General features: G+C 43.9%; 3 protein-coding genes across 6 annotated transcripts; 2 read left to right on the top strand and 1 right to left on the bottom strand.

Moving 5' to 3' along the window:
- Nucleotides 1–8,321: 8,321 nt before the first annotated feature.
- Nucleotides 8,322–10,961, bottom strand: LOC139667094 (ADP-ribosylation factor 6). Its single transcript, XM_071546501.1, has 2 exons — nt 10,851–10,961; nt 8,322–10,622 (listed from the first exon to the last, which is right to left on the bottom strand). The coding sequence occupies exon 2, from the start codon at nt 9,941–9,943 to the stop codon at nt 9,416–9,418; it is 528 nt and encodes a 175-aa protein (XP_071402602.1). The 5' UTR covers nt 9,944–10,622; nt 10,851–10,961; the 3' UTR covers nt 8,322–9,415.
- A 7,281-nt stretch (nt 10,962–18,242) lies between these two features.
- On the top strand, nt 18,243–38,887 carry aspg (asparaginase homolog (S. cerevisiae)). Of its 3 annotated transcripts, XM_071546622.1 has the most exons (18): nt 18,243–18,725; nt 23,752–23,881; nt 25,349–25,384; nt 27,750–27,861; nt 28,110–28,235; nt 28,334–28,417; nt 29,125–29,251; nt 29,382–29,494; nt 31,811–31,996; nt 32,162–32,275; nt 32,453–32,572; nt 32,878–32,973; nt 33,984–34,147; nt 35,521–35,607; nt 36,128–36,227; nt 36,335–36,400; nt 36,548–36,598; nt 37,429–38,887. In XM_071546622.1, the coding sequence occupies exons 1-18, from the start codon at nt 18,434–18,436 to the stop codon at nt 37,465–37,467; spliced, it is 2,043 nt and encodes a 680-aa protein (XP_071402723.1). In that variant the 5' UTR covers nt 18,243–18,433; the 3' UTR covers nt 37,468–38,887. The 3 variants fall into 3 exon arrangements, with proteins under 3 accessions (XP_071402723.1, XP_071402732.1, XP_071402739.1); XM_071546631.1 differs by lacking the exon at nt 25,349–25,384; XM_071546638.1 differs by lacking the exon at nt 36,548–36,598.
- Nucleotides 38,888–44,770: 5,883 nt separating this feature from the next.
- kif26ab (kinesin family member 26Ab) lies at nt 44,771–116,095 on the top strand. Of its 2 annotated transcripts, XM_071546513.1 has the most exons (16): nt 44,771–44,956; nt 45,234–45,464; nt 72,389–72,865; nt 78,694–78,947; nt 97,510–97,693; nt 101,717–101,929; nt 103,105–103,198; nt 104,113–104,375; nt 105,255–105,438; nt 106,561–106,720; nt 107,124–107,286; nt 108,319–111,616; nt 112,315–112,508; nt 113,492–113,515; nt 113,729–113,879; nt 114,003–116,095. In XM_071546513.1, the coding sequence occupies exons 1-16, from the start codon at nt 44,894–44,896 to the stop codon at nt 114,182–114,184; spliced, it is 6,135 nt and encodes a 2,044-aa protein (XP_071402614.1). In that variant the 5' UTR covers nt 44,771–44,893; the 3' UTR covers nt 114,185–116,095. The 2 variants fall into 2 exon arrangements, with proteins under 2 accessions (XP_071402614.1, XP_071402620.1); XM_071546519.1 differs by lacking the exons at nt 44,771–44,956; nt 45,234–45,464; nt 72,389–72,865; nt 78,694–78,947 and adding an exon at nt 94,342–94,651.
- The last annotated feature ends 18,534 nt before the right edge of the window (nt 116,096–134,629 follow it).

Raw genomic sequence — 134,629 nt, 5'->3', positions numbered from 1 at the left:
TGTCATCTCCTGAGACCTGCCTCCAGAATTAGCCCTCACCGCCTGCCATAAGTCACTGCCAGATTGTATCTTCTCACTTTCTGACTGGCATGGAAATAAATTCAGACATTCCCTTTTTGGAGCACTAGAGGGCAACAGCTGTTCAAAATCCAGAAAAAACAAATGGAACAAATTTGTATTTGACCCCATTGTAAAAGTTATCTGTAGATATATGCAATGCTGCTGTAATAAGACCTTACTAATGTGAAGGCATAGCTAGTTATGTCAGAACTAAGTGCAATATTAACATTAGAGGTAAAGACAGTGTTGTTACTACAGCCATGAAAGATTACTGCATGGGAAGCAGAGGGAAAATAAAGTGTGACCAAAATCCCCAGCCCATATTTATTTTTACTTATAGTTTTTAATGCTGCTGATGTAGCATGCGCCGGGTCTCCTGAACAGTTTCGTCCTCCATGCGAGGGGAATTCCACTCCAAGCCCCAGATTAGCTGGAAGATTATGGCCTTTTTTCAAGCATAAACCATAAAGCACGCCCCATACTCCCACAGGCATGCAGGGGCCCCTCACAGCCTTTCATGCTGCTCTCTGTTTACATAGTGGAGCTGTAGTACATTGGGCAGGGCGGCCTCCAGCGCTCAGACCAAATGAAAACGTTCATGCTGAGGTTCATGGAGAGGGGTGGGGTCAATACCAAAGGTCCCATTAAATACTCAAATCACTATATAGAAGAATACAGTGGGGAATCTAACTTGATTGATTACATAACAATGATGAGAGTGTTTTACTTCGAATACTCAAAGTGTGATAGTTCATAAGGATTCAAGAGAGGGCTAAGATAACCTGCTTGGCTGAAATCTACTTATAAGGCACCAAGACCATCTGTGATGGCATGGTGCCTCAGACTCCAGTACTCCTGAATTTGGGCATATGTTGTGGTTAAGAACATAAGTTTATTATTAGATTAGTTATTTAAAGAGAGAACCCGAATAAGCAATTCTCTATAATCCAATTTTATGCAAACACATATAATGCTTGAGCTTTGTGTATTGAGTATTTGATTAACTACTAAAATGCCTCTACAACATCTGAGCTGATATCAATTGTTGTGTGATATCAACACACACATGTACAAACATCCCTTCCCACCCCAAGAAATAGATTCAGCAGAACCTGAGTATATTTATTTCAACACAGATTGTGTAATGTTTGTGATGTTTGTGTGTGGGAAACAGACATAGATGTGTTTAGGTTGAATCAATCATTTCAACAGTCTCACTCCCAAACCCCTCTGGGCCTTGGTTGATGATATGGCCTATCACAAGCAGAAAAGGCAGGAGGGTGTAACAATTCCACGGTGAGATTAATTGCCGTTTGTTGCAAATACTATAAATAACCGCAGCAGATCATTTGAGATAATTACTCCCAGTGGCCCCCCTCTGCCCTCTCACTTCTGCCTCGTGCAACTGGACTGCTAGAATCAGAGTAGCAGGGCTCCCTATTCAATTCTCCTTTGGCCCTGACCAGGATATGTTCAGCCTAATTAATTTGACTCGGAGCTGGTATTGAGTCCCCGTGCCCCAGTGTGGTGGGGACAGGACCGGAGGGGTGGAGGGGAGCTCCACTGCACTGTATCAACATTTCATCCCCCTCTCCACCCAGAGCTCTCCTATTCAAATAATTTATAATCCTAATTTGTGGTCTCTGGTGTTCTCTCCTCCATAAATGTTAACTAAAAATAATTGAAATAGTGTGGTTATAGTCTTCTTATGGTTGGCTAATTAGGCTAGCACTACAGGGGAATACAGGGAGTGTCACACCAAATGAGGACAGCCCACAGTGAAGCGCTGGTGTCTCTGTAATCTGTGATCATATACACATTTATGTCTTGTTAGATTCCGGTGAGCATAAACATTCATTACTGAACATATGGAGTGCATGCTGCATGCACCAAGACAGAATGGGGGCATTTTCTGCCAACAGATGGTGCTATTAGTAGAAATAACTCTCACCTGTGTGGAAAGCATGCAATAAGAGCAACAACACTGTACAAATCATCATAAATAGCTGAATACACTTATGCTTTTAGAAACACTTAGGTGCACTGCTGGAACACTGTCTGTTTATTGATGATGGTAATGATGATGGTGATTATGATGACTGTTCAGTCTTTTGTGTGTGCTTAGTTTCACTGCCATCTATGAGCTATGCATGTGCAGTTCATCCTCAGGCCACGCTCTGCAGGTTTGCAGATTACTCTACGTACACATGACGCATAGTGAAAAACATTTGCATAAGTTCCGTAACCCACATCCCTTTCCCAGGTTCCTCTGAAATGAGATAACATGAGGAAGCAGTGCAGCACGCCCCAAACCAGATGGGTGGAGGAGAGTCTGACTCTCAGTGGTGTGCTCCACTCTGCAGCATCACAGCCAAGTGACACAGAGGAGCCTTTGTGTCATCATCATCACGCTGCCAGGAGCCAAGAGACACTGTTCCAGAAAGGAAGACTCATTTTCTCTCACTAACTATTAGGGAGTGGCTCAAGAATAGACATCAAACTGGGCTGATTAAAAATAGAAAAGGCAGCATAAAAGTGTGACTCGTCTGATCTTGCAAAGGTGCCCCACCCCCATACCCCCCCCCCCCCCCCGCCCCAGACCACCCCTCTCCCCTTCACATGGCAAAGTGAGACTGATAAACTTCATGCTCACAAGAAAGCAGAAAAAGACAGCACATCAGAGCTCTGTTCTAAAATGGTGCATGTGATTACAGTTTTGTTATTCTGCTCTCTATTCCCATCTTGGATAATGAGGCACAACAATAATACTTATTTGTGGCACTCTGTTCAATGGAGATGAGAGCAGAGGTGGTACAGTGCCAGCGGAGCGAAGCCCGACAGGACAACTGGCTTACAGAATCACAATGCTGACTCCACCCCCTCACCCCCCCACCACCACCACTACCTCCACCTCCCCTGCAGGGAAACAGGAGGAGGGCGGGGGTGCTGTTAAGACAGCTGTGCTGCAGTTGAGAGGGGACACAAAAATCCAGTGCTGTGAGAATATTGTGCACACTTGCCTCCTCCTCCTCCTCCTATTCCCCTTAAATGAACCGCTATCCCATAGTGCTGATAGCAGTGCCTGGGATTGTCTGTATCCATTATCATAATCTTTGTGTTTAATATTGTGGGCATATGTATGGTCAGTGTGTCACTCAGTGAAGGATTGACTCAAACATGGTATCAATTAAAATAGAATGGTTTATTGATCTAATACATAAGGTGCCATAGGGCGTGAACACTTGCCTGTGACTGCTGTCCCTATGGCATTCTGGTGAATGACATTGCATTTGTCATCATTAAGATGTGTGGTGGCCCAACACATAGGGGAGAGTTGGAGAGGGGAGGGAGGGAGCAGCATGTATGTGTATGCAGCGTTTCCCTGAGTCATTACCTCTCTGTAGTCTGTGCCTGGGTTGTGTGTGAGCAGCAGCGACTGACTTGGTATAGATCTGAGATTCCTCCAGGCTCAGACTGCTGTATAATACAGGCCCACTGTCACTATAAACACTGACTCCTCTGTAATTACAGCGATCTTGTCAGATGTAGTCAGATGTGCAGATGGAGTCAGTCATGGAGTGGGACAGTATAGTGGGAAGCTGCTTTACTGAAGGAAGCCTTCAGTGGCCTTGCATGGATGTCCATCATTCTGTCACTCAGTCTGTGGCCAGGAAGCTGTGAGGAAATGTGACTGGTACATCAGTATAATATCAGTAGGTAAATAGCACCTGTCTACAATACTCTACACTTTGACATTAAAATCATCTTTCAGTGCTATTATCAGTGTTGAGTCTGTTAAGTACAATATCTTTGACTGAGCAGGTTATGGCATGTGTAAAGCCAAATGAGTACAGCTGTGACAAAGAATAGGGCAAAGCTCTGTTTACTGTATGAATAAGCCTTGGACAAATATATAGAACAAACACAAGGCTCTCTGACTAGTTCACAGAAATAAAAGGTGAGTGAAAGTGTTGCAATAATCTTCATTGTTTGGAGCCAAGAGACTCTAGTCCACAAGCTGCAGCAGTATCCATAACACCTGCTCCTCCTTTTTCAGTCTATACTGTAGCTTTGCTTACATCTCAAAGCGTGAAGGTTACGACTCAGCAATGATCCTCTACACTCGCTGTCTTGTACAGCTGGACAAACACTGCGTATGAGTCCAGGGACAAATATAAATCAGATTTGCTTCTTGGTTCACACTCTCACACAGCTGTGATAGACATCCTGCAATTCTCAAGGGGAACCATGGGGACAAACTTCAGACTTTCACATTATGGAATATAAATAGAAGCCCCAGGTTTTTGTTGAAAAAATGTAATGGGACTTAGATTGGGTGGCTGTTAAGATGGAAAAACTTGCCTGTGGGCCAATGAACAGTAATTTTACAGCTACCAACAAGACTGTAAGGCTAATGGCTCATATCACGTGGCAATTAATGCTTGTGTGTGCCTGTGTCAGTCCACTAAAAGGCAAAATTGGTTATTTCATGTCGAGTGCCAATCATTTATATACAATGAAACTGTACTTGTCCTCTATATTTCTAATTTCACCACAGAAAGTAACCTTAAGTTGCAGATATGAATGGAATGTAACTTGAACCAATGCCCAGAGTGCATGCTGGACTTTTTAGCCTAAAACCTTCAAACCTATTTAGCTGGTCTATCCATATTAAAATCAGCACACTTTTTTTTATAGTATGGGTTTTACGTGTATGAGTAAAACCTGAATCTCAAAGCTCTGAACTCAAAGCAAACTCAAAGTGATACCAACACAGGAAGGGGTGCATCTGTGTAGGCTTATATATTTTACAAGGCAACCAATAGCTTGCATTTACCACTGCATTCAACAGCCTTAACCTCAGCAGGAAACCTAAAACTAACTTTCAGCCACTTCCGGACCTGTTTTAAACTGAGCTGTGTGTGTGTGTTCATTATTAACGGCTCACCAGCAGAGACTATACTGACTGAGAGAGAGCAGGGATTACCAGTGGAGAGAGAGGTTTCCTAACCAAAGGGAGTAATGGATGTTTTACTGTCCTTGAGGATAAGCAGCCACTGAACTGGGCTTTGTGAAATGTGGTTTAGAGTAGGTGTCCCCACCTACCATTTGGCAGATGTAAAATAATCTGCCTTAATAACAGTGTATATGTGCATGTGTCTGTCTGTGGCTGCATGTATCACAAATCGCACAGTGATTATCCCGATGGGTGTAGCTGTTGAACTGTAGGCCAACATTGGGCCATTAATGACTATATTCACAGCTCACAGTCAAAACTGTTTGTCAAGTGTTACCTGTGCAAGTGTTACTCTGCAGTTGGAGTCAAGAGGAAGTTAAGACAAGTGAGGAGGATCACAAGCCTCAGCTCTAGAAACCACAGACATAATTTAGGCTCGGTTTGCAGGCATGTCAGGAATACAGCTGTTATACAACTCACCATGGGTATCTGTGAGCTGTTCTGAATCTTTGTTAAACATTAGCTAGAGGAGGGCAAGGAGGTCACCGTGGCAGAGGGAAGAAGGTGTTTAATCCGACTCGCTCGCAGATGCGTGGCCTCTTTCGTTTTCTCCCTATTCTTCCTCTTTCCATGCAGAACAAGAGGAACCCCACCGCTGGAAACTGTTGCAACACAGCCCGCCACCTCAGTGATACCAAAACCACCACGCCACACTGGCGGGGATCCCATTAGGCCGTTGCCATAGGAACTGCCCCAACAAACAGGCATTCTGGCCGCCTAAGTCCAATCTGTCATACACATTCTTGAGCAAACCAGTGGAAGGGGTTGCATGAGCTGCGGCTTACACTTGTGGCAATTGCCTTCCTGTTTTGTGAGTAATGATAGCAGAGTCAAGTGTTCAATATCCTCCCGGTTTCATCGGTGAAGTGCATGTGATAGTCAGTGGCTGAGCTCCAAGAACCTGTAGCTGTAGTGATACTAGTAGTGATCCTCAGTGAACACAATGACACTCCACACCAACTTGGTAAAAAGCTGTCAAACGTAAGCACGTCTAACACCGCATACGAGACACCTATCACTTCACTACAAAGCACATGCCCTTCTTTCCATAACGTGAAACCCATTCCTAACCTTCCCTCTCAGGAAGTCTCAGGAATTCCAGCCAACCCCAGAGGGAGTTGACAGAAGGGCTAGAAGGTCTCATCTTTACAGAGGATAGGTCATAAAACCTTGCTTACAGTCTCTGTCCTCACCCCAGGGGCATTTGTGTCTCCAATAAAAGCTGTGAGGATCATATGGTTGTAATGAAGTGGGGGGAACCAAAGTGGCCATTACAGCCCAATTAAACTGCCATCAGTGTCTAATGGAGGCTCTTGACCAAGCCCCTACTGAAAGCATGTGTTTACAAATACCACCCGAAGCTCAGATACTGACTCATCTGGCAGTGTGTGTGTTGATGAGAAGATCAACCGATGCTCATATGACCAAGGCTTAAAATCACTGCTGCATGTGGTGTGTGTGGTTTGCATGAAACATCTTCTCTGGGCCTGGAATCATGTGTGTCTCTGTCACCTGACCTGTCTGACGGAAACCTCTGTGGTGCTAAAGCAAACATCCTGAGGCCTCTGCAGCAGCTTGCTAAGCACCAGCTTTTCCACACAGCGAATGCCACCATGATTGTACGGCCAAATGTCTGTGGATGTGGACACACACTCATAGATACCAGTGTCTGATTGTCCTTGACTACTGCAAATCTCTACTTGTGAGTCTGACTGCAGACACAGAGAGGGCATGCCCCCCATTCATGCCAACGCCAAGTAGCATAATTGTGTTTTTTTGAACAGCTTACATAGTGCCAGTTTTTATGTGCACGTGTGTGTAAAATGCTACAAAAGACACAGTGTCCTTCAGTATGCTGTGAGAGGAAATATCCCCAGAAATCTGTTGAATAACACTAACTAATCTTCTGTTGCCCAAAACACCAGGCTCTGCCCACATTTATCACCATCAATCCTGTCTTTGTCAAGACTGGAAACACTCTCTTTATTGTTCTTAATCAGCTTTAACAGGAACTAAGGCATTCCTCCACGGTGCCTCAGTGGTGTCTGTCTCTAACGTACTTATTACTAGTGAACTGTTGTATTCAGTTTTATTTTTTAAAGGGAGATTTCACTAAAATAACTTTAACTTTGCTTTTGCAACAACATGACGCGGTCATGTAGACTCAAACTAAGAGGGAATTATTTTTCAGCAGCAAGAAGAATTGAATAAGTGCAGTGTTATAACGGTGTAGAAGAGGGAAAAATACAGACCCTGAGAGATGTGGGCCTCATCTTCTTCTGAGGTGCTGCCAGGTATTGACACTATGGGGAGGTGCAAGACCTCTATCCTTCACCATAGATTGGAGAGGGATCACACTGACTCACTTTTGAGAGATGCTCATTATACACACAAGGCTGAGAGGGTACAGCACTAACTCCCACCTGAGCTTGAATTTGGCTCGTTTAGTGTGATAGCTGGTCCCATCAGCCCTCTGTATTCCTTTACAGAAAATTCATATAGCCTACTATATGACGCAAGTAATCACAGAACATTACTTAGATAAGGATTTCTGAATCTTGATCTATATGTATTTTCCTTCATCTTCTCAAACCTAGCATTAGCCAACTTCAACAGACATCAGTCTCAAAGGGATCCTCACTGAACAAAAACTATTGGGGCGAGGGGACTTGCTTTTACTGCCAGTTCCAACCAAAAGCAAAATCAGGAAGTAACAGCTGACAGCTCAATATGGCTCGCGACCAAGAGCACACAACATTCAGAATTTTTTAACAATTCAGCTGTAGCATATATCTCAGCTGAACCCCCCCACACACACACACAGACACACACACACACACACACACACACACACACAAACAGATCATGTGGCTCTGTTGTTATTCCAAAAAGACCAGCAGTTAGACTTCCTGTTTTGTACATTTTCCCATCCACTGGCATGAGTGCTAATGGGACCAGAAACTCAGTTTGAGGGTTGACATGAACCCTTTATGAAGAATCTGCACAACAGAACTGGAAACCATGAGAATGCTAACACGCAGAGACTTACTTCTGCTTTGATCTTAGAGTACTGTTAAATTTTTTTCCAATAATAGCTTTTTTAAATTACTAAATATGTTAAACTATTTCAAAATTAAATACCTACATACTTCTTAAGGCAAATCTGAACTGATTTTAACACACACATAGGCCTGTGCACCCAGACTGTCCTTCGATCCTTGAAAAAACAACACATTACGGATTTAAAATCACTTTTTTAATAAGACATTACAATGACATTGTTCTGTACATGGTTCCCCCAGTCAAAATAGGAGTAAGAGCTGCACCACAAGGTGTCTTCAACATCTCACCAGTAAGTGGCTCCCTCTGACTGCACGACAGATGGACTCTGATGTAGGGTTACTGTACTTCCGTACTCATGCTACAGATATAGGCTATCATATAGTGTCCCAATACTGAGACTAATCAATTGTGGTATCAGATTGAGAGAGCTCAGAGCTGAATGACATTCCTTTGGAAAGATTGAGTCAACTGACTACATTACTATCAATGTTACCCATAACTAAAGATGCATCCTGACAAGCATGTTTAAAGTTACTGGAGGCCTATTTGTTGAATATTCAGCACAATTAGGTATCAAGACATGACACAAAAAGGTCAATCAATTAACTATATAGCCCACATAAGGGGATCCAGGGGGCGGGTAACAAAACATGTCTGAAGTCAGTCTGAGTTTTTTCTCTGATGTCAAGAACGTTGACAATGAAATGTAAGCAATGGTGAAAGCTTTCCTTATTTCTTGCAGCTGTCAATACCATTGAGAAGAAATACTTTGCATCACAGTACTGTATTAAAACAAGTGTGAAAGTCCCTCAAAGTAGGCTACTTGACATTAAAGATCTCACCTTTGGGGGGAAAAGAAATTCAGAAAACAAAAAAACAGATCCATGTTCAATGGCAACCCAGACCTAAGAACCATGAAACAAGCTTTAGTCCCAAATGAAAAGATAAAAACTCCAGCTTCATTAGAAAAGATTATATAAAACAGGAAAAGGAATAGGCAAAGGCGGTGATCTCTGTGGCTTTAACATTAGGACCAATTAATTCAATATTCATCAAGCAAGCCCCAAAATAATGAATGTGATATAGGCCTGCTACAGAGTACAAGCAAACTTTAAGCCAGCAAACCCAGTTAAAGATAAATTAGTCATGGGGTAAACATAGTATTAAAAATAAATGGAAGATAATCAAATTTTTCTTAACCATACTCATTTGAGAAGTTATTTGTTACTTGCAACTTTATTATAGTTTTGACCTAAAACAGTCAGCACTCAATCATTAAGATTTGTAATTTGAGGTTAGCCATGTCAACCCCTCATATAGTCCATCACCTGTGGTCGCACAGGAGGGCTGAACATACCAATTCCTATCTCTGATGCGGGTCAATCCGAGCTTCTCTTGGATTTCATGTGGCTTCATGGCATCGGGAAGGTCTTGCTTATTGGCGAATATCAAGATGATGGCATCCCTCATCTCCCGGTCATTAATGATGCGGTGAAGTTCCTGCCTTGCCTCATCGATGCGATCTCTGTCCGCGCAATCCACAACGAAAATTAACCCTTGGGTGCCTGTATAGTAGTGTCGCCACAAAGGACGAATCTTATCTTGGCCTCCAACATCCCACACGTTGAACTTGACATTTTTGTAGGTGACAGTCTCGACATTGAAGCCAACTGTGGGAATTGTGGTGACCGACTGTCCGAGTTTCAGTTTGTAAAGGATTGTTGTCTTGCCAGCAGCATCAAGTCCAAGCATCAATATTCTCATCTCCTTGTTGCCAAATATTTTTGAGAGCACTTTCCCCATTTTGAACTCTGTGCATAAATATTTTTTCCTAATGAGAAAAAATGTCGGATACCGCACTAATGCCTCTCTTCACTTGGATTATCGTTTCAGTTTGATTATAGGCTTACTTGTGAGAACATGACTCAATGACAAGCATGAGTAGAATGTCAAAAATGTACATTTATGTAAAGTCTAGCACACTGTAGTGAGGGACTTTATCGTTACTTGTGAGTCTGTGCTAAAGGATCCTGTGAGGTGCTGGGGCATTCATGTTCAGAGTACCACAATGTTTGCAGGGCCTGTACAGAACATGGCACGATTACCCTAAGAACTTCGCAGCAGCTGTTGCAGAACGGTCATTGTGTTGCCCAAATCAATTGGAAATTTCATTTAAAAGAGAGGCTGCGACGATTAAAATGTGCAGAGAGCAGAAGCGGCGTGTCTGGCGAAAGACCACATAAGGCCCTGAAAAAGCCTGCGGTACTTGTGAATTCCTCTTGGTGGTCGTGTCTGGCGGTCCTCCTAACCGGGTGCGCCCTTGTTCTTTTCAGCACCACCGGAGGAGAAAAGCAATTTTCTGCAGCTATTCCATCAAGCGTCGCGCCGTGCAACCTCGCCGTCCTGGGGAGACGTCTTCGAAAAAATCCTCAGTGACTCAGCAACACATGTATTCACTCACGAAACTCTACTTCTTGTCCCCCTGAAAAGAGATTTGGGAGGAGTGTCAGAGACAACCCAAATTAGCTAATGCTAACGATAGCTAACGGCGGCTAGCAAGCTAACATTAGCTAAGCTAACCTTGGCTAACTAGCTAACGGTAGCTTCCAAACTATTCGTTGTTAAATCAAACCAATACGTGCGCTAGTAACAAAACACTCGTATCCAGTCTTTCCGAGTTGAACTCCAAATGGAAACATGGGTCATTTACCTCCTATTTCCCCCTCCTCTCTCGAAAATTTCATCCAGCTCTCGTCTTTCTCCTTTGAATCGAGTTGGTCGCAGAGCTGCTTCACCGGAAAGGTGTGGAGCTGCATCAACCGCTACTTCCTCCCGTCTTGCTCATTCAGCTGCTGCTTACTACAGAACAGACTACAGCTCACTGTCTGGAGCACCCGCCAGGCAAACCGACCGAATCAAACACAATCACATGAATTAAAACCAACTTGCTTGTTGTATCTCTTTATTATTTATTATTATTGGTATAACAGAGATCAATTTCTGAATACATGCTTTACTCTAGAAAGTGCAGGGTAGAATCTTCTATCTGCTTCACTTTCGAATTAAATTTTAATTGAAAATATTTAATATGAATACCAATTAACTGAAATCTCTAAAAAAAAAAAAAAAAATCCATTGAATAGTCAAAAATTTTTGGTATCTGTAACATTTTACTCTGAGTCCTTCTCTGAGGATATATGTAAAGGGCAATAGCACCACCTTGTGGTAGTTAAGCTACACAGTTTTCACGTCAATTATTGCCAATCACTTTAGTGCATTGGTAGTGCTTTCTGTCTGTTCTGTTCTGTCTTCTATCTACTTTGTTAAGCTTCTGTGGTAGTGATGAATGTCAATCAGATATCTCAAGCTCATAGCTGACAAAGCTATGGCCTGCGAGTTGTGCTGTTGCCAACATCAGGCACCTCAAGGGAGTGTGTGGATAAAAGCAAGTGTTGCCATTTTCTGAATGGTTCCATTGTCTGAATCATCACAATGTGTCTGTGCTTTATATCTGCAAATGTCAAGGTCGCCCATGAGGGTTGTTGTTTCTTTGAATACATGTTTGTCCCAGCACTAACAGATTGTGTCAAGTCCAGCTTCAGGCTGTCAAGTTCCATGTATGGTAGGTCAAGGACTGTCCTTTGACTGTCCCAGGACATCTGCATTTGGACCCTGCTGCTTCCTGCTCTCTTGTCTGTCAGAGGAGAGGGAGAGTGGAGCTACATGGAATCTTTGTCCTAGAGATCAGGAATGAGCTGCTGCAGCTAGACTTCAGTTTCTTGAAGGCCTTGTGATATAGTCTCTGCTGCTGCACAATTCCCTTCATACAATACTTACATATGTTCCAGCACCAGGCTGTGAAGCTGGTCCTTATACTGCTGGACTTGGTATCAGTGTAATCCATGTGTTGTAGCATCCTTTGTCTTCTGCATTGACCCGTTGACACCTCAGAGAAGGGAAAATTATATTAATAAACCAGACATTACCACTCCATGATAACAATCTAAAGCTTTATTCTAAAAGTCCATAGCAATCTAATCTCTTAGATGATCACATTCAATTTACTTTTAGGGTAATAAGTCTCAAAATTTAAATCAATGTCAAGTTACACACACAAATAATAATAATGAGTATTATTGACAATTATTATATAATATTATTAGACTCACCAGACAATTGATTTAGCATTTGTTTATTATGCTCACCCTCTCTGACTAATGCGTCTGGTCCTCTGACTCACAAAGAATCTCAGTAATAAAAGAGTTGTCCCTTGGTGGGCATCTCTCTTTCAAGATGTTATCCAATATCATGACCTGTGTTAATGCTGTGAGTCATTTAATCTCTTAACAAACTTTATTTACAGTGCTCTGGATTTTTAGTAGCTTTTTGTCAATGTGATGAAATTACAGGGTTGAACAATTGTATCCTCTGTTCCTTGCTGGCAAGTGCTGGTAAAATAATATAAATGAAAATCAGGTTTTGTTACTTCTTCCTTATTGCACTGAGATGCAGTATGACTACAACAACAGTCCATTATTATGTCTTTCAGGGCTTTGCAGGGGACTGGGAGGTACACAATGAGTTAGGCCTAGCTGTTTGGTGTGCAAAGAAGTGACAATGACAGACGTTTGGCTATAAAATATTTACAACTGAGTTCAGATGACTAAAACCACAGTACAGAGGACACTGTGAGTAGCCGATCATTAATGTTTCACACACTAGGTTTAATTCACTTAGCCTCCATAAACTGTATTATTTTAAGACCAGGTTTGTTTGTATATTTTTTCCAGTCTTTGATTCACAAACACAATTTGAAAATGAAAAATTAATGACACAAAGTGAAAAGCAACATTTGATTATAATGTAACTCCTTGTCCATCAGTTCACTAGCCATCTAGTCACCAAGCGTAACACAGATTTCTAAGTGGGCATGTGCTGAATTTAAAGTATTAATCGTAAAGAATTAAGATACTTTAAGACTAACAAAAAAGACCTCAGAAAAAATCCTATGGCCAGTTGTTCTCAACCTATTTCATATCATGGACCCCTAATTTAGTCCACATTAGAGCCACGGACAACCATTTGATGAGATTTTGTCACACCTGAGAATATTTTTATTGTTAGATATGATTTTGTCCAGAATTCCATGGCTATCTGTATTGTGTGTAGAGAGATATCTCAATGGGTAGAGCAAGGTGCTAACACTGCCAAGGTGAGGGGTTTGATTTCCACAGGGGCCACCCTTGCTAAAATGTATGTAGACACTGTAGGGCGCTTTGGATAAATGTGTCCACCAAATGGCATATGAAGGCTGTGTTGGTAGGGGATGAGGAGACCCCTTCAACGCTCAGTATTACTATCATTATTCATGGATATGATCCCTATAGATCAGGTTTTAATCAAAATGTTTTAGCAAACCTATAAAACAAAGCTACTAACAGTCCAAAGAAAAGTCCCATATCTGACATGACAAGTGAAATGGGCCATTTGCCATTCTTAAATTTCATAGAGGAAGGAGAGGAAAGCCCAGGGCCGAGGGTGTTTGGAAAAAAGGCCCAGTACCTCTTCCCACAGCACTGGTTTACATGATAGCCTATAGGGTGTGCATGTTGGAATTTACACTCACAGAAAATATTCACAAACCTGTGTCCTACATTTGAAAAAATTTGCAAATCCTATGGCATCCTACAGTGACTGTATAACCACTCAGAAAAGCCATGTCACCCTTTCCCAGTGAGGTATGTTTTATCACCCCTAATTAAGGATTTATCATAAAATATTAATTTTGAATTTGGTTAGTTAAAAGTTGGCAGGGTACTAGACCGGTATGTTCCGTTCTTTGTCAATTCAAACTCAAGTTTGTGAATACTCAAGTGTGTGAATACTTTCTGTGAGTGCAAATTCCAACATGCTTCAGGCAAAATTCACCCCACTCTCCCTGATGGCTTAGCTTACTGCAGAACATTCTTGTAAATGCCCTTGCAATTAATGCAAATGTTGATGTTATTTATGTGCTGATACTCAGTCAAGGAAAGCTTTGCAAGCAAAATCTGTAGGCCTAGAAGCTGAGCTGTACAACAAAAGTACAGTAGTTACAGTGACAAAGACTTCTAAAGTATACTACCACATTATGTATACTATTTGAATACTACAGTATAACTCAGGCTACTATACTGTACTACTAATACTTCACTGTAATACATCAATATACATATTATATAATACATACTATACTATACAATACAAACATACAAACAAACATACATACATACATACATACATACATACATACATACATACATACATACAATATAATACACACTATATAGGCTACTACATTATCTACACTACACTATACAACATTATAGTAAAATCTAATTAGGCTATGATGGTATAACTATAGATTTTTTCATGCGGGCTATGTAAGATATGGTCTAGAACTTTTCACAGGTTCAAAATTTCCCCTCAAAACTAGGCTATCTTTAGTGGCTTTGAGGTACAGTTGGTTAATTAATATGGTAGACCTATAAGGCAAAGAGCTATAAAGATAGCAGACTATCTCTGTCAAATGATATTTGCTATTTTGGTTATTGTAAGAGGGCGTTGTTTACTAGTTCTTTACTCATTATGGTGCGGCATAGGCTACTACAGACACTACCGCATGTCTACTGTCTGAAAGGTCCTCAACTAGCCTGGCCCCCCGATACATGCGTGTCTCCCGTGTAATAAAGCCTGTCACCACTAGACGGCGCATGTACTCCACAATTGAATTTGTGCCTGTCTTACTTTCCTGGGGTAAACTAGAGTCTGCTCAGTAGTGTCTGCACTGGTCTGCTGCCGGGGGAGACAGCTTGGTACGACGAGCAAACAAAGGTGTATCTTGCAAATGTAATACTTTGACTTCACTGTAGATTCATATGTTGTCTTGTTCACAATAATTTATTTAAGCTTGTATAAATTTACTAAGGCCTCGGAATATTTGACTGCTAACCGTTCTTTACCCAGAGCCAGGCGAACATGCCTACTTTGTAAAATATTGGGCTACTTCTACAGTCAAAATAGTTTTGTCGATTTTTTTTGTCAAGTACGATTTTTAAATAAACAAGTTAATGCTATTCCTTCTCAGATTCATTTTGATATGCACGCAGGCTACGCTTGCTTGTTTTCTTACCTCTCCTGTGTTCAAAGCAAGTCACAAGGCTGCCTGAAACCAAACAGGCACCGAGGTAAAGGTTTTAGACGGTAGTACAGATGTTGAAATGCTATTTTCAGGCAAAACACATGTATTGCTTGTTGATGTACTATCAGCCTATTAACTATGGGAAAAAGTTGTTTCTCTTTTCTGCATATCTGTATCCCCAGACATGCCATCCACAGGTTAGTGCTAGATAAATTGATTTGATATTATATTAATTAACTCAGTAAAATCTTTGAAATTATTGCATGTTAGGGTAAAAATAGTTGTAGTTCCTGTTACATTTTCTCTCCATGCCTCTCACATGCAATACACTGAAGACAAGTTTGTCATGATCATTGTGGTAACTCTCAAAAAGTTATAGGCCATTTCAAATAGGCCGACCCAATGCAGTGTATTGTTGCTGAGGGTGTGCTGTATGCTACTGTGAGATAAAATTTCAAACAACAGTCAGTCAGGTGTTCACCCTTCAACACTGCTGGACCCAAACAAGCATATTTATGAGCAAATGCTCATTAATATGCTTGATTGGGTTCTTGCTGTGTTAGATCTGGTTAGATCTGTATAGTGTATTCTAAGTGGAAAGGACAGTTTGTTCTACAAATGGGTTAAAGGGGTAAACAGAAAAAATCTGGTTTGAGGTTGTAGTTAAGGTTTTTATTTATTTATTTTATTTAACCTTTATTTAACCAGGTGAGTCTCATTGAGATTACAAGATCTCTTTTTCGAGGGAGCCCTGGCCAAGACAGCAGAGATACAGTGTTGCAACAGCATACAAAAACATGAAGAGACATACAATAAAAACAGGCAGTAAAACAAGTAATAAAAAACACACAGAATCCTGCACCTAAAAAGAGTAGATGAGTCTAGCTAGGGAAGCATTTACAAACTCCAGTTGACCCTTCACTGCATTTTTAAAAGTGCTAAACGGGATCAGCTCATTCAGCTGATTTAGTTTGGTTCATTTGTTGATGGCATTTCTCCAGTTCTTTGGTACAAAATGTCTACACGTTTTGATAGACTTAAATATGGGGTAAAAGTATGCATTTTGCAGTAAAAGCAACTTTGATATGAACTGTAGAATCTGTATAAGGTGATTCACCCTCTGTGATTATGCCTTTCTTCCTCGGTTTGTATAGTAATCCAATGCAAAAATGTAATAACTGAACCCAAATTGGTCTTTAGTTTGTAAATTGCAATCCTGGTTGATTTATCATTACTTGTGTATCAAAGCTAAGGCACGGAATCGTTCACGTGGGAAGGCCTATATACAAGCCTCTTGAGTATTTTAGATGTGTGATAGGCCTACCACTCATTCACAAATGTACAAAAGTAGTGACCTCAAACTTTACACATGACAACACTCACTGTAACACATCAAATAATATGGATATGTTGTCTTGCCCCGGATGTTTCATCTCCATGTGTAGTTTAGTGAAAATCAAGGAATCTCAGTTTGCTGAAGGGTTTAACTCCAGTGTAAGTTAATGTACTTTTCCCCTCAATCTTCCTCTCTACTGTTTTGTCTTAATCTCCTGGTTGGAGAGTGAATTGAACCCAAGTCATAAAATGATTGCTCTTATGCCTTATCATTTAGGGTAGACAGACATTTTCATGTCCAGAGGTAGTGGCAGTCCGCCTGTCTTTGGGTCTACCTGCAGGTCTTCCCCTGCTGGTCTGGGCTTCCGTCCCACCAGAACCTTCTCTGATGTTTTCCCCTACTCCGTCCTCTCAGCTTTCCTATTGTGTCAATAATTTAAATAACTAAGGGGAGTGGACCGGCTACTCTAAAAGCAAAATACTGTCATTAACCCAATATAAAGGGAAACCAGCAAGACTAGAGCCAAGGTGGGGCGCCATAAGGCTCAGTCCTTCCTGCAGCGACCCGGGTTCGAATCCGGCCTGTGGTCTTTTGCTGCATGTCTATGGCGCAGGGAAAGGGTCGAAATTATATGTCCTCCCCTCTCTCTCTCCCATACCTTCCTGTCTCTCTCTCACACTATCTCTGTCAGTAAAGCATAAAATAAATCTTTAAAAAAAGACTAGAGCCAAGGTGTGTTTCATGAATCTCCCCATTCCCCATTCATAGAGAGTAATTAAGAAAAACAAAACACAATGATAGAAACACAAATGGGATTTACAACATATGTATGAGAAAGGTCACGGTGGCTCAGTGGTCTAAGGAGCTGGCTCACAGTACAAGCTGCAGCGGTAAAGGTCATGGGTTCAGTACTTGCTCATTATGTGGTTTGTTGCATGTCAGCCCCATTATGTCAGATAGCGTATATATAGGCCCACTTATTTGTCATGAAGTCATAATGCTGTGAGTCATTTAATCTCTTAACAAACTTTATTTACAGTGCTCTGGATTTTTAGTAGCTTTTTGTCAATGTGATGAAATTACAGGGTTGAACAATTGTATCCTCTGTTCCTTGCTGGCAAGTGCTGGTAAAATGTCATAAGTCATGAACTGTTTAGATTGTTTAGATTTTTTTATTAGGATAGGATAGCACTTTATTAATTAGAAATTCAGGACTAATAAACTAAATTACTAATAAACATTAACCCATTTTTACAATCCATCTTATATTTGGAGATCTAGAATTTTGTTTTTGACGTTTGGAAATAGCGTGTACAGAAAACACTTTATGAGGTTATATTTTTTTTGACCACTGAACATGACAAGCGTCCACGGGAAACACATTTGTACAGCGAGCCTGCCTGCAGTAAACAGTGTCTTTGTGCCCAGATGACACCTGGCGGCTTAAATACGATACTACAACAGGGGGTAGCGCTGTACGGGAGACTGTCCGACGCGCGTGTTTACTGGGGAGGCACCAGAGGCACGAATGTACTGCGCGGAATACCGTCACTGTCAACGTCTCCTACATATTGCATCATCATCATACCCATGAAAACGCACTCATTTGTGTTATTGTTACAGGTGCCTGCAAGTTTCAACCAGGTTTCATCATACTGCTCTGGGTCTGGGTGGTCGTAAGTAGCCAAGAGTCAGTGGTCTCAGTGCTCGTAGCCCTTTAAGAGCACTGTGTTGTTTTGAGCACTTACATAGCGGCAGCCCCGGCTGAGTTGTAATCATGGCGGAAGGGAAGAGGTCTATCTCCAGTCCCTCCTCGGTGTCAGACAACATGACATCCCTCGCCCGGGCTCTGTCTCAACCGAAGTTGAACCACTTTGATCAGACGGATGTTTTTCATTCGCAAACTAGTCTCAACCGTGGAAATGTTACGTTTCAAGCCCGAAGGAGACAGTTGTCGAGCTGCAGTAACCTGTCTGAGTCCTTTGAACCCATCATATCCCCTTGTGGCGAGGCACGAGTCCTGGTTATCAACACAGGAGGAACCATTGGAATGACACTTCATGACAACGGTAGATATTAATTATTTTGCTACTTTTACTTTTTCCCATCTGCGCGCAAGGGCGACTGTGGTGTGGCAGCTAGCTAGTTGTTAGCACAGTGAGTGTTGTCATGTCACAGTGAACATGTGGCATCGGGTTAATCCTGTCTCCCACGTACATAACCCTCAAATAGCATTACACGCAGTCGTTAAATTTGTCGGCAATTTGAAGCTAGGCTATGTGAACGGGCTAAATACAGCTACGTTTGCATAGTACTGCAATACAGAACAGCAAACCGACTCTATGTAATAAACTAGCACAAGTCAGCTGCATCCTAACATAAAATAAGTTGACCTAGGGATTAGTTAAACTTCACCCTATATGAATGAGCAAGACATTTGGGAGGACTGTCAGAGACGTCCCAAATGAATGAATAAGAATGACTATTCTGAGGTAACTCTCTCTCCACCTACAGGAGAGACAGTTAATAAAACTAAACTGTGAACATTTTTAAACGACAGCTGGAAACGTATTTATTTAACTTGGCTTTTAATTGAAGTCATTCTATTTTTACTTTTTTATTATTTTTTTTTTTACATATTATATCGTTCTTACCAGTTTCTGTTTTTACTGTCCCTTTTACCATCTACAGATTTATTTATTGCTAATCTTTTCCATTTGCTCTTGTTATAATTTGTATGTTTTCAATTTGTCTATTTCTTTTAATATCAAGCATTTTATTTTTTATTGTAAAGCACTTTGAACTGCATCATTTGTATGAAAGGTGCTCTATAAATAAAGTTAATCATTATTATTATTATTATTAAGCCTATTTTTAAAGCTATTCTCAGATGGGGGTCCCTGGGGCTAAAGCATGTATATTTGGGGATCCTTGCCATGAAAAAGTTTGGGAACCCCTGAGGTAGACTCATAGACTACACTTGCTGTAGAGGAGTGCACAAATATGATGCAGTTTCCACAGAACAGCAACAGTATGACACAGCTGATTCTCTCAATGAATAACTAGTTGAAGTGCAGGTATTAGATAACATCTGGGGCATAACAACAAATGCTGTGGGGTGCAATAACATACAAAGGTCCTTCCAGCTTCAGGTGCTGCGTAAAACGACAAGCATTCTCCAAGGCCGTCCAACAAACTTTCACATCTGCATTGTAAGAGATTATCTTATTTATTGTTCACGTTTGTATTTATTTCTTACATTTTTATTAATCTCGTAAAGTAACACTGTTTTGATGAGTGCTACGTAAATAAAGGTTATTGTTATTGTATTCTCTGGAGCTGTTGACATTGCCTAGAGCTGGCATACTCACACCTGACTGAATATAATGTGTTGGCCCATTATATGCAAACGCATCATGATGTCTGCCAATTCGGATGAAACCCATATTTTGTTGTCTTCACACAAGCCTGCACCCTTAATTTATTTGAATCCAAAGACTGCCTAGCCAGTCATTCTTAATGAAACAGTGCATAAAACCTACAGTCAAACATGGTGCTGGAAATATTCAGTTGTGGGGATGTTTCTCCTGTTCCGGAGTTGATGACTTGCACAAGATCAACTACACATCGACCAAGCAAAATTTCCACTCTATTCTGCAGAGGCATGCCATCCCTTCTGGCTTAAAGTAGACCCTAAACATGCATTGAAATTATGCCAGGCCTATTTGAAGAGCAAAGAAGAGCAAGGAGTGCTGACTTGCGTGGCTTTCCCTCCACAGTCACCAGACCTCAACCCCATGGAACATCTTGGGGAATATTTGAAAAGGGAAAAGGAGAAACATACCGTAACATCACAACACACTCACTGGGATGCTCTAAAAGAGTGCTGGAAAAATATGGATTCTCAAATTCTGCAAAGACTTGTAGAATTGATACCAGACAGAGTGCAAGCTGTGATTAAGGCGGATGGTGGAGATATCAAATACTGAGAAATTTTGACTTAGTAAATACTAACAAACTTTTTTTTTACTTGTAGCCTATAGTGAAAAATTATGTAATATTGTTTAAGAAATATCATTTGACTAAAAATTTGTATTCGTTTTTGATAAACGATGAAACAACAGTTATTGATAGTGGACTCAGACTTCTGGACCCAAGGTAAATGAAATCGAACTGCAGTAAAGTAGGTCACCTTATTTGATTTCTGCATTTATCTATTCATTTCTTTCCTTTTTTTCATTGGGTTTTAAATTTAATTGTTGATTTATTTATTTATTTATTGATATGGCAGACCTGGTCCTCCATAGAAATAAGCCCACCATTGGTTGTTCTGTGTCTGACAGCTCAGATCTTTACACCCAAGCCCACATGAAGTAGACTACTTTTCTAACCAATAACAAGTAAAATAGCAGACTATTAGACCGGGCACAGCGAACTGTCCTCAGATGTTAACAGAGCTGTGAAGACCGTGACCGAGTCACACTTTGTGGACCACTGGAAAATTCTTCATGACTAGTTTAAATGAGAGATGATATGTTGGCAGCTGAGAGGCATATGAGCACTGGCCCTGGAACACAGACATCAAACAACCTAAATTTAGGATCCATGGTGAGAAGATCTTGTTGAGAAAAGTAAAGGGAGAGAAATGCCCTTGTCAACATAACCCTTAGCCATGCAAAGTTAAGGTCTTCCGGCAAATGTTAGGTCATATTTCAATAACTGTGATACAGCTTAGTTTGGCCCGGTAATTTCCAGGATAAATGAATGATCATTTTGTGGCTCAATGATCTACCTCCCTTGCTACTTTTTTGACACGTAAGTATTCTATTTTTTCGGTAAGTGCACTCTCATGTGGCCGTCTCCTCACATAAGCTCTCCCATTACAACTGTAAAGTTCAAACTTTGGTTCATCTGTAAACAAGACTGTCTTCTAGTCTTGAACAGTGAAATTGTGGTATTGTTTGGCCAATGCTAAATGTCAGGACTTGTTTTGTCATTGAAGAGGTGGTTGGCAAACTGCGGCCTTATTGGGAGAGTAGCATCTTCCAAATCGTCTTCTGACCTGTAATCTGGAGTAGGGCTTTCTTTGTTCAGTTGGTTTTGTATCTTGGATGAAGATGCTGTTTTGGCTCGTCAGCATGTTTGCTTGATATACTGGCCTTCAGATGGTGTGGTGTGTCTTGCTTTGGATGAAAATGTGTTGTACTGTGCCCGTAGAAACTTTCAATGTAGCTGCAATTTTGCGCAAGGATAGTTTTTAAGCACTCAGGAGAACAATTTGGCCCCAAACTACTTCACTAAGCTCTTCTGACATTGTTACAAACATCTGGAAAATATTTTTCAACAGAAGCCCTTTTTCAAAGTTAAAGCACTAGCAGTAGCTACAATAAAGCATAAATGACCATATTAATCCATATTATCGTGTGCAAACAAGATATTCAGATATTTCAATTTCATATGAGCATTTCTCTAGCAAGATCTAAACATTTTGATTGGTATCAGTTCTAAATAATGTATTCTTGAATAAGAAGTATCAACAGAGTAAAAGACTCACGATTGGTTGATCAGTGCCTGAGTGCTTAGACTGATTGTCTTTGCCTTGCTCTCTCACTGTTTATATTGTTTCTTTTTTTTTTAAAAGATATTTTTTTAGCATTTTTGCCTTTATTTGACAGTCTATAGTGAAGAGAGACAGGAAAGAGTGGGGAGAGAGAGAGGGGATGACATGCGACAAAGGTCCCTGGCCAGACCTGAGCCCAGGACGTCGCAATCACATGGCGCGCGTCCCAGACCACTGACCCACCAGGACGCTCACTGTCTAGCCTATAATGTTTACATACGAAACTAGCTAGCTAGCTAACTAGTACAGATGATTGATGGCTCGATACAGGCAAATGATAGCTAGACATTTGTCACGTCTGGCAAATGAGGCTGAAAGTAATGCCTCGCCTGATTATATGCTTTCATGCATGGAGTTACCAGCTGAAAATTTGATTGAATCAGCTGGATGTTTTTGGTTTATCACACCATTCTCTGTAAACTCTAGAGAGGTTAGTGTGTGACAATCCCAGGAGGGCAGCTGTTTCTGAGATGCTGGAACCACCACGTCTGGCACCAACAGTTAGACCACGGTCCATGTCGATTAGGCCTAGATCACGCGTCTTGGCCATTCTAATGTTTGGTTGAACAAAATTCTAAACCACTTTACCATGTCTATACTGAGTTGCTGCCACATGATTTACTGTTTGGAGTTGCAGGCTATTTGCATTAACCAGCAGGTGTACCTAATAAAACGGCGGTGTGTGTAAGTTGAAAGGATTTTTTCAGTCTGCCACAATGCCATCTTTAAGTTTACCACTAGGGTTCAGTATGAGACTGACGTGGTGGTGAAATGATGGTACTTCCCCCCTTATTCTCTCAAGTCTTCATTGATTAATGTTGCACAGGAATAATAGACACTCCACACTCTAAATTCTGCTTTAGTGTATTTTATTTTACAAGGAAAAGGCAACCCTTGGCACAGGTAATCTTTGGTTCTTCACAGAAAGTAAAAGTGGACCAAGGTCTAGGTGAATACAAGCTACTGAATTCACTGTCACAAATACACCAAGGAATGAATTAGACCTGTGCTGGCTTTGGGAAAAAAATCACTATACATTTGAACATTAATTTGTTTAAAATAAGTAGTGTCTCAGTGGTGTAGCACATAGCATGAAACGGCAACATCCTGGATTTGAATCCGCCCGGGACCTTTTTTGCACCTATACATTAAAATTTGAACATAGATTAGCAGTAAATCCCTCAAAACTTTAATTACTGAATTAAATTTTAACTTTTTATTTAAAAGCATAACCTTACACACCACCGGTATGGTTAATTCACCTCAGCAGAGACAACTCTGCAGCAGACTTCCCTTTGCCCCACAGCGCAGCACTTAACCCATTGCCTTCAACTAATTCATCACATTAATGGGGGAGTGACCCAACTTGAACCTTGCCACATTAAGAAAATATAATATTCATCCAGTGATTGTAGTGATATAGTAAGCAAGAAAATCTCACAGTGGTCCCTCTTTACTGTTACTGTCTCCCACAGTCCTTGCCCCAAAAGCCAATGCTTTTGTGAAGAGCCTGCGCAAGCTGCCTATCCTCCATGATGAGCAGTATGCCCAGCAGACCTGCCTGTATGATTACTATGACCCACCTGAAAACACCCTGGTCCTGCCGTAAGTTATACTTCAAGTCTTTTTTGTATTTGATGTCTGTCTGTTGAAAACCTTATAATTCCTACAAGTCAGGTTTACACAAATTGAGAAAGTCAACCTTATTTTTCAGAGCCATGGCCATAAGTTTTTAAAATTAAACAATGCGTTTCAAATGGGTTTCCCAGCAGCTAGGATCATGAGCTTTGCTCAACATAGATGAGTGCAAATTTTCAGAATATTTAAGTGATATTTCAAATAATATTGATTTTTGATATTATTTTAAATTTTCAGTTTTGGTACACCTGCCTTTTGCAACTTCATTAGCTGTCAACCTCCAACATGACTTATTAACAATTGCAAATAGGCATTCAGGAGCCAAGGACCACATCATCAACTGAATGTCGTTTTAGGATGTTTTATGACACTGAATATGATTACGATGGCAAAGTTGGAATATCTTGGTGAAGTGTGATGACGTCTGAGTTTACAGTCTACAGTTTGAGGAAGGTGTTGGTGAAGGATCCGCTTTAGCTCCCAGGCACGATGGCCCCCCCATGGGAACTCTGCGAGAGAGAAGAGAGAGAACAACAAGAGAGGGAGGGAGGGAGGGAGGGAGGGGCACAGCAGGACGAGAGCAGGCAGGTATGAAGGGCAGGTCGGCTTATAAAGGTAAATGACAGGAAGAGGTGGAGTTGAAGTGTGGTCCTGCTTCTGAACCTCAGCTATAATGGCTCCAAAATGAACTTCTTGAAACAAAAACTTATACTATTTTGGATAATTTGATTTAGTTGGTTTTGAGGTAGACTTATAGGCTTAGTGTTGGTGGTTGAACACTCAGGAACTTGCATGAGGATCAGTCTTACACCAAATGAAAATATCACTTTAAATACAAAATCCAAATCACTGAAATTGGACTTATAAGGTTGACATGTGATAGATCCATTCTTAATCCTCCATTCTTTCACTGTGCATGTAGCGTTGCAGTGGTGTACGTAATTCAAAGAAATAAAATAATACCCAACACCCAAATAATTAATAATGAGAAACCCTACCACATTCCACTAGATTTACTAGACTACTTGTCTTCCCAGTAACCAAGATTTTACAATTGGTCTAATCTAAAGTTATTATATGGCTGCGTTAGTCAATCGAGGGATACCCCTGTGTTTGAGATGGATTTAATAGTGATATAAATTCCTATGTGCAGTCCATCGTGAAGATAGTGAAATCATAGATGTGCTTTTCAGAACTTTGTGCAAGGCAGGGTGTTGGTTGTATAGACTAAATCATGTTAGAATTGATGAGCAACACACTTTATTGTTATGAATATTAGTTTATACCCAAGACTGCAATTGGTATTATGGTCATGATGCAGCGCAAGCTACACTTCATATTTCAAAAAGCAGAGATTGAATCAAAACCCCTCACTGTTCTCCCAAGAGTGTCAACAGAATTTATGACTCTAAACTGCTTGTGTTGCCTCGACAGGAAGCCGACGCGCCATGCTGACCGGCTATTTCACGGGTCCTGTAGTACTGGTCGCATACTGTGTGCCTGCACTGTGCTTGAGAGTGGTTTGATGTCTGTGCTTTCCTTCCCACCAAATGTAAGGGAGTGCTTGCCTGGCAGGAAACACTTGCTGATGTGGCCTTTGGCAATAGGAGGAATTGCCAGGGAGGGATACAGGAGCACAGAGCTGCAGGTTGCCTGGACCGTTTATGGGTCCAATGTGTGTTACTCTGCTTCTGCTCACCTCACCTCTGTGACCGGGGAGCCAGCTGCTTTTAATGTCTGGCAGATGACTAGCCTTAATAGATGACCTAATGTTTCTAGAACATTTGCATCTGCATCGCTTTTGCGTCAAGGAGGTTTAGTTTGCGAGGAGTTGCTGTTGCCCTCCTGGCGAAAGAAAGGCGAATCTACCCTCTAGCGTGTTTGATCCATGCTAGTCTAGTCTCCTGGTGCATGTGTTATGGAGCAGTGAGAGGACCTCCTTGTGACCAGGATCCTGGTCAGGTCAGCATCCCTCAAGATGGAGGCTGAGTCCAGGGCAAAGACTCCCTTGGTCAAACCTCTCTCAACAGTCTCCTGCCTGGAACTTAATCTTCATGCAGACCCACAGCGCCCAGCCCCCCTACCCCTCCACCCTGACTACCACTGTGAAAACCTCAGGTCCAGGGGGGGGAGGGTGTGCTGGGGTGTAGGGTAAAGATAAAGATAAGATAACCTTTCTAGATTTACCGATTTAGTGTTCATCTCCCTTTTTGTTAATTATCTACTTGCTAAATGTCTTGATTTTTAGGAACCCTAACCCTAACCAGTTTATTTATACTAATATTGAACCTTCACAAACTTAATATTAATAATTATATAAATCATAATTAATTAATTTTACAAGTGTGCGTGTTCTTTTTATTTACTTGCTTGTTTTTGATTTCTGCTGTGTTCAGCATGATTTACCTATTTAATATTTGCTCAGCATTGAGTTTATACAATGTTAACATCAACTGAAATAGTCTCATATGCAAGTCTAATGGGTCTGCTGTTGATAGTATGCAATTGCCAAGCCTATGTTGAATACTTACTTCTGAGGAGGGAATTAGTTTATTGATTTATTGAAAAGCTTTATTCATGTGATGTTGAGAGGCAAGCCGCAAGGCCGTTTGCCCCCACCTTCCAACCTTCTTATCCCAGTTCTTAAGTCCCCCCCTCCCCCCTCCCAACACACACACACACACACACACACACACATAAACACCACTCCTCCTTTCATTATTAGCAGGCTATGAGGCATCTTAGCGCTGGTATGCTAATGTACAGCCTCGCTATACTTGAGGCTACACCGCCAGATAGATGAATAATTGGTGATTTGAATATTGTTTCTTGTGGCACTTTGGCTTTAAGATTATCAACAACATATGTTCTAGGGTTGAGTGTGGACTTAGGGCTAATTGGAAGAGTGTCTGTAGGCCCCTGGTTAGATGGACTGGGGCTCGCCTGTTCTTCCCCCTGCTGTTCCATTCAGCCCATCTCCGTGTTAAGAGGCTGCCCTATGGTAATGTGGGGGGCTGCTGTGTCCCACCCCGTTTCTTTAAAAGGGAGATTAAAAGGAAAATCTTTTCACAGCTGCTTAGCCGGGCACGCTTCCTTATTCGGAGTGTCGCAGGTGGGATCACAGGACGCCTGACATAAACTCCACTTAGAAGAGGCATAAATATGTATACATGTGAAGCAAGCCTGAGCTGTCCTCTTATAATTGGGATGGAAAAAGAAACATGGGTTTTTGCCTTAACCTGAAATGACCTGTCTTTTATTAGGACACAAAGGTCTACTGTAGGCCAAACAACCCTCAAGCAATCCTCAAGAACAAATCGGCCACCTTCTGTCCCTCAGCTTTGCCTGTATTTACAATACACAATGGTAAAGCCTAAGAGAACAGTAGGGCCTTACCCCGAGGAAAGGGAAAATGCTCAACTTTAAAGTGCTGCTCTCTCTCCCTAACATGTGCCAGCCATGCCCCTCCTTCATCGCACCTCCATAATTCTCTCTCTGTGCTTTGAAACAGGTTTTGGCACCCTGCTGCTGAGACAGAAGGCCCAGCTAAATAGACTTTGTCTCGCTTCATAAAGTCGGCTTGGTTTTTAGCATTCCCCTACCCTTCTTTGTACTCACTTCTCTAATTTAAACATAACTTGGTCCAACTCTGTTAAGTAAACACAACCAAGACAAAGAACGCAATAATAACCTGAAACTAATTTCCTGTTTAACCATGTGTTGTCAGTGTGTCTTGGAGTGAACATCTGCACCTGCTATGACTAAAGCCATTTAATTACTTGTGGGTTTTTGTATATGATGATTGAAACTCATAGATAACTTGTTTCTTATCCAGGCTGAATAAAGACAATAAGAGGATAGTCTACTCAGTTTTAGAGTATTGCCCCTTGCTGGACTCTTGCAATATGACTACAGAAGACTGGGGTAGAATTGGAAAGGACATTGAGGTAATTGCTGCCATATTCATTTCATTTTTAGGTTTTAGATTCACTCCATAACCATAAAATTGATATGCAGCACATAAGTTATGTTTTTTTTTTAAGCTAGTCATCAATCAATTAATCAAACAAGTATTCACATTTTCTCAGTATGCATATAATACTACAGTATACAGAAAATCATTTGAGTGAGAATAAACAGATCACTATCTGAAATGATCCACAATGTGCAATCTTCATTTGTTGTCTGGCTGCAGAAAAACTATGAGAACTATGATGGTTTTGTGATCCTCCATGGCACAGACACCATGGCTTACACAGCCTCGGCCCTGTCCTTCATGTGTGAACACCTGGGCAAACCAGTCATTCTCACCGGCTCACAGGTAAGAGCTGCTATCTTCATAGCTCTAACCAATAAAACACCTCTATGGCACTTTAAGTGTTTACTGTCCTCTAAAGATAAGATACGGCCTGTGTTCAGGTGCCAATCTATGAGATGAGGAACGATGGCCGAGACAACCTGCTGGGGGCGCTGCTGATTGCTGGACAATTTGTCATTCCTGAGGTGAGTGAATGGGCATGGCAACTGAAAAGCTGCTCGTCTACATGTCATTGGATTGGGTCGTACTTCACTGATCTTAAAGACGGGGGAATTATGAGCTGTTTAATTTATGAATGAAAGAGGAAAAGGATGAATGTGAAACTAGATGATTCCCAGCAGTGAATTTCTTTTGTTAGTTTTGCCTTATCACTAGTTTTTTTGGGAATGATAAAGATGAAGTGTTATCCTATGTATTGTTCATGTTTTGAGACAGCAGAGAATATGCCATGCTCTAGATAGACAGGTGTGAGAATGAGCATTGTTTGCATGCAAAAACGCAACAAAAGCCGCCCTAAACTACTTGTCTGACGAGAACACTTACTAAACGACAGCGAGATGTGTTTCGCAATACCGAACAACAATTACCAGAAACAGGAAGAAAAGTTGTGTCTGTGTCTGTAAGATGTATGCGTAGTAAAACTATGTTTGTATTGCATCTATTATACTGCCTCACGTTGATGAAGGCTGCCTCAGTTGATAAGGACACACTGATATGGTTTTATTGACTGCTGTACTGTAATGGGCCTGGTTAAAACCATGTCATATTTAGATCAGGGTACTTAAGTTTCCATATATCTTTAGTCCTGCAGTGTTGAAGGGATTTTCTCTTTGCAGTACAGCAAAGGTTTGTGCATTGAATAAAACACTGTCCTGTATCTCTCTGCATTCAGGTGTGCCTGTATTTCCACAACAAACTCTACAGGGGCAATCGTGTGACCAAGGTGGATTCTGGAAGTTTCAACGCCTTCTGCTCTCCTAACTTGGCTCCTCTGGCCAACGCTGAAGTGGATATTAAAAGTAATCAAGGGCTGTAATGGGTCTGTCATGTTGTTATGTGGCAAATAAATCTCTGTTGTAGCCAGTTTCATCAGATGTCCAGAAGAGGGGGGTGGTCTTTATTGATCTGTTCTCTCCATCTTCCCCTCAGTCAATTGGGACACAGTGTGGAGGGCCAACACCACAGCAAGGTTCCATGTCAACACTGAGCTGAACCGGAATGTGGGCCTGCTCAGGCTGTTCCCAGGCATCACTGCTGCTACTGTAAGTCGCTCCCTTGAGAGAGGGTGATGCAATATGGCATGTGAATTGACTCTCCGCTTGCATGCCATGACTGCATTCTCCCTACCAGAGAATAGTTGATGATATGCTGGAGTTACAGCTCTTAAACTGGACTAGCAATGTTTATTCTCCCTCCGTCATACTCACCAAGAGTCCAGAAGTTGTACTTCTTGTTCTCCTGGGTCCTTAGTTGAAAAAACTACAAAATATATTTTTTTAATTTGAGGTAATATTCAACAGCTCATAGTTTGATGCCTATCACACACGTCTTGACTAATGAGCCAAGATTGTTGGTGGTCCGCATAAGCAGGGACCTGGTCCTGTGCGGGATCAGAAACATTACAAATTTATCCCAGGGCGTCCTGGTGGCTCAGTTGTCTAAGGCGCATACCATGTAACTACAACGTTCTGGGTTCAAATCAGGCCCAGGACCTATGTCATGTAGTCATCCTCCTCTCTCTCCCAGTCTTGTCTCTCTCCACTTGAAGCTATCTAATAAAAATGGCAAAATTGGCTCTTTCAGTCCTCTACTCTCCACTGTGATAGCTGATGTGTGGTGAGCGTTCTGGTGCAAACTGGCAGCCATGCAGCACCCAGGTGGGTGCTACACATCGGTGGTGGATGAGTTGAGACCCCCCCCTACGATATGTGAAGCGCTTTGAGTACCTAGAAAAGCGCTAAATAAATGTAATCAATTATTATTATTATTATAAAATAAACCTGTTCCATTACAGATCACTGATTACCTGTCCATTATAATTATTTGCATAAATGCCAAAGTTTCACTCAATCCCAAAATTGCAATCTGATTGCATTCCATTATTTCTGGATAATTATGACTAGATTGATGATTAGTATATTTGTTGATTAATTTATTCATTCTTGGCTTATTATGAAGGAAAGCAAGAATCAAACATGTCTTGACGAAAACAGCAGAATAAAAATAAAACCTTAGATTGTGTGGTTTGCTTTTGAAAAAAACATAAATTACCAGTTGATGGCATTTTATTATCATAGGCTAATCTCGTAATGCAATTATGCATGTCTGTCCCTGATATTTACAAGTCTTCTTGTTTTGTCGCTGTCATTGAACAACATGGGGAAAGGAGGGGGAGGGAGAAACCACATGTGTGGAAGAGGGATAAGGGAGAGAGGTCTACAAGATGATCTTAAATAGACATTACTATTTATTTTCCAGTAATAATATGGCACTGGTGTCATGAACAGAGCAGTGTCTCACACACACACACACACACACACACACACACACACACACACACACACGCGCACACACATATATATATACATGCATACATACATACATGGAGGAGAGGAATAGTAATGCTGGTGCAAAAATGTATCTCAACTATGATGTTATGAGCTAGCTTTTTTTTTTTTTATCAGAATCTAATTCAAGGCATTGTAGTTTAGAAAAACAGTTATTTTTCTCTAACTGGAATAGATTATAGTCAGCCTTGTTGTTATCTAACAGCACTGTTACCTGTATTCCATTTCTTTCCAGTTCATGTTCTAAGTTGCCAACAAAGCTTAGCCCAGAGAAAAATGAGATGGGGTTATGGGCCATGACCAATCACCCTGTAAAGACCGGGGATTGGCATAGATACTCTAACATTTAGCTGCACCTCCCCCTCAAGAGGCTGTAGGGAGGGTGGCTTTACTGTCTCAATCTGCTCTCACTGCCCAGGTTGGCTATCAAGACCTTCTAGCTGCGTTTATGAGGCACAGTTTTGATTAGGCACCAGGCTCTCATGTGCCCACTGTCTCTGCCATATGACGGCTTCTTTGGTAATTTGTGTCAAAAATTTCTTGACAGTGAGAGGCTTGATCCAAATTTGATCTGCTTATCACATCAAAAAATATTGGTTGAACCTGGCAGTTTTAATGTCACCTCTTCTCTTGCATTTTATGTTAAGAGCCCTATTCTTGCCTAGTGACATTATGCCTGCTAACATCTTAAAATTAATGGTTCTCGCCTTCCTGCCATTTCAGCCATTTCAGCCATCTCCTCTCCAGATGCCAGGGTTACTGATGTGGTATAGGGTCTCCCAGTGCCAGTCAACCAGTGACTGAGAGACTGGTTGCATAGACGGCACCAGATGGGCTTTTAGGGGAGCGGTTGGGATCACGCGTGGGTATAGGAGGGTGGTGGTGGTTAGAAGGGCAGATAACAGAATACTAATTCCTCGCTCTTGATCCCAGCCAGTTGAGCAGCCAGTTCAGATGAACAAAAATATGTCACTGTTTGAGGTCTGAAACTGTGTTTGTATCTGTGTGCAGGTGAGGGCTTTCCTGCAGCCGCCCATGGAGGGCGTGGTCCTGGAGACGTACGGCAGCGGAAACGCCCCTGATAACCGCGCTGACCTGCTGGAGGAGTTGAAGAAGGCCACTGACCGCGGCGTCATCATCATGAACTGCACCCAGTGTCTGAGGGGGTCCGTGTCCACGTCTTACGCCACTGGCAAGGTAGGCCATGCCACTTGGTCAGTAGTCAGTCTTGCGTTTCCTCCTTAACTTTTGATATTTACGAAGTATTGGAGGGATTAGTCAGTTGAGAAGAACCTCAAACTTGTGATCAGGGTAGACAGAAGGAATCAATTAAACCATCACTCTGTCCTATGACTTCCTCAGGTTTTGATAGATGCAGGGCTGATAGCTGGCTGTGACATGACCCCAGAGGCTGCCCTGTCCAAGCTGTCCTACATCTTGGCCAGGACAGAGCTCGATCTAGAGGCCAGGAAAAAGGTGGGTCTCTACATTCAGCTGTGGCATCATTTTAACACTTTCTTTCTTGTAGAACTGAAGAAAAACACACCTTTTTTTTTAGAGTAACACTATAACCACAGAGTTGGCGTAAACGAAATGTCACACAGGAAAACTGAAGAAAAGGTGAAATGTGTGTGTGTGTGTGACCCTGTGCAGATGATGGGCCAGAATCTGCGAGGTGAGATGGTTGCTGACGTAGAGGGAGCCACGCTCTCCCTGAGCGACAGCCGTTTCATCCAGGTCATCGCCAAGTCTCTCAGCATCAGCTGCAAGGAGGTGAGCTCACCAGCAGCTAAGACCTAAGACATGCACACACTTCGATACTGCGACTGCGTGACACTATGCCACCCTGACACAGCTAGCAGGATTTCTGACAAACAGGTTTTCATCAGACACTACCTTATCTGACAAAGCTTCTAGGTCCCATAGAAGTACAGACATTGTTGAAAAGGTTGTCATGACCAGACTGTTGCATGAAATGTCATAAAAATCCAACTTGTTTAAAACTAAGCTCATTCAGTTCATATCCAAATGCTTTTTACACTAAGCACTTTCATGATTAAAATCTATGGTGTCTACAGGAGCTGGAAGCCGTCCGTGACGCTCTGACACCCGCACTGGCATGTGCTGCTGCTAAGATCGGAGACTTAGAGGCCTTAGAAGCCATAAGGGAAATGGTGAGCAACAATCAAATCTGTCACTATAAATAGATAATCATTACCTGTTTTTGATTGTTTTGTTCAAACATGTAATACTGCTTTCACGACCCAGGATCATTATGGTTTGCTGATCTGGACCATCCCATGTAGGAGGCAATTTACATTATCATCATCAAAAGCAGATGTGTTTTCTTTCTGTGTTCAACTGAACTTTCACACCAGGCGGACCAGCGTTTGACCTGGTTTATCGTGATCAGGGTTGTTTTGCAGGTTCAACCTACCCAAGTGGACCCTGTCACACTGACCGTCAGCCAGGGTCACTATATAAGAAACACGGAATGCACACAGAGTGCAGTCCTGTTTATATCACATAGGACAGTACAAAGTTCACAGACAACATTTTTGACAACAAAAACATGAGACCAGACTGGTAAGGCAGGCCTAGCATCGCCCCAGAATAGTCACATGTACATGTATGTCACATGCTTGTATGTGGCTTGTCTGGCGTACAATCACTGGGTGAATGAACATACAGTTGCTAGTATCTATTTGATTTTCATTCTGACTTCATATAATTTCTGCTTCATGAGACAAAGTTCGTCTAACCTTGAAAAAGAAGAAAAGTTCAAGTTGTATACTTGCATCTATAAAAGCTAAATGGTTAAAAGCAGACATGAAGCTCAGTGATTGTATCTGTCTCCTAACCCTAGCATTGTTTGTTGAACCGGTAAATGCAGTGTGTGCCATTGATTCCTGCAAGATACTGGAGATGGCTTGCAGGTGAAACTCGCCATGTTCACACTTGCTATACCAGATAAATAGATTTTCCCTCCTTTGTGGTGAACTTTGACCATAAGGATAATCTTTAGGTTTTTCAGTCAGTTTGATTTTCGTTAATCCACCTACTCTTCATTTCTTTCAGGGCACAGTGTTGCTGAAAAGCCATAGAAAATATAGAAAATATATGGTTTATTAAGCACCAGGTAAGTACAGTATAACTGATGCAGTCATGTTTTCCTCTTGCACAGGGCAGTAACCTGTGTCTTGGCGACTATGATGGACGCACACCCCTACACATTGCTGCCTGTGAGGGCCACTTTAAAGTGGTGCAGTACCTATTGAGTCACGGGGCTACAGTCTATGCTAAAGATCGCTATGGGGACACACCCCTATGCAACGCTGTGCGCTTTAGGTAAGGCTCACCTCAATATAAACCATAAGGGTTGATGTGTTTGTGTGCATCTGTGTCAGAGTAATGGTACCATTCAGGAAGCTGCAAGTGGGGCATTTAAAATCCCCCTTTGGCCATTAGCAACCATTTTTATACCTTATCTTCAGCCCAGTCTTTAATGAAAATATGTTGTTAATAGCTGCTATAGAGGGGGGTTCATTAAATGAGCTGCTGCATGGTAGGAAATCTGGCTCTGGTTAAATGACAAGAGGGGAGTAGCGGCTGTCAGAGGGGGGTTGAAACCAGGAGAGCAACTCGTAATGGAGTTTAGAGGCCAAACAATAATTATAAGCTAATTAGGCTAATTGTCATCTGACAATTTAGGCAGTGTTTATTTTTATCAGTTGTTTTTGTTTTATTTTGTCATTCATTGACATTGCTCTAAATGTCTATCGGGGAAAACTCACGCTGAATGTTTCTGTTTTAGTGCTATGTCGAGCCTCAGGGTGAAAACGTTGTATGTGTCAGAGCCGTGGCAAGTGGCTCAGTTGTCCTTTTTAACGGTTGGCACAACAAGTATGGGCTTGTTGTCTTTGTGATGGGAGAGGGATGCACTGAGGCACTAACGCCTGCCGCTACACTGCCTACCTTACACACCTTGGCTTGCTATGTCCTTCTTAAATCTATTTTTATCGAACAACTTTTAGAACTGGAATTTTGAATTGCTTTCAAGATGTCCGCATTTTTGACTCGCTTTCAGTGTCATCCACATTTCTCGGCATTACAACCCCGGTGCCCATATAAGGAATGGCAGAGAGCACAGAGAAAGTAGTCTTAGCGAACAAAAGAGGGGAGCGTCCTCTGAACCAGTCCTACCAGCCAGCTCCCAGTTTCACAGATGAGAGATACTGGCAGGGTGACACTACAGGAAGTGTATTTTAAGGACTTGTAATTGTTTCTGTGGTTCACAGCCTACAGACTTATCAGCCTATGTTACCTTACTTACCAAGCTCAGTACTTTTTTTTTTTTTTACTTTTAAACCCTAAATCACAACTGCTCAGTGCTGAATAGTGCTGAATTTGTCCTGTTTGCAAAAAGAAAATGCAAATGCCACTATATATGACTCCTGTGTGGGTGGTTCATTGTGGGGGCGTAAGGAACTTGTCCCTACTTGCCTAGCAACAATCACACCGCCACAACCTCTGTCAACCCAACTCAGAATTCAAAAGTTTGGAACTGAAGACTATCATATTCTCTAAGTCATGCCTCTCAACAGTAACTTAATAAAAGATGGTCAGTTGATGATTGAGAATGTGCTTTGCGTTATCTGTTTTAATGATAATAATATGACTACATGATACATTTTCTCCATCTCTTTTTCTATCTAACCCAGACACAAGGATGTAGTGAAGCTGCTGAGAAAGACTGGAGCCCACTTCTCCAGGGATGAGTTGGAGGAAGCAGGCACAGAACTGTGCAGGTGAGACGCACACACACATATATACAGTATATATCTATAAACAAATGCACACATATACAAGCACACATTCTCAGTTGCTCAGCCACGCATAGTGACCCATCCTACATACTTGTCACAGGTGCGACCAGTTGTCCCAGTTTTGCACAAACTGTAGGAATGCTCCCTGGCAGCATAGCTTTGGATCTCTTCAGTATCTCCAGTGTCAACAGCCATAGGAGACATTGCCTGGCTCCCTTCTACTTTGTTGAGACACCTTATCATGTTTTGATGTAGATGGATCAAGACAGTTCATATGTACAGTTTCAGAAACAAACCTTTTGCAATGTACGATAAGCATGGCTTGTGTCTCTGTTGAGATAAAACTGAACACGCCAACTTGTTACAGCAAACAAAACGTTTCTGAAAAGCATCTTAGCACAAACATCTAACCATCAAACTTTGTCCATTTGCTTGAAGTACAACTAAGGTGATCGTGTTATTATTGCTGTAATTAACACTCCTGTTTGTGTCTGTGTTTTAGCCTGGCAGCCAGTGGTGACCTGGAAGGCCTGGAGATATGGAGCCTAGCTGGAGCGGATCTTAATAAACCAGGCTATGACGGACAGACAGCAATAGGAGTGGTGAGTTCTGGGGAGACTCATTCCGCTTTAATAATAATAACTAATAATAACCCTTACTGTAAAACTCCTTCTCATTCTGTCTCTTTCTCATCCCTCACCTGTCCCAGGCCCAGGCTGTTGGTAAGAAGGAAGTGGTGACATTTTTGTGCCAGCTCATGAGCCCTAAAGCCCAGGTAACAGCTGTTTTCCATTCTAGCTCCAATATACAGTACGTACCTGTATTTGATTCTCTCAAAACACCCACTGCTTAAACCTGAGCAAGATGCATGCTAGTCCAACACTGAGATTGGTGTAATTCTGTGACTTATGTTCAATTCCAGACAATATTTGGTGATTTTAATGAGTATGATGAATATGGTGATGATGAGGAGGTAAATGAGATTCATTGTATATGTGTGTTTTCCATATTGAGCATGAGATCCCCCTGGCATGACTGCTTTGACTCCCCTCTGTGTCCGTTTACATCACCCTGTGGTGTAGCTCAGGCATATTTCCCCTTCTCTTCTGTGTGGTGATGTGTGGTGCTTTCACAGAATTGCTGCATCAATGAGTTTGATGCCTTTTTGCAACTTCTTATGTTCCTTCTCATAGAGTGTTTGTCCTTTGAGAAAATGAAACGAAACCAAAAATGTGATCATGATTTTTGAATAATGAATAATTTAATAATTTTTAATAATTATAATTTCTCTAGTATTTACTAGTATAATAATAATAAACTTTATTTATATAGCACTTCTCTAAAAGCAGCATTTACAGCTTCACAACAAGGCATTAAATAAGAATAGTAAAACAAAAAAGGAGATAAAAAAAAGGAAACACGAAGGAGGAAATAGTTTAAACAAATCTGTAAAATGAAGTGAAAAACATAAAAAAATGACATAAATGCATGTCTATAACAGTGTGTTTTAAGAAGTGACAAGTACATAGCCATGCCTCAAACTTTTTGGTTTTTAGTTGAAAATGTATCAGATAGAATTTGATCAGCTTGCGATGGCTTTACATAAAATGCCTGCAAATCCTAAACCTGTGCAACCTGCTGAGTCTGAAGGCCTAACCCTGTGTGTGTGTGTGTGTGTGTGTGTGTGTGTGTGTGTGTGTGTGTGTGTGTGTATGTATGCATGCTGGTAGTAAAGACTGCTGAAAGCAAACACCCCTCAGTCACCAACACTCCAGTTGAATCCTGTCTTTCTCTTTGTCTCAGAACGGAGGAGTGATTGAGTTCACTGCCCCCCGAACCTGATGCTGAACTGACGCCGCCTGAGCCAACAGGACACGTCCTCCACCTCCTCCTTTACCTCCCAAGCCGTCCTCTTCAAGCCGTCCTCTTCAAGCCGTCCTCATCAAGCCGTCCGCTGTTTCACTTGCACTTCACAGTCCCTTTGGACTTCTGCATAAGCCTGTAGAATTGCATACTCCTTTAAGCCATATAGTTTGTGTATGTTTTGCCTCATATAGTTATAGAACTGTACTCTGCCTATCCTTCCAAACCCCCGAACAGCACAACCTTGAGTAATCAGTGATGTCAATGCACAGTGCCTAGAAGGGGCAGCACTAGATGTATGTTTATGTTTCATTGTACCACACTAGTCTGATATGTATATGGAAACATTTTACCATACTGAATGTTTTAATCAAATGTTTTTAATACTGAATATTAACAACACTCGATAATGTGACATCAAATCAGGGAATTGAAGGCAACCTGAGGTGGATGATAAAACCTCCATTAGTCCTTTAACAGTGTGGGATGGTCTTTGTTTTATGCCAAAAGAGTTGAGGATCTCTTTTTTTTCATAGATGCTTCTTAAAGCTATGTTACATTGTTATCTGTATCTATAGCAATATGTTCATGATCAGTGGAAGTACAGGGTTGATTCCCAGGTCTTATTTATTCACTATTTTTAAAGTGAGATGTCGGATGTATTTGAGATTATATCTAACACTAGCACTTGTCCACTTGAGTTGAAATATACATCTGCCCCTGAGGCAGTGAATTACAAAAAAAACCCCCCAGCAATTTCCGTTCATACTCAACCAGCCTGTTTCTATGCTGCTTTCCTAGCTGGAGAAGTGGCAATGTGAGATTCAGACTATCATGCGAGTCAGAGAAGCACTTGAAACTCTGCTATAGTTTCTGTCTTCTGGAGTGTGTGTGGAGCTTCTTCTGAAATCTCCTGCCTCCAAAACGACGAAGCGATCGCATATAGCCTAATGCTGGTCTTGTCGGTGTTGTGCAACTGGTAATCGGTGTTAAACTCTGCTGCTCTGTATAAACACTGAATGTTACATTTGACATAATTTAATGACAGTTCATTCCAATCCAGATCATTTTCTCTCACTCTTGTATATTATCACCTATAAAGGAGTAGCCTATTGTTTTATTCTCTGATTACATATGTAAAGTGCAGATATATTTTGATAATATACAAAGATATAAATGACTTGAATTTTTTCCTGCTGGTTCCAATGCTGTTGATTCTAGTAGTTCCTCAGTGCTGTATTGCAAAAGCGTATGTATATGTGTGTTAGAGCGTGTATGTTAAAGTTATTCGGCGGTCTGTTTCTTCTGTCGCCATAGCATCAGTGTTGCATTAGAGATTGTAATGTTGATGTAAGCAGTGCTAAATGTGTTGAAAAAGCACACAAATAAATCACTAGTTTCAAGGAAATGTCTCCTGTAATCGATACGGATGGTAAACATGCCTGAAACGCGCATGAAACTGTACATGCACTGCTCCCGGCGAAAGTTCTCCCCGGGTGATTTGCATGTGATGCGGTTATCCATATGAATTAGTGCGCTTCTCCCCAATTGTTAGAGGTCATTTTGATTAGCGTGCCAAGATCCCCCGTCGTATTCTCTAAAGAAATGTGTTCTGAATAATAATGGGATTCATATTGCCTGCAGTAGGCCTTTAGTAGGAGAAATGCCCCATCCGTCCCAAATGCAGGCCTATAAGATGACATCATTCTGCGTGTGTGCTCTTACTGTTTAACTGTGATAAATCAGAGTGTAACCACCAGCACAAATTCTACTATTACAGAAGAAAACCCTACGAAGACAACATTAAAAAGCATATGTCCATGTGACTCGTCAGCCTACACAGACTGGTATTTGCTATCTCTGTCTCGAGGGCGGCTGCCCGGTCGCGCTCCTGGCTGGTGGAACCCAGCTCATCCGGTTGGACCAGCATGGGCCTCATTCCTGCCTGAATGAGAGGCTTGTATGAACCTACCCCTAAAACACTATATAAAGAGCTGGAGCGCTCTTCAGTCACTCAGTCTAGGCACGGATGACACGAGGAGGCACCATCACAAGGACAGGACCTCTTTAGGTAAGCAGCACGCTCTGAAAAAAGCATATAAAGGTCATGACCTCTGTTTGGGTGAGATGTACATGTTCTGTAGATCTATTCTGTAATAGGCCTTGGGTCTGAAATCTGTATTCAATGATGTTTTAACTCGTGCTTTCACCAACAGACCAGTTTAGAATCTAAAAATCGCTGCTGTTTTTCTTTCACTAGTGGAAGCAGCGGCTTAGAGGACAGACTCCTAATCGCCCTGAAGAAGTGTGGGTCTCTCTGATTAAGTGGTTCTTAACAGTTCAACAGTTCTTTGCCAAAATTGTGAAATGTTTAGGACCACTTGACCAGTCAGACAAATGCTGCCAACTTGGGATATAATGTATATGCCTAGGATTAAGGAAGACGGACCTTGTGACAGGCCTAAATCCCCACAGGCCTAAAACATGTGGAGCCGTTGTGTGTGTATCTCTCTCTCTCTCTCTCTCTCTCTCTCTCTCTCTCTCTCTCTCTCTCGCTCTCTCTCGTTATGCCCCCTTGTGTTAAAATGTCAACTGCAGTCCAGGAGATGCGGGGGCTGTAAAATAATCATGGTTCCAGCAGTAATTTCATTCTGCTGGCAGACGCACAGATTGTTTTTAACTGCTTTACTGCTACAGTAACACCGTCTTATCACTGCTTTACTGTTGCCGCTATTCATCACCACTAATTAAAACAAGTCAATAAAGAATCATTTGTCTCCGTTGAGTCCATATGGGACGGACTGTGTGCCTGCAGGGAGGGTCGCTGTCCAATGTACTGAAACTTGCTGCTAATGTGAAGTTTTGACTGAATCTTGTACGGCAATGTTCTTACATCTAATATCATTTTCCACCAAAACGTACACAAACCTGCTTATATCGACTTAATTTATGCTAAATACTGATAAATAATTAAACGTGGGTCACCAGGCTAACTCGCACAGCTATGGAGGGAACACTGATCCTGAATGCTGATGTGTTTTTTTCCCATTTAGATATGGATTCTGTGTTCTACATTAAAAACTCAGTAGTTCAAATTTGGAAGAGGTATTGTAAGTGCTCACAGCTTGAGAGATTATTTCAATCAGTAGTTTATATCTCAAACACACAAGCTTGTGAGTACACAGCCAAAAGACTGGCTTTCAGGGGTGACTTGATGGAAAACTCTTGAGTGAAGCACTCACGATCTAACACCACTTGAGTTTTAAAATCCAAATGCATTTTCCAGGGAATATACTATTACTCGTGTTGCATAAATCATTCATGAAAGCACTGTGCGCCGATTATTCTCTCCTCTTTTTAGACAGCCCCCTTTTCCTTGCCTTTGATCCCAAGAACTATCAATATTTGCTAAACGTTTCTCACAAAGCCCGTTCATGCACCGGAGAGGCTGCAAAGGTTTCACAGGCTATAGGATAAGATATTGGAGTGGCATTAATGAGATGCCCAGAGCGATTTCCCTATACGTGCGTAAGAGCAGCAGATGTAGCAGCACTGTCCCGTGGGATCTCATCCTTGGAATTTCATCAGCGGTCGGGCGACCCGCACCTCCTCGAGAGGGGAGAACTGGGTGGCGGACGTGGTAAATCATCTTTACTATGGATTGTAATTATCGGTCCACTGACAATCCCTATCCCACCCCCCAAAAAAAGTGTGTCTGCGCGCGCGCGCGCGCCTGCTGTGTCTTACTGTGTTCCTGTGTGTGTGTGTGTGTGTGTGTGTGTGAGTGAGTGAGTGAGTGAGTGAGTGACGGGAAGGGGGAGTTTGTGGTTTGCGGAGTGTTTGTGGGATCAAAAGTAATTTATTCATCACTGGAATATGCATTATTCACCACGTCCACTCAGCAGCCACAGCATCTTTGTCTTTATTGTTCATCATCCCTGACCTGTCGAGCAATTCCTAAAGAAAGTAAACAGCCCCAACTTTTTCCATATCAGACAGATACAGACCCTCATCTGGTAAAGGTTTTGTATTAAGATCTGTCTATAGGCTAGAGAGAGAAACCTCTGATCAGAATAATCATTATACATTCTCTCTTAGTGCTAACTTCTTGCAAATGAAAAAGTGAAATTAAACTATTCCTCAATTTGTTGGGGACTGGGCCCTGGTCCTCAGCTGCAGAACCTGCAGGGCAAAACCAATAAGTCCAGTACTGTATTGAAGGGTTAAAGACAGTAGCCGACAGTAACCACATTTTCTCTGTGCATTAATAAACTATACTGTCCAATCAACCTAATTACATCGAAATAATGGATCGTGAGGTCGCTCACCGATCCCCTGAACCACAGCTACCTCACTGACCTAACCCATTCAATCTATTGTATAACAAGGTTTAGCCCGCAGTGGAACTGGCGTATTCATGAAATACCGAGAAGCAATGAGGAATGATGAGGAATCTCAGCTACTTACATTACCAACTGAAAGGGACTTTTTTTCGTGACAATGGCTGCAAACATCTTATTTAAAACAAGTGTCTTCGTGTTCACACAAGAGTTTCATTCAAATATTGGTTTACGCTCTTCAAAGCAGAGCGCACAGCAATAACAGCACTGGTTTCAGTTATATTGAGACTATTCCAGGTAGACTGCGCTAGATGAAATGTTCAAACTTCAATATCAAATGTGCTTCAATTTCTTATTAGAAAAAAAATAAATCAAAGCAAAGCAACTAATCCTATGATAAATATTAGGAGGATATGCCTCGCCTATCATATACATAGCCTATCACAGCAAACATGTAATATCCTGCTGGAGTATTATAGGAATATTCTAGTGGTACCATAGGAGATAAAGAAAATGCCATAAAGTACGATAATGTCACTATAAACTCACTATTGAGTACCACAGACACACTATAAGTCCCCATAGAAAAATTGTAGGAATATTATGGTGAATGTGTCGTTATTGGTTATGGCCAGGATTTGAAGTAATTGTGTTTTACATCTCTGGAGCTTCTTGTGGGGGCTGGCTGTTATAAAATGCAGCAGCAAATCGGATGGGAGAGCAGCGCATCACTGACTGACAGGGGAATTGAGAGGTAGGACGACTGAATGAGTGACTCAATGAGAGAGAGAGAGAGAGAGAGAGAGAGAGAGAGAGGGGAGAGAGAGAGAGAGGCTGGAGAACAGAGAGCAGCTGCAAAAGGTGGTCCTCCGCTCCCAGACCTGCAATGCTGAAAGATCAGGAGGCATGAGCAGCCCCAGGATGGCTAAAAAAGTATTTCAGTGGATGTAAATCTTTTTGCGTTCCGGATGGATTGTATCGCTCTATTGTTTTCTCGGACCACTGGAAATTGGAAAAGATTATTTTACGCGCACGTGTGAGCGCTCTCTCTGACTCACTGGATGTCCGGATTATACCTTTTGGATGTTTTTGGAGGGTATGAAAGATTAAGAATTAGATGGCTCTACAAATCAAATAGGCTCCCAAGGTGTGGAATATTATATAGGCTGCTACACACACATCCCACATGGCTTTACCAAACTCATCGGGGTCTTCTGGAGATGGGAAGCCCAACCCCAGCCTCATAGACCTGGGGACATTCTTCGTTGACTCCGATATTATATTTGGATTTACAAGTCACTTACTAAAGAGAAAGACAAAGGTAAGAGTGTCCATGTGTGTTGTTTTTAAACACACAATTTCAAAAATCTTATCTCATGTGTTGGTGTTATCACTGCATAGGAAATGATCAGGAAACAGTGACAAGAAAGACAACTGATTTGTCTTTGACAACGGATCCTGCCTTTGACTGTCCGGTATTCAGGAGCTTGAACGGCGCATCAGTGAATCCCCTCCTGGTGTCAAACTTCACCCCGGATATCTCTTATGATCAATTTGTCTTATTCAACACTTTTCGCTAATTTTGCAGCAGACAAATCACAGGTATCTTTGACAGTGATTATTTCTATTTATAAAAACTGCAGCTCCGCGGAGAGGTGATGGCCAATAGCAGAAATCAGGACAAGCTCCTGAACACGCGTCAGGGCAATGACAGCATCATTTTACTACAGCACCAAATAGACAACTATCTGATAACCCATTAAAGAAATAATTTAAAGCATTTAGACTAAAGATTTGCCGTAATTAGGCTGCCAAAAGTTTGATAGAGGTTGCACAAATAATTTAGATGTCACTCTCAATTAATATGATTGATGCCTCACTGTAGGAGCGCTTGTGGGATATGCGAAGATTTATATAGACTAATCATTATCTTAATCGTAGTTCCCAACTCTGGTGGCACTGGAGAAGAGATTTGACCTCATTCTCCCCAAGTTAACCCCGTCAGATCGCCTATAATTTGCTACCAGTTGCGCCGCCTAAAGACAAAAGACTGTAGGTTTTCCTAAACGGGTCGAGTGAGGCCAGGGAGAGGGGAAACCGTTTCAGATGTCGAGGGAGGCAACGCATGTGGCCACCGCCGCTTACATCATCCACATGAAATATTCAAAGTTTACAAATTAAATATTTAACCTCGTCCCCCCGCCCTTCCAAATCTGCGAGAAAGGCTGCTCCCTACACGCGCCAGAGGATGGCGCCAGAGCAACACCAACCACACAGCGACAGTCCTGCAGCTGCAGGGAGAGGCAACAGTTGCTAATGTGCTCTGAAACTGAGCAATCACACCTTCTGCATTGAACAAAAAGCTCAAACGCAAAATTAAGACAGATAGAATGACAGAAATTCAAATTCATATTTAAATTCAAAATTCAGATTATATTCTATTCTAACATAGGGGTAGGCTATAGTCCTGATAGACCAAAAATGACAAAAATCTGCGGGATATAAAATTAAGACTACACATCATAATAAGTAGGCTTATATCAGTGATATAAGTCAAATAAATATAGCCTATGGTCTATTGGGGGTGGGGTGGGGGTGTGTGTAAATAAATTATCTAATTGGGTTTTTTTATATTGGTGGTTATTTGCCTTGTCCTTATCACCGACTGGAAGTCATAGTTTGTTTTGTCCACCTTTTAGTTTACCTTTAAATCACAGTTCACTACACTAACCAGCCGGCTCCATGGCATAATAACAGCCCTGAACCCCCGTGTAGTTCCCCCATCCTGCGCCAGAAAGTTTTCGAAGCCCTCCCATTCCAGCAGTACTACCGCCCCCTGCGCGCTGCCGTGCACCCCGTTGAACCAAAACTGCTTCGCGGCTTGTAAAGTTATGGGACTCACACCATGTTCCTCACGATCAGCAACTACTGGTCCCGTACAATCTGACAGATGACTGGTAACCTTCAGCCTCGCCTATGGCTTTACCTCGCATTTTCCACCAGCAAAACCTTTGAGTTTGGTATTTTGCGAAGTTCTCCTGAAGGTTTAACCTTGATCTGGGAGAATGAACTCATTTGGGGGCAATTCAACTCATGATGGAAGGGACCTTGACAACCGCAGGTTCACTGTAAGTGTTTTATAGCACATGCGTAATAAGTTATAGAAAAGTGATTTGCTTGTACTCATGCAGGTTATAACCTTTCCACTTGTCATACTATATGCCGCATAGCCTGCATTTCTGTTGGGCAGGTAGTCTGTGCTCTTGTAGAAACGGGTTGTCAAGGTACAGACAAACAACTCCACCATCAAACTTGCATACACTGGAGCTGTTTCCCTGTACTGTTCCTTTTTTTTTTTTTTTTTTACCCCGAAACAATTAACTAAGCCGTTTCCTTATGCTGAAGGTGGAGGGATGTCCAAGTGGAGAGTCGCCGGCTTCTGTCGATATAACCCCCAGGAAAAGGCTTCACTCTGCGGAGGACGCGCGATGCAGCAGCCGGCCTCCCCCCGAGGGCGCAGGGTCGGTTCCCATCTCGGAGTCGGAGGAGAAGGGAAGCCTTTGCCAACAATGTCAGATGAAAGTTTCAGAGCTGAAGAAGCAAGCACTAGCTTTGGCAGATGCAAGTTCATTGAAGGTTTGTGAAAGATCGTTTTTCCCCCCCACTCATTTCATCTCTATTTCAAACAGTAGCCTATTGCTTTTCTGGCTATGAGACCCCCACAGGTTCTGATTACCTATAAAAACTGCATTGCTCCATTCTGCAATGCAATTCCTATTTAGTAAATGCATACTAATAAATGCCAATTTCTAAATTTAGGCCAAAACAATCATACTCTTACACATAGACCCAGTGTTTAATCATTGACAAGTGCATGATGATTGATATGTGTCTGTGGACTCACCATGGCAAAGGGACACGCATCTCTGTAAGGATAAGACAGCAGTGTGTGGCCTTAGCTTTGTGAGCAGCCGCTCAGTCTGAGCTGCTGTAACACCACATGTCACAAGACATTATTATAGAGCTGCATTTGTCTTTTGGCTGTACTTGACCTGATTCACACTGCCCCTAACATTGATTTCTGTGGACACTGGAATTACATCCAGTTGAGGGTTTTTAAATTCAGCAATAAACCTCCCTCTTCATCCTCTTGTAAAGTTGTTGATTTCTATGCCTGACTTCAGATACTGGCCTTGGATGTGAAAACTGAAGGTTTTGAGACTTTGGAAGTGGCCCATTGTTTAGCTAAACAATGCTTATCTCTTTATTTTGCTGTTGGGGAGAGGGTGTGGGGGTGGGCGAGGGGGTCGAAACAAGCGAGCTGCTCGCGTCGGAGACTGAGGAGGAAGTTAAGTCCCAGTTGACCTTCGCTGTGCATTGAAAGTGTTCCTGTATGGCTGGTCCCACAATTCCCACCGCTGTTAAATATAGGCCCTCAGACTGCTGTTGTTGTGGCGGGCTGAGTTCGCCCTAGGGTCTGCTCTCCTTTGTTGTCCTGTTTTAGAGAAGGTCTCGAGCTCGGGTTGGATTACAGCTCCTCAGGCTTTGCCCCAAATCCCATAGCAACTGATTTTCATACGGGAACAGGTATACGAGGGACAAGGGCACATTTCTGTAGCACCTGGGTTCGCTCTTTGAGACTTCTGTATGTGTGGTCTAATCTGTGTGGGAGATTGTAAGCATATCAGATCTATATTCAGGTATCAGGTGAGTCCACCCCCTAAACACATTTACTCTACCCCCATCTGCCATTATCTGGCCATGGGAACTGACCTCCCCTTTTTAGTGCGGGACCCTCCAGCCATACTTGTGGCCTTCACCAGGTGCTGTGTGGTCCCCCCAGGGGTGGAAGCATGGAGGGAGGGATGAGAGCTGCCCCCTTTTTCCTATTTTGCACTTGTTGATGGCTAGATTGGGCCTTAATTCCGGGGTGGTAAACAGTGATGGCAGGGTGCTGTTATTGTACCAGGGTCGTGGTATGGGCTTGTCTGACTGAAGGATAATAAAGCCATTGTCTTGTCGGGGTTGTGCTGCTCACCTGTTGGGCCTCGTTGGGTGGATGTGGTTCTGGCTGACCGCTTCCACAGAGCTTCCTCTGCGGAGAGAATAGGGTCAGTAGGGCGACTCACGTGGCCTGGTGGAGTGTCTGGCTTTGGGAGTGAGGAGCTCCACGCTACCTGTTGCAGTGGACGGGGCTTGGCCAGTGTTGTGTCTGCGACTGTCATGGGAAAGCGAGAGCGGAGACTGTTTATGCGAGGTCTCGCTTCCCCTCCCTCCCCATCCGCCTGCCGTCCCGTTTTTGTGAAGAGGAAGTCAGCTTGGTCCCCAGACATCCCTCACCCCCTCACCCTGCCAGCAGACTTATTGTTTGAATACAGTAGTAGCTAGCGCATAAAATTCAAGGAAGAGCATTTGAGTCGAGTGCGTGTGCTTTTCTACACGAAGACTATGAGAGGGAAAGTTCACTGGGAAATACACAGAGAAGCCTTCCAGACAAGCTTGTGTATTTTCCTGTTTGGGCTTAAAAGAACCTGCTTAAGGTCCCCCAAGATATTTAGTAAAGTAAGGAGATTAACTGGGCTGCAGGTCTGGGAGGCCGTGGTTAGTACAGAAGCTGCATAAGTGGACAGTGGCTGCATCACAGTGCAGTTTGCTGCAGGAGCCGCTGGGTCAGCATTAGAACAATGAAGATGACAAGTGATTTCTTTATGGTCTGCTGCTGCCTCCACATCTATTGGCAGCAATTAGCCTTTTTTCACGCTCGCTGCCCTTAAGTGCCTGCCTCGTTTTCAGAGGAACAGTTCCAGTGTCTCCTTGCCTTTAGTTTGTGTATTTATTGCCAACTTTGTGCAATCTTTGACATTGCTGATACTACTACAGTATATTGCTTTTAATACACCGCATTTACATTTAGAGCGCTTTTCTAATTATAAATATTTTAAGACAATGTATCGAGGGGCTCAACCCCAAATTAACTTGCTAAATTATGTCCTTGAGCTACTACCCTTAAGTTTCCACTGGCTTGACACATTTTATGGTATTCAGACAGCAGACAATTAAAAAAAAAAGCCTGGGAAGATGCCCTTTGCACAAAGGACAGACAGAAACAGTGGAGACACTGGCAATCTCCAGACTTTATTCTCACCGCTAATCAAAGGCATTCACCCACTTAATGCACTTGATTCGCATAATTAAAACCTACAGTAACAAGTGACTTCAATGGTGAATAGCAGACTGTCTGGATTCAACAATTATACACTGTGCTTAATGTGGCTGGACATGGCGGCTAGGTGAGATATGTTATGAGGAAAGATGATCTCTTAAAGGCTAACCTCAACTTCAAAGTAACCAATTACCTCTGCTGTAATCAAAGGTTCTGTCAACAGTCAGCCGCCATACACAGATACAGATACACAGGACTATACAGCTGGCTTAGATCCAGCCTCAGCTCATAAATAGTAACTCCCCGTACCTATGCCTCTGACCTGAAAGGGTTACTTAGTATTTTGGTCCTGCGTGCTGATGAGATGAAATGAGAGGAAAGCGGTTTTTGTGTGCGCGCCATCAGCCATCTCATGAAAAAGTTAAAGAGACTGTCAGTCATAACAATAGGCCATTAGGTTTGTATAGGCCCTGTAGCCTGGAGTTATTGTGACCTGTAAGGACTGTAATTCCTCACCCATGGCCAGGCTGGAGCGGCTCAAGCCCTCGGTCACAGCTTAGACAGAAGCGCTGTCACTTGATATCTTTTTTGAAAAGGCGAACCCTCTTTGTATCCCCCGAACCATGAGAGAGGCAGCGCTCAGGGAGAGAGGGAGTTAAAAAGACCCGAGTTTGTTGATGAAATATGCAAGGGGCTGCATCTTTGCTCACGTTGAAAGAATCCCTGAAGAACAATTTGAAAGCGCAGAAAACTACATCACTGACTGCCACTGAGAATACTTTGTGTTTGTTTTCCTCAAAGGCCTTATATATTCTCACTGATTATTGGCTGGGACCTGGAATATTTTCAAATGTTTTCCATTTTTTAAATATACGTTTGTGTTATGGTATAGCCAGCCAGGGAGTGCTAAGGAATATAAAGTGGATGGCAAGGGCAGATACACCAGGGTTTGGAAATGTGGCACAGAATGCAAGGCAGTGATATGGCCAGCATAGCTAACACCCGCTCATAAATACTAACACATGAATATAAAATCAGTGTGGGACCTTGCGAGCTGCAGTGGTGCACTGACTGATTAACAGAGAATGTCCTGCAGGGCTCTGAGGGCTTGGAGATTTGGATTAAGTTGAGCTGTTGGAGGTTGAGGTCAGTTGCAGCCAGGCCTCACCTTTCTAGTGACCTTTGACCTCTGGCCACAGGGAAACCAGGTCACTATGGAGATCTAGGTGGAACAAGGTTTTATTGGGGTTTTATAGGGAGTGAGCAAACCACCAGCTGATAATGAATACCATGCACTATCGATATACGTATGCTTGATGGGTCTGAACCTATTATAGATAGTTATGTGTGAGTGTGGCTATGAATGTGGTTGCAGGGATTTATTTGTACCATTTGGCCCCATGTTACAGGACGTTGTTCATGTTGAATGTGTAACAATGGGACAAAACTATTATCACAAAAAACACATTTTGCTTCATGTCTGTTTTGTTGCTACTTTGTTCCCTATTTGACCCTTGATCCAGAGTCCAGAGTTGTTAGTACTACAGTGAATCCATCTAAGTGTTACAAATTTCTTTTGTTTCCTGAAGTATGGAGAAAAGGAAATTACTTAACCCAACGTCATTCAACAAACGTTTCCGGGCCAAAAAGTGTGTGGCATTGTATGATATGCATTTGTTTATCTTTGTTTTTGTGTCTGTGTTTATTTCTGTTGCAGTAATACTGTGTGTGTGTGTGAGTGTAAATGAGTTAGTCTTTGCTTTCTTGAACCTCATGTATTGGACTTTATGTTGCTTGCTTTCCGTCTGTTTTCCTGACCCAGTCCTGCCCACCTACAGATCTGTATAATTTTCACAGAAGCAGTGGGACAGAGGCTTTGGCTGCCACGGCCAAGGAGCCAGCAGGACCTCTGCTTTGTAGCTGGTGGCACTGTGTGTAGAAGACGGTGTGTTTGCAAGTGAGTGTGAGAGAGAGGGCAAGGGAGGGGGCAAGTCAGGGAGAGACAGAGAGAGGGGGGGTGGGTGTTGGTGTTGGCGGATGGGTGGAGGGGCTGCGGATCTACCTGGCTGGCTACTATTTCTCAGGCGGGTTGGGGGGGGGGGGGGTGTTACCTCTCCTTTGTTGACTGACCCCCGACCTTTCTGTCAGTTCTCCCAGTCTTTATGGTGGGTTAGGGTTTCAGGGGGCCGACCTGGGCTGGAACAGGTGTACACTGCCAGGCTCACTGTAGGAGAGCTGAGGACAGGACAGGGTGACTGGCAGACGGATGGCCAGAGAGAGGAAGGAAGAAGGGAGAGAGGGAGGGAGGGATAGAAAGAGGCTGTGTGAAAATCTCCCTCCGGTCGTGAAACTGGAGCTGGGTAGAGTTAAAACAGAACATGACCATATCATTCTATTCACCTCTAAGCACCTGAGCCCCCGAGGCTCTCTATAGTGTGTGTGTGTGTGTGTGTGTGTGTGTGTTGCGTGCCTGTGTGCCTGTTCAGCGGTGCATGTGTGCATGCCTGCTAGAGAGCATGGGAGGAAATGAGAGAAGAGACGGGAGGATAGAGGAGACCCTGGGCTGAGAGGTGCCTCCATTTCATCCCTGCATGCAGTGTGACTTCTGCTTTATGGCATGTGTGCTGTATTAAACCGCAGAGCAATAATCTGGTGTCAAGCGGTGCAGAGACCACAGGCATCAGTCATGGCTCTTCCCTCCTGTACTGTGTCTGCGTGCGCCTCAGCAGTATGCAGCCGTTCAGATCCCACCCTGCCTCACGCCTCCACAGAGTCATTCATTCATTCTCTCAGCAGCTTTCAGCTACTTATTCATGTGACCAATTTGATTGGTGTTTGCATGCATTATGTTCAGTTCTCTTGGACTAACAGTGCAGCACAGTGGACACATAAGAGAAACAAATTGTCATTCATGTTTTGATTTAGTCACTCCAGGAAGTATATTTTCTTCAAGAACAAAAAAAAGGTTAATATTTTACCACAAAAGATGTTCTTTCATTCAATATACTGTATATATTTATATATATGTAGACAAGGCTATTTTTCAGGAAAAATATCAGGAATATTGACTGTGCATGTGAGCTCTTTTTCACCAACACCCTGCTTTACACACAATTGCAAGCATTCCCACCTGGGAGCTGTGCAGTACAACCACAGCCCTCTAATGTTGACACTGGAACAACCTCAGTGGTAGTTAAAGGAGAGGAAAGCGTTTCTCATTCACTTTCCCGCTTCCAGGTTTTCCCAGCTGGTCCTGCTTTTCGAACGAGCCGACCTTCTCCTGTTATAAGCCTGCTTTTCTAACCTCGAGGCGACCACGGTCCTGGAATGACGGCCCAGTCATTATTATGTATATTGCAGTTTCAATTCACGTTTTTAACTGAGTGAACTGAAAGTGGATTGACCCCAGTGTTGCCACCGAACTCCATCACTTATCCCCATCACAAGAGGAAATTGCATTCTGCTATGAAGCAGGGTGCAGGAAACGGGCTTGGGGTGCGCAGATGCAGGGGCTGATGGGTCTGCATGGGACTGAGCAGCACTCAGGCTGATGCTCATCACCTTTCATCAGGGGGAAAGCAGAGGAATCTGTTGGAGGAGGTTGAGGAATCCTCCGCCTGGAATAACTGCCATTCACTCCGGGCTGTTCGGGAGAGCAGAGCCACAGTGGGCAAGATGAAACAGGAGCTGACTGAGGCTCCCCAGCAGATGCCCACTCAGTCTCACACACACAAACACACACACACACACACACACACACACATACACACACACAAACACACACTCGCAAACACATGCACACATGTGCATTCATCTGCTCTCTGCTCTCAAACACATCTGCACATACATATACACAGACACACACACATATGTACAGGTTTTACATGAATGTGTCCTCCTCTGGCCATCTGGCCCTATCTGGTGCGGCCCTATCTGGTGGTAATGTAGACAGAGAGGCGTCCAGATGTTCCCTCAGCTACCTGTCAAGTTGAGCAGAGCTGTTTAGAGCTGCTTAGAACAGGGAATTAGGTCTGACGCCTTCAGTTATTGTGAAATTTGCTGTGCCTCTCTCATTGACGCTAGTCAAAAGCCAAGGTCCACCTGTTTTCCTAAATAACAGCTATTCCATCAACATGGTCACTTTCTAAAAATTTTGTGGCTGAGTCTCAAGTCAGGAGAATGGCATGGAGAGCCACGGTACAAAAAGTTAAACTAACCAGTGAGGAGAAGAGCTGCTCCATTACCTTATAACGAGCTGATGAGAAAATTAAGCAGTAAGCCACAAGAGTCTGTGAAGCGTCATGCCTGACAGAACCTCATCACTCTTCTGAAATCATGGCCTGAAGTGGCTTATTGCTTTTATAATGTGGTGTATTGCTTTTATGAAGCGGTGGTAACACACCATTGTAATAAAAAAATGCAAATATTCAAGATCATATTTTTTTATCAATAATTAAATGTTATTTTCCTGTCAAGCTTAACAAAAAGGTAATCTTTGCACAACCGTATGCGCCAGGTGCGTTGGAGGAGGACAAAGTAGACATCTGTAGACTCCCGCACGTTGTGTCATTCATTAAAATTCTTGTAAGTGAAGACAGTGTGCGGGAGTCTACAGATTTCTATATTTTCCTGTCAAGCAACATAGCAGTAGCTAAACAACATGGTTGCTAAGCAACACATAAGTATGGTATGGGTGGTAATTTTCGGTTAGTGTCACTGCCTTAACAATTAAAGTAACTCTTAATAATCGGCCACAGGTGTGCCTTTTATTGAGTATTGTAATTCAAACGTGACTCAGCCAATCAGAACTGAGGACCGGATCTATTTTTGTTTTATAAAGGATCAGTATGACAGAATTCTTTGAATAGAAGCACCAGGTAATACCAAGAATCTGACAACACCTGTAGTCTTTTGTTGTTTCTCAGTGTTGGTATATTTGAAGAGTCAACGCCATGTATAATAGTGCTTGTCTGAATGAGTTTGCCCCTGTTTGGTGAAGGATCATGTGTTACAATGAGCCAGACTGCAATGAAACAATGGATGTGCAGTCCAGGCTGACAGGGCAATGTGTTATAGGAGAGCAGAGGTCTACAGAGCATGAGAACAGAGCAACAAAGGCAGAAATGTCAATGAGCAAAGAACACAAATGCAACAAGAAGTGTAACCAGTGGGAATTAATCAGTTTGACTTGTTAATTTAGGGGGAACCGCCTGCGTGTGTGTGCATGTGCATGTGTGTGAGTCTGTGTGAGTCTGTGTGTGTGTGTGTGTTTGCTTTATGCTGTCAGGCGGCTCCTACTGCTTGTCTCCATATGTCATGGTAAACTGAGATGTACACGATCCAGGCAGACTGCAGCCCATTATTGAGGCTGATTCAGACTATTGGAAAAACATAGCTGTTGAGATAAATTTCCAAGGCGGTGCACAGAGACTGAGGAGCACTGAGTTGGAGGTAATCTCCCGCTGGCTCCATAAAACGCAGTCAATTGACAGCAGGCCTTGTGGTAGCAGACAAATCGCCTGGCTTATAGCAATGTGCTGAAAGAGAATGCCAGTGCTGTGTATCCTTGCCAAGATGGATCTGCAGACAGCAAACTCCAGGCTGTCTGGGCGTGGCTCCCTTCCTCACAGCAAACAGTGGATCACTGGAGTATGGTGGCTGAGTCGGACTTGACATTGCCTTGTTTGTTTTCCCAGTCTGCTTAACCAGGCAGATGTTTATGGAGCCTCTCTTTCTCACCTGCCATTTCAGACAGTTGCCAGTGTTTGGCCTGTCACAAATCCCAGAGGCTGCAATTAATTGCTTAAGAGAGAGTTGCATCCAAACTGGATTTCTAAACAAGGTGTTTTAGAGCTCCAGGTAATCTTTGGTTCATGAATCAAGTACAATATTGGTGAAAACCTTTCATCATACCGAACTCAGTAAATTCTACACACTGACATCTGTTTTTTTTATGTTTAAGAAAGAAAAACTTGTGATTATATGAATCACAGTTTATATCGCAATTGCAATATTCTGTTAAATTATCGCAATTCGATTTTTTTGTCAATATCTTTCAGCCTTTCTGAGAAGTTAGAAAAGTAAGCTTATCAAATCTCTGTAAAATGTTTGTTGGGAAAATGAATGACTTCAACAAACTGCTGTTGAAGTACAGCAGAAGACTGGTTGTACTGGGCAGCTCCAAGGGTTGAATGTGTGAAACTGTGTGAATGTGAAGCAAGGTGTTGCTTGAATAGAGCATGCATGCTCTGTTGACTTCAAAGGTTAAGAAAAGTATGTGTGTGTGTGTTTGTGTATGTGTGTGTGCACCAGTGTACTTTAATGTTATGTTTCGGTATATGTTTCTATGTGACAGTATGTGTGCCTCTCTGTGTGTGTTTGTATGTGTTTGTGTGACAGTAGATGGGTTGTGTTAACTCGTCTTACAGCCTTTCCTCGGTATGCGTCGGGTTATTCTTTATTGTCGGGAGCCCTTTCAGATATATAGAGCCACATAAATCCCGGCGCTGTGTGAAAATGCCAGTCAAAGTTCACGCTGCTCATGTTCATTTCATGGTTGAGTCTCCCGCTCCATGAGCAAGGATGAGTGTGTATAGTGATGATGTGTGAATGTGCGTGTAAGTACTGGAGGGAAAAAGAGAGAGATGAAGCACATTCAAAGTCTCTCTATCCATTCCACTTTTCTGCAAAAGACATCCATCTTTCTGAACTTAACTGCTACCAATTTATGATTGTATCATTACAGTCAGTGTTTTATCCTCGTTTCAACACACAGCCTTCCTACATGGTCTGGTTAATGGAGAAGGTGATGGAGAAGGTGACTGGCCAATGCCATTACTCCAGCACTCGCTGGACTCGGCTGTGTGGTGGATGTGACGAGAATACAACATCTCTTTACCTTGGTGTCTTTCTGCTACTTTAGCCCTGCTGTCCTTGGGTTTGGTACTGGTTAGGTGCTCATCTGAGGGTCTAACATACCACTCACACCATCAAACCTACAGTGCAACCAGTTATTAGCTTAATTACTGTCCTATATCATATGTCAAATAAAGCTCCTACTGGTACCAAAGCCTGTAAAACCTGCATCCCCTCTGTAGATAGCAGGAACAGAGAAGTTGTGAAGTGTGTGTGTGTGTGTGCGTGTGTGTGTGGAGGGAGGGTGTGGGGGGGTGGTGGTGTTTCATCTTCAACATGTGACTTGGCTTTGCAATTTGCCTGCTGACATTTTAAAGGAAATAGCATAGCATTGCATTCTACAAAATGGCAGCAAAGTTGCTTTTTTTTTTTCCTCCATGGAAAAATCTGTATCTGAATTTCTCAGTAGAAAGAACACTGAAAAGGTCAACCTCGACTGTACTGTTAAATGGATTTTCACCAGACACAGTCAGTCAGGATAGCAGTGGAGTTTGTAATGTACTTCTTCGATTGGCAGATCAAGCCTCTGTCTCTCTCTCAGACTTGTACTCTTTGCCCTGGGAAGTGTTTGAACAGCTTCCAAAATAGCGAAGGCTCTCTTATCATCGTCAAACTAACCGAGACATATTGTGGATTTTTTGTTGTTCACATACTCAATGGATCAACTATGTCATAAAAAACTGATAAATCCCCTCAATAGCAACAGTGGCGTGAGGCGAACTTTGAAGTACTGATACTTGTCAGTCGTCCTTTGTATTTTCTGTCTCATCCCATGATTCCTCCAGATAAGGAGCACCGGGGTGATAAAGATGAGAGAGAAGCAGACAACATAACTGCTTCTCCCAACACTTCACACTTGTAAATACCCTCAAAGTTGATAAAGGTGTTACAGTGTGTCTTGAACTTTGATAAATAGAGGAAAAGCTAAGTAAAGTCAGTTGTTCCTCCTACAGGTTTTTATCAGATGGCTGCCTTTGTTGCAGCAGGGTTGGCAGTGCCAGCTACTCTGTTGTTTGTGCAGTGATTTATCTTTCAGTCAGAAACACTTATTGCAACAAATGGTTATACAGTTGCATTTGGTGGAAAAGGCTCTGCTCTTGAGGATGCTCCCCTATGAATCTAAGCAGCATGTAAGAGATTCTGTGGTGAGTGCAATAAAACCCCCAAGGCATAGTAGAATATATCATTCAATATGAAATATAGGAAAACCATAACATACAACCAGACATAATTCAGAGATAGCTTGCACAAACACCCTGTGTACAGATAACAGCAGCAGGAGGTTGCAGGTGGTGGAGGGAGTTTTTGCATTAACCTGGGTCAACAGCAGCATTGGCATGAATGATCAGCAGTGTGAGCTGTGAGATTATAAAGACCGCCTCATTGACTTGTTTGAATGTGATTGGCGATCAGCTGATGTGCTGTTTGGATGGGACAGCTGATGCTGATCAGCTGATGGAGTGCATGACTTCAGTGTTCTGCCTGAACTAATGTGATGCTTCATTAGTGCCTGACTGCAGAGGTCAGTGCAGGATTCAGGATCTAGGATTCAGGATTCTTTAATGCCATTTGCAACCAGGGTACTGGAAATCTGACATGTTTCCTCTCACAGTATCAAACAAAAATATACAATATTACACTATGGGGTTGTATATACTGACTGTATATATACACTCAGTTCCAAGTATAAACAATCGACAACATTTGACACAATATACAATATTTCACTATACACAGTCAGTTACAGTATACACAATATAATATATATATATAAGAATAATTTAATAATAATAATATATAATAATAGAATAATAGAATAATGGTAAACTGCGAGGTAAGAAGGTGCTATCATCCCCTAGCAGAGTGCGAGAAACAAAGATTAGAGAATATAGATGGGGTAAATATTAGTGGCATATTTGCCCACATTTGGAATCCAACAGTAAATAATCCACATATACTATAGATCACTGGTGGTCAGTGGTAGAAGGGGGATAATCAGATTGGTAAGGCTGTATTGTCCTGACATGAGGAGTGAAGCCATCATGAGCTTGTCATTATTCCCAGTGGAAGCTTCCAGACTAAACCTTCCCCTGCCACTCTCCCATGAACTGACTCCCATTAATAGGTGCGTCCTTTATGTATCCCCTCTTGTTACTGCGGCTCCGTTTTATGATGTCACTCTCCTGCTGAAGAGCCCTGGGCTGTTTTATCCCCTTCGTGTGTGTGTGCGGGGCACTTAAACTTAAACCTCTCTGTTTACGAGTCCCAATCTGCCTCTCCATCCTCAGTGTTTGCTGCTCAGTATCAGTTCAGCGTCGACTATAAAAGCCCAGCCATCCTCAGTTCTCTGGGAACTCGCTCTCAGGCTTCATTGTGCCGACCCCCAGCTAAGTGCCGCCTGCCTCCCATGCTGGGTGTGAGAGTAAGTGTGTGAGTGTGCATGAATGTGTTTGTGTGTGTGTGTGTGTCTGCATGTTATTCAATACATTTTCTCTTAGCTGCAATCTCAGATTAACTTTTTCAGTTTTAAGTGTTGTTGTCTGTTTGTGTGTGTGTGTGTGTGTGTGTGTGTGTGTGCGTGTGTGTCTGTGTGCGTGTGTGCGTGTGTGCTGATTGGCTTCATCAGCAGCAGCCTCCCACTCTGATTGCTGCACTCTGGCCCAATTGGATGTCCTTAATTGGCTCATAGATTGTCATCTGCCTTTTTTTTTGGAGCTGCTCTCAGTGGGCGTTTTGTTACTACATGTTACTGTTTTTTCTAGAATTACCCATCATTAATGTGGCGTGTTTTAGGTACACGAATGCTACTGAAGTTTCTTTGCCACGGGCTGTTTGGCAGCGTTCATCCCCTAATGCTCCCGCACAGAAGCATATAAATCATCTCAGCAGATAGTAGCTGTTGTTTACCGCTCTAAATTTATGCATCAAACAAAACATTGCTGGAATGCCTTTGAACGTGTCTGTGCAACGCGGAAATCCTTCCCTTCCTCAGATGCCCAGTGGAAAGGAGGGAAGCTCTTAGGGTGCACACCTGTGCCTGTGGCCTTGGTGAATTCCTGCATAATTTTACTGTTTGCAGTAGGAATGGATGGTACTGGTGGTGTAAGCACTCGGTGGTTTGAGTCCTGCTCAGCCACAGACTCTGACCCCTGGCTATGTCCAGCTCACCTTCCCCCTCTCTGTCCTCCACAGCAGCAACTCAACAGCTAATAAGAGCTAAACCTTACAAAACCAGGGTCATTCCCTCATGTCCACTGCAAGTCCAGACAGCCAGCGGGCCGTAAAACTATTATGTGGTCAAACTGAAATGTGTGGTTTTATTTACACACAGCGTTTTACTGGTTGTGTGAGCTTTAGTTTGACATTCAAGCGCTGCACTGGTTTCCAAGGGAGGCCTTAGTCATACCTAGCAATACTGAACTTTGGCTTGAATTCAGGAGCTGTGCACAAATAAATCATATGATCAAGGTCATTTTTTGATGTTTAACTATCCATTGCCTAGCATACATTGGTTTGAATTGAAGTTGAAAATGCATAAACTGTGGTTCTCTTTTGTGACTCTTCCTTTTTTCTTTTCCATGTGCTGTTCCCGACCTCTCCACTGGGCCTGTCCCTGAACACAGGTAAATGCATTTATTCACGCATGTATTCACTTTTTATAGAGTATGCCTTTACTGACATGTATTCAGCACTGCCACGCAGATATTACAACATCTTATTTGAGATGTTGCACAAGCCCCACCACACACCCCCCTCCCTCCATTCTGGCCGTCCACTGACCCCTCCTCTTCCCCTCATCCCACGCTGGGCCCTTAGGTCTTCATGTTTGTGAGCGAGAAGCTGTTTTGGCCCCAGCGTCCAATGGTGGGGTCAAACCGGGGCACACTTGAACTCCCACGAAAGGAGTCACTGGAGACCAAGTCTGAACTGGATTTGACCTGTCAGACTATACTGTACCTGATCTGTCTCCAGGTGTTTCTTTCTCTTTCACACACTTCTCTCTCTCTCTCTCTCTCTCTCTCTCTCTCTCTCTCTCTCTCTTCTCTCTCTCTCACACACACACAAACACATACATTGAGGATTCTGCTTTATGTTGACTTTCTGTGTTAGATAAATGTCTAATTGCTGCAGTAGTCAAAGGGGAGCTATAGTCAGCTGTTGTCAGATGATGGTTCCCATACAAGAAAGCCGTTCAGAAAGCTTTTCCTAGGGAGCTGTTAGGCAATAGCAGGTGCTGTAAAAGGCCCTACAGTAGCCATTGAAAGTCATGGTGGCGCTATGGGGATGGAGGGCTTGGAGGCTCCTGGAGCAGCTGAACAATGCTTAATTAGCTCATAAACAAAGGCGGAGGAGGGATCAGAAAGGGCAGTCAAGTGTCCCGCTCCTTTGAGTCCCTCTCTCGCCGTCAACAAAGCCCCTCTAATGGCCCCGTCACTCCACTTGTTGTGTCTCACTGCGAGGTGCTTCCTGACAACATAAAAGGCCCGCATTCCAAAAAAAGGCCCGGACAAGAGACGGTACCCGTCCACACCTCCCTTGGCCTTCAAAGCACACACTCCCCCCCTCCCCCCTCCGCCACCAGCACCACTCCCCACCCCACCCTTCCTCTCCCCCACTAGATATTGACATTGCTCCTCCGCTCGCCCCTTCAGTGTATGTTTGGGTCCCCGTGGCGACCAGCGCGGCTTTCATCTCTCCTCTTTCAGTCCGGCGTCCGTGACTTTGGAGGTCTGTTTTATTGCGCTCCTTTGTTTGCGTGACGTTGATCTGGCACGCCGCTGGGAGCCTGTCAGGAAGGGCTCGACACACAGAAGACTGTTTGTGCCGGTCTCTGGAAACATGTGAGGTGATTCAAGCTTGGCATGAAGACAGGTGGAAGGTGTGTGTGTGTGTGTGTGTATGTGTGTGTGTGTGGGCGTATGTCAGGTGTGTCTATATTTCTTTGTACATGTGCCAGAGTGGCTCTGTGTGTCAGAATGGATTGGTGTTCGTGTTTACACTTGAGAATGAGCTAGGTTTGTGTTTCTGTGTGTAATAATGTGTGTGTGTGTGTTTGGACACAAGGTCCTCCAAAGAAAACACAGGTCTGCTGCCACCTGAGGACAAGCCTGGCAGCGGGTCGGAGGCAATCTCTGCTTGTTTGTAAGACTATGTTATCATCTCCTGTTTCCTGTCAAAACAGGAAATGACAGGGGCGAAAATGGAGGCTAGGAAAGTGCTGCCTTGATGTGTGTTGGCTGGAGGTCCAGCCCTCCCTGACAGTGACCCTCCTGGCCAGGAAAAACAGACCCGTTAAGGGCGTAACCCACAGCAGGATACTTCACGGCGTTATTTTTATCACTTCACAAAGCACAGCAAGGGATGCTTTTCCCAGCTGTTGACACCGGTCTGGGTCATTCTTTCTCCAAAACAGAGGAGCAACCAGGGCCAGAGGAGAGTGGGAGAAGTCCCATCTGGCTGCGTCCCCTTGGCAGGCAGCCTCACATGATTGTAGTCTCTGTTTAGGAAAGGAAATCCTTTTTGACATTTCGTTAATCATTAAAGCAGGGCACTCCTTTTTTTTGGATGATCCCTAGACCTCCAATCACAATACCTTTTCCGTCATGCAGGAATTGTCATGTGATTTTATCCATCCATCACACAGGTTTGTTAATTCTTTTTGCAACAGGATGGCATCTCCCCTTTTCACACACAGTAGATGGTGGATGTTCTTTTATGAGGCTGTCACATAAAGGAGTACGTGTGCATTCCAGACAGTGGAGTCAGCTATCAGTGTGGTACAGGCAGCGGATTACGGCTGATGGCATGGCAGGTAAAAGCCCCGGCGTCTGCTCTGATATGGCTAAATGAAAAGGCACGGACAGCCACGCTGCACAAACAGCTGATTAGGGAGTCTGCTAATTATTGACTGGTGAAAAATGATAACCATCTCCTGCTCTGATCTGCTTTAGGAGGCACTCTGTAAAACTGAGAGTTGCTCCTGTGGAATGCCAGGAGTTAGGAGGCAGAGCTAAGTTTGGCTCTTTATGGGGTCTTTTAAAAAAGGGCTGCTTGCACAAGAATGCCATTGTTAGATTGACCAGATTGCACCAAGCAGGCTTTTCTGCTTTCCCAGCAGTTTGTGTGCACAGTGTGCGCCAATTTAAACCAGTTGACCACAAGGTTTATTCATGTTACACGAGGAGCAATAGACCACTACCTCTGCTCAACTGGAAAAGACGCTTGGATCTTATGATTGACCCCATGTAAAATGAGAGGTGATTTTTACTTCTGATATTTGATGAGTAACTGAGCATTAGACCAGACAGGTAAACAACAGCGATAGTTCCATCAGCACATACCGTCTGGGCCGGTAGCAGCGGCCTGCTGCTTTCTCTGTGACCCAGATTAAGATATGGCGTGTGTTTGCTGACTGGGGTCGATGTCATCAGCAGGGAGGTCGGAGTTCATTTGTCTTCCTGACAGACCTTCAGGTGGTGTTCCAGCGATCTGGCAGAAGGCCACACCGATGCTGACCTCCATGAGTCGCACAATTAGTTACCCTTTGACCCCCACAGTCCCACAATCAAACCCCGAGCACGGACCGGGCATGCTTCTGCATCCCCAGACCCAATTTACATAGAAGTGTGTGTGTGTGTGTGTGTGTGGGGATGTGTGGTCATTACCAAACTCATTTTTATGTTTGCAGCTCCAGGATGTAATATGTGATTCAGCTGACATCATGTAATAGCTCTGAAGTCCTGCTTCCGACTTCAGCACACTGCATGAAATTAGCAGAACAAAGCGATCGGCCCTGGAATGCATAAGCAGTTACACCCCTTACATTATGCTATATCTGGCTACCCACCACTCTCCTTGACTCATAAATATATAAAAGATCTATTACCCCGCATCAGTGTGAATAGAGGCTGCTGTAGACTGTAGAGCTTTTCCCTCCCCGAGTGCCGATTGTTATTTCACTGCTCCGTTACTCATGCTCTTAAGTGCAGTAAAGCAGCACTCAGAGGTTATGCAGACAGACGGACTCAGACGAATGCCATCGTACCCTTGAGCAAAGCGCATAAATCTTATTGTGGACCCACGCTTTCTATTTTCACTTTGTCTGGCATGTTCCATTTTCCCACTGTGCACACATGTGATTCAGCTGTGAACCTGCAGCCTTAGTCTATTTCTCTCAGGACGGCGTGTTTCGCCGTCAAGCTGTATTCCCCGGCTCTCACTGAGCGCTGCTGTATTGTGACATTTCATATGAGCAGGCAGAAAGTCCTTGAAGGAAGAGAACAGTCAATTCTTTTTTTTTTTTAACATTGTTTTTATTGAGCATTTCACGTTATGAGAACAGCCAATTTTGAGCACGAACTCAAAACTCGCCAAAACTGCCAACAATTCCAAGGCTATCTATTCGTATTGTGATGAGAAATGACAGTTGCCATGTCCTTGTCCGCCCATGTTTGCGTCTCTGACTTGGGAATAGAGCCAGTTTTGTAACTTGGTGCTTCTTTTGTGATTGGTTGTGCAGAGAAAAGTGAGACCGGCAGTCTTGCACATTTTCCCTGTCTCTCCTGAGACGGTGATTTGTCCGAACTCTCGGTACAAGTCGGGGCTCGTTCAAACAGGTGGATGACTTACAAAGCCTTAATAAATTGATCTGCTTTCTCCTGTCTGCCTGAATGTTTCTGAGCATTAGTTGTGTAAGTCAATTATGTCCAAAGCTTGTTTGTTTAGCAGAGCTGTGTTTCACCTAAATTCAGTGTAACTTCAAATATTTTTTATTTTTCACATGAATTATTGAAAAAATATTTAGCGGAAAAAAACATCTATCTTTCTTTTCTCCCAAACCAGCCCAACCAATCATTACCTACCAACTAATTTGAATGTTAAGTCAAATGGTTGAAGTAGCTTTATATTGTGGGCCACAAGGCCACTTGCAGTATACCATTGTTCCTAGAGGACAAAGTGGCAAAATGTGCATATGAACCATTCTTGATAAGCAAAGTGTTTTCTAGGACACTGAATGAAAATTCTTCAGAATCAGTAAGTGGATTAGCGCGCGCTATTCTCTCCCTAGATAGCTCAGCCTGCCTCCTTATCTTGCTGAGATTCAATTGAATGTGTCTAGACATCTCAATTAGCAAGAAAAAAAACAACAACCAAAAACTGGTTAGTGCTTATCTCAGTGTATTTTCCTATCAATACTCTCACCAGCCTTCAATGCCTAGTTCTCATAAACTGACAACAATTTTCCATTAATATTTCCCTACTGGCTGAAAGACCTCGGCTGATGTTTAAATTTCTATTATTAGTGATAATTGTGTTCTCTGAGAAGTCACTGGCATGGTAATGACATCTTTCATGATGAATTAGTATTCCCCCTCTCTCTCTGCAATACCTTGGCTGTTGCACCAGGCTGATGCTGCCACTTGCAACTCTGCTGTTCCATTGTTCTGCTGACACACAGCAGCTTTGTGAGACACAAAGCATGTCACTCTCAGAGATAATGCACTGCAGTCTGGGAGTGGATGGGACAGGAAGGCTCAGCACAGCTCACCTTGGCTCATGGTGATTTGTGCCTTGCTTTATGAGCAGAGCTAAGGTGCCAAAATGGGAGACTCTAACCTTTAGTATGTGGTACCATTTTCTGCAATTTATGCCATAATCTCTGCAGTGTTATGACCCTAATAAGTTAGCCTGTTGCTCAAATATCCATGCTGGCACCTGGGCAGTTAAATGAAAATTGAAATATCTGTCAAATAAAAAAAAAAAAAGCCATGCTTAACAGTAACAGCTTACGGTGCCTCATTATGTGCCTCCTCTCCACAGACCGAATCTATAGAGTCACTCCATGGAGAGAGAGGGAAAAGGAGACTAAGACTCCAGCAACAACAGAAAAGTTGAATATGTATCCGCGTGGCAGTGTGCCAGCATAATTACTGTACCGTCCATTCCAAGGAGAAAGTGGAGAGAATAATTGTAGCAGGATACTCAACATTTCACCTTGTCATCACTTCCATACAGCTTCATTCTGACGGCTGGGAGTATGTAGAAATAAGCATTTTTCACACAAGCACTATGGGTTTGATGCATACATTAATGTTATTGCAGTAACCAAATAAAAGAAGCAAACGAGTCTAGAATTTGTAGATCCATACTTCTCAGCTTATGTTCACTGCAGCTGCATCTGGAAACATGATTAAATGTTGATCTAAAAATTATTAATTCCATTCATGTAGTTGATGTGTAGACTGAGATTTTCCCATTATGGGATGGATCTGCAGAATGCTGTGAAGATACCCTATGCAATTACTTCTGTTTGAGCATGAGTAACTCCTTTTGCATTTTTATTCAGTAATTAACCAATCACGTGTACACTTGTGTATGTAGTAGTTCACTCCATCCTCCTGGCTGAAAGAGCCAGAGAGTGGGATGGAGATTACTTGCCATAAGCTTTAGCAGTTTGTTTTCTCTCTAAATAAACCGCAGGGAACCGGGAGTGTACTGTTTCCTAATCAAAAAGCAAATCCTCCTATAGAAGTGCAGTGAATGCAGCTCTAAGAGTGGGACAATTTAGACAGGAGAGAGGCAGGTGGTTGTCATCACTCCATATAGGCTGAATAGGGAGATGAAGTACTAGTGAAGTACTGATTTGGGCTGTTGGAAGGAATGTAACTATTGTATCAGCGTTCTCCTCCCTGCAGTGAGTGTTTTAGAGTGGGCTCTCTTGGACAAAAATAGATCTCTCAACAAGCGGCAGTGGATGGCTTAGAATACTGAATACCGTTTGAATTAGTGCGCACACTGCAGAGTAAAGAGGACTTTGTAAATGTGTGGAACACAGTTGGAAACAGTCGGATTTGGATCCTGAAATCAGCTGCATTCTCAATCCTACAGTCTCAGCTCTCCGAAGCAAGTTGTCATATTTCGGTAAAATGTGCCAAACTGTGAGCCGCCTGTGAACTCCCCGTGCAAAACGGCGCAGATTCAGGGGAGGAGAGGAGGAAGACAGACTCCTATTCCTCTCTACTTTTCATTAGCTGTGTGCTCCCAGACTGTACCGGATGATTTTTACCCTCTTCCCCTCTCCCTGCCTTTCTTCCTCCCTTCTTTCCTCTCTCACCTGCGGAGCTTACGACGGCACCTGGCTCCTGCCTCTCCACAGCTTGCCTGTTGAATTTTTCATTATTTACTCATTTTGGTTTGTTTCAGCAGCCAAGTCTGGTAGGGAAAAAGATAACTACCTCGAGAGCTTCTAGGAGCCAAAAAATCAGCCATACTAATTAGAAGTACACAATTGTTGGTGCAAGTATACATAAACACAATCCATTATGTCCCTGGTGAGGACAACATGGTGAGCGGCCCTGCTGCTGCCTCACTTTCTCCAGAGCTGCTATGGGCAGGCGAGTGGAAGATTTCTGGGGAGACAAAAACATTCTGTTTCATCCCGCTACTTTATCTAGTGATGCAGCCGAGCATTATTGACACATGGATTTTTCTCACTAATGAGAAAACTTGGGAGAGACGGTTCATGTTGTTCTCTCTGCAACACCCTCTACATAACCATTATGTCAGTCTCTGTAGAGCAGCATTGTCTCATCTTTATCAAGTGTGTTTCTTGCTGACGTGAAGTGGTGATCAGTCACCGCTAGTTGTCTGATGAAGACATCTCTCTGGCAGTTGGTCCATCACTCACCCACCGCAGAGTCCAGTCTGCGCCCTCCGTTCTCCGGCCCTAGCCAGCCCAGCCCAGCCCAGCCGATGACAGCTTGACGGATCCGAGGCTAAAGCAGTGAAGTCTGCCTTGGGTCTAGGGGGGAGAGAGAGACATTGGAAAGGGGGGGAGAGGGAGAATGAAGTCTGTCCAAACAGTCTGAAAGGAGCTTGCTTTCTTTATGCGCGTGAGTGAACAGGAAAAGGTAATTAACTGGCCAAGTGGCGAAAGGCTGGAGTGATGGATGGGTGTGGTGTAAAGAGACAGACAGACACACAAGGGGCACACACGCGCACACACTCACACACACACACACACACACACGTGCACGCTTCTTACCCATTTCTCCCTCTTATGTAAGCCATGGTTTACTGTACCTTTTAACTGCATTATTTTATAAAAATGTTTTTGTGAATGTTTCTCTCTTTCATTCTCCCCTGACTAAGAGGAATTACAAGCACTCCTGTCCTGACAAATGGCTCAGCCATATGCAGCGGTGACACATCATTACATGAGGTCATTAATGGTTGTTTGACAGAGATTCATGAGTGATTACATTTGAGTCCATCTATGTTTAACCTGGGGTCAGAATCTATGGTGGATTTTTTTTCCCTTTTTGATAGACAGTGACATCTGTTTTTATGGATGACAGGAGAAGCTGCAGGCTGCTCTTCAATGTAGAATGACCCTTATTAAAACTAACCACAGTATTTACTCTGCAAGCAAGCCAAAAACAAACACCACCCCCTATCAAGATATTAGAAAACAGCCACAACAGTATTTTGTTTTAAAACCTGACTGGTAGACTGGCAGATTCACTAGAGCCTTTAATTGTTCAGCAGAGGATGCAGTAACATTTTGAACAGGTGGTGCTATCCTGTTCTGAAAGTGTCACTCTGGGGCAAAACCTATTTGCATTTTCTCTCAGCAGTTCACTGTCAGTCAAAGGGAGGAAGAGACAGGACTAAGTTACACAGAGCATGGTAGACTAACATTTGTCCCAGTAAACTCCTCATGCACAGATGCTTGATGCAGGAAGACTTGGCTGGTCACTCAGTGGAATACTGATAACAAACTTTGATGTGCTTCTCTAGACCAAGGTAATTATTTATTTGATCTAAGGAGGAATTTGCTCATTGTAATGTGTTATTAACATTTGCAAGCAATTTGTCTTCAAAAAAGTGCAAAATTGGTTAGGACTAGCTCATCTCTCTCAGAAAAAAGTCATATTAGAAATATTTTATATTTATATATTTTTTATAGTCAAAGTTGGAAAACAAGTTTGAATTTTGAATACATATCTTGATTAGTATTTGTTGTCTGTAGCCTAGGCAAAAAACAAATGGAGCCTAGACTAGACAAACTTTTTTCCCCTAGGGGATCAATAAAGTGAAGTGTAATCATAAACAGCATATTTCACATTAGAGATGTTAGGCAAGCAGATACATTTCATTATTATTATTATTATTATTATTATTAAGTATGCTCCAATAAAAAAACACAAGGGATGACAGAAAAGTGAAGCAGCCAGAGTTTTTAGCACAGCAATGCAATGAGTGAATTCATTACTTTAGTGGAGTATTCTTTTTATCTGAGACAGAATTATCAACTGCGCCTCTGTTGCTGCAGATACCGGTGCTTTATTTCAGGAAAGTCTTATTGCAGGTTTGTTTAATCTTGTCAAGTCAGCAGATAGGGGCAAACATCTGTTTGATGTGATTTGGTGAGCCGTCCCATTTTGTGTTTTACCAAAGGCGTTCCCACAGAGTTAAATAGCATGCTAGTGTGACATCCTGAGTCATTGTCTTCTCTGCCTCCAAGCAGGCAGTGGTTAAACTTAATGGTCTGTGTCCCAGATCTACTGCTGGTGTCGCAGCACTAAAAGCCCTACCTGATATCTAATCAGATCTATGAGTCAGTGTCCAGCCCTCCGCTCCTCCAGGGGCTCAGACTTGACTTGGCTGGCTTGGAGGGGGTGGGGGGGTCAGAGAGGTGGAGGTGGTGGGGATAGTTGAGAAGGAGCAGGGGGCAGAGAGGGATTATACCACTGGATGTGTTCCTTTTATCCTGGGAATGTAATCTGCCTTAATGCCCTGTGCTCACCCGGGGCAAGGCCAGCAGCTGTGCTCGTTTTTCTCGGACCCGCCTGTCAGAGTGAGCCAGGCTACCTGTGGGAAAGCAGGCCTGCTGGAAGCTCTCGTCCTCACCCCGGGATCTGGACTGGGCTCCTGGGGTTTATTGCGGGCCAATCCCTTTGAGACTCATGGAGACGCTGTGTGGGTTGGGCCAACAGTGTCACAGGCCAAGTAAACAGAGATGGCTCAGTCTCCTCCTGACTGGGAAACAGGGAAAGGGAAAGCTGAGAGCTGCGAGCTGAAAGGGAACCAGATTTGGCAGCTGTTGTGTGGTCTTGATTTTACAAGAAATGCAGTCATAGGAAGTACTTAGGTATTGTAATGTGTTAACAGCGTTTATGTTGTTGAGAACAAAGTTTAGTGAGGACAGACATAAAGCAGCACGGTGTTCTACTGACTCATAGTGGGGAATGTTTCCCTGCTGCTACAATAATACTAGAGAAACCTGAAAAGGGAAGTAAAGGAAGGAAGACTGACTGAGCAATTTCATCTTTCAGCCAACTTTCAGGAGTTTAACTGCCTCTTGTTTCCAGTTACTGAACGCTTACAAGGAGGGGATCGAGGTGCAGTGAAGGTCACTGCTCTCTATCTCATTGGCATTCACTGTCTCACAGCCATAATGCCAATTCTAGGCGAATTCTAGGCTTGAGCTGTTGAAATTCTACTTTAACTGATGTTATAAATGAGAAAATAAATCACATTCAACAGGATGACATTGAGCACTGACAACTCTGAAAAACAGTTTAGAGATGTGCTGACAAGCTGCAGGCTGTGTCAGAACTTTTCACTCTATTTTCCATCATGGAAACACATTGATATAATTTTACTTCATTCCTCTTTCTGCCATTGGTACAGTAGGCCATGGGGAGCCTTTATGCCTGGGAAATGTCTGCTCGGCTCAACTGGAATAGAAAATATGGTTTCCCAGAGTATTTTACTTTCAATGGAGCGTGCCTAAGAGTCTCTCGGCTAGCGAGGGGCCTCATGCATTTCAAATCACTATGACCTCCTCTTGATTTAAGTCAGCTTGCTATATCTGGCCCAGTGCTCCGTAGCGGAGTTACATCAAACACTGAATGCAGAAACAGTCAGATGGCAGTTTCCCTTTATCTGATTGGAGGGAAGGTGTGCAGACGAGACGGGGTAAATGAGGTGTGATTTGAGAAAAATCTTATGTGTGACTTTTCCTGGTCCTGTTTGCACCCCGAGGAAGCATGAGAGAGAAATCATGCACATCTTTCTCCCTGTCCCCTCATCCATAAGTGGTTACAGCTGAGCTTGTTTCCATCAGCCCCTGGGCATGGGCTGTCTGTGATGACACTCTCCATCAACCCACATAGACAGTCAGACGGTTAGTCTGGTTGCTCTCTCTCCTGCTGCTGCTCTGGTTTTCATCACGGTTAGTGTGAGGGACAGAGACAAACTTGTGTCTCTAAGGGCTGCGATGGGCCCATTCCAAAGGCAGCTCTTTCTCTCCCTGGCGTGCCGGGCACACCTCCTTTCCATAATAAGGCCATAGCATCTGACTACATTTGTCCCCAGAGTTTAATAAAGATCAGCGCTGACAGGCAGTAAACCAACACAACCACCCACAAGCCTCCTGGCTAGGGGCACAACCCCAACCTGCCTCCCCCCACCTCTCTCTCTCTCTCTCTCTCTCTCCCTCTTCCTCTCTCTCTCTCTCTCTCTCTCTCTCTCTCTCTCTCTCTCTCTCTCCCTCTCCCTCTCTCTCCCTCCCTCTCTCTCTCTCTCTCCCTCTGTCTCTCTCTCTCTCTCTCTCCCTCTCCCTCTCTCTCTCTCCCTCTTTCTCTCTCTCTCCCTACTACTGTTGAAAACCGAAGCCACCTTCCACTTATGCAGAACAATGGCTGAAGAGCAAGAGCCCTGAAGTTGCTCCACAGCTCTGCAGACAGGAATGCTTTGAACATTTGGATTGTGTTGATGCCGCGCATTACATGCATCTCTAAAGCAGGGCTACTCTTCACACCCACTTGCACCTGTCAGTAATAGATCATATGGATAATAAAAGAAACAACATGGCTTTGGGGGGGGGGGGGGGGGGGGGCACTCATGCATCATATGTTTCATGTTTTCCACTTTATGCTTTGCCTCTCAAGCAATATAACTTGCATGGTGAGATAGTACAGAAATATGAGAATAAAATGAGAATATGAGTATATTAAATTCATATGTGTAAAATAACACAATCTACCCAGGACAGTTGAAATGCCTTTTCTCTACACCTTATATGGAAAGATGGATTGTCTGGCCTTCAATCTCATCATACGCACATCCATATCCCCAACATCATCATCATCCTCATCATCAGCACCATCATCCTCATAAGCCTTGTGGCCCTGACCCTCTGTTCACTCCACCGGGCATAAAGCTTACAGACAGCTTTACAGGAGAAGCCCGCGCTCTAACCTCCAAAATCCTAACTGAATAGCAGATGGGCTCAGCTTTGTGTGTCTTTTTATTAGCTCCCCTAAATCAACACCTAACAATGCATGGAGAAAGAGAGGGGAATTGATTTCTTCCATCTAGCAAATGCCCCGAGGTGGGTTAGGGTTGGTCGGAGGGTAAAGGGTGAGGGGTGATGGAAGGGCGGAGTTGACTGGATATGACTCCGCTTCAATTTCCTGTCTTAGAACCAGGTCCACGAAGCCAGACTAGACCGTGAAAGCGGCAGCCAGTCGTATTTTCTTTAGCTCTTTCTCATATTTCTCTTCCGATTTGTCATAGACTTATTCAACATAGGAACTGCCCTCCATTGTGCATAATGTCCAAATATCCTGCCTATGCATAACAGTAGAGATCACTCACGTGTGTTAGTATCATGAAGCATTTGATATAATTCTCTAAAGCTCTATTTCTATTTTAAGCCTCTTACATTTGAGTTCATGCATGTATGCATGTACATACACACACACACACACACACACACACAGACACGCACATACCAAGAAGATAATTGATGCATCGACCATTAGCCAGTCCTCAGCTCACCAGTGTTAAACACTCCAGTAGGAGTTATGGGATTTTCTACATCCTGAGTATACTTTGTAGTTTTGCTTGCATCCGGTCCATGCCTGCCCAAGTGTAAAGTAAGTAGCCTAGATGGTAAATCATTAACCAGAACCACTTGCAAGTATAAGGAGATTGGTTTAATGTCCGGTCATAAGTGAGAGTCCAGTCACAGTCGTTTGCCTGATCGGAGCCTCTTGTAAAGAAAGTGATGATATAGAGATTAGACATGGCTCATCGTCAGTGTAGATTGAGTATAATTCAGTGGATACGTTTTTTCTGTCAGGGAAATATGCAGAGGATTTTTCAATTGAGAAAAAGTATTCATAATTCTCTGTGAGGTTGTGCGAAAAGTTGCATGATCATAACCATTAATACTGTTTATGTTGGCAGAGAAAGGTCAACTGAAAGTCTCTGTATTGAGCTGCTTTCATAGCTAGGAGATTTAGAGTCCCTCTGCCTGCCTGCCTCTGTGGGCCCTAAGTCTGCTGGGCTGGCTGTATTAAGTGGCACTGCATTAAGGCAGTGGATTGTTGTTTCCCCACCGCCTCACTCCTCCTGATCACCTCCGAGGATCCACGGAGCAAAGGCCTCATAAACATTTATGTATGGGCTGTGGGCTCCTGTCTTAGGCCATGACTCCACTGGGCAGGAGGCAGGAGCCCACTGCCTCTTTATGCCTCTTAAGAGACAGTGGTGTCTGTGTGTGTGTGTAAATGTGTGTGTGGGTGTGTGTGTGTGTGTGAGTGTGTGTATTTTTCTAAGACAGAGAGAAAAGTTATGTGCCTTCCTCGCTTAGAGGATAAGAAATAAAAGGATTTGAATAGTACAGTGATAGCTCTGTGTGCCTCTAGCTTCCAGGAGGAGATGGTTATTTTCACATTTGGTGGCTTATCATATGTTTTCATGCTGGGACTCTTATCAAATGTAAATAGCATGGCTTTGGGCTCTAGAGTCCCCTCAGCTGTTGTTTTCTTTTGTTGTTCCTCCCAAGCTGAGACAGACACCCTAGGGAGCCTTCTGAGAAACGAAGAGAAAGGACAGAACTCCACTGGTCACCCTCTCCAAACGCAGTAATAAGCTCAAATCTGCTTGGCCTCCTTCATTCCAAAGGCATAAACAGTCTTACAAAATAAATAAAACATATTTTACATTTCGCTTGTTGTTTGTGGGGAATGCTTAAACCATTACTCTGTGGGATCTTCCGCTAATCCTTTCCAGCCCCGTTTCCGAGTTGTCTCCTCACATTTGGCCGCGTTTGGCTTGTTTGGTCCCAGCGCCCCAACAGACGCTGTGAAATGAACACATGCCTGGTGAACCTGATCAGCAGTCTCGGGTTGCAGGCAGGCGGAGCTGCTCAGTCTAAACAAACAGCCGTCCCGAGGAGGAGGAAGTGGTTATGGCAGGGAGTGAGGGTCCCAGAGGGCAGTGGGGGACCACACTGCTAGCAGACCGTTGACACGCCTGGAAAATGTGAACAACATTCAGGAAATCCTTTCATAAGAGCAGATAGGGAGATATGCCCCAGTCCAACATGGTACGTGCATAGAGTCTGTGGATGAGCATGCTGTGCATGGAGTTAAAGCACCCCTCTGTGTGTGTGTTTACTCTGCAGGACCCTGGATACGCAGCGTTCCTCTTTGAGCAGCTTCAAGCACCTGGAAGCCATGAAGCGGGTGTCAGCTGCTGCCAGGTGTGCTCCACGCCTCTCCGCCAGCTGAGGCAGGAGGCGCTGCAGACGCTCCACGCCCCTGTCCTCTCCTTCAGCTCCGACATGCCCGCCCTGCCCGCCACGTCCTTCTTACCGCAGCCTTCTAGATTCACCATCTCGTCCTCCAGCGCCCATGCGAGACAGCCCTCCAAAAGCCAGCCTCTTGCCCACACTGTCCTGCCCATAGGGGAGCGGCGCAGGGGGCTGGGCTGGTCGCAGAGCTCCTCGGTCTCTTCGGGGCCCAAGACCAGCGTCCAGGTGACTGTGGGAGGAGGGCAGCTCCCCGGAGGGCTGGGCTCCGTTACCATCCAGGCGCAGCAGTACCTGGAGGGCATGTGGAGCATCTCCAGAGTCAACAACTTCCTCCCTCAGCCCAGCCCGGTATGTCTTATTATGTCCATTTTCACCACTATACATTTATATTTGACATTTCATGCATTTAGCTGACACATATCCAGAGCAACGTGAAGTGAATGCAACCCTTACAATATTCTTGTGGCCATAGGACCATCATGTAAGCAAAGTTCTAGAAAAATAAATAAAAATAGAGAGATAGAAGAGAGCAACTTTACAGTTTTTTGAGAGCAATTAGAGTGAGTATTGTCACCTTGTATTGTCACATTCAGTGAGGAGAGGCTGATGATAAATACTCCAAATAATCAACCTTATGAGCATTTTAATTATGAAATAATTGGGTCGGAGTTTCTTTTTTTTCTTTCCTAAATACCATGTCTTGTGCTTGTCAGGTCATGTCACGTCACTAGAAATGCTACATTTCAGACCTTTAAAGAGACGAGGCCCTCCAGAGAATTTGTGTGTCAGAACTCTGCAGGAGTGCTGACCTCTCATTCCTCAGTAGTCAAGGAGCCTGGGTGATCTAGGGTCAGATATCGGCCCCGCACTAATCTGCTGACCTCCTCCTCAAGGGCATTTGAAATGACCACCCCACCGCGTCTCCATAACTCTTCTCTCATGTGGGATAAGGGTTAGTCTCTGCCTTGTTTGATGTCCGGAAGACTTGGGAAGGTCCTGAGTTGCCCTTCTGGTGTCATGGGAGCTGATGACTAGTCATGCTGTACCTCTAAATCACTTATTTGCACATTCATGCAGTTTTCATTGTAGCATAATGTTTTTAAATATTCTAGAGGGGTCTAAGTGCTGAGAGTGATTCCCGTCATCTGGCTGGTGATGTGAAGGTGTCCTTTTTACTGATGAGTCTCCTCCTGCTGTGACGGGGCCATCTGGTCTCAGACCTGACTGACATCACTCTGTGACATTCTACACCAGCCAGACTTGGTGTACACACCAAACACACCAATCATTCTCCAGGTGTTAACCTCATCTATTCCTTGCACTTTAATATTCACCATCAGGTATCTTTAAGTGAGGCCTGAATTCCTTTCTATTTTTGCCATCTCTGTGTTAGCCACATTTAAAATTGCAGTCTGTTATGGGGTCTTGGTAGTGTTATTCCTTCCTTTCTGCTTGAAAATTGAAAACAGATTTTCATTCCTCCCTTTAATGTCAACAAGTGCCTTTAGAGACGGTTTATGGGAGGCCACCAAAAGCTTTTAACCGCATGTGTGCAATCTAGGGCAAATCAAATGGCCTGGCATACAAGGGAGAGGCTGACTTGTGTTCTCCATCTATGTGTCTAAAAGCAATTAGTGGCCCTTGGAGCTGGGATGAGTTGCTCAATGCCACATAGCTGAGGCTGGGCCTCCTTGGACAGAGAGAAATGTCCCTTCAGGATATGGAGTTACAAACGCAGCAGAAATGGGTCTGGTGTTATTTTCTAAAGCTTGTTTCTTTCATTAAAAGCAGATCCTTCAGAATGACAAAACCCACACCAGCTCTGGTGGATTGGGAGTTCTGCTGTGCCGAAAGGCAAGAGCTTTAATTCATGATTCCCACTTGATTTCTTTGTGGGGAAAGCATGCGGTGTTGTTCAGACAAAGAAGTAGAGATGGCCTATGTTAGACAGCAATCCTACAGAGTGTTTCAACCAGAGAGCCTGGGGCTCTATCACACACAGCCCATTATAGGGCACCTTGAATCTCTCATTTGAGAAAAGGCCCTGGTTGACATTTGGAAAGATATTTGTGGTCCTTTAAACGCCACTGGAATAGAAACTCTCTCTCCCTCTTTACAAATGGTATTGGCTGAGACACTGTTTCATAGGAGTGTGATTGCTTTGAACGGAGGAAATGGCAGGAAATGGAGTTCTCTTTCTGTGTTGTCTAGGTCTAGGGAGCAGCTCCAGCATCCCAAAGCCTGACGCAAAACCCTAGAAATTAATGAGCTCCAACGTCAGTGTTGCTTATTTAATTCCTACTGCTGCTGGCCACAGTTGTTTGAATGAAGGGCTTAAATCCCTCAAGGTAATACAAACAACCATATTGTGAATAGTGAGTTATTGTCTCAAAATGACAAATCTGTGATTCTCCCTCTGCTCCATAAAATCCACAACCACATGTGCGCTAATCTGCAAAGACCAAGTGCTCTTGACCCATGAGGGTTTCAGAAGCCCCCTTTCCACTGAGGGCCAAACCTGGTGCTTGAACTTAGTTCCAGAGTTCCTGACCCCTTTCCACTGGGTTGGCCTAGGCCAAAACAGGGCTATTCCAGGAACTCAAGCTCCACTACTTGGCCCTTCCAAATCATCAGGGCCAAAGCTGTTAGCTGAATCTTATACATCATCACATTCTATATTTTTTCAAATAGGGGGTGTTGCTTAGTAACGTCTGTAACTGAGTGCAGCCATTCCTATATTAATGAGCATCTACCTGTTAGAAACTAGGTATGCTAATTCTTAAATCTGCATTACTTTCAGCTGCTATCTTAGGAAAAAAAATAGAAAAATAATACACGAGTTGGAAACAGCTTTTTAGCCTGATACCGTATATTAAAGTCAACATTGGCCTTATTTAGCTGTCTAGAAAATACCCCAATTACTATCACTCGCTTTCCAAGTTTAACACACACAGTAGTAAAGGACTAATGTTAAAGGAACAAACGTTAAAGTAAAAAAAACTGCCTTTGCCTATGCAGGCAAGGCAGTATGTTTTACTTTAACGCCTTCAGTAGGTGTTTAAGTCACTGCCCAGTGATTACACTTTATGTGAATGATGTTAGCCTTATCCTGCAACCTTCTTTTTTAAAACTTCCTACAAAGTAATTAAAACTAATGTTACCGATTATAAGGTACATTTGACAGCAGCGTTGTCTGCCATGTTTGATGACAAGCAGTTGTGTAAGTTAGTTGTCATGGTTACGCAGGGACCAGGTTGCTCAGTGGAAACACTTACCTAACAAGTTTAGCCCAGTGCTTAAGTTCCAGGCTAGAGTTCCTGGGCCAAGGTTCTTGGGCTTTTGGCCTCTAGTGGAAAGGGGGCTAGTCTGTGTTATTGGCCCGCTGGTGGCCTGCTGCCCTGGCCCGCTCAACTGCTACCAATTTGAAACCCAGCAGATGATCTTGGCTGCTGCTGCCTTGGTGCAGCTGGGCCCACATGGCAGTGTGCCACAGAGAGGCATGACGAGAGAGGGAAGGATACAGGAAGGAGAGACGAGGATATTTCCTATTTGTGCCAAATTATGAAACCATTCAATATGCTGCTCAATAACCTTTTGGTATTCGTATCAAGAGAGAGTGCTGATATACACTATATGAGCAGAGAGATAAATGTCGGGGTCATCTAAAATTTTATCGACTTTTCAGTCCTTTCCTCATATGGTCACACCCAGCGGTTATCGTCTTTGTGAGAAGTCGATACTCCCCTCACTTGATTTCTATTGGTTACTGAAGCCAGCCAAGCATGACAGCCCAGATTAGCAGGGCCTATTTCACCTCAGCGGTAATAGTCTGTTGACCACTGGGATCAAAGGTCACAGGGGAGCCGGCTACGCTCAGCCCCAGAGGAGGAGATGGTCTGCTGATAGGAGGCTTGCCTGCCCTGCTCACTTGAGACTTCATGGGAAGCTCTCTCTCTTTCTTCCTCTCTCTTTTGTCTCTTTTCTTCACTCTCTCCTCCACACACACACACACACACACACACACACACTTTCTCTTTCCCTTTCTCTCTGTCTTTCCTTCTTTCTGCCCCCCCTCCTTTTCCCTCTTTTTTTCAGTGGCAAACCAAGGCAAAGGGATCAGGGGGTTAAAGGGTGGAAGGCCAGCTCATTACTGACTCTCAGCACGAATGGCCGAGGACACATGGCTCCACTGACACAGCCTAATTACCTGACCAGGGGATAGATTGTATTTTTCAGCCAGAATCAGGGCCAGTCCAGGTCCAAGGCTACAGAGAGCAGCTTGGCTGAGGGGCTTAAGTCCTGAGTCTCAATCCCAAAGGAAATACTCTTTGACAGGCATCCTGATGTGCTGGGGAGTGTGCGTGTGTGCCTCTACGTGTGTGTTTGGGCAAGCTGTTTATCCATTTTGAGCCCACACCCCACCCCGCCTCGCTTCCAGCTGTCCCTGCGTGCTCCTGAAATTTGCTGCCACTCGATTTTAAAACCGACTCTACGTTGGCTCAATCAGTGACAGATTTGATGAGCTATCCACATAGGCTTCCTGTGCGGGTGTGTGAAGTGCTCTAGTCTTTCGTGCCAGAGAGTAATGGGTTCACTCCTCCGGTATGTGCCGGGTTTCTAACCTGTCACCGACACCAGCATGGGGTTAGGCTTTCCGCTCTGGTGGCTGCGTGAGGATCTGTACGTGGCTCATTTCAATTTGCACCCAGTTTCTCCATCATGTACTTTGCAAGTCATAACTTCTCACACCACAGCTTGATATCTGACTTCACCTCCATGATGAAGTCTGCAGGAGAGCAGAACCAGGCTCCCAAAACAAGGCTGTGGATTTCCCAAATCCGATAACGAGCTCAAAACGAAGAAATGTGAAATTGGGAATTCATCAAGAGCGTACGCTACCTATCCGCTGTTTGACGAATTGTCAGTGAAGGTTTTCTGGGCGATGATAATCCAACTGACCAAGCTTTAATATAGCAGCGCATTGTACTGCATGTAGAGCTCCCAGTGTCACTACTCTCCGGAGCAATAGCCACGGCAACTCTCATGTGAATGTCAGAATGTACGTATGTCCTTACATCTTGAAGTATAGCATTCACATGTCAGTCGTGGCATATAAATAGTTCAGCTGTCAGCCTCCGTTGACAAATTGCATATACAGGAGGGCCCACACACTTTATAAAAAGATTGTAAATGATGTTATTTTAGTTGCCAAACATGAATCTAGGGCAAACATTGAGGTAGTAAATATGCAGAGGGCCTCAACTGTGTTGACAGTACATATCCTGTCAAATGGCACTGCATGTGAAGCCCGGTGTCAGTGCAGTGCTCCGTTGTGCTCAAGGTTGTTCCTGGTTGCACAATGTTCATGTGTCACTGTTATAAATGTTACGGAAAACTTTGGCCATTATTTATTTTATTCCCTGCGCTGAAAGAACCCACAAAACCAGTTCTCGTCAGCCGCTATTGATCATTGTCCTGCCGGATAGACGAGTGGCTCCGACGAGGATTAACCCCTTGTCGTTATGGTGACTCCAGTTGAAGTGTAGTTTCAGACAGTTGGCCTGTATAATTAGCCCTCTCTGTACTCCCTCTGCTGGACTATTAGAAACCAGTGAACCCCTCCACCGCAGAGCTCCAGTGCAGGGTGTTCTCAGCCACAGTTGAGATACTTCACAAACACTTTGTCAGAGAGCTGAGGAACAAGTCTCACCCATCACATTGTTGTTATATAGTTGTAGATTCCCCTTGCAGCCTGCTCCTAGCAGCTCCATGATTTGAGCTGCAGGCGAAGATGTTCCTCATTCCTGATAAGTAAAATGCCAAATTAGCCATAGATGTACAGATATAATCACTAGCCGAGTGAAGTAAATCACTAGTGATTTAATTACTAATTAGATGTGGGTTATCACTTAATTACAGTACAGCCAGAGCAACCTCAAGAGTGCTGCCAGAATCAATGAGCGGTGTGCCGTCCTTGCTGTTCTGTAGGGAGCTCGCTGCTGAGGTGGATTCTGCTGACTCCCTCTGAGCAGCGCTGGCCGCAGCAGCTGCCTGTCCATCTGGGGCAGAGGAGAGGAGAGGAGAGAGGGAGGAAATGGAGTGGAAGGGAGGTGGGCAGGATCAGTAAGGGTGTAAGTGGCGGTTGTGGTCTTATCTCTGTATCTCTGTGTCGACAGGCCCACGGTCTGATGAGGGATGCAGACAGGGATGTCACAGCCTTGGAGGCCCCGCTCACCACCATGACTACCACCGCCGCCGCCGCCGCCACCGCCGCCACCGCCGCCACCGTGACACCCTGCCGACAGAGGAGCTCCAGCCAGTCGGGACAGTGTGCGGTCGGACCCCCAGCTCCCATCACCAGTATATCCACCTCCTCCTCGCCCTCCTCGTCAATACAGAGTCCTTCTGCAGCGGCCTCCTTCTTCATTAGGTAAGCCCTTCCCCCATCCTGTCAGTCAAACCACACCATGGTTGAGCCTGTGCAATAATAGAAAGATGATTAGGTTGAGCTGTTAGATTGTTAAAATGTCACATTGTGTTTTTAATGTCGAGTAGTGTGTGTGTGTGTGTGTGTGTGTGTGTGCACGCCTGCATGCATTCAGGCTGAGGAGCAGATATGTATAGACTCGTCTCCACATGACTGCTGAAGGTCATGGTTCATGGTCTTAACCGCCATGAGGGCACCTATTCCGTGGAGATGTTGTTCTTGCCATGGTTGAATTATAGCATGCCTTGGGATATGCACCATCATGGGACTAAATGAACCTTTAGTCGTAGGCACCAGTGACCGTGAATGGATAATGGAATTGCATAATCCAATATGAAGAGGGAGTGTCTCACGAAGGGGCTCAGGTTGAAGCCAAGTATTGTTCTGAGGTATTTAATGTTTAGTTATTTTTCTTTTCTTTCTGGTTCTTCAGCTTCAGCCTGCTGTGTATTGAATGCAGTAATGCTACCACAGCTTGGGTTCTGGGCTGTTTTGTATTTCTGTGAAACCATTTGTTCCCTGTGTATCTTGGGCTGAGGCAGCAGGCTTTTCCAGCTCTGCTTGGCTCTGGCATTCCTGTTGCCCCGGAGAATACTTCACCCTCTCCTGGCGGGTGGATGGCTGGTGTAATGTGCTAGATTGTCATTGATAGATTCCCTGGCAGGTTGGTCAGTGCATACATTCCCTGCCTAAAGCCTCTACTCCCTGAGGAGTGCTATACCATAATGAATGTTAGCCAAAGGGAAGCTGGCTAAGGATGATGCATAGGGCCATTGAAGCTTTGCACCCTGGGAGGTAGAGGAAACCGGTGAAGGGACTTGTGGAGTGTGACAGGAAGCCCACAGGGGATCACTGTGGAGCTCAGCTTTCTCCAAATACCCCAAATGGAGTTTGTCTTGCCAACTTTAACAGGGTCAGAGTATATCAGTGGGGCCATGGGGCCTCTCCCTTGGCTAGAACGACGTTCCAGATCCTCCACTAAATATGCAACTTCCTGTGCGTCTCGCTTCCCGTGACAAGAGCGGCAGGCCAGGCCTGAACAACAGTGAGGTGCAACCCAATACCAGACAGGGTTAATTCCCGACACTGATTTATTAGTTCTCATGTTTTCTTTGGACCTGAGCTCAAAAAGGGTAGGATGGATAGCCGTGCCTGGTCTGCCAGTGTGGGTTAAGCACAGGGAAAGGGAGGGAGGTGGACTTGTTTTTTCCCCTGAATCGAGTCCTGGTGGGACAGAAGGGGCGGAGGTGGAAGTTGAGAAGGGTTCCACCTTTCATTTCATCCCAAAGATAATTTGCTGCCAAGAATGTGGTATTTTACTTGGCCTGGAGAAGCACAATGATGACGGGCCAGCTTTAAACAGCATCACATTCCACAGATACAGAACAGGGTGGTGGAGATGCACTGTGCTTGATTTGAAGCACACCCACTTCCTGACCCACTGCAGCTGTTGCCTGTAATAGAAATATCATCATCATCATCATCATCATCATCATCATCATCATCATCATCGTCATCATCTTCATCAACACTTTCATTGTCCTTTTTGTCTCATCTTTGTATCACTGCTGATTGTAGTGTCAGTCCCCAAAAGTCAGAAAGAATTGTGTCAAACTAGTACATCAACAATTTTGCTTTTCTCTGTCCTGCTTGCATTTCAATTAACAAAGGAAGAGAGTGTAGATCAAATTAGTGTCCTTCATGTTTTAGAACTGATTGAAAACCCATTTCTGATTAGTATTCCATTTTGTTGTAAAGATACAATTAGCAGGATGCATGTTTAAATCTTGAGAGCCCAGGATGTAGGACCAGAATAACCAAACAGCAGTTTCTACCCCAATGGAGTGGAGAAGGCTCCTTAGACACTTGTCTGACATTCACTAACACCGTTCCACTCAGAAATTAAAATTTAATTAGAATGCAATTAGCTAGAGTCTAGCTGCTAGTCACTGAGAGGAAAGAAAAGAGAGCAATGCGCAAAAGTGATTCATTGTATTATTTTTCATTGGAAAAATAAGTCAACCATTCAGCTGGTTAAAAAAGCATTTCATTTGTGTTTCATTTAAGATGTCTACTCAGTTGAAAAATCATTTCACTATAAATGTGGATTTGATAACCAAGAAACTCCAGGCGCCATTAGTCTCGGTGTTGTAGGCTATGGGAGAATTTTCCCACAGATAATCAACAACCATGAGTATTATCTTGTGATGCTTCTCTATTCTCAGCCTGGAGGAAATTATTTAGATTAGGCTTTTCCTCATCATGTCTCTGGTCACTATAGGGCCCAGAAACTTTCCCCAGAATGAAAATTAAATGACTGAGGCACAATTATGGATAGATTCGTTTGGCACAGCTTACAGGTATGATCATCACCCTTTTGCACGCATCGCTTTCTCCCCAGTGATCATAATTCAAACCACATACAGTCCCTTCTCCAAGCCTCAGTGAGTCGATGTGCATACTAGAGAATAGAAAATGTCTTTGATTCACTAGTTTTTTATTGAAATTCCAGTTTCAAAAGCCTCTTTTCATCTTGCTCCCTTTGTCCTTGGTTTTACCCATTGTGCAAAGTAGGCTGAAACAAAGATCACCAAGGGTCAATAATGACCAATTGGCAATTAGACTGACTATACAGTCGCATCGAGACAGGGGGTGTCAAGGGTCAGACTCCGAGCGGATGGTGTGTGCGTGTGTGTGTGTATATATCTGTGAGTGTCTGTGTGTATGTCAGAGTGGTAGGAGGGGGGATAATGAATTGAGGGGCGTGTGTTCAGCTGACTAGCACGTTGAACACTGATTGCCTTGTGACAGAGCATATGATTAGTGTATTGACATAGCGTTGTGTAATGAAAGCAGGCAGCGCTCACAGCAGGGGCCAGACTGTGTGGCTAAATGCCGCCTCGCTGTTCCCTCTACCCATCTCTCTGTTCCATTAACACCTGCTGATTGTGACGGTGTGTTTATACCCCACCAGGCCCATGGGACTGCTCAGTGCAGCAGCTCAGCACACACTGCAGAGAGCAGTAGGCTTCCTGAATGCTCAGTTTGCTGATCTCTGCACAGCGGCCACGGTCGCTTGATGGTCCCTTGTTTATGTTTGTTTGGAGCAGGGCTATTATCTCTGTCACTCTGTTACCTCACACCAATCACACTCTGGAGAGGGACGATTTGCATTGAATGCAAAGGCACAGGGAGGTAATATTTGAATAGAAAAGGATGACACCTTGGAGAGACAAAAAAAAAAAATCAGTCGGACAATGTGAGAGTGCGTAATCCGAGGGAAAATCAAACACAAAAGAAGAGCGGGAGAGGAGAGAATGGAGTTCACAATGTAAACTGCAGAGATGGCACGGAGGCGGGCTGGCGGGCGGGCTGGTAGCTTGCAGGGGCTGACAGCTGTTTGTTGGAATGCGGCCCTGGAGGAGTGTCAGGAGGAAGTGGTTTTATGGTCGTCCATCGCAGCCCCGCAGCTGCTGCCCAGGTGAGTGTTTCTGCAGTAATGACTGTGATTGTGGGGAAGGAATTCTCCTGTAATTGTGTGGCAGGGCCATTCAGCCTCTGTTCTCCTGCAGACCCTGCTTTTGTGTCTGTAATGCTCACTCCACTCTCCATCACCTAGGCTGCTCAAAGTAACCATAGAAACAAGTCATTAGCTTGCGAAATAAAATGTTTGACTGATTTTCTCTTGAAAGTGGAGATTGGAAACCTGGAAATTGAAATAGGCCGCTCTACTTGACTGGACTATAATTTAGGCAAAGGGAGTGACGTGTTCAATGATGAGACCAATTTATTTTTTAAAGTGAAAGCAGTCATTCATTGCAATGTCACAATTGCTTGTTCTTGTTGCTTCTTCTCATCAGAAGTAACACATGGTGGACGACTTACTGAAATCCATTGTCCTATCAGCATATAATGTGATTGTTTATGAAGTTTCTCTGAGGAACTCGGCCATTGAGTCCATCCTGTTTGTTTGTAGAGGCGGGGGTGATGCTGGGGGAGGTGAGTGAGAGAGGAGGGGACAACACCGCTGACTGCCTGCGTTCACACTAACTTCTTACATGGAGAGGGAGGCTCTAGGCAGAGAGAGCAGGACAATGCTGTGTTTGGTTGGCTGTGCTGTGAGTGACAGCAGGGATCTCTGTCAGTGACAAATTGGCAGGACAGATTATGCTGAGTGGAGGGATCTGCAGAGTGCAGCGGGTCTGGAGCGCCTGGCAGGGGGATAAAGATACAGAGCGGGACGATAGCTGCCTGGGACTAATACACACATTCACTCGGGAGGCATGCTTGGGCTGATGCTCCAGTCTGTCAGCTGCAGGAGCAGGAGGTCTGTACCTGTGGAGAACAATATTGAATTCACTACCATGGGAGTCAAGTAAGTTACTTTGTACAGGGATGCAGAAAACATTCAACTCGCTTGGATGTGTTTGTGTGAGTGTGTGTGTGTGTGTGTGTGTGTGCATGCACACCCAAATGCATGTTTGTGCCTATCTTTTTGATGCTGCTCGCTGAGCTGCAGTATTTGTTGTGTGTCTGTTGCTCTGTCTTCTATCTCTTTCTGTTTCCCCTCTCTCTCTCTCTCTCCCGTCTCTCTCTACTCTCTCTCTCGCTCTGTGGCATGTGCAGTTTTGTGCTGGAGTTGGACTGTCTGCTCCCTGGAGGTGAGAGGGTAATGGTTTTGTTGTCGAGCCACAGTGAGATGGATGCCTCCACCAAAAAGAGAGTGTGAGCAGAATGTATAGCATAACTCTGCTGAAACGCAGGCTAAGCCCTACAGTAGCTCCAGTTTGAGGGAATAGCCACTGTGGAACTGATATGTTAATGTTAACTTCTACCTCCACCACAGCCTGATGAATGAGAATTGATTCATGCCTCTAGTATATCTTTTCTCCCAGAATCTGTTGAATCTGAGCAACACATGCCAAGGGCAGCGAGCGGATCAACCGAAGTGTTGAGTGGGTGGTAGTAGGGATGGCTGGGCTGCACCGTGGTATTTGTCTCTGTTTACTGTTGGATAAAACACCAGCTGGTATTTTCCTACCATAATCAGGCTATCAGCCTGATGGGACTAATGGCTGACTGGGATGAGCAGCGGCCATGAAGGGGCTGCAGCCTGTAGATAAGCCCAGGTGTGAATCTATCTGGGGCCTGCTAAGCACCATCAGCGGGGAGGTGTTGATTGAGATCCGGCCTGGCCCCTCAGCCTGAGGGATCTACAGCAGGGCCCTCATCTAAAGGGTCACACTTTTCACCAACACCTCAGTAGCTATATCCTGCTATCCTCATGCACCAACTCCCTTGCCTCGATTCCCCACATCTACCCACCCACAAACAGCAAGATCTCACTCCTCCCTCCTCTTAACCCTCTGTGTTTCTCAGGTAACAGACATCACTGTTTGCTGATATAGAGATAAAAGCATAAATTAAATATTGCCATGGAATAGGCAATATTACAACTGTCAGAGTGAATGTTATATATTGAATGCTGCATAGGAGTATATATTGAATATTGTAAGGGATATTCTGATTTAGATTCTGTATGTCCCTCTTCTCTAAGGTAACTACACATAATCAGCTCATTTTTCAGCATTTCTTTGTGCAGAAGAATTTGCAGCACTGCTGAGGTAGTGCGCTCGCTGTGGTGGATCCCCATGCCCTCCGGTTCCTGGGAGAAGATAACATGGTGTGATAGTGTTGTGCCCCCTTCAGCATCAGGGTGAGAGGCACTGTTGTGACGGGCAGCGTAGAGGCACTTATGCCTGTCACCATGAATGGTAAACAGCCCCAGCGATAGAGTGCTAGTGGCTACAGGGAGAGCAGAGGGTTCATTGCAGTCTGGGTGAGGGGGTAACTGCTCTGTCCTTTCCCCCGTTCCCCCAAAACCCTGAGTCAGGAAGTCTGTCGGGCCCACTCACATAGCCTGGGGGGGGGCCGTTTGCCAGAGCTGACAAACAAAAGGCTGAAACGCTGACTCAAGCCTGTGCGCTCACCCCGGGTCCGTCTACTAAGCCCTGCGGGGAAAGGGGGAAGCACTGCCATCCACCCTGACAGATCCCTTTCACACATGGGGAAATGAGAGGATGTGGAGGATAGAGGCTCTGTCCTGTGGGCTTGTCACCTCACATAAGGCCGTCTTTGTCTGTCAGTGTGTTGGCAAGCGATGATCAGAAAGGCCAGGTTGTGTGCATCCAGTAGCGTGTGGGCAGGAGAGGTCGTGCCCTCAGCATCAATCCATTGCATTTCCAGCCTTGTTTGTCTGCCCACGACAAGCCTTCCCCATTCACTGGGATAACGACTCGGATAGCGGCCCACAGGAGTCCTGCAGGGCTTCATGATTAGTACATTAGTGCTCAGCTATCTTGCTTCAGTAGGCAAAATTCTCTAACCCCCAGCTTGTTGAATGGATATTATGCATCACACTTGTGGGGGTTGAGGGACGCCATCTAAAGCTCTTTAGGGTCCCTCAGTGAAAGGTGTCATGCAAATGGAGTCTATTATCATTGTCATTACAACCGCAGCCACTTCTGCATTGTGGCTGAGAGACACAGTGAGGCTGGAATAAGAAGGAGAGTGAATTGCGATAGCTGGTGGCAGGGAATATGCATTGAGGATTTTTATGACCTATTGTCTTCAGAAGCAGTATAGAGCCGGCGGCCCCTGCTCCCATGAGCTCACCCTGCTTTTACTTCCTACAGTCCCAGAAACAAAGATGGCTCCTGGTGGGCCTCTGTGTCAGCCTGCTGCGGCCTCCTATTCCATATGAATAAGTAATAGCTGCCTAATCAGTGTTAGTGGGCTGATTTCCCCAAACGCTACTTCTTTATTTCACAGTCAGTCCTATTACAGAAACACACACAGCAGCCCCTATTCTTTCTGTTTGTCAATGGGACGGTACCAGCTTTTACTGATGGGACTCAAAATACCGCAGAGGATAAGGCCATTGTCAGGGCAGGTAGTTAAGCTTTTACCTCATCACCCGCACACTGAATAGCTCGACCACTTTGCCATCATCCTACTGTCTTCGTTCTTTCATCTCCATCTATAGTTAGCTTGGGGGTTTGAAACTGTTCAATCAGCTGAAAGGCAACTGGGGGAAGTTTCACCCTGGGAATCGTGGGATTGATGAGACTGATGAAACATACTGTATGGCAGACTTTGTTGACAGTATTGCTCTAAGGTCCAGTAAGAAAGCTCCCTCTCCGTAGACTTAAACTGACTCTCCCACAGTGATGATGAATAACTCCTCTGTGTAGAATAGAACAGAATACAAATTTTATTGTCCACATATGTAGAAAATTTGCCCTTGGCTTCACTGTAGGAGAGTTAAGAATAGACAGGACAGATACAATAAACACATAATCAAACACCACCAGACACAGTGGCAACATAACAAAGCTTCCACATATTGCAGTCATATTTACAAAAGTGCAAATAGTCTGATGAATCGGTAAAGAGTAAGAATTCAATAAGGTAATGGCATGTGGAATGTTGTCTGGCAGTCTTCCTCTAGTCTAGTTATGTATTGAGTTTTGAAACTAGCTGCTCGGACACATGCAAAAAGGCAGAGTGAAACTAAAAGTAGCAACGAGGGTTTATCTCCTATTTGTTTTTGTTGCTGCTTACTGTATGCAGATCGTCTTGAATGGAAAGGATTATAGCCTGTAATCGGTTCGCGACCCAGCACGTGAGAGCCAGCTGCAGAGTGCTAAAAATCCCATTATCCCCATACGCTCTATATGGCCGAGTGACTGCTGGTATGTGTGTTTTGTGGCTGACTTTATGAGTGTGTGATGCAGGGTAAACTGCTTAATGTGGCTGGAGTCACTGACGTCTTAGCATGTGTAGTAGCATCCCACCACGCAGTTAGTACTCAGTATTCCTCTTAATGCATGTACGATGTGTTCATTGATCTGCCTCCATGTCACTGATGCACAACGATTATTTCTTTCTTCCCTCCTAGAACCAGAAATTGTACAATATTCTCAACTCCCAAATCATTGACAGTTCAACCCATTTCCCCATTTCACCTGACTGGGATCCCTCTCGTTTTCGCGGGGTTGCCTATTGAGTTGAATATAGATGGCAGATTAAGAAACACATGTTAGAACTCCCCTCCCCCTGCGTCCTGTCTCTCCGGACGGCCCACTGATTAATCACTCCCAAATGTTCTCAGCAGCCCGCGGGCCTGTTTGTTGTGATAGCCTCTGCGTGGAGAAGTGCAAATAAATAATCGCTAGGTGTCTTACCCTGTCAGCAAGTGATTAATGAAGGAGAGAAGTGGAGCAGAAGTATGCTTGCCTTCTTCCCCTCTGTGTTTCTCGCCCACAATCATCATGCTCTCAACTTATTCTCCATTTGCAGGCTGATATCTTGTTATGTATTAGAGAGGACATTGTATATGATTGCATAGGCATCCCATGTTAATAACAGTCCTCATCTGTCGTTTGTATATCAAATATCCTGCTTCTATTGTGTGCTGAGCTGATTGCTGAGACAGGAAATGTCATTCAGTCGGTGATGACTTGATGTGACTGCCGATAGTTCTTCCTAAGCAGAACCGTCTTCCTGAGGTTTTTCAAGGGAAGACGTGGGTGGGATGGTGGGTGAATTGGAGTTCAACATGTGTGCCGAGAGCGCGATGTTATTCCAGATCCTCTGCGGCCTCGCAGGAGAACGTAGCGTAATACCTGCAGCAGTGTCTGAGGAGTGCAGTGAAAATGCTCTGGAGGAGATGAAAGTAGCTGTTAATCTTTGTCAGCAGTGCCAGGGGTGGGGAGACTGCAGTCTGCAGAGCGGGGAAGAACATGTCTTTATTATCATCTGTCACCTATCAACTGAAAAGTGAATTTTCTTCCAAGACTTTTATTTTTGCTGCCTGAACCAGTTTTGACTTAATAACACAGCATTTTTTTTCTCCCTTGCATGCAAGGCGGCAATGCTCTGGATTTCTAAGCCTCTTGTAAACAAGTTAAGGTCAATTTCTAGAGATTTTCCTATGAGGACCCTTTGAGTCCATTGCAAGGATTTCTAGTTCTTTCCTCTAGGGGCCCTAAATTGGCCCCTTTATCTCATTGACTGACAAATGGGTCCTGTGGAGCTAATGCCCTGTGCTTTGTTCACCTCTCCAGGGCTTAAAGGTTGCAGCTGGTATAGGCCATATTAGCAAGATGTGTTTGTGAATGCTATTGAGGAGGAAAAACAATAAAATGAACTGTAAATGGAATTACAGCCCTGACTTTTAGCCCCAAATTCCTTCCTTTGGCTGTCTTAAGCCTTCCTTAAGCCCTTATCTTGGCTGGAGGGGTTCATGGCCTTTCAGCCAGGGGGGATCAGGAGGGTGGTGGGGGTAAGGAAGGTGCTGTTGGGACCGCTGGGTGTGGGGCTTGTGGAGACACAATGCTTTATGGGCAGAGCAGGAAACACAAAAGCAAAGGAAGTCACCGTTACAGGAGGGAGGGATTTGTCACACATCCCTGTGGAACATTACTGCACCAAAAATATTCCCTCCTCCATCGTTAAGGAGTTAACCTTGGCATAGACACAGAGCACATTCTATGCAAAGTCCTTTGGGGGTTGAGGGACTGTTGGCACGTGCCTCTTGCTCTTGATCTGATGTCCAAAGGCACTGAAAATTGGAACATAAAATTAATGTAATAATGTTCCTTTGATGTTTGATGACAAAATCAAAGGAAGGTGAAGAGAGAAGGGGCATTTACTGTACCTCTATATTGATACAAGCAAATGCTTAAATCTAGTAGCTTACCCTGATGTAACACCAAACCAGGATTTCTTGCATATTAATTAGTTTTTTCTTTCCATTTTGGCTCCAACTGTTCCATTTATTCTTGGCCGACTGGGGATTCCCGTCTTGGCACTCTGTGGGAATAAAGCAATTCCAAGCTGACTGTGGCGTAGCCCCAACGATCATTTTTCCCTGTTTCTTTCTCAGGCAGAAAATGATTTACCTCCTCATAGACAGGCCCTCACTGGCACAGAGCCAGCCCAGGGATCGCACAGAGGACTGGGCTGCACACCCCACTGCTCTCTCTCTCTCTGTCTGTCTCTCTCTGTCTCTCCTCGTTCTGTCCGTCTCTGGGGATTGTTTCTTTCTCCTATTCCATCTCACCCATCTCTAATTTATATATTTTTTTCATCCTCATCGCTACTTCTGCTCGGCTTTCTTCCCTGTTCCCCACTTGTGCTCCCTTTCTTTCTTCCCCCTGTTTCAAATGATCCCCTGTTATTCAAGCTATTCTCTAGAGGATGCCCTAATCCCTCGTTTTCCACCTCAGTCCACAGACCGTTTCAAAAGAGTAGACCATGGAGTAGGCCGAGGAGACCATGACAGAACACGTTTACAAACCACTGGTACAGTTTAGGATTTATTTACACAAAGCTGCACGGTTCTTTCCTGTTCTGGCACGAGAGCTTTTTGAATCTGCATCATGACTTGAATGTGGCAGATGAGCGTTCGTATGTGTGAAGTAAGCAGCAGTTTTTGTGGGGAATGTTTTATTTTCTCAGAGCATATTATATTCACAGATGTTTCATGAATGCATTTGGCCTTACCTAATTGGCCAGGGATTGGTGCAGTGAAGATGTGTGAGCGGCCTTGGGCTGTCAGCAGTCAGCACACAAATGATGCCCCATTTGGCATTCTGTGTCCAAGGCCAGACACTGTGCAGGAACAAAAGGCTTGTTGAACACCTTGTTGGAACAAAGAGCTTTTCTAAAAGGCCCCGGTCCAGTGTGTTTGGAACGTGCTAAGCGGGGTATTGCTCAGGTAACTGGACATCACATTCATTGCTGTCTGGTTTAGCTGGGATCCATTTATCCATCCATCTATTTCTGAGGATTTATAGAAAGTCTATAAATCCTAGCCTAGAGGTGTTTGGCCACTTCCTGCAGAACGCTGCTGTGTAAACCAGCATGGGAGAGAGGAGCTCTCCCTTCAGACTTACCATTAAAACAACCAAGCGGGAAGAAACGGGCAGGCAGGCAGTTGAGAGGTTCAGAGCTTCGGATTGATAAGATTCAACTGACAGCCAGATAAGCCTGTTAGTTCTCTCTTCCATTTTAATGCATCTTGGGCTGCCGAAGGAGAGGGAAAGCACATTTCTCAAAATGACTGGAAAGATCTGGCTTTTGGTTGATGCAAATCTGAATCTGAATGATAAGATGAGGATAAAGACACTGCAATGAGGGGAGTTTCTGTTTCTGTGTCCTCAGGCTGGGGTGTTTAACGGTATTTTTTCATTTCACTCAAGTTAAACTGCACATTTGTGACTACAATTAACTTTTGTTAGATTTATTATGCCATTTAAGGTTTTGCAGCTTCAGGCATAAGTTGTTTTGAGTGATTTAGGATAAGAGAGAGGAAGTGAGAAAAAGTAAATGAATGTTTACGCCAGTGGTCTCTGATTGCAGGGAGACGTCATTAGAAAGGAGACAGGCTCATTGCCAGACTAAACCTTAGCGCCACACAGGAGGCACAGATCAGCTTTGTCCTTCTCTCCCTGCAGTTTGAGAATTGCATTCACCACCCAGTTCCCTCCCTTACTGTCTCTCTGTGCCTAATGCTGGGCACTAGGTAACCCTAGCCCATGCCACAATGTACACATTTCCCCATATCCCTCTGGTTATTTCCAGAGCCCGCTCTATTTGACCCCCTCAGCTCCCTCCACATGTTTTTAGTGTTGGGGTAATGCATATATTTATACATTAATGGCCATACATCAGGGGCATGCTGTCATTCACAGAAAGCTTGTATTCATTAGACATTAGCAGGGTTGTCTGACCCACTGAGATACAGCTAACAGGATTGACTATGAGAAAAAAGCTTTTTTTATGGTATGGGAGTGTTTTTCTTATACTTAATGATCAGCATCCTGACCTCGCTAGTAAATCTTGTCTGGATGGGCCCTCTTGCTGCCAGGGCTGGTTGGCAGAGTATGACATCATCTCCCCTTGTCTGTGCACCATATGAATGTGTGCTCACTGGCTGATGTCATGGCCGCTTAATCACCGCTGAAGCTTAGCGGCGGCTGGGTCAGGCTGTAAGTGACCTGGCACCGTGGCCATTGAGGCCAGCGCAGAGATGCAGATGCGTTTTAATCCAACCCAAATTTGGCAAAGTGTTATCCCGCGGCACTGTGTCTGTCTGCACTGCGGAGGCAGCCCACTGGCCTGGTTCTCCTGTCTAAACTGAACTAATCCTTTATTTCTCTTACAGTTCCGATAGCTCAGATGGCAGATTTGTGTTTGTTTTTTTCCCCACACCTTTGGTGCAGAGGGCCGTGTGGCTATGTCAATGGCAGCCCATCAATAAGACAATGTGTACTGATTTTAGCTCTGGGGAGGTTTCCTATATCGATTATCTTTTGACTCAAAAACATACCTTTCCTGACAAGATCACACATCCAACACAATCAATCATGAACATCTGCTGATATGGCATTTCTGTCTTGGCAATGATTCCAGCACACAGCAACATGGTTTTAGCCACTGTTTATCCATTATTTCAGTCACTCTAAAACAGTTTCACATCCACCTGTACTCACCTACTGAGACCAGGATAAATTAAGAATGTTTCCAGCAGCATGCGATCCTGACTCATTGTGCTGTAGCCATTATCAGTGTATAGTATTGAGGCTGGCTGGAGCCCAGTATTCCCATCTCCATTCATAGAGGGGCTATGCTGGCCTGCTAATCAGCAGCAGTGGGAGGCAGACTCACTGTGGGGGGGATAAAGCAGTCAGATATCAGACCCAGTGATCTGATCCCTGCATGAATGGCCAGAGCAGCCTTATCTTGTCTGGAGAGAAAAAAGGGGAATCGGAGAAAGGAAATGTCAAGGATAGTAAATGTGGCCAACATGGTAATTAGCCCCAGAAAGGGCTACCTAAAGAGCCGTAGAGCTGGCTGGAGGAACAGAGACAAATTTGCACAAACAAGCTAATGGGTGTGCCGGCTAATGATTCTCTGGGGCAGAGGAATTTCTCTTGTTAATTTGACAAAGCCTGAAAAGGGGGCTAGAGCGATTATTGACAGCAGGCCAAAGTGAAGCTTTGAAAGCAGCGGGCAAACACAGCCTCTCCACTCTCTCTCTTCTCCCAGCATTGACCTCCTCTCCTCCTACCTCCCCGTCACACCCCCCATAGGCGAGGACCAAATCTAGATGTCCTTTCTTGAACAAAAGCAGCACACCCTCCATCTCTAATGACATCCTTGATTTTGCATCAGTCTTGCTTTGGCTCATTTATATATATTACAATCATTATCTGTCCTTAAGGTCTGTTCAGAGGGAGACATTGATGGAGCTCAAAGGCTATCTGGACAGTTCCAACCATGGCCGTTTCCTATTATTACTCCATTTTGATATATAACACTTGAGACCACACTAGGGACAGCAGCAATGGGCACGAGACTAATGACTCTGGTTGCACTGTCAGGGTGACCAATGTCCACATTAGTATTGTCTTCCACTCATTGATTGCTGCCAGTCCTGGTTCAAAGGGATTCGCTGGTAGGGCAGCAAGTGGCAAAACAAGCGTCCCTGCACTTTAAAATGAGACCACCCTGGGTGAGTAGAATTGGACACACTGCAGAATAATCTGAGACAAATGTGCTGTGGCAAAGGAAGAAGGTAAAGGTTATGTGATATATCAAACTGGTTCATTAGTGTATTGTGCTCTCTAAATAGGTAGGCACTGGAGCTTGTTGTATTTTTTGCCTCAGAATTCAGCAGAGTTCATATAAGGGGCACTGTGTCAGAACGAGAGAGAGGGAGAGAGAGCTCGGTGTGTGTTTGTGCTGAATGTACTTTCATCTGGCAAGTCTCACACCCACTCTGTCTGCCTTTATGTTGTAGTAGGCTCTCTGCAGCCAAGGTGGCTGCCTTTCAAACAAGGCTGTTTGGTTGGGGGCTGAGAGGGCTTACTGGTAAATTGGCAGTCCAGGGAATACAGGCTACTCTCACCCCACCGCTCGCCCACTCACATGCTTTCATTCCCCTTTTTACCCTTGACCATTGACTGACTGACTGCACTCTTTCTCTCTGGCCAGCATAAATCTGCCTCTCTCAGATGTCATCTGTTCATTGTCTGCCCTCTCGTTCTCTTTCTCTCTCTCTTTCTCTCCCTCTCTCTCTCTCACTCTCTCACTCTCAGCTTTCCTATTGAGTCAGAACATCGCTCATTGAGGCAGTCCATCTTTGTGCACTTAAGTATATCCTTCCTTATCTGCGTGTCACTCCTTATGATTAATAACACTCTCATTCATCTAGCTAATTACATCCTTCAACAAAGGCAAAAGAAATACACATGCGCACGTGTGTACATACACTACTGTACACACACACGAACACACACACACACATGGATACCACAAACACAGACACACATGCACACGCAGACACAAACACACTCATGCATGCATGTACTGTAGGCATACTAACCAAATCTGTTTGAAGTGTGGGACCCTAAAAGAAGAGAGGGCTCCTGTATGCATTAAGTATTCATGTGACGTGTGGTGGGGTGCATACGTGTGTGTGTGTGTGTGTGTGTGTATCAGACAGAGCATGCATGTGTGTGTAGAAAGAGAAAGAGAGCACTTGCAAATTGCGCCGCGAGCAGCCAGCAATCGAACGCTGACACCTCGTCTGGCTGTCGGAGGGAAAAGGGGCTGGGCTGAGGAAAGAGAGAGAGGGAGGGCGGGAGGGAGTGTGTGTGTGTGAGAGAGAGAGAGAGAGAGGCAGGGAGAGAGAGAGGCACGGCAGGACAGCTGCCAGCATTTCTCCGATAGCAGGAGAAGGACCGAGAGGCGGAACAGGAGTAGGAATTCTCCCCATTCTCAGCCACCTCAGAGAGCTTCCAGCCCAGCCAGGCGTGCAGCTTCTGTCCCCCTCCTCCTGCCTGTAGCCGGCAGAGAAGCTGGGAAGGAGCTGGGCATCAGGACCTGCAGCCACACACACAACTGATACACCACAATGGATTAACTGGATGAGAGCAAGAGAAAAGCCACGCAGCCTTTGGGATGAATGCAGAATTGGATGAGATTGAGAGGAGAGAAAAAAAATGAGAGTTTTGTTCTACAGCACTGAAGAGCATGCTGCTTTTGGTTTTTTTTTGCATCCCTGAACTGAGGCTGAACTTTTGAGGCATGGAACGAGTTAGAGGTGCTACAGTGGAATATGAGCAGAGGAGGCACTCCTTCTCATCCTGACCTCTTCCATCTATACTGAGAAGCTTGTCTGGACCCCCTCACTGAGACTCCTACTGCTGCTCCTGCGGGGTAGTTGTCCTCTCCGCCTCCCTCCACTCCACCCCACCCCATCCCACCTGGTGCTTGTTCCAATTGGTTACTATGGCGCCTCCTCCTCCTCCTCCTCCCCCCGCCCCCCTGGCTTCTTACAAACCACTGTGAAATCAAGTGGAACCTCGATGATTGCGATCGGAGTAAAGAGGACCCCCGCGCCCCCCACTAGTGAGCAGCCCCGCCTCGCTCTGTTCTCGGCGACTCTGCCGGCGTATCGAATGTGCAAGTAATGGAGAACACCGGCAACACAGACATGGACCCTAAAGTTGAACTCAATCTGTTGTGTGTTTTTTGACTATGACCGTAAACTAGATGATGGATTGGAAAGAGCTGTAAGTACTCTCTCCCTCACTCTGACACTGCTGCAGCATTTTCTTTCTGGTGCATGTTGTAACAGAGCTTTGGTTCAGTTTTGTCAGCACAGCACATACATGTACAGTGTGACTCTCAGTGTGAATATTTTGTGGAGACTGGTACTGACTGATATCACGCCCACTGAATACTTTTGCTTCGCACGGTTTCTCTTTTGAGCATTTAGACCAAGTTTATTTAGTGAAACAGCTTCATTAGCATGGAGATTGGGACTGAACAGGTGGACAAGCTGTTGTGGGCGAGGGAATCTGAGCGTCTCCTCAGATTTTCCATTGAGTGATCAGATAGTTGGGTGAGAGAGAGAGAGAGAGAGGGAGATAGAGAGGGAGAGAGAGAGAGAGAGAGAGGGAGAGAGAGAGAGTGACAGGCAATTAATTTCCCCATTAGTGTGGTTGTGGTAGAAAAACAGCATCATCATCCCCTTCTCTTTGCTCTCCTTTCTCACCTTCCATTCAAGAACACATGTGCCCCTTTCCTCATTGTGCGACATGCATTAAACCTCAAGGTTACAAGCTCACCTTTGGGTTGTGTGCAGTCCTCACTGGACAAGGCAATTAAAAATCGGTACAGTGCCCTTGCTAGCGTTACATTTTCACTGTAGTGTTTTTTTTCTGTGGTGCTTTCCTGATTTAACAGATATCTCTCTTCTGAATAAGGAAAGAGCGAAAATAAGGTGCGAGAAAGAGAGAAAGTGAGAGATAGAGAGAGAGACGGGGGTACATTTATCTTGAATGAATGTGCTGCGGATACCTCTCATAAATGCGCATACACACTCACAAGCCTACACACACACACACACACACACCACACACTCTCACACAGCCACGTGTACTCTCCTGCTACACTTTTTCTTTCTTTCTCTCCATCTAACATTCATCTATTCCATCTCATTTTTTTTTTCTCGCTCACACGATCTGTCTCGCATGCTATCACACATAGGCAGCTCCCAGGGGAGAGCCTTCTCCTGTAGCCCCCTTGGATGCAATAATTATTCCATCAGCCGGCAGTGTGTTCCCTGATTGTGCTCTTGGGCTGTCGCTGCAGGGGGCGTACAGTGGAGAGGGGAGTGTTGTGGACGGGGGGGTGGGGGGGGGGGGGGGCAGCTGTCACTCCAGGAGGCAGGGAGAGGGGAAGGTGGGAAGGGGGGTTGTGTTTTGGCAGCAGCCCACCCGGTCCTGTCCGGAGGAGCCCAGAGCAGGACTAATGAGCTCAGGCTGGCCTTGCAGGAAACTGCCGCTCACCAAGACACACATGGATCTGCTCTCTTTTGCTCTTGCTCTCTCTCTCTCTTACTCCTTTTCACTCCCCCGTCTTTTTTTCCCTCTCCTCAAATCCCTTGCTCTGCAGATTTCTCATCTTTTAATCTCTCACTCCATTTTTCTTTCATTCCCTCTGCCACTCTTCCCCTCTTGTTGACAACTGCCTCTTTGTCTCTCTCTCCCCTGCGTTTCTCTGGGTTCTGACTGCTTGAGTGAAAACCATTTGAGTGCATTTGAATTTCCTGGCGGTATTACTTTTCCTCCCTGACCTTGACTTTCCAGATGAGGTGCGGTGTTAGCTGATCCAGTGTGCTGCCATACCTGGAACCGCTCAAAGTGTGGCCAGATTCCCTGCGGGCTCAGACTGAGAGTCGCGGGCTGGGCAGAGATATCGGTGCTGTCCGCTGAGCAGCAGGAGTTTAGACAGAAAGGAATGTACGTGCCTCGCTCAGTTGGCCCTGTGACCAATCTGTGTCTCCCCAGCGTTGACTGTGGGAGACAAGAGAACAGGATGACAGTGGATTTTAATTAGACGAGCATCAAAAAGCCGGATTCAGCTACCGCAGAGAGTGCTGTTAGGTGCCAGCACAGCGGAACTGCTCAGACAGCCATTTGTCTATCTAGATACCATTAAAGTAGAGGATAGAGACAAGGTTTACCTACCTGTCTCTCACCTATTGCGTGTGTGTGTGTGTGTGTGTGTGTGTGTGTATGTGTCTGTGACAGAGATGGTTGGGTAGCATTGGGTGCTGGGCCCACCTTGTATCTCCTTGCCCACTGTAAATGATCAAAACTCTAACAGCATATGTACTTGAGCCACTTTGACTTAAATCGTGGGTGAACATATTCTCTCATAATTGCTCTTAGCTTCAGTAATGGAGCTGGACATGACTATCGCCTGGAAGGCATTTTTTTAGCAGTCCTCACATCCCTGACAGTTGTTTTGTGTTTGATCAAGATGAATGCATTCTTTTATCGTGCCTTCCTGCCATGACAACCTCTATCTGCCGCCCTGACAAGAGACGAGTCTTGGCTGGTAGTCGTATATCTTAGACTCCTGTAAGGTTATTTTTCATCATGTCTTTTGTTTCATATGGATGGGCGATTTCTGTGGCAAGAACCAAAGCATATGAGAACTCTGCTGGCACTCGTTGAAGTGGAGGGCTGAAGCATTATTGTTCTTGGTAGGGGAGTATGAGTCGGGAGTTGAAATAAAAGCAGGTTCAGAGTGGGGAATGGTCGGTAGTGGTGGCATGGTGCTGCTCTCCTGCTGACTTTGTTTACTTTGGCAAAGTAAAAGGAGCTTGTTGACCTTTATGTTATAGTTTCACTGCGTGATTTCTAAAGGCTTTGCAGCACACCCACTAAAATGTCAAACTAGACATTTAAAATCAATAAGTTCTTGATGGGTACCTCACTGGGAGAAAAAGTCACTTGAGCAAAAAAGGACTCAGGCTTACTGTGTGTGTGAGCTTTCTGACTTTTTTACCAAGGTATTTGTTTGCCAAGGTATTTTTTTAGCTTCAACCCCCATTTCTTGTTGTTTGTCACCTTTCCAGGGCAGCTCAGAAGCTGAACCTGTCCTCCAAGCGGAAGAAGCACCAGCCTTCACTGCTCCACCCCCAGGAGCCCTCCATCTACCCCACCAACTTCAGCGGCATCCTGCAGCTCTCGCCGCCCCCCGCCCCGCCATGCCTGCTCCGGGCCGTGTCCAAGGTCAAAGAGAACCCTGGGATGGGAAAGGTGAGAACTGACGCATGTAAACACACACACAAAGAGTCAAGGACGCACTCATGTTTGTGTACACCAGCGCTTATACAGTACAGATGTATTTATTCTGCACAGTTCTGCACAATACCCCCCCACCCACACACACACACACACACACACACACACACACACAGACCCCTATTTGAAGGAGAGAATGCAGAGTGGCGACACACTAGTCCACAGCCAGCGTGCCGTCTGGTCCAGTCCATGCAGATGCAGCCAGATAAGCCTGCTGGAATGTCATGAATTCACTCAGTTTGTTAGACCAGCATTCCTCCTGCTGAATACGCATCAGTTTAAGACAGAAAGACAATAAAATAGCTATAATTCATAAGTGTGTGGCCACGTTTACAACAGGATTTGTAATTTTGTTTCAGATACAGTATGTGACGAGAGTCGGGTTGGCAGTGATTGGGCAGTCATTAAACAAAGTGCTGTATAAACACACAGCTTTTCCTTTGTGGTTTATTGGGTATTGTTTGTCTGGGCTGACGTCCTGTATTTATAGAGCAGAAGAAGTCCCCTAACAAGATTAGATCCCACCTGGATAGGAAGTCCTCGCTTCTGTTGCCAGATATCCAGACGGTTGAGATTTTGCCACATATTGTAAATCTCTCAGTGACAGACGGACTTCATAAAAACCTGTGTTATTAACAAGCTTCCTCAAGCCCACACCTGAGGTATACTGTACACCTGTGCGTCTGTAACAGGTACAGGAGCTGCTTTTAAAAGGGAAATCAGGATTTATGATAGTGTTCCAAGTCTATCAGGCCAGGTTTCCTCCCCATCAAGGCGAGCATTATTGTAAAGCTAATGCCTCATTTTCTCTTCCCCTCTCGCTCTCTCTTATGTTTCCAGAATCACAGCCACACATTTTCAGCAGCCAACATCCTCATGTCTGTGCCTGACTGTCTGAACCATATTATTCTATACATTTTGGTGGATGTCTTCTAGCGCTGGGTGATATATTGTATAATATCAATATTGTGATATGAGACTAGATATCTTCTGGGATTTTGGTTATCGTAATATTGTGAAATAACTTCCCGGTCTTAAAGACTGCGTTTCAGTAAAGTGACACAATTTTATGAACTTAATAGCCTGTTCTGGCTGAGTAAAATGAACAATGATTGGCTTTACTTGCTCATCATATCCATATTACTTATGACTGATTACATATTACTGATTACTCATGAGCATTTTTCAAAATTTTCTTCTCTAAATATCTTATGAAAGCACAAATACTCATCCCCAAAATATCGTCACATTATCGATTTTGAGGTATTCGGTCTAAAATATTGTGATATTTGATTTTGTTAATATTGCCCAGCCCTAATGATTTCTTTCCATCTGTCTGGGCCACTTTTGACCCAGACAAGGTTCTTTAAGGTATAGACATGTGAAGCGGTGGGGGAAAGCCCAGCCCCACTAATGGATTTTGTGGGGGATCAAGAGACTGGGAAACAGGGGCCATTAGCACAGGGGTCAGAGGTGTGAAAATGCTCTACCCAGTCCTCTGTGGCCTCTGGGATCAAATCTTTGCCAACATAAATATAGCCGAGACGTTAGCCAGCCTGGTAGCCTCTGTCTAGTAGACAGAGTCTCAGCAGTCATATGTGGAAGCCCAGTTTAAATGTCCTAGCAAATGTAATTTACTCAACATATGCACACGTCAGTCACGATAACAGCCCCCCGCGGAGCATAAAGAGAGTTTGCACTTGGCCTGTGGAATCCAGGAAGAATTCGCTCACTGAAAGAACGGGATTGCCAGTGGACATTGTTTCTGAGCGCTGGAGCCGGGATCTGTAGCAATATTTATATACCAGTCAGGGGAAGAATGGGCCTTTTGTGTGGGCATGAAAGACAGCGGAGAGACCCGGGCTGAAAGAGCCAGTCCTCTGTCAGAAAGGGGAGGGAGTTTTGTTACATTTGAAGTTTTTTATTTCAATGCCTGGGAGGCGTCATAGTCACTGTTTTTTTCAAGAATGGAGGCTTTGAAACGGTTTAGCATTGGGTTCCTCTATCAAATGAAGGATGTAGAAGCTGTTCGCACGTAGTCGTTCAGTGGATGTAATGCTAAACACTTCAGGACTGATTAGGGTTGCAAAATTCCGGGAATTTTCAAAGTTGGAAACTTTCCATGGGAATTAACAGGAATTTATGGGAATTAACGGGAATTTATGGGAATAAACGGGAATAAACCAGGAATTTACAAAATTGAAGGTATGCTCTTAATAGGGAACTTAAATATAGTTGGGGAAAATATATTTTAGCATAATCCTGACTAAAACAACCAGATATCATGCAAGTACAGTTGAATATCTATGCTATTCCTCTCACATGCACACATAGCACACTGCTTACTGCAGGGCTGTTGAGACCACGCCCCCTACATGCACTGTGCATTCCTGTGCATTTTTATTAATTTTTGAATGGTTTGGGTCGGGGGGATGAGTAATATTTAACTCAACATTCATGTTTTTGTTCTTCAATGAAAGAATTGATTGTTCAATAAAATATTTAACACTTGATAAAGTTCTACTTACAAATAAATCTGTTTTAATTGTATTATTTTGGATGGATGTCTGCTTATAACAAAACAAATATTTATGCTTGGATATGATACCTTTCCATTAAATTACCCTCAATTCCCAGTTAATTCCCATAAATTCCCATGAATTCCCATGAATTCCCATAAATTTCCATAAATTCCCATAATTCCCATGGAAAGTTTCCAATTTGGAATATTTCCAAAATTCCCCAGCTTAACTTCCCATGGAAATTAACTGGAAACTTTCCGGAAATTTACCGGAAATTTTCCACCCCTTTGCAACCCTAGGACTGATATATATATCTCAAGAGCCGTTTATGTCTCCTGTCAGTCACTGATAGGTTTCCACAATCCTTTAGAGAACTTCTACAGCTGCATTTTTTATCATCAGATTGTAAAGCAACGTAGAGCTGTCAGAATTTGTAAAGGTGATTGTAGGAGTGTCATATGGACGGACATGCACGAGCACAACCACACAAACCATATGCAGTATTTCTGTGTAGCATGGTAGATGCAGGTAATGGGGAAATGTCCTTGCTATTGTTTGTCTGCGGTGCCAGCATACACAACTGGCAGCATGACTTCACTTCTCATAACCATGGCGATAACGTTAGACTTGAACAGGCATGTCAGAGCAGTGCCGCATCCACACCTTTTAGATATACGCCATCATCCTATTTAGCGTACCATGCAGGCACGATGCACCATGACCTGTGGAATGTGTTAAGACTGTAGGCTCACTTCTGAATGTCAAGCCCCAGAATGCAACTGGGTGGGTGTGGACCCTCATACTGTCGAGCTCCCATTTTCCACGCACACACAGAGAGAGAGAGAGGGGGAGGGAGGGAAGAGAGAAGGAGGAAGAGTGAGTAGGTGGGATAAGAGGGGGGCCATATGCTCCTGCACTCCCATGCTGGTGAGCTGCTCCTGGTCCAGAAAACAACCCGCTGGACGGATAATCTCCCAGCATGGCGGTGCGCACACATTCATTTCCCGCATTTTCTGCTATGAGTTTCAATACCTGCCTAGCCGCTTTCCACTGACACCATTAGGCGTTGTGTTGACCCACCAGGTTCACCAGTCAATGTGGGACTGAGTGTTTCCATGGCAACGCTCGTTGTCCATCAACTCTGACACAGTGGACGTGATGTTAATGCACGATGCTGAGCCATTGCTCCCTGTTTGGAGCATAACTTATATTCAGAATGCCTGCCATGCATTTCTCCTTTGTGTTGCTTGGTGCACAGTAAGGAAAAGATTTTAAGTCTCTGTAAGCTTAGCTCGTCTATTTTTTTTTGCTTCTTATGTGCTGAACCCAAGAGATACATTCTTACATCTCTGTACGCTGTGTGGCCTGTGTCTGCTCATATTAATGTTCTGTGCTTTCTCTCTCACCCACCCTCTCTTCTTCCCTGTCTGCCTATCTGCCTCGCTCTGTGTTCCAGGTGAAAGTGATGATGCGTATCTGCCCGTCCCTGGAGGCCGCAGACTCTTCAGAGTCTCAGTCCTTCTTGAAAGTGGACAGCAGGAAGAAGCAGCTGACCCTCTACGACCCAGCGTCCAGCCCGCACTCCAACTCAGGACACAGGAGAGCAGCCACTGTGGCCGTCCCAAAGATATTTGCCTTTGACGCTGTGTTTACCCAGGATGCCTCACAAGTAAGGGCCAACGGGGGATGTATATATATGTATATTTGTATGTGTGTGTCTGCATGTGTGGTGGGTGTGCATGTGTGTGGGTTTTTTTGAGGGGGTGGTGGTGGAGGTGTTAGCCTTTCAAGGGCAAAGGGACGTCTTTATGCTGGCAGGGTGTGGCCAGGGGCTTAGAGAAAAAATGCCTGTCTTGGCTCGGGGGGCATTCTTACCAGCGTGGGCCAACAGCTGGGCCTTTTAAGCCCCCTGGGGAATGATTTGAATTCAGTCCAGTTATATCTAACCTCTCCTTTCATAGAACAGCTATATCTAACCTCAACCCTCCATAGCCCAGAAGAGGCATGTCCACTAAGATCAAAGACAAGGGTCAGATACTGACAACATGTTTACTGTATGGTGGTTTAAAAGAAGCACAGCTCCTCTGCTAAAAACATACACTACATTCTTTCAATGTAACGATCTGATTCATGTGATACAAATTCTGTCAATCGTTGCAAAATGTCTTGAAAACTCAAAGCCAAGTATATCATGCATTTCCCCATGGTACAGTACAACTGTAGGGCCTAAAAAGCTGAGAGCAGAGAGGAATTTCAGCTTTTGTTATTGCTGGTCCACAGCATCTCTGCAGTGGAGAGAGCCTTAGAACTCCTATCTCCTGCTCAGATCTCCTACTTAGTGCAAGTCCTTCTCCCAAGTAAGCTGCTGATAGCTAAAGTCTAAATGTTGCTCCAGAAGAGCTGAGGCCAGGCTGCTAGATTGTGCCGCTGGGACGTCACTGCTGGTGGCTAACAGTAACAGCAAGCTGTTCTGCTGCAAGAGGCCTTGTTTGCTGTGTGATGTATGGGAAGGGGCCTCTGCTGTAGAAGCCTTGCCCCAGAGGACCCATGCTGAAACAGATTGCAAAATGAGCCACACGTTGCAACACACACACACATGAACGCACGCACACACACACACACACACACACACAAACAAATGATGAAAAATCCTGAAACATGTAATAAGATATAGTGTGACCAATACCAAATAAGTAATTTGTTTATAGGATATTGCTTGGATTTAATGTTCCATGTATGCCTGTTGACAGTATTTTCCAATACAAGACAAGCACAATAAATCCAAACAGAAATGGCTGAATTGTAAATTGACTGTGAAGCGGCTGTCTCTCTGTGTTTGCGCAGGCTGAGGTGTGCTCAGGGACAGTGGCTGAGGTCATCCAGTCTGTGGTGAACGGTGCGGACGGCTGCATCTTCTGCTTCGGCCACGTCAAGCTCGGTAAGCTCCTCCACTGACGAGAGATTAGACAAGAGCCTTTGTTAGCCAAAAGAAAACTCTCACTGCCCTTTGTTAGCTGCACTTGATGTCCACAATTGGCTTAGCGGTGCATTGGGGTGAGCCGAGGAGAGAGAGATTGGAGGAAAGGGTAGAGAGTCTGGGGTGAGGGGGGGGGGGAGTGCTGCATCAAGGCTTCCGGGCTGAGACTGTAATTAAAATCTTCGTAATTGACCTGGCCACTGCTCTCAGTCTGAAGGGCTGGCTCTCCTCACGCGGCTCTTTCCACTAGCTATAATTCTCCAGAGAATGACTCTGTGGAATGGGGTCCTTTTGATTTTTATTTGGCATTTACTGGACATCACCTCCGAACCCCCACATCAGCCATTTTTTTTCTTTTTTGGATCAGCAGTTGTTTTACACTGAAACAGTGGTTCTCAACATGGGGTCCAGGGACCACCAGGGGTCCTTGAGGGGGTTACAGGGGGTCCCTAGCAAACTGATGCAAATTGATGAAACATCACCATTATTTCATTTACAATAGGTTAACGCAATTAGAGGATGTAGAAGAATGACTATTTTGATCATAGTTTTCACTGTTATCTAGATAGTGATGGAATTCTGGACAAAATCATATCTAACAATAAAAATATTCTCAGATTTGGGTCAGAGAAATCTCATAAAATCTCATCAAATGGGAATCCGTGGCTGTAGTGTGTACTAAATTAGGGGTCCTTGATATGAAAAAGGTTAAGAATCACTGCACTAAAACCCACAGAAAACATCCTGTCTGTGTTCATTCCTGTGCAACCTGCTGCGTATTTTAGTTTGAACACTGGGCTGTGGAGCTAGCTTTCAGACACAAGCCAGTATTTCCATTTCCATCATCCCCCCCTCTCCCTCTCACACATCCCCAGGCAAGACGTACACCATGATTGGCAAAGACAGCTCCACTCAGAGCCTCGGTATTGTGCCCTGTGCCATTTCCTGGCTCTTCAAGCTCATCAATGAGCGCAAGGAGAAGACAGGCACGCGCTTCTCTGTCCGTGTGTCCGCGGTGGAAATCTTCGGGAAGGATGAGGAGCTGAAGGACCTGCTGTCGGAGGTGTCCACAGGCAGCCTGCAGGACGGCCAGTCCCCGGGCATCTATCTGAGAGAGGATCCGATCTGTGGCACTCAGGTGAGGAAACACAGGAGGTCCTTTCTTTCTTTGTTCGCTGATCCTCTCATTCTCTCTGTGGTATATATTAGTGTGAGTATTGATCTCATTCTCTCTATGATCCACCTCTTTCTATCTGGAAGATGTTTGCCTTTGTCTCGTGTGTTTTCTTTCATCTTCCAGGTCTTCCTCGTGCACCTCCTAGTCTGTCTTGCTCTCTCCTACCTGCCTCTGAAATCCTTTCTTTATATTTCCACCAAACTCATCCACGGTATTGATGGCTTTCTCCTTACCTTTGTATTGACTCTTCTGTCAGCATCCATCAGCATCTATTACCCCTATGTTAGCGCTGGCCCTCTGCAGCACAATGGAAGTATTATTGGGGGGATGGTGGAGGACTGTGGGTTTGAAGGCGCTGACAGGTGTTGCTGTCAGATGTTGTTTTTTGGGGATCTGTGTGGACTAGGACTTCAAAGGCTGCACAGTCCTGTGAAGCTCCTTGCTGCTCTTCCTCTCAGCAACCACGCGTGGGCCCTCTTCACGATGCCCCCCTCCTTCCCCTCTTTTCTACCGCCTCCTCTCCCTTGCTTCTCCCCCTCTTCTCTTTCTGTATCCCACCACCATCATCACATCCATGGTGAGGGAAGTGCCCCTGCCTGCTGCTCCTCCATTACCTCTCCTAATCCTCCTCCCTCTGTGTGCATATCTGCTGCTTTAATTGCCCCCGAGACCCAATCTAATGGGCAAGAAATGTGTGCCGGGGTCCAATTAACTGGCTCCCCTCTCTTTCCCTTTCCTCTCTTGCTCTGTATCCCTCTCACATCCATTCTCCTTCTCAAGCCCTATGTGGCCTCTTTTGCTCACCCTAACCCTTTTCTCTTTCTCTTCCTCCCCCCACAGCTCCAGAATCAGAGCGAGCTACGCGCCCCGACGGCAGAGAAAGCAGCCTTGTTCCTGGATGCTGCCATCGCCGCACGCAGCACTAGCAGGCCCGATGCAGATGAGGAAGAGCGACGCAACTCGCACATGCTGTTCACACTGCACATATACCAGTACCGCATGGAAAAGAGCGGCAAGGGCGGAAGTTAGTACTGTTATTATATTACTACCTCTACAACTCTGTAGCAGTGTTCCTACATGCTGCCCACTGTACATTTATGCACAAAATTATCATTACTTTCATATCATCACTTTGTTACAATTTCACTATCGCTCAACAACACTGTTACACATATGCTGTACATTGTAGGATCTGTCTGCCACCAATGTTCACAGATCAGTGCTTCAACTCTACAGATTCAGTACAGAGAAGCACTCCATAATCAGCTAATCATAGATATAATCAAGTGGATAATCACAGTTACTTTCAGTAGTTTAACAATTGCCACTTTATTAGGCATTATTGATGGTGCAGTTTCTTCAATCAGTTCTTCTTCTAATTATAGCTATGCACAGGTGACCTACCTGTCAGAGTGAGAGCAATCCTAAAGTGATTATGCTGTGGGCTGGATGGTGGAAAATTGCAGCATAAACGTGAATGGAAAATCAGACAACTCTCTTATTTGTAATGTTTATGGATGAATGGGTTCTGGCCTCTGTAAGACAGAAACTTGTTTGTATTCATGTGTTGTGCTTTGGCCAAGAGCGAATAAGGATTTGAAGCACTCAATTTCTAAGTCTTACTGACAAGGGTTTAATGGTTTGGTGCTGCTGCCTAGCCTGGAACTCTATTTTTCTCCTACAATCATGAGAAATAACATATCAGTCACACACATAACAATGTGCAGCCCTGCTATGTTGTGGATGAATTTTCCTAGCCTTCTCCCCAGAATAAATCACTGTGATTTTTTTCCTGACAGCCCATTCCCTCTAACTGTACTTTAAGTCATTAGAATGCAGATCGTATAGGTATCTGTGACTGTCCCTGTTTTTTTTAATTTTGTTTTTATCTGACAAACGGATCCTTCATGCTACCTTGAGTTACACATCTGGTGGGAGTTTACCAGTCTGGTTACAATTTGAATCACTTCAGACTGGGAGTCTTACTCATGAATAAATCAGACAGCTCTGACAGTCACCAGTCTGGTCTGGGCTGGGCTGTGCCGCTCCTGTCATCATGGCGCTGCGCACGAGGCGCTGACTTCAGAGAGGGAGTGTCTGTGCTGAGGTATAACCTCACCTGCTTCTTCCTCTGTCATTGGCACAGTGTCAGGCGGACGGAGCAGGCTGCACCTCATCGACCTGGGGAGCTGTGAGAAGGTCCTGAGTAAAAGCAGAGACGGAGGGGGCGGCTTGTGTCTGTCTCTAAACGCACTGGGAAATGTCATCATGGCTTTAGCAAACGGCGCCAAACACGTACCTTACAGGTAAGAAAACCAGCATTCGTTCTATGGTGTCTTTCACTTTGTTTCAGCTTCTGTGAAGTTGCATCCATATGCAATCAAATTGTTTCAGACAAGTCGCTGCATGTGGCTTTTCTCTTGCAGGTTTGCTGTATGACTGCCTATTTACTTTGTATAGTTAGCCTTATATAACATAAGCTTTCACTTGTATTGCATAAGATTGTGATATAGTTATTCAAGTTTGAAAAGATGAATGACTTCTTATTTGGGGGAATTCTTCAGGTGTAATCTAGCTCAGAGAAAAAAGCTCAGAGAAAACACATCAGGGACTTTTTGGATTCAAATCATATTTTTTATCATTTGCAGTCTGAAATACAACATTAAACATTGTGCCATTTGCTGATAATTATGTAAATACACCATGTAGGGACAGCAAACTGACGATGTTGTTGAGGGAGTCCCTTGGGAACATCAACTGCAGAACCACCATGATCGCCCACATCTCTGATTCTCCTGCTAACTACGCTGACTCACTCACCACTATCCAGCTGGCCTCCCGCATCCACCGCATGAGGAAGAAGAAATCTAAGGTACACTGACAAACTGATAAACACTGATAATGTAACACACATTAGTGTACTAAGGTACACTGATAAACTGATAAACACTGATAATGTAACGCACATCAGTGTACTAAGGTACACTGATAAATTGTTAAATGCAAATAGTCTAACAAATGTGGGTAAAATAATACACTGATAAACTGATACACTTTTACCAGTGACATATTGCAATGCAGTGACAGTCATAATGATAAAGCTTTTCACCATAGCAACATCGGCACTTAGCGACCTACATTATAATAGTTCTATGTGGTCCCCCCTGTAATAACTGTAATAACTCTGTTCTCAATTGTATGTAAATGCTGAATGCAGAGTAATTGGCATTTAATGTTATATTTAAGTGTTGCTATTATAGCAATTACATTGTTAATGTGCATGTGCAACTTTCATTCTATTCATCATATTACTTGGCATGACTGAAGTCTTGAAAATTCTTTTCCTCCTGTAATTTTGGAGCCATTAAAAAAATTTATGCATGAATGCTTCTGCAAATGAAAGGTTATTAGTGCAATAATTCATAGCTAGTTTTTCTCAGCTCCTCAACACATAATCATGTAATCAATACCGCTGCCTAAGGATGTGTGTAATGCATTCCCTCGGATTAGGGAAATATATGCTCCAGATAATTAGGTGGAATGACAGCATGTATTTATTTAGTATTGGTCCCAGGCACGATTATAATGCAGTCCACATACAGCAATTCATATTATTGACATTAATTTCTGTGTGGCTATTGATGTGCACTTTTAACCTTTAGATATATATCGACTGGTAATTTCATAGGAATTAATATTTGCCTTACGATTGCACCATGAATTCATTAAGAAATGAAGTCAACTATAAATGTATTGAGTTCAAAAGGTTTTGGAAAATGATAGACAAAATGGTTTCATGAATATTCTATTTCAGATTGAATCATATTACCATCATCACTTAATGGGATACTTTTTAAATCCCCAAAGACTAATTTCTCCCCTCTTTCCACTCTCTGCTTTGCAGTATGCATCCAGTTCATCTGGAGGGGAGAGTTCCTGTGAGGAAGGGAGGATCCGCCGGCCGCCCCACCTCAGACCCTTCCACCCTCGGACGGTAGCCCTGGACCCAGACCTGCCCTCCCTGCTCAGTGACCCGGATTACTCCTCCAGTAGTGAGCAATCTTGTGACACTGTCATTTACGTGGGCCCTGGTGGAGCTGCAATCTCAGACAGGGAGCTTAGTGACAATGAAGGCCCCCCTGCCTTTGTTCCAATCATCCCTTCTCTGAACAAGAAGAAGTCTGCAAAAGAGGGCCCTCTGGACAGAGACCAGTTCTTCAAATGCAACACATTTGCTGAGCTGCAGGAGAGACTGGAGTGTATAGATGGCAGTGAAGAACCCACTGCTTTTGTTGGAGAGGGAAAGGGAAGCCAGGCTAGCCCCAAGATGGACAAATCTAAGGAGGGCCAAGGCTCTGCTTCGCCAAAGACTGTAGCAAATGTTTCCTCCTCCCAAGAGAGCATCTCACCCAAACCATCTCCTAAATCTACTGCCACTCAGCCACCGTGCAGCCCCCACACTAAATCTAAACTGGACAATGCCAAGAGGCAATGCATACCTGCAGAAAGGGCACCATCAGACAGTGTTCAAAGTGTATGCAGAACCAGTGCTGATGGTGAGAAAGTTTTGGCGTCAGAGAGCCGGGCCCCTGCAAACAAACAGGCAACCACTGCAGCACCAAACTCTGAGCCTGTGGTGAGGGAGAAGGTCTACTTCAACAAGAAGCTCCTGCCTAAGCCAGCCCCACCTCCTCCACAGCAGAGAGACTCTCGCAAGGGAAATGGAGACAATGAGGAAAGGTCTAGTACCAGAATGCCCCCTGTTGGAATGAGTCATCAAGCTGTGAAAAGGGGGGATCCTCTCACTTCCCCTATGTTTAGGGCTCCGGTGGAGGTGTGCCAGGTGCGCTCCACCTTGAGGGAGAGGTGTATGGACCGGGACATCCTGAGAGCCACGGTCACCTTGCAGCAACCTGTGGAGCTCAATGGAGAGGATGAGCTGGTGTTCACTGTGGTGGAGGAGCTGTCTATAGGCAGTATTGTAGATAAGGGTCGGCCATCCAGCATTATCAGCTTTAACAGTGACTGCTCCCTTCAGGCCCTGGCCTCCGGCTCCCGGCCTGTCAGCATCATCAGCAGCATCAATGATGAGTTTGATGCCTACACGTCGGCTGTGGGAGGATCAGAGGTGAACATTGAGGTGGTTACACCCCTCCAGGAGGAAGCTATGGTGTGTATGGGTAGCAGGGGTTCATCTATCAGCTCTTGGCTTAGTGAGGTGAGCGTCTGCACCTTGGAGAGTGAAGGGGCTCATTCTGCAGATGTTTTCTTCCCACAGGCCAAACACATGGGCGCAGAGGGCACCTTTTACTTAGATTCCCTGGGCATGTTCCATTGTGAACCCTCCCCTAGAGATGCCAAGAACTCCTTAAATGACAGTGGCTTTAGCTTTTCTGAACTAGACAGTGACAGTGCCACTTCAAGCAAACTATCCTTGACAAAGTGCCCCCCATCTCCAGAATCAGCCAAAGGGTCCTTCAGATTCACATCTAAAATAACTAAAGCTCACTCTCTCAGCTCCTCCCAACCTCCACAGGGCCCCTCCATAGTCCACTCCAGTCTTCCCAGGAAAATTAAACCTACCTCATCCATCTCCCATAGTAGCAGCAGCAGCAGTAGTAAAGAGCCACCAAGGCAGGACACAAAACAGGAGGATCCTTGGCAGCGTGTGGACAACCGCTCAGAACCTCAGTTCTCTGACCCTAACAGCACCAGCAAGCTCCTCAAAAACATCCCAAGTGGCATCCCATCCCGCAAAACGTCCATTAACAGCAACAGCGTACCTCGCCCACCCAAGGTGCAGGGGTCTACCTCATCCCAAAGGGTGGTTGATGGCTGTGAGAAGTCAGCCAGTAAGAAAGCTGATCCCCCCAGCAAAATGCCTCAGCTGAGACGCGGTGCCACCACCCTGGGAACAGTGCCCGTCATCCATGCCTCCACAGAGTCCAAGGGAACCCAGGACATTACTGCATCCACCACTAGTCTTAAATTCTCCTCTCTGGGGAAAAACAGCAAGACTAACTCACAGAAAGCGAGCAATCTCCCTAAATCTGGTGCCACCTCACCCCCTCCCCCGCCAGTGCGAAAGTCAAGTCTTGACCATAAGAACAGGACCCTGCTGCCCCAAAGTGCCTTAAAGTCAGCATATGGGGAGGCAGGGAGGGCCTCTGGAGCGAGGGCAGTTGTATCAGAGGATGAGCTAGAGGTACGTCACAGAATAGACTCCAACAGTTTCAAAACCGCCAGCCTCAAGTCTGACCTCACCACAGCCAAAGTTACCTCCAGCCTGAAGGCCAGAGGGGCCAGAGGTGAGGCTGGGCAGCATTATGGCAGCCAGATGTCCCTGGAGAGGTGTGACAGCCTGTCCTTATCAGGTTCCAGACCTGCTCTTAGTAGGGAGAACAGCGGGGCCAGTCTGGGGAGCAGCAGTAGCAAGTCCAGCAGGTCCATTCCCAGGTTTGGTATTCCTAACTCATCCAGCTCTCCTATTGCTACCTCCCCACCATCTCCATGTGGAGGCCCAGGAGGCATTGGCAAAGCTGGTCAGGCAAAAGCTTGTGTAAACACCAAGGCATTTGGAGCAGTTAATGGAAATAAGGCTCGCACACTGTCAGCCAACCACTCTAAGGGCCTAAGCTCCTCCACGAAGTCTTTAGCAGCTCCACCAACCAGAAACACCAATGCCAACCTCCCTCCATCAGGAAGGACATCAGCCCCTCGGACCACTACTGCTGTCAGCAGCAAGCCTGGGAGAGGAACTATCATGGGCACAAAGCAGGCCATGAGGGCTGCCAACAGCCGGGTGAGTGAGCTGGCATCGGGCAACACATCAGGCAAACACATGAGAGGTTCAGGAGATTCAGACAGTGGTAATGACAGTGGGGCGAATGTGAGTGATGACAAATCCCCCATAGCCATGCTGCCCTCCCCGTACAGCAAGATTACAGCACCCAGGCGACCGCAGCGCTACAGCAGTGGCCATGGCAGTGACAACAGCAGTGTGCTGAGTGGGGAGCTGCCTCCAGCCATGGGCCGCACAGCTCTTTTCTACCACAGCGGTGGCAGCAGCGGATATGAAAGCATGATCCGTGACAGTGAAGCCACAGGCAGCGCTTCCTCTGCCCACGACTCCATGAGCGAGAGTGGCATGTCATCTTCAGGCAGAACGAGGAGCTCCAAGTCTCCCAAGAAGAGATCAAATGGTGAGAGACAAATCTGGTAATGCATGAGTAATGCATGTATAGATTATATGCATAAATATTAGGGAAATGTTTGGCATGCTGGAAAATGAGCGTTGTATGTGGGTTTTGTATGTGAAATGAGATTTGCAGATCTACAAATCAAATAGCACTTGCCAGTGAAACTGCACACATGATTCAAACAACATATAAAAATAACTGCTTTACAGTTCTCTCCCACGAAATTAACCACATAGAGGTGCTAACTCTATGAGTCCATTCTTATTACGATCATGTATTTGTATTCCACTGGATTTTCCTCTCCTACTGTATCAGCAGGATACATTATTCATACATATATGGGAAAATGATAATGACTGTTTCAAACAAGAGGACTTCGAACTGTATGATGATCAAATACGATGAATTGAACATGACCAGCACTGACCTGTTTCAGGTTTCTGTAGCCATATAACCTTTTGAATTCATGCGTGTTAAACCAACCTTTTGATTCATTCGCACTGTGGATATATGGAATAGAAAGTCGTGAAATCCTTATAAATATGCAATCAACACAACACGGGAAGCCTGCGTAAAGCCTAGCATCACTTTACATCTCAGAGTGAGACTCATACATATTTACTCATAGAGCCTAGCAAATATTACCATTGTATGTCTCCCTATGTAATGGTGCCTGCCTGTCTGTCTGTATGGCTGTGTAGGCTTCCAGAGAAGACGGCTTATCCCGGCACCTATGCCAGACACCTCTTCCCTGGGGAAGAAGGCGAGCACAGCAGGCCAGTGGGTGGACTTGCCCCCTATGTCTGGACCGCTGAAGGAGCCCTTTGAGATTAAGGTGTATGAGATCGATGATGTGGAACGGCTCCAGAGGCGCCGACAGGAGGAAACCACAGAGGTGAGCAGAGGGTCACTCTCGACTTGTTCTACATGACGGCTCATCTGGCTGAACTTATTTTAGATCCTGTAAAAGGCTGGGTCAAGGTTTTCTGCATCTCCCTTAGGATTGCCGAGCCTCAGCAATATTTTGCATGTGCGACATTGATCCCGTACATTCCTCGAAATGTGCCACACTGACTTGCATTGTGGGAAGGTCTTAGCTCACTCCTTCCCAGTTTCTTTTTAAAGAACAAGACGGGAATAATGTGTCTCAGACGTCTGACCTTCAGTCTGCCCAGTGGCAAATCCTGGAGTTAAAGTGCCTGTGACCAGATTCCCAGAGCTTGGTATTATGCCAGGGCTCCTCAGGAATGTGGAGAGATCAGGAGGCAATTACTGTCTGGGGTTAATTGGTTTAGATATGACTGATGACTGGGGCTTACTGGTGGTGGTGGTGAGGGGGAGAGAGAGAGGGTTGGGGGAGATTGGTCAAGGAATGTGTAATGAATGCAAGCACGCCCAAAACCAGCCCCCCTCAGCCCATCAGCAGCGCTCATCACTGGCTGCCTGATCGCTCTTTATGGCTGACTCCTCTTCTGTGGGTCATTAACTGCTCCCACCAGTTAGATGCAGCCAGACAGGGATTTGTTAAGAGAAGATATTAAATCAGCTGGATGGTAGTTTGATTTACTTTCAATTAGGAAAAGATGATCTTCAATTTGTCTTTGCTGGCCATCACTGGCTCAATGACAAGAAAAGAAGAGCTTTTCCTTGCACCTCCCCCACTATTTCACAACTAGTACAGGAATCTTGTGCACATGCATCATAGCTTGTTTCCATGTGTGTATATTCACATACTTCTGTGTTCATATCTATTAATTTGAGATTATATGCAACTATGTTAGGCATTCATGTAATTTTCTGTCTGGTTCCATGTTAATGACACAGCAGCTGTACAACATGTTAACTTGTATTATCTTTTTCTCCCAATCCCGTCTTCAGCAACCATTCCATGATGTTGAAAAGGTGAGCTAATCTTGCATTGTGATTGGTATATCTTGGTACAGTAGTTGCATAACCATAATCTGTGGTTAGATTCAGCCCACTATGAGATGAAACAGGAATATTTACATCACAATACTAAGAAAATTGCCACAATTATTAATATGCACCACGATGGGACTTTCCATTTTTTTCTAAACCATTCATGGTATTCAATAATATCTCTTTTTCTGTCAGGGCCTGCTGTACTTCAACAGTAAGCTGAAGATACTGGAGAGAAGGCAACAGCAAGTGAGAGAGCTGAGAGCGAAGCATGAGGCGTTGTGTGAGGAGCTGGAGGAGACCAAGGCCCGGCTGATGATGGATCCCAGCAAGTGGATAGGAGAGTGTAAGTAGCTGCTTAATGCTTCTCTTAACACAAGGGCAGCATGTGGAGAACATAGTTTTTGTTTTGGTCCAAATTTTAAAAGACAAACCACCTAACTCAACCTTCATGTCCCCTTTTCAACAGTTGAGGTGGACCAGGATTTGGATAAAGAGTCCCCAGAGTACCTGGAGGCCTTGGGACAGGCCACAGAGGAGCTGGAGTTCTGTGTCAACCTATGCAAGTCCCGTGTCATGATGGTGACCTGCTTCGACATCAGCATGCCGGCGTCTGGCACTCAGGAGGGACTGCGGGAAGTCGAAGTCTGAAGACAAAAGAAAGTAGAGATGGCGAATTGAGGAAGTGAGAAAGACGAAGGATGGTGAAATGTAGCAGCCAGTCCATAGATATTACTGGAATGAAGGGACAAGAAACAAGAGACAAGAGATGAGATGAGAGTGGGTCCTTGCATGAAAACAGAGGAGATCTTTACCACTTAGCTGCAGTGCCTCGTTGTCCAGGACATGTTGTAATGGGGGAGAAACGAAACGTGTGCACAAATGCTGTTGCCTGCATGGCAAGACAGTGGCCATCACTTACTCAAGAGTCATTGAACAACACACGGAAGTGCCTTTTTTACTTGTCTTGTTTTGAGTCATTATTTTTCGTATGGTGCAGGTATCTTAACAAGCATACCTAAGCAAACCCTGAACATATTCCTTTTAAGAAAAAATATTTTATATTGCATTGTATAGTGTATTTATATGATTATGTGGTGTGTACAAATATCCTTTGTAGGTAAAAAATAAAGAGGAAAAAAAGAAAAAGCAATAAGCTAATGTTATTGCGCTCCCAGACTTTGCCTTTTCTCATCTTTAAAACCTCATTCAACGTTTTATCCATGTTCATCCAGCCTCTTGCGCCTTATTTTATCTCTCTGGTTCTGTAGTTTTCTAGCTTTTCAAACTGGTCTATGTTATCTCATCAAGGACTGCATTTGCTGTTATCACTCATCCACTGCCAGCTGGCCTGTGAAAGCTAGCAGGGTTGAGTGAATGTTTTCTCCCTCCAGTTGCCTTGATCAAAATGGGTCTCAGTGGATGCACTAAGATAGAGCAGCAGTTATGTTGGGGAGGAGGAGGAAGAGCTTATTCAAGCTGTGGTCGGCCATGTTTATCTAACTGAAAAGAGGGAATAAGCCAAAACATATCAATCAGAGGGCCACTGTGAAAGCTAGTTAGTGATTATTCATGATTTAGCCGCTCTCTCCGGTGCCTCACTATGTGGTCGGGGAAGCTAGAGTAACCCTACTTTGAGAGAGCTAACCTTCCCTCCACTACTAGCCTATGAGGATAGCATGATGAGTGGTTACATTCACAGCGGTGCTCATCAGTGAGCCCATTTTCTCTCCAAATGGGCTTGGACTGGGTGCTACATATACACTGTAAACAACAAAGAGGCACAGATGAGATGGCACAAGTCTGCTGGCCTCTTATAGTTTGCTCTTTCAAGTGCTGCCAAGCCTCGGTTCTATGCATTCCAGTAAATTCACTGCAACTTCTGTAAGAACCTCAGTAAGAACTAAGGGCAGCCGTGGCCCACCGCCCCACTCTGGTCTAAGTACACTTGCCTCTTTTTTCCCCAACCCGTTCTTCACATGGAAAGGCAGATTAACAAATTTGATTCAGTGTCTCAATCAAAGACTAGAGAAGCGTTTCCTGTGAAATGATGCAGTGAATAAGAGCAAATGATTGTGACATTGTTTAGCAAAATCAATCATGGTATCAGCTCTTTGAAGCTGCCAGAATGTGTTTGATGTGAATCAAATGACTGAAACAGTGAGAATAAAGCCGATCAGTGAAAATGGTTATTAAGAATAACAAACTGGCATTGTTGTATTTTGGTGTGTTTGATTTCTATAACTATGACAAATATGAATTTGTTTTCTTTCTTTTACAAAGATATACTCTCTCAGGCCCTCTCTGAAGATGCTGCATGAGATTTTTTAATCATTTTTAAGAATGATTTCTACTCCATTTTTACCATTCTAATTTTTTATAATAACCTCAGTTTTCACTAATGTGGGGTTAGGCTCATAAATTAAATAACTATTACCAAACCAAGACCTTTTTTCCAAGAAATTATTATATGTAAGGTCATATTTCATATCAAAACCCATATTTTCGAATATCCTTGGTTTTGTATAGGATTTTCAAACCCTGTGTATAAATGTATGATATGGCAGCTTGTGTTTTACTTTTACAGTACCTGTGAATAAAATGTTTCTTCTTATTGATGATTCAGAGTTGAATATTTTTTTCCTACACCACATGTTCATTGTTGGTTTCCACATCGTTTCAGAGAAGAGAAGGCTCAGTGTATAACAGTAGCCCAACCAACCAAGGGAGAGCATGAATGTAGATCAACTGCATCAAGATTAAATTATCATATTATCAGCACTGTGTGGATATGGCTGTTTCTATTACTGTAAATCTGCAATCTTCTCAATGTACGTGAGAATATGTGTGCACATCAGGCAAAACGGGTTTTAATTATTTTCCATTTGATTTTGGTGTGTCTGGTCATGCATCTGGATGCCAATAGTAACGGTAAATGCAAAATCTGCAAAACCCAAGTTGCCCATTAACACTAATACATTGCGAACAAATTTGATTATTAGGCCTATTGAGGAGCAACAATGCTGGACTTTGCAAGAGAGACTGCAATGGGGATGTGGCACAGGGAATATATCATACCCATTTTAGGCAAAATCCAAATCTGTCAGAACATAGATGGGATCTCTCCCCCGCATTTTTCCAACGCACGTCCTGGCTGCGCGGTCACGCCAGATACTCATCTTAATGTAGAGGTACAGTAGTTAAAATGTTGAGCAAGCAAGCAAAAAGCAGCGGACAATTGATTATTTTGCTTGATAGCTAAGTCATGTTTTAAAATCGAGTAGCCTAAAGTAACCTAGCTAGCTACATACCTGGTTTAACTTACCAGCTCTCTAGCTAACAGTCGCGGTATGTATGTAACGTTATTCCAACAAACAAATCCAACATGTTTTGGCCGTTTGTCTGTTCTGCCAACAGAAAGAGCAGGGGGCAGCAGGCCGGTCCATGACCATGATGGTCCTGCACAGGTGAGGAATGGGATGGCTAAAGGAAATAGGCCTAAAACGTCTAAAACGTCCCTTATATAAGCTAATGTAGCTAGCTACGGTTAGCGTGGCTTCATACAGTTAGCTCACTTAGCTGGTTGACAATCATGATATTTATTCCAATTTAGGGACACTTTTATCAATTTCTACTTGCACTTAATTTTACCATTGCTTTGTATTTCCCCCCCTGCAATGTTAGGAGGAGCAGAGCGCAGCTGCTGCTTCTGCACAGGTGAGCTGCCAAAAATAGTATAAAATGATTTTATATTCTGCTTGATATTTAGCTTGTTATATGCTTTATACAGTTAGCTAGTTGACAATCATCATATTTATTACCTTTGTAGGGATGCTCTTCTCAATTCTTTTTGTTTGTTTTTGAATTTCACAATTGCTGTTCACTTATTTTCTGTATCGTCAATAGAAAGAGCTGGGAGCAGGGAGCAGCAGGCCATTCTGCTCAGGTGAGGAGTAACTTTCTGGATGGCTAAAGGAAAGAGCCTAATATTCTGCTTTCTATTTAGCTAACTACAGTTAGGCTTCATACAATTAGCTGGTTTAGGGTCATGGCATTTATTACAATTATAAGGATGTCCTTCTCAATTTTTACTTTTACAATTTCATAATTCATTTTTTCATGCACTTTCAATAGGCAGAGCAGGGAGCAGCCTGTTAGATATAGAATAGAATAGAATAGAATAGGTCTACATGTTATGCTGAATAGGCATATAGTATCTCATTAATCATTTGAATCTTGTTGCAGGATACATTTAAAAATCTAACTGGATTGGAAAAAAATAGTCTTGACCAAACATCTGCTAATCATATAAGATGTACATGCATTAACAGACAAAAAATGCACCAGATGTAATATCAACCTGCTGTTTTGCCTGTTTCAACAGCGTGGGCACATGAAAACATCACAGGGGCAAAGACGGGGCGTGCTCCTATCTAGAGAATGAACAGTTGTCTCTAATCTGAAACAACATTGGCATATTGCCATCATAAAAATCTTGAATTTGATGTATAGGAAATGGAATCATGAGAGAAGGTACAAATCCAGCATGATTAATTACACCCTGTATCAGGAGGGTTTTCTTCTCAGTGTGATACAGGAGCTCCTGTTGAGTAATATACTGTAGATGAGCAGAGATGTACAGCTAGAAATTGAACCATGCTGTGCAATAACATCTTGTCTCCTCCCTGTTAATTCTAATTTGATCAAAAGCATAGGAGGTTGATTTGGCTGGCTGGCAAGAGCAGCTGGTCACTGCGTTTCTAATCAAATCCATGGCCAGACTTTGCTTTTGGCTGCAGTGGATTTGGACGCTCTTTGACACCTAGACCGTCTCAAAGCTCACTGTGCAGAAGAGATTTCTCTAGCACATCTCCACCTAGCGTTTGTGCATAACCTGACTCAAATGTGCCACTTCATGTGTTTCTGACCAGTAAAATGTTGGGCATTTACACAGCAGGAGTTAGTATTCTGTAAATCTTCAGCCTGCGGTGGTTTGGCAGACAGTAAAAGCCTTGTGAGTCGTGACAAGTCACTCAAGAGCCCTGGCAGCTCTGACCGTACCTCGTCGCTCTTTGGCGCTGGGGGTCTGAATGGAGACAGTTGGCCAGGACTGCTGCTGACTTCTGACGGCTGCTGTTGTCCAGTCAGCCCAGTTTTCTCCAGCTCTCTTTGCCTCTGGGCTCTCGTCATATTAGCAGGGAGTTGGGTGTTGGATGAGAATAGAAATGAGTTCAGTGAAAAGTCAGGAGTTCCTCTCTTCACCCCAACCCACCACTGACCCTGTCTGGAGCTCTCCTCAGTGTTATGATGGTTCCTTTGCTCGATTAGCAGGCGCTGTCAGTTCCAAAGTTCATTCTCTTGTCATGCTACTCAAATTTATCCCCCCATGTCGTCCAAAGTTTTCTTCTAAAAAAATCCCAATCCACTCTAATTCCCAATCCATTTGATATCTTTCCCTTTCTTAATGTCGTACTCTTTTCTCTCCATTATTGTTTCATTAGATCTCAGTATTTGAATCGAACTCTCCAACCCTTTCTTTCCTGTCACAATTCTACAAAGTAGGTGAAACATTTTGTGATTTTGAGTTCCTGTTTGCACCTCCATTATTGCTTTAGGAAATTTTGTTTTTTATAGACACGCAATTTACACCCTATTGTATTCTGCGGCAAATCCTCCAAATGGTTGAGGAGCTGCAGTTTTTTTGTTATTTTGTCATTTGTCATTTTCGATGTCCTCACGTATTCCAGTCATACTGGATGTTGATTAAATGTAAAAAAAAATTGGTAAATAGGATTTATGAATCCTCTACCTGGATCTGCCCTGGACATTGTTAGTGGTAGTAGTTGCTCACGTCTGGATTTACAGCTCTGCAGTCCCACAGATTGGTCTGTCTAAACCAAGCTTGCTCTTTCAAGAAGAGCCATAAACCTGACCAAATGCTGCCACTTATTCTCAGTAATTAAAACAAGCTGGTGCAGAGAAAAAGTCCTTAAATTATCAGGGGCTAGGCGAGATGTAAGGCTCACACTCTGTCTCTCTGTCTGCTTGGCCTGGCTTCAGGGGGGTCGTAACTATTGACATATCCTCCCCCAAAACAGATTGCATTAGTGAGGAGTTTGCACCAAGAGAGAAAGCTTTAAGAGGTATGGTCCCAAAGGATATCCCCTAAAAGTACTCTAAATTCTGGATGGGTGGCCATACAAGTCTAACACCCTGCCACTGAGCTGAGATAACTCTACAGGCACTAAATCAAACCAGACCAATCCATTATGTGAAAGTGAATTAATTGCCCTTTTAGAGACAACTGAAATGATCTATCACTAAGGATTTAACCTTGTTTACTGTATGTAATTTAGCAAGCAGCAGGGCCAAGTGAGGCAAGGGAACGCGCGAGCATTGCCATTACAAGTTGTAATGATATAGATGATAGGGCTAATGAATCGCCATATTGGTCCAAATTATAACGTGAATCATCTTGTAGCATCATGAAACTCCCCCTCTCTCTATTACCATCACTGAACTCCCTTAGTCCTCATCCAACCTATCTGGTTTGCGCGGTAATGAGGAGCAGGATATGGATCATGAGTTCAAATGGCCCGCTGTGTGTTGACCTGCTAGCTGGCAAGCTAGTGTGTGTGTAGGTGATGGAGACACACACACAGTCCGTCTCTGATGCTATCTGACAGTGAGCTGGCAAGAGGCAAGGGCACTGTCATCCTATTTAATATGCAGTCTGAAACCGATGGTGGTATAGAGAGTTGTCAATTCTCTATAAAGATCAAGACATTATAGCATCTATTCTATGTTTTTTACTCTTAATATGACATTTTTCTGTCATTGTACAGGAATTGACTATGCTGACTCATGAAATGCTAATAGTCCATGTTACAGTCACGAGTTTATCACGTTTGGCCACCACATGATGCACTGACCTTGTCAAATGATGATGAGGAGAAGCATTGTCTCTTCCTCACGCATTGACCTTGTTTTATCTGTGGTCTTGTTGTCCCTCGGTCCAGATTGCTTGTAGATAACCACTGATTTACATAAAGGCTTTGTTTAGAGGCAGCGTTTTAAAATGCTTTTAGAATACTGATGCGGTGAGTTAATGCGCAATGAATATTCATGATTGAAAAAAGTTCTAAACAGTTGAGTAGAAAAAATAGACTGTTATAGGCTTGATTACAGTTGTTGGATAGGTTGCAGTACACTACAGTCAGGTTAATGACTTGGATCTCTTGCGGAGGTCTTGGTTTGGTAAAGGTGCCGGCCCTTTTAAAGATCTGCAGATTGCACCCAGGAGATCAGTGTCCATAAAGATATTTCATTATTCCCATAGAAGAACCTAAATAATTTCATTGGACAAAAAGTGCTCACTGAGATATGGCTGTTAATTGCACAGTGAAACGGACTAGCGAGCTATTCCATTAGGTTGCACTCTCTAACAGATGGGCTGGCGTGATGAAAAAGACCTTTTTAATTAGTCTGTCTGAAGACGTTTATTCATAACCGACAGCCCCCTCTACACTTAAGTTTCAGTGACCACCAGGCAGGCTCTTCGCTGGCTCCCAGCAGCAACCATCTGGTGGACAGCAGAACCGGGGCTACAGGGTGGCTCGCTTACTCCTCCCACTCCAGTGAGCCGAAACGTAGCCCAAGGACACAGGCTTGATGTGGTACCTCTTGTGTTCTGTGTGGGGATTAGGGGTCAAATAGATATTATGTTGCAGAGGTAGGCCAGACAGAGGATGAAGATCTTTGGTGTGTTTAAGTTTAGATTCAATTGATAAGACCTGCACATTAGTTATCATTGTGGACATCTGTAAAGTATGTAGCGTATTTCACTCACTGCAGTTGTTAACTCTATATGAGATCTTACATGCAAGCTGGGTGTTTGTATTTGGATTGATATTTTTTTATCAACACTGTGGCAATATCACTGTGTTGAACATCATTCTAACTGGATCTAAAATAAAGTTTTTTAAGTGAAACCCAGATATTTCATATAATTTGATAACATATAGTTTCAGAAATATGACCACGCATCGTGAAAGGTCGTGTGAGAGATATTTCCATCAGCAGATTGCAGGTCACGTTTTAGCGCTTGATTGTAAAGCATCTTCTTCCGCTAGAATGATTTCACATTCAATTCACTGTGATTGACAAGTCATTTGCTGTACATCCTGTCCCTTTTCCTGGCTGGTTCACTACATTTTTAAATTGCAAGAGCATTGCACCACTGAAATTTTTCTCTCTTTTTCTTGGTTGAACTGTAACTCATGAGAAGCAAAGGCTAATGTCGTTTCAGGTCTCTATTATGGCTGCTGATAAGATGAATTGGATTTGCTGGGCTCATTGGACAGCAGAATTGTATGCGTTTGGCTCCACTTTTCACCAGGATGACCTCTTTGCTGTATTTTGGAGGGACATTTGATTTTTCAGGGCTTTGATTGCTTTCTCAGCATCTTCATTCTGTGGGTCATTCTGCTGTCTCTCTCTCAGAATGGCCTTTCTGCACATAAACAACCTTCAGGTGTGAGGAAGTATTCTAAACCAGTATCTCAAGAAAACATGTTGTTTTGCTCTGTTTTGCTCAATGGCATTGAAGGCTGGACCCAGTTACATTGTACTGCAAATTGCAGTTCTCGAAAGGTAGTAGAAGGTATTGTGTAAAACAAAGTGACAAAAAGCTGGTGTAGATAAATTTAGTGGTTAAACGGATATTGTTATATATTATTCATATGATAATTTGAAATAGACTTTTATTAGATATATGTAGACTAATATTCTGACTTTCAAGAAAGGTGATGCAGTGTCCATACCTTAAAAAGGATGTCAAACCATGTTGCATAGTAATAACGTACCATCTGAACTTGATTGCAATTCATATCTGAATGGAAATCTTTGCAAATTATATGGAGGACTGTATGTTTGTAATGATCAGCACTATTTTCGATTTTGCAAAGGAAGAAATGCAAGTAAAGTGGTATGTACTGCTTGCAGATACATTTTGATATATTCTCCCCACACCCATCCATTTTCCGTATAGCTTACATCATGAATTGACTATATTGCATTTACAGTTTGTATGTTTCCCATGACTGGAAAATATATAATCAAACTGTCACTGCCCAACCTCTGGATTAATCCACCAATCAGACAAAGCTTCTGCCTACCTTTTGTGCTTTCGTCTGCACCTCACTCACACTTTTTGATTATGTGTGCTGTTTTCATTTACACATTTAGATGTCGATGATTATAGTTGTGAGGATTTTTTCCCTCCTCAGGCGTTTCCATTTCAGCATTGAGGGGCCCCTTCATTGTCAACAATGAGGTATAGTGCATTGTCTCATCAGACAGTTTCAGAGGCGGTGACAGCCCAAATGCTTTCTTTGTGTTCCCTCTGTGTCTCGAAGATTATAGCTTGATTGGCGCAGGTTGCTGACAGCAGCCTGTCAGTAGTTCTGATGTCTGAAGTGGAATATGTGCAAGTGAAGAGGTTAATTACACAACATTTAAGAACCTTCTTCCCCCCACCATTCATCCTGGAACCAGTCACATCCTAGACGCTCGCTGATCAAACGAAGGCTGGCAGCTCTGCGTCGTGGCAACAGTTGCCGTGATGGTAGCTTGTCTGGCAGGGAGCGCATGTCCTGCTGTTTGCCTATTTGAATTGGTTGGCAGGCTGGTACAATCCCCTCTTTTTTGCTGCTATTCATACATAGCCAAAGAAGGTGGAGAATAAATGTGTTCTCTCATTCACTGATGGACTGGATCATTCTTCCTTGTGTCTGCTGCCTGCTTACTTAAGGCTGGCAATACAAGATACCTCTTGCATTATCGTACTATAATAATAACCCTTTGTCTATTATTAAAATAAACAATAGCGGAATACTGTGAAACCATTCAATGTTATTTTATTTAAATGCCTCGGAAAGAGCTGTATTATGCTCTTTGAACAATTAATATGAATAGATGTTAAAAACTTGATTTGACTTATTTTGATTGTAAGTGCCCTTTTCACTTCAGATATTTATAATATTCATCTCTACGATTTACCATACTATACTATATCATTCAATTCTGATTTTGCGGTCGGCCTACCATTGCAATAGATCAAGAGAAGTGAAAACAGATGAGGCACACCATGGTTCTATTTCAGTTTGAGAGACAAACTTTGAAGTGAACCACAGCCATGAAGAGATAGAGAATTCTCGCTCGCCCCCTCATGTGCTGACACTTAGACATGGTGACCCTCGTCCACAGCTTGAAAGGTATGGCTGCCACCAGCGGCTCCATGTCAACAACCTCATCACTCTGCTGCAACTGCATGCTTTCATCCGGTCAGAGCGCGCTTTAAAGCATGGCCTCTCTGACCTGTCTGAGACACACACACACATCCACTCCCTCACACCCTGAGTGCAGGGCCTCTCACCGCTCTGGTAATGAGCGGGACAGGAGAAACCCAATATGGGGTTTGTAGGAGGAGTGACAGAGATTAGGAGGGAACCAGAAGGTGAAATTCTAACTGACATACAATTTCACTGCATGAATATCTGCCTGACCCAGAGACCATGCCGTTCCTTCTCAGTACTGTGTTTTAATCATGCTAATCAAACTGTAGATGTCAGTTTCCCTGTTGTACGTTATCTTTCCTCTTGAGGTAAATACTGCGATCTCACTCTCCAGAGATACATAACCGACTGCACGTGTGTGTACAACAACTTCTGGAACTCAAAACATCATGGATGGCTTTGATTCTACAGTAGGACTGTAATAATTATTTTATTTTATGATTGCATTCCTCTATGGAGCTCTGTATGGATAGAAGTGTACAGTGTATGAATTTCTCAAAGGTTTTAAAATCAGAGAGACTAGTAACCAGCCTCCTTTTTTATGATCAGTGTCATGGAATGTATAATTCTGTTTGGTTAGCTGCCATATGGCAAGAAGCCTTTTTACCACAAAATGTGTGTTTTCATTTTGTACTGTGGTACAAGAAAATAATTTGACTTTGGTGCTTGTTGCTGCAGTAATGAAACTACATGGAAAACCCTCTGAGGATTGGACAAAACATAATGTCCTTGACAACACTCGGCGTCTTTCTTTTCCAGAGGAGGCAACAAGACATTGTTGAAAATAGCAGCAGTGAGATTCTTTCTCTTGCCAATTTCCCCAAGGTAATGTTTATTGTGCTTTAGTATATGTTGTTCCATAGCAACCAAGATGAAATGGTTTTATTGATTTGCTCAGGAGCAAATTAGGCCTCACCCGGGAGTATCCACGCAATTCACTCTGCACTGCCTCCATTGCACTATGAAGAACCTTAGACAGATATTTCTTCCTCCTCTTTAATTACCACTGGTTACCTGAATGGCACGACACACAGAGAACTGCCCTCGTAATTAGCTGTCAGCTGTTTTAAGGCACAGCTCATTGATTAGGTCATGATCGCTAATAGGACGTGAAATCCTGCTGCCTTCTCTATTGATATAGATTACAATGAATGCAGCTTTTAAATTAGTGCCAGACCTCACAGTTAGGCACTTGAATGCACAAATGCATAATTACAAAGTTTGATTACCACATCGTTTTACTTTTACTCAAATTCAGCGCACAACCTTTTTTGTCACCTTGTCAGTAATGAATCATAATGAATTAATTACTCTCTATGAATAGCAAATTTATGCAAAGTCACACCCTTGGATTGATCTGGCGACCCCATCGATTCATGGACTATTTGCTTTAGGTTGTACTGCCGTGCTGATTGTAACTATGAAATCGTAATCTCCTTTGTATCTCAGTCTGTTGCCAAATGTCACAGTTGGGAGACATCCTCCAGTCTGCTATCGTAAAGCTTTTGGGCTTCATACTGTGTCTTATTGTCCAAAAGCATTTAACTACAAACGGCAGTGTTACATGTCTCAGTTATCCTCTCAGTTTGGCTCTGTGTTTTGGAGGAATGTGTTGTTGAGATGGGATTAAGAGGATGGTGGTAAGGTGTTACTACATGTCCTCGACTTAGGGCACCCTACAGCAGCAACCCTGTCATGCTCTGCCTTGTGGTTCCTGTATAGTCAGGGGTTATAGCCTATTAGTCTACTGCTCAAGCAGTGGATAAGCAATTCAAAATGGCAAGGTTAGAGTTTGGCAGTTGCATATCAGATGTGGTTACTCAGCACGTGGTTTCTTTGTTCGTTTCTAACCATTTATCTACTCTCTGGGAATGCGACTGGTCTGGATGTACAGGTGGGCCCAAGCCTACAGGCAGTCGAACTCGAGCCCTCAGCAGCTCCGCTATCCAGACTTTGTGCCCGGGAGACTTTTGGCGGCCGTGTGGCACTCCCTCCTCCTCCTTCCATCTTCCACAGCTCCCCAAACACAGTTGTTCATGAATATGGATGGCAGGCAAGGCTCCCTGGCATCATTAACGTGCCACAAGCCCATATAAATCACATCACCATAAAACCTCCAAATGCTCTGATAAAGAAGGTAACACGATAACAACTGGGAGAACTCAAGAAGACAAACAATTCTTGAGCACAGGAACACACTGCGGGTTGTTGGCTAGTTGCTTGTATTGTGTTTTGATTGGATTTTCCGGGCAGCTGCTCCTATATAACTTTGCAGTGGTATATCAGTGTTAACAGCCTAAAACATCTCATGTGACGAGAGGGAATACAGTCACATACAGGCACAGTTTGTCTTGGCTGAGATGTGGACAGGCTCTCATGCACTGCTACGATAGACTTGAGCCTTTCGAAAATTCTCCCTTCTCAGCATGGGGGAGAAAAGCTTTGACATCTTGTCAAATTTGAAGATGAGTGCACATACTTAGGACCTGCTCTCTCCTCTCAGTACCCACTCTCTTGCCACAGTCCACCTATTCTAGTGTACGGTTTGTGAATGCAATGTTTGAATGTTGATGTGAATGTTTGTGTGTTACCGTTCCAACCCATTTGGCAATATAATGTTCTGTTATTTAAATTAAATGCATCTCTCTCTCTCTCTCTCTCTCTCTCTCTCTCTCTCTCTCTCTCTCTCTCTCTCTCTCTCTCTCTCTCTCTCTCTCTCTGTGGAAGCATGAACTGAATTGTGTAAAAGCAAAAAGAATTTAAATGGCACAATCAGCAGCTGGACTCTGCACTGAGGGTATTTCCACAATCTGTTGGCTGCCATCCCTTTCATCTCTCGTCCTCTCTGACAAAGGCGTACACAATCATGTAACTCGCACAAGAGCACGGCGCATTATGTTGCCTGTTAAAAGAGCTTCTGACTCTCTGCAATACTACTGCAAAGGAACCTTAATGACTTCCATCGTGTTACACAGAATGCAGCCGCCATTTGTGCTCCTGGATGCTTTAGTTTAATGGCATGACAGTACACCTTGCGTCCATAAAAGAAAAAATTCAGGATCACATCTGCATTCATTTACTTTTTGTTGATTTTTATTTGAAGGGAAATTAAATATCAAAAACAAAGAACAGATTATGAAACATACTGTATGTGACGGACAGAGGTGGATGTATTATGTAGTTTGACAAAATTAGGGAATTCCTATTTAATGTACTGTCAGTGCTATGAACTGTCAAATAGCTATGAATGATCTCAAAAGTTTACCTGTAGATAATTGTATATAAGCAATGTGTCACTTTGTGGGTAATGTGTCTTGAGAAAGGTCTTACAACCCAAACATTGACAAAAAAACAACTAAATGTAGAGGTGATCCTGTATGTGTGAGAATTTACTTTTTTCAGCAGAACACAGAACTTCAGGGGGACTAATTGCTTGCACCACAAAAGAGAACACAGTGTCGTGCGTGTTGTTTTGTATTTTTCCATGACAACGCAGCCCTGCAAACATCAAACAAACTCTCATATCCCAGAAAGGAGGTGCTTTGAAAGAGTTTTTGGTGCGTTTGAGTGATCCTTCCCCCCAAATCCACACATGAATATGGAGTAGCGGGGCCTGGATCAGGCAGGCAGGCATCTCCTTTCCTCTCGGAGTAAGTTCAGACGAGGCTCCTCGCGGGGGGTCTGGAGTGGATTCTGGGGGGCACCACAATGCCAGCACTCCTCACAAGCCTGGCACTTTTGTCTTTCAAAGTATGGAGAGAAGCCATGCAAAATTCATAGTCTTCAGCCTGCAAAGGCAGAAGCATGGAGTAAATATTTAGAAGCATATCTATAGTGTTAGGAGAGGAATGGTGTCTTGGCTTGGTGTTGCAACTCCATTTTTCTTCTCTTCCTCTTCTTCCCCCACTGATAGCAATATAATGATTACCATATGTTGATAGATGATCCAAAAACACCATACTGATCCCTCCTTCCTAATCAATTAAAGAGTTATTGAGCATTATTCAGTAATGATCCACCTGAATCAAGGATTAGGCTACCGTTAAGGATTACAATTTATTTCTGTCAAACGCTTTATTGTAGTCCATGTAAAAAGAGTGTACTGTAATATAATATTCCTTATTCAATGTCAGGTAACTTCAAAATCAAATTCAAAACCTTATTATAGAGTGTATGTGACACTGTATATATTGATTGCATTCTTTAATTTTCTGTTTAGCTGCTCCACTCTAATGAAGCAAGGATGAATTGCAGATTATTTCTGCGTAGATTGTATAGCAGGGCTGTAAAACCAAGATGATGAATGTTTTATTTTGATGCAGCGATTCCTTTGTCACTTTAGTTTCATGTCTGTTCTGGGACTGATTTCCTCGGGGACGTTGCAAACCAGCAAATCATCCATTTAGAGCAGTGGAAATCTAGCTGCATTTGCTGAAAAACGATAGCCGTAACTCGATTAACACAACTTTAGAGCAATGCGCACCCACTTTGTACAGAATTTGATTAACAGTAGCCGAATGCTGATATTAACCTAGTGATGTAATTACAACTACAGGTTGAGTGCTAAAGCAATTATCAAGCTGAGTGAATATTCCCAAATCAGATTAGGATGGTGAACTTCAACCCCTCAGGATTGAATTAGACATAATTTATCTTTAAAGAGCGTGGCTACACCTACCTTTGCCTTTGACTTGTCTTTGAGAGTGAGATTGAGATGCAGACATTTTTCATTAACTTCAACTCAAACCTACCTTGGTCATAGTTTTGCTTTAAAGGCCGTAGCGTATTGTGCTAGAATGTTTCAATAACTGATATTCCATTGGCTGGTCACCTAATCAGACACAGACCTGGTCCATATTTTATCAATTTTCAGCTATAGTTGTGTGGCATAAATTGTAGCAGGGGAATGTGACTGGGTCCTGAGATAACAAATAAAATAGTTCACAATTAAGTGTATAATAAATGCACTCTTGCAAAGTTACTGTGTGCAATTACTTTCAGAAGAGGTGAGCGAGGTCCACATTACCAGAGGGTCCTGCTTTTGGAGAGGCCCCTTAGACACAGGTCATTATTATTGCCCTAGGTCAGGATTATGGAAAAGCTAATGTTAAGATATGCAACGGGATGGAGATCAGGGCAGAGGAAGGTTGAGCTAGGATTGACTCCTTAATGTAATTACACCCACTCAGGGGAGAGAAAGACACAGAGGAGGGCTGGGGATTTGAGAGAGGGATTGTGACAGCCCCACAATAGAGAGTGGAGGAGTGTCAGCAGACCTGTGTCTCAGGGTTGAGGGTCAGCCTCATGGCCTCAGGCCAGGCACAGGAGATTAAAACATCCTGGCTATAGGCCTTGGAAACACTGGAGATGGAATTAGAATAATGGGACTGGAGAACGATGCATATAATTCATTGTTATTCCAGTGCTCTGCCCCCTGTGCACTCGCTTTAATGTTTTGAGTGGGTGCACAAACTCCACAGCCTGTTTATTGTTGTACCATACCTAAACAGAATTGTGAATGTGATAGTGTTGTGATGATGCATAATGTTATGCAAGACTTGGAGCAGGGCACGTTATTTCTGTCAGGTGAAATTTGAGAGAAGACATTGTAGCTTTTGCTTCCTGACACGCAATCACAGAATGGATTGCCCACTCTGGAGTTGGCACTCCCTCACACAGAGAAAGAAAGAGAAGGGGGGAAACGAAAGGCGCTTTGATGAAAGGACTCGACCCAGCCCCCACTCTCACTCTTTCCCTCCCTCCTTTTCTTCCTTGCCCTGCGGAGTTAATCTGGCAAAGAGGAGGTGGCAGCATCAGCCAATTTACACAAGCAGGAGCAGCTTTTTGTGCCGTGCCTTCTCTTTCACTCGCTTTTCCTGTGTCTCCACCCCCATCCACCTCTCTGTTGGGTGTGTATGTATGTGCTTGTTTGCCCATGTTTGTGTGCGTGTGTGTGTGTGTGTATCTGTGTGTGTGCGAGTGCATTAGGTGGTGGTATAATATCAAGTACAGTTAGGTGGCAGAAAGTCCAACCCCTAAGGCTGGCAACACCTGCTTCAAACAAGCTGGGTAGCCAAAGCGCTGTGGCACAGGTATCACCGCCCACCTTCACCCTCCTCACATGCCCCCAGTGATTGTGCAGTCTGTCAAACCTAGTACCCGCCTACCTCTACTTTTCTTTTGTTTGTTTCCATTCTTTGTCTTTCCTCCTGCAAGCTTTTTGGCACTGCCTTTGAACAAAGGGAAGAACTGGGATTAAGAGTTCTCCATGATTGAGCCCCCCCCCACCCCCTACTGATGATGTCAGCTGAGCATCCCTTTTGGGCACCTAGGCACACTAGACTCAGCTCTGCCCTGGAGAACAAAGGGAAAAATAGAACAAAAACATGTTTTAATTACAAACAGGCCTGAGATGGCGGTAAAATTAATAGCTTGAATGGTTTTGTGTGTTTTATCCACATCACGGCAGATGACTTTAAGAGTTAATGAACAGTGTTTGCTCTGTCCGTCACTGTGGCAGAACAGTAATTACCTAAACACAAACTAGGGGTTTTTGTTCTGTAATGGTATTAGTCATGCTGGTGAGAGAAGCATGTTTCTGCTCCCAGCTGTAATGCTGTGTTCAATAAATCCCCCAGCCACTCGGATTCTCTTGCAGTTTGGCTGCGAATCCAAACATTATGGCCCATCAATTTTTCTCCATCAGGCTTGCCCAGATCAATGAAATCAAAGTTCATCTCAGCCGGACGTTAATTATTTAATGAATGGCATCTGGGTCTTGTGCGGCTATCCATGCATCTGAGCTGTGATGGGAGCTGAATAGGATCTAGGATGTTGTTTGTCATCAGTGCCTTCATCTCCTCCATAATATATTTTAAGCTAATATTCAGCCCTAATACTTCAAAGAACATGTCTCTGGTATTACATACATGGCTTCAATAGTTATATCATTTTACGAATTAAACCACTGAACTGGCTATCCAGGAAAATCAGAAGTGATGTCACTTCCTAATTTTAATTTTCTTCTAGGTATCTGAACTGAGATCTGTTTTGTGTTTGTAAGGCGCAAATTTGATTATTTGCAATTACCATTGACAGATGGGGAAAAAAAGCCTGATTGCCAGTGGTGAAAATACACTCAAATTGGATGTTGACATTAAGCCGGCTATTGAAAAAAGAAAATCCTTTACCAAAGTGAAATACCATGTTGAGTGATATAAAAGCATTGGGATGTTCTTAGGCGTAATCCTTTTCTTTTTGAATGTTTTGGCTGGCCTGTTCTAAGCCTTTGGCCAAAGGTGAAGGAGACCAGTCTCATCCTAATTTACACAATGATGCATCAGCACATTGTGTGCCCTGGGTCAATATAAGTCTGCCAGCACCTAGTACAGCCTGTCAGAGTCAATAGACTGGCCGACATGACATGTCCTGCCCCAGTGATTGAATTACTAGCCATTTGTCTGCTATAATTGTCTTGCTGTCATATCAGTGTTAATCTTTTTGTGGGTGCTGTCCATCATACCATATCTTCATCAAATGTGACAAAGGAATAATTTTTTTTTTCAATGATATTATAGGTTTTTTGTGATGTTGTGGGATGCCATACGTTTATTCTTTATGTTCAGACCTATTTGAATTCCTAATTCAATATCATCTTGCCTCTTCCAGTCTTCCAATACAGAGCTTGGATGTCTTTGTCCTACACTGTCAGCCCTGATCAGTTCATCCTGCCGGCAAAACTGAATTTAATTGACACCTTTGGTACAAACCTCAGACAAAATATCATGACTCTATTCAGCAATGTTCAGTAACTAAGTAAATTGAATTTTAGCCAGAGTGGTTTTACAGACATATATTTTATATACATTCTGCTACAGTAAATCTCTCTTTGCAGGGACAGTGAAATGTTAATGTAAAGATGATGCTAGTGGTACATCCGGGACAGGCCCTCAGACTGTTACCTCCAAATAAAGTCCTCATCACGGTGCTAATGATCTCTGACAGGGAAGTGTTTCTATACCATTCTCCTCCACACTCCTCTTCAGTTGTACCCTACAGTGTCAGCAGTAGACTGTTGGCAGCTCTGCAACAAGGTGCGCCAATCAAAAATGTTCATACGTTGCATGTTGCGATACAAATGTCTATGATTGCATACATATTTTTGTAATGTGTTACTGTTTGTGTGTTCTTAGCTGTAGCCTCACATTTTCAGTGAATTAATTACCAGCAGCATGCAGTATGTAGTAATTACCATGACGGAGTGGCGTGGACTGAATTACGATTAGTATGAGTGTATAAATAAGGAGTCATTGGGGACATTATTTGGAAGGAACGCTCCCAGAATAGCTGACGTTCACAGTAAATTGGGGGTGTTGACCGGAGATAGACAAGGGCATTGATGTATTCAAAATGTGTTCATTTCTGGCCTCTACTCTCATGCGGGAGACCTTAAAGTAGTCTGGAAGACACTGTAGTAGCCCTTAGTGTTTTTTATAAAATTCATTAGCATCTTAAAATGAATATAAATGAAATGTAACTTAGTATTGCCAGTCGCTGACACTTTAAACACATTTTATTGCCAACAAAGAGCTGATGCGGCTTTTGTCCTCTCACATTCATGACATTATGCTCCAACAATCCTGAGACACACCATAGAATTGTTAATAATTCAGACATAGTGGAATATGCATGCCTTTTCTCTAACTACATCATACTTAAGATGCACAGACTGAGGCTCTTCAAATATTGATTTTCTCCTTCTCTCCGATTGTGCTGTTATGCATAGAACCTCTGATTTAGCCATTTCTGTGACATACCTTATGAAACAAAAGTGTGTAAAAAGGTAGTTAGGCTACTACAGTATGTCTGTTTTTCGCCCGTCTTCCTCTAGTGCTTTCTCATACTTCGGTACAGGATTTGCATCAGTTCCTACATAACACAATGGTAATTTCATGGCATTCTGTAATATAAAAATACATAAATTCCACCTAGTAGTATTAAGCAGCACACTAATCTAGCCACAGTAACTGCCTTGCACGTGTAAATTTAGTTTTACAGCCTGTCAGGCCTCAGGAGGATGCTCAGTGGCACAACTTCAGAAGAACTCTTTGATGGTTGTAATTCATCTGCTGGAGTTTTCAAAGCCTCATAGTTCACCCCGCTCCTCTGATCTGGACCAGGCCTGGCACGTATTATTTAACTGGGAGATGAATGGCCGATTGGGCGTTGCTCATGTGTCATGGCGTAAGTCATGATAAATAACAGGGAGAGACCGACGGGACACAGGACAGTAAAGAGTAGAGATATCAACATCAACACAGGCTCAACCAACCGCAATGTAATTTTGCAAGTCGTTAAATCACTGCCAGAGAAATATGAGTCCAAGGTTATTGAGCGCAGAGTGAGTGATGGAGACTTGGAGTGGTCCACACGGCTCAAGTTGCTGCGGAAATGAGATTTAACACTGTGTCATCTCGTAGACCTGAGCCGAGCAGAGGAAAAAAACTGAGCGGATCTGAATTGTATCTGTTGATGCAATGCTTGAGATATTTAGTGTGTTATATTGGTAGGAATTATAGACTGAAACTTTATCTGAAAATTAATGGAGACAGTAATGCTTCGCTGGAGTTAAGAATGCTGCATACTCTGTGCTTTCTGCTAGTGTTGTGTGTGTTGTGATGGACAGTACTCATCTACTGTGTAATGGAGAAGGAGAAAGGCAAGGAGGGATGAGGTGGTGGGGGGTTGAAGATGTGGGGGGGAGGGTGCGGGGTGGGGGCAGGCGGGGTACACTATCCAATTTGTGATGGGCCAGATGCTGTACCCTCAAGCGAGGTATTTTACCCCAAACGGTACCAGTAAAAACTCCATCTGTTGAAATGGGCCCTGGAATATGTCAGCACTGGCTGAAGGCTCTCTTGCTGTGCTGGAGCTGGCTGTCTGACTCTGAGGATCATGTGTTGTCAGCTGTACCCCATGGGCTCAGAGAGAGGGAGAGAGAGAAAGAGAGGGAGAGAGAGAAAGAGAGAGAGAGAGAGATGCTGCTATGGCATTCTGACAGGAAGGCCGTGGCAGCCGCAGCCTGTACCATCTCTCTGAGAGCCAGAGGAGGGGGGTGGTTGGGGGGGGGGGGCAGAGAGAAAAAGAGAGAGATCCTATCATAACATGGAACTCATGTTGTTGAATGTCAGCGTGGTGGAGAGATTGCAAATCACCTCCTCTCCCGAATGTCACAAAAAATACGCCTCACACAGACAGCTGCAAAATTTGCTCTCTTGGATGGCAGTAATAATGGTCAATGAGCTTTTGGCCTAATGTGTCACCAACAGTCGATGTGTCGTTTGGTGAAAGAGACAAGAGTCATGTCACTCACTGGGAGTATCACAGCTGAAAAGAAATGTAGCCTATGTGTTGTGTTTGCATGTGTTTGCGTGTGTGTGTGTGTGTTTGTGTGTGTTTAAATTGGCCTACGACTTTTGAATTGCTGCTTAGGCTTGTTTTCAAATCACCCTTTCAATGTGCTTACCAGGTTAGTTCAGAAAGCACAAGCCCTGCAGCTCCCTCAGAGTGAGCCTCAGGCATATAGCCTCATATTGTATGATGATGTGAACCATATAGTACTGTGCAGTAGATGGATGTTACAACTTGGTTAAAATTACAACCATCTACAGTCGATAGCTTTTGCATGATCATTTTTGGGTATTATCTTTAAATATTTGTTTTTCTATAAGACTATAACTAA

This window comes from Centroberyx affinis, unplaced genomic scaffold (genome assembly GCF_046629955.1).
Source record: "Centroberyx affinis isolate AG114_WGS23_722 - 3 ecotype Tasmania unplaced genomic scaffold, CSIRO-AGI_Caff_v1 ptg000264l_1, whole genome shotgun sequence".
Taxonomy (NCBI): domain Eukaryota; kingdom Metazoa; phylum Chordata; class Actinopteri; order Beryciformes; family Berycidae; genus Centroberyx; species Centroberyx affinis.
The sequence above is the reverse complement of the archived record's forward strand: the minus strand, read 5'-3'. Positions and strand labels throughout refer to the sequence as shown.

Excerpts from the sequence above, each read along its gene's own strand:
- LOC139667094 (XM_071546501.1), bottom strand. The coding sequence starts at position 9,943 with ATGGGGAAAGTGCTCTCAAAAATATTTGGCAACAAGGAGATGAGAATA.
- aspg (XM_071546622.1), top strand. The coding sequence starts at position 18,434 with ATGGCGGAAGGGAAGAGGTCTATCTCCAGTCCCTCCTCGGTGTCAGAC. Across the intron at positions 32,573-32,877 it reads TCAGCATCAGCTGCAAGGAG|GAGCTGGAAGCCGTCCGTGA; the intron begins GTGAGCTCACCA and ends TGGTGTCTACAG. Across the intron at positions 35,608-36,127 it reads GCAGGCACAGAACTGTGCAG|CCTGGCAGCCAGTGGTGACC; the intron begins GTGAGACGCACA and ends TCTGTGTTTTAG.
- kif26ab (XM_071546513.1), top strand. The coding sequence starts at position 44,894 with ATGAACTCATTTGGGGGCAATTCAACTCATGATGGAAGGGACCTTGAC. Across the intron at positions 106,721-107,123 it reads GCCAAACACGTACCTTACAG|GGACAGCAAACTGACGATGT; the intron begins GTAAGAAAACCA and ends TACACCATGTAG. Across the intron at positions 111,617-112,314 it reads TCCCAAGAAGAGATCAAATG|GCTTCCAGAGAAGACGGCTT; the intron begins GTGAGAGACAAA and ends ATGGCTGTGTAG.